The 144,179-nt window shown below is 38.0% G+C and overlaps 9 protein-coding genes, 1 long non-coding RNA gene and 1 pseudogene across 12 annotated transcripts in view; 4 read left to right on the plus strand and 7 right to left on the minus strand.

The window, feature by feature from the left end:
- Positions 1-2,227: 2,227 nt before the first annotated feature.
- On the plus strand, positions 2,228-20,691 carry LOC144658188 (uncharacterized). The gene is made up of 6 exons (XM_078518554.1): positions 2,228-2,350; positions 2,451-2,677; positions 3,917-4,010; positions 8,176-8,724; positions 19,989-20,302; positions 20,494-20,691. Exons 1-6 carry the CDS (start codon positions 2,233-2,235, stop codon positions 20,629-20,631), a joined length of 1,440 nt encoding a protein of 479 aa, XP_078374680.1. The 5' UTR covers positions 2,228-2,232; the 3' UTR covers positions 20,632-20,691.
- On the minus strand, positions 10,374-16,960 carry LOC144658416 (uncharacterized). The gene is made up of 3 exons (XR_013571708.1): positions 16,669-16,960; positions 15,432-15,647; positions 10,374-10,568 (listed from the first exon to the last, which is right to left on the minus strand). It is a non-coding gene; the product is annotated as an uncharacterized LOC144658416 (long non-coding RNA).
- A 6,404-nt stretch (positions 20,692-27,095) lies between the features above and the next one.
- On the plus strand, positions 27,096-31,043 carry LOC144658359 (uncharacterized). The gene is made up of 3 exons (XM_078518784.1): positions 27,096-27,309; positions 29,372-29,533; positions 30,500-31,043. The coding sequence occupies exons 1-3, from the start codon at positions 27,232-27,234 to the stop codon at positions 30,770-30,772; spliced, it is 513 nt and encodes a 170-aa protein (XP_078374910.1). The 5' UTR covers positions 27,096-27,231; the 3' UTR covers positions 30,773-31,043.
- A 2,136-nt stretch (positions 31,044-33,179) lies between these two features.
- On the minus strand, positions 33,180-34,404 carry LOC144658378 (uncharacterized). Its single transcript, XM_078518806.1, has 2 exons — positions 34,255-34,404; positions 33,180-33,842 (listed from the first exon to the last, which is right to left on the minus strand). Exons 1-2 carry the CDS (start codon positions 34,270-34,272, stop codon positions 33,531-33,533), a joined length of 330 nt encoding a protein of 109 aa, XP_078374932.1. The 5' UTR covers positions 34,273-34,404; the 3' UTR covers positions 33,180-33,530.
- A 3,481-nt stretch (positions 34,405-37,885) lies between these two features.
- LOC144657968 (uncharacterized) lies at positions 37,886-59,339 on the minus strand. The gene is made up of 12 exons (XM_078518299.1): positions 59,259-59,339; positions 56,894-57,023; positions 56,174-56,423; positions 53,861-55,748; positions 53,784-53,790; positions 46,669-46,770; positions 46,197-46,437; positions 41,984-44,541; positions 41,273-41,413; positions 40,712-40,845; positions 39,935-40,097; positions 37,886-39,048 (listed from the first exon to the last, which is right to left on the minus strand). The coding sequence occupies exons 2-12, from the start codon at positions 56,979-56,981 to the stop codon at positions 38,930-38,932; spliced, it is 5,691 nt and encodes a 1,896-aa protein (XP_078374425.1). The 5' UTR covers positions 56,982-57,023; positions 59,259-59,339; the 3' UTR covers positions 37,886-38,929.
- Positions 49,471-53,754, minus strand: LOC144658361 (G-protein coupled receptor Mth2-like). Of its 2 annotated transcripts, none has more exons than XM_078518787.1 (4): positions 53,282-53,754; positions 52,440-52,573; positions 51,814-51,976; positions 49,471-50,443 (listed from the first exon to the last, which is right to left on the minus strand). In XM_078518787.1, the coding sequence occupies exons 1-4, from the start codon at positions 53,286-53,288 to the stop codon at positions 50,325-50,327; spliced, it is 423 nt and encodes a 140-aa protein (XP_078374913.1). In that variant the 5' UTR covers positions 53,289-53,754; the 3' UTR covers positions 49,471-50,324. The 2 variants fall into 2 exon arrangements, with proteins under 2 accessions (XP_078374913.1, XP_078374912.1); XM_078518786.1 differs by having other exon boundaries at positions 53,286-53,752.
- A 4,617-nt stretch (positions 59,340-63,956) lies between the features above and the next one.
- On the plus strand, positions 63,957-66,633 carry LOC144658256 (RYamide receptor-like). Its single transcript, XM_078518657.1, has one exon. It carries the CDS (start codon positions 64,066-64,068, stop codon positions 65,080-65,082), a length of 1,017 nt encoding a protein of 338 aa, XP_078374783.1. The 5' UTR covers positions 63,957-64,065; the 3' UTR covers positions 65,083-66,633.
- A 3,065-nt stretch (positions 66,634-69,698) lies between these two features.
- Positions 69,699-83,120, minus strand: LOC144658152 (ephrin type-A receptor 3-like). Its single transcript, XM_078518507.1, has 8 exons — positions 83,069-83,120; positions 81,485-81,633; positions 80,081-80,157; positions 77,507-78,164; positions 76,580-76,732; positions 74,618-74,965; positions 72,990-73,328; positions 69,699-71,053 (listed from the first exon to the last, which is right to left on the minus strand). Exons 2-8 carry the CDS (start codon positions 81,585-81,587, stop codon positions 70,797-70,799), a joined length of 1,935 nt encoding a protein of 644 aa, XP_078374633.1. The 5' UTR covers positions 81,588-81,633; positions 83,069-83,120; the 3' UTR covers positions 69,699-70,796.
- Positions 83,121-86,113: 2,993 nt separating this feature from the next.
- On the plus strand, positions 86,114-96,326 carry LOC144658147 (ephrin type-B receptor 4a-like). The gene is made up of 6 exons (XM_078518495.1): positions 86,114-86,706; positions 86,837-86,916; positions 92,172-92,826; positions 93,677-93,829; positions 94,279-94,698; positions 95,063-96,326. Exons 1-6 carry the CDS (start codon positions 86,619-86,621, stop codon positions 95,665-95,667), a joined length of 2,001 nt encoding a protein of 666 aa, XP_078374621.1. The 5' UTR covers positions 86,114-86,618; the 3' UTR covers positions 95,668-96,326.
- A 3,181-nt stretch (positions 96,327-99,507) lies between these two features.
- LOC144658155 (uncharacterized) lies at positions 99,508-106,434 on the minus strand. Its single transcript, XM_078518510.1, has 5 exons — positions 106,255-106,434; positions 104,643-105,371; positions 103,806-104,345; positions 102,193-102,530; positions 99,508-100,565 (listed from the first exon to the last, which is right to left on the minus strand). Exons 1-5 carry the CDS (start codon positions 106,394-106,396, stop codon positions 100,425-100,427), a joined length of 1,890 nt encoding a protein of 629 aa, XP_078374636.1. The 5' UTR covers positions 106,397-106,434; the 3' UTR covers positions 99,508-100,424.
- A 35,326-nt stretch (positions 106,435-141,760) lies between these two features.
- LOC144658159 (uncharacterized) overlaps positions 141,761-144,179 on the minus strand; it is a 13,067-nt pseudogene continuing 10,648 nt past the window's right edge. The window contains exons 4-5 of the transcript XR_013571651.1: positions 142,478-142,791; positions 141,761-142,254 (exon numbers count right to left, since the gene is read on the minus strand). The product of XR_013571651.1 is annotated as an uncharacterized LOC144658159 (transcript). The remainder of the gene's footprint in view (positions 142,255-142,477; positions 142,792-144,179) is intronic.

Genomic DNA, 144,179 nt, shown 5'->3' on the forward strand with positions numbered 1-144,179 from the left:
TATGTAAATTTCTTCACTGTCGTCCGCAAAACAACAACGAACACATGCACACAGTAAGGCGGAATCTTGGAAGGCAAACAAGATCTTTGATTTAAAACCAATATAGCAGTATGCTCAAGAATGAGACTAACGGAAATCAAAACACCAGACGCTCTTTTGTTGACTCTCTTAACTGCAGAACGTTTTTGTTACTTTTGTTGCGTCGATAAACACCAGTTCTGTCGATACTGTGTTAGAAATAGTTCAACATTCTCGATTTACTTCCGTTCTGGGAAATTTACTTCCGCTTAGACCTGAGAGCATGCGCAATAAAAACCGGAAGACCAAGGTTCTCCTGAAATTGATCTGATCAATTCCAGTTTCCCAGAGTCCTTCCCGTACCGCTGACCGTCATAGACGGACTCTGGGCTCGAGATTGCCATGGGTCCGGCACCGAGTTCCGTCCGTTAACCGCGAGTGGTCTGGGCGTGGGTTTACAAATCGCTTGCGAAGTTTACTCGCAATCAACAGATTTCGATGACCTGAATTCTTGCGAGCAATCTATATTCTTAAAGCACAATTAAATATCGTTGTTTCAATCGAAGTTATTTCTATTTTATTTTTGCCTTATGCATAAGCCTCGTACGATCTGGAATAGGCTAACTGTTATGCACGTTCATCAGGTAAGAACGTAAGTTATGCGAGCTTGTTTGTCTTGGCCATGGTATGATAACAAAAAAATAAAAAGCATTTTTTTCTGTCTAGCATGTTTTTTTTTTAAAGATAGCTTCGACCCGTTCGTGCCATAAGAAGTTAAACGGATGTAAAAGTTACAAACAAAGACTGATTTCGCACGCGTGTCATATCGCTCGTTAAGCGTGCCAAATAGCACACTTCTCTTAGATAAAAGCTTTAGCGTGCGAATCTAGACTGCTAACTATAGTTAGGACGGCGTTAACTATAGTTAGCTATTTCGGTAATGTGGCCGCTTCTCTGTTCGCCCTTACTATAGTAAGAAAATTTACGCCTCGCTGATCCAAAACAATACACACTAACTATAGTTATACCCAAGCAAGGTTCATGGGTTAGTCTTAAGTTTACAAACCAAAAGTCAATCAGAATGCGACAATTCTTTTCGCACTTGCGAGATGAACATAAATATGCAAAACAAAGCGTCAAGGGAAGGAAAACAAGAAAAGCAACAGGCCAAGAAATTACATATCATCAATGTTAGCAAAAATAAAGCTTGAATTCTTCGCTTTCTAGCATTCCTACTTCATTTTATTTTCTTCAACGCCGAAATGCTGGGCAAAAATAGAAAAAATAGAGGAACACCTGGACACAAATAAACAACAAGGGTTGTCATGAACTAATTTAAATAACACATTATTCACAACCTAATCAGAACTAAGTATAGTGCATTGGTGTGACCGCAAAGACGACAGAAAACACTAACTATAGTTAGGTATGACGTCACGTAACTTGAGACTAACTATAGTTGAACTTTAGTTACGTCGTAGATGTGACCGCAGCCAATATCAACCGTGCCATTCTTTGTTTTACTTATTAAATATGCGCATATCCGTGCGATGTGTGACACGTTTAGTGTGCCGTGCCATGACACGCGTGCCCGTGCGTTCACCTTTTTCACTGTTTTCCCGTGGAGGGTCACATATAACAAAACATATTAATCTTAAAAAAATCTTAGGTGCTATGTTTTATTTTTAATTTACATTCTTTCATGAGAAAAAAAAAAAAAAAACGGAAAATTTTTCATCTGCCGGAGTGAATGTAGACCGCACGATTTTGGGCAAAATTGAACTTTACTTTTAAGTCCAAAAATGGCAAGAAGTAGATTTGTGTAACATAATAAGCTAACGGGTTGTCAGACTTGTTAAATGTTAATTACGGATGACGTTTGTCCTTTAAGTTTCGTCCCAAAATATACGTTTTCTGATTGTCATTTAGTTCCAAGTCTGCAATCTTATTTTTTATAACTTATTTCCATACCGTTATTGCAATATTTCTTCTATAACGTTTATGCTTTTTAAGGAAGTACCTGTAACTTTATTTCATCACCTGTCCATCTGACTTTTATTGACATGATACCCTGGGGAGTTTTGTTTGTCAGTCACTTAAGATAATTACGGGTAGCGCATTGGTTAACTATAAGACTTGACAAAGTTCCAAATACTGACAAAAACGACCCAAACAAGGGCTGTTCATTGCACACGAAAGATACAACAGATCTTAATGATGGCTGCTTTGTGGCTGGCTAAGTTTGCTCTAGTTACTCTCACCATTTACCTGGTAGTGGTATTTGTGGTGGCAAAAACAGACTTTTGTGGAAGCGTTTTTGAAGCGCAAATTGGTAGGGAAACGCATCGTGTTAGATCATACACGGGTTCTCATTTGAATCTTTTAAGTGGACTGTTTACAAAGATAGAATTTTCATTTTCTTTTCTTTTTAGACCATGCCTTAGTTGGCCACGCCATTGGCAAGGCAAGAGTTGTTGCTGACGAGTTTGAATGTCAGCTTAGTTGCCTCGGAAATATCAAATGCAAGTCGTTTAATGTTCATTTTAACAATGGGAAAAGTGCAAATCGACCCTTCTGTGAGCTCAACAATAAAACCCGACAGACGAAGCCAGGAGATTTTAAATGCAAGAAAGGATCCACATACTATGGCTCTGTTCAGGTCAGTTAGTTCTTAGTTCGGAAAACATTTCCTGGTTCAGGCAAAGCTGTTTAAAATCCCACTTATTTTGTCGATCAAAGAAGGGAAGAGTGCAAGAGAAGTGTTTTCACTCGTAGGGCAGGGAAGGACACACTGGTATAATTTAGGGAATTTAGGAAGAGGTAGTCGACACGCTAAATCTTTGCCAAAATTTTTGTCCGTAAAAAGGGGTTTTGTCTCCTTACATTTAAGATCAAAGTCTCTTCGAGATACCGACGTTTTTGCATGAAGTATGAGTCAAGAGTTTATCCTGTGCATTGTTCTTCGAACTTCTCATTACAGTTTCTTTGTAGTTTAGTTTAACAATTTCCTATCTTCGCGGAGGAAGTGCAGCCATATAATTTTGTCAAAAATGGCTCGTCCGCGCCGGGTATTTATACACATATTCCTTAACATTACACAAATAAACAGTGCAAATGTCACCGAGATCTGACAATTCTATACTTTAAAATTACAAGGACCTTTGAGGCAGTCGATTACGGCAGCGAAATTAGCAAATGAAACAGCAAACTATGTGTTCGACGCTTTGTTTTTGCGACGCCATATTTGAATTGTTATAGGTAGAGCGCTGTTCAATGTGTTCAAGGCCGTATCGTTTCAATTGCTCCACGAAAAAGCACGAAAAAAATACGGATATTTCCGACTACTGTCGGAGAAAACATTGCGCATATAATTGCGGCGTAAACAAATCGTTACACTCAAGCTGCGTTTTGTCGAGGCTCTGCGAGGGTCGGATATATACAGTGAATGCTTTCGAATTATAATTGAAGATGAAATACGAAATAATTTTGCTGTCTTTGATTGACATTCCACTCGAAATGCGTAGATACGATCGCATGTTGTAAAGCCGATTCATGCAACATTGCTCTCAACGCGAGGTCACGTCCCTAACGACCTAGGCTGATGACGAACCTTATAAAAGGAAATCAGCGCTCTCGTAAATTAAGGTCTGAAATTAACACGACTTAAATTAACGCGAACTGGAGGGAAAATTTATTTTGAATAAAGGAAATAAGCGTTTATCAAAATTTTGAGAATGGGCATTAATTTCAGGGTTTGCCAATTTTTCTATAACAAAGTAGCCAAGCAGGTGAGGGCTGGAGAGTAAAGAATTCTAGCCAATATTGCTTTGATACGAACACCAAACTAATTTATAAGACAGCTATATATAACCTTTTTGACATGTCTTAACCCATTCAGGTCTCATGCATCGATGTTTCCCGCAATCGAAATGGAAAAACAGTAAAGAGTGGCAAGTGTCACCCGGGATACAATGGAAAACAGTGTGAAAAGCGTGAGTATTAAGACGGATTCCGCTGAAACTTCGAGCAACGAGTGCGAAAATTAAGTACCAAAAATCTACTCATAGTACAGCAACATTTTGTATACTGTTTAAAAGATCTTATCGAAATTCATTTGTCTTAGTGACCCCGTAATAAAATTCTAAAGCATTCTCGAGAAAATTAAAGTCAAACCTCGTAAAAATGTTAATAACGCGCGCCATTTTGTTTTGAACTGGCGCGAAACGTCCGTTTTAACTGAAATATTGACAATTTCAAATGCATTTTTCTCTCGCGGGGTCAGCTTGAGTGCATAATTTTTGGCAGGTTTTTGTTAGCTGTACTTAAACTGTTACCATGCTAAGAGGTCTTTTTGGTAACTTTATTTTTGCCTGTATTGCTCGAATGTTGGGCGGAAACCATCTTAATAATTTAAATGTAGGGGCCTTGGGTGGTGGTTTATGCGAGAAAGCTAGGCTTCCGCAGAGTGGGGAAATAAAGGCTTAAATTTGCTCGCTGCAGCATTTAATACTACTTTTAAATGTATGCTATCTGTGGCGTTTCTAAAACGACAAAAACCCGTGTATTGATGATGACATCTGTTTACGTTTGTCATCATCATCATCGTCATCGTCATCGTCATCGTCATCGTCATCGTCATCGTCATCGTCATCGTCATCGTCATCGTCATTATGTAGCGTGGTTTTGTTGATTGTCGAATGGACAAACTGTTTTTGTCGGGACGTGAATAAAATTATTCATTCGCACGGATCGAATGAATCGATCGATTGTTGCAACATGCTAATGTCGTAACAAATGATGATATACAAGTTTTGGATCGAAAACTAATATAACCTTGTCTTTTCGGGTCGAATTGCACATGAATGCAGCTGCAGTTTAAAGGCATTTTCTGCTATGACGCTGGTTTATTAATGGCATTCGTATGTTTCATTGCTCACTAATAGCGCTTGGACACGAGAAAATGATTATTTATATTTAGAAAATTTAGTTTTGTAAATCTTTTTGTTTCTTCTGGTTAACTAAATTGCATAGTTTCATTTATTTATTTGCTTCGAATATAGTAGGTTTCATTTTTTATTCGGTTATTCTATTTGAATGTAACGAGTTTGTAAGGACATTTTCGAAGTTTTCGAGGACATAAGGACAATCTTTGCTGAAGTAGATCGCTGGACATGTTTAATGATTTTCGAATTAATCGAGTGTAACAAGTAATCGGACATCGTAGAACCGATAAAATGTTTCTGGTAAACATTTTATGGTAGCAGAGCGAGGTTCCAAATCATGCCAATGGACGGCAAGCATTGAACCGAGGAGAAGAACGAATTGAATACTTGAAGCAGCTACAAGCAAATGATATATCGGCATTTACCAGGATACCCGGGCTTTCTAGATAAAAAGGGATTACCCGAGCCGGCGGGAAGTAAAACAAGTTTGTCAAAAACTTGCCAAGTACAAGAACACGCCATGGAAACAATGAAGAATTATCGCAAGAGTATTTACGAACCAAAGAGATGGAGAAACGCAGAGAGCTGGAAGACAAAATGGACAAACTAGAAACGGAATATGTCAGTGTTCATGACAAGGTGCAAAATATTTGGACAATCGGAAGGACGAATTATCCAGTCTAGCAACTGAAGCGTCAGAAAATACTCGCCGCTGCCGAATCGAAGAAAGAGTAAAACAAAAAAGTGTGGAAAAACAGATTCAAGGGGATCAATGCAAGCAAGAACAAGACATCCCTCGTTCAAAATAAGATTTAGAAGAATTAAGTCGTCAATATCGTAGTCGCTGATTCGAAGAACAGCTTCAAGATTTGAAAGAGTCAGCATTAAAGTTGGAGCTCGGGGGACCAAAACAACAAACGTTTACGCGGAGACATTGTCATAGAGAGTTATTCAAGTACGCTATCGCTTGGTTAGGATTTAATGTACGATGGTTGGAAAACAGCTTTTATGGCATGCGTGGACATGGCGCCCGCTACGCCAGACTACAAGTTGCTTCAATTATGTCAATATTGATCAGGCGAACCACTGAAGGTCGTGGAGCCTTTAAGACATTCTGCGGCGGTCTGTGAGGTAGCAAAGGAAAGATTAGAACGAACGGTTGGCGGCAGTAGACGTCAGATATCTCTAAATTTAGAATAATTGGAGACTTTTAAGCCAGTACGCCCTGAAAATGCAAAAGATCTCGAGAGACTTGCAGATTTACTTGACGTAACTGTGGTATTTTTTTTATTTTTTTTTAAAGTTTTTTAACCAGAGATCGTTTTAAATTTTATAATATGTTGTATCCTAGCTGTGGTCCTTCGATATTTTCACAAATAAAGAAATTCATGGCATTGAAGGGAACGATAACGACAACAAACCAAAGAAATACGGAGTCAGACCACAAACCATTGGAAGCTATCTAGCTGAAAAACCTGACCTCAGCACCCCCAAGGCTGCAGAGAATGCTGCGTCGCTTACAAGCCTTATGACGTCACCATCAAGAATCGGCCGTGCAAGCAAATAAAGATAGCAGATGCTCTCTGGAGGCTCTCACCTAAAAAGTGGGCGCGCAGATTCATGATGTGTGCTCTCAATTCTCAAGTGAGTGTTTGCAGAAGATCCAACTGGAAACAGCTAAAGACCCAGAACTTGCTGCCTTTAAGGAAGTTGTGTGAAATGGCTGGCATACTACAGTAAGAGATTTACCCTTACTAGCCCGGTCTCACTGGACTTATAGAGAGGAGCTATCCATTGAAGACAGCTTAATCTTGAATGGCCACATGCACTGCTAGAATCGTTATTCCACAGTAGTTTCACTCAGATATCCTGTCCAAGGTGCATGCCAGTCACCAAGCTACAGGGAAGACTAAGCTAAGGTCACGCACTTCAGTGTTTTGGAGGAACTTAAACAAGGATATTAAAGAAAAGACCAAGTGGTGTTCCATATACCAGGAACTCCAGCCCAAACAAGCAGGGAACCTCTGATGCATTCTGAAGTTCCACCTAGGCCATGGAACACTGTAGGAACTGACTTATTTTACCTTGATGATGACGAATGCCTTCTAATTGCTGATTGCTGATCTAATTGCAGTGTGTATTAAAGCAAGTTGAAAATTTTGAAGATCGTTGGATCAGCAGAGAGAACCAGAAGAGTACGAATTCAACTGAGTTGCTTTTGTAGTCAACAACAAAAGATTATCAAAGTATTGAACTATACAAGCAGTTAGAAGAGTTGTTGAGCAAAGCGGGAATGCACGCTCGTAAATTGTTGTCCAATTCTCCCAAAGTTCTATAAAAATAGCAATCGAAAAGAAAGCATCAGAAGTCGACATCACCAAGGAGCCTTTTCCAAGAGTGAAGACACTTGGCTTCACATGGCTTTAAGAAGATGACGTGTTCACATTCAAGGCAAATCCACCCGACAAAAGCTTTCAGTTGACAAAACGTAGTTTCATAATGAAGATTGCCCCATTATTTGATGCAGCTGGTTTCTTGTCATCATTTACCATTCGAGCAACATTCATGATACAGCTAATGTGTCTCTCAGGAGTTGAATGGGACGAGCTATGCCAATGAGAATTTGTCCACAAGTTTTCGCGAATGTTTCTGCAAGTTGGAAGAATTGCCGATTAATATAAAGTTCCCAGATGTTTACAATTTGGCCCAGAAGAAGGTGTGCCATCTTCAGAGACTTTGCATACATTTGTAGAAGAGTCGCAAGATGCATGTTGCTGTCCATTCAAGATTTGTTAGCGAAACCCATTTTCAAGGACACTTGACGCACATTATTTTCCAAGTGAGACTATATGAAGTCGTGGTCCTCTTCGATAACGATGGACGAGCTATTATTATGAGAGTGGATCCGTGTAAATTCAATTAGTTGCAGCCAAGACAAAAGTTGCTCCACTTGCGACAACAATTAACCCTCGTCTAGACGTCCTCGTCTCACGTTGCCATGGCAACCGAAAGTCGACCTGGAATGTTATCTTAATTTCAATTTGTTATAATGATCTTGATATTCAAAAACGATTTGCCTTGTCATTATTAAAAGATGAACGTTTTATTGTGTAGAAAAAGCATCCACGTCCGAGGGTTAAATTTATTTTTCATTGATGAATTTCATTGATTTTTTGTAGGTAATTGTGCTGTTTTATTTATTATTTTATTGCAGGTCGGCCCAAGGTTTCTCTCTCGCGTGGTCCATCCTACGTGGGAACAAACAAGAATGTCACCTTACCAACTTGTCACGTGACTAGTTTCCCACCAGCGGTGATCACGTGGTCTAAAGTGCACGGCCAATTATTACAAGGAAGGGCTGCTTCAAAAGACGGAAAGCTGTCAATAATGAATGCTCAAAAGAATGACTCTGGTTTGTATAAATGTAAAGCGTCTAATTCCCTAGGAAAAGACTCTGCAGTTACACAACTCGTTGTCGTGGAACTGCCACAGTTTACAGTCAGTCCGCCTGTGCAGCTAAAAGAGTTTACAAACCAAAATATTACAGTCCCTTGTCAGGCTACCGGGGACCCCAAACCCACTATCACGTGGATGAAAGAAAACGGTCAGCTGCCTTCAGGAAGATCAAAAGTTAGTGAAGATGGAACACTTCAAATCTGGAATGCTAAAGAGGAGGACTCTGGAATTTATACCTGTACGGCGTCATCGGCGGTGATGTTTAAGGCGTCTTCTGCAAAAATGAAGCTGACTGTGTCAACAGGAGGTACGATTTTACAACCCATGTTTTACTTACCTTAGAGGATAGCTAGACTGTAAAGGTAGTACCTTTATAATTGCAAGAACTTAGCCTTTTTTCTTTGTTTCCTCCCACTAACAGTTAAGACCGTCATCTCTTCTTTAACCAATGTGTATTCCTAATATATAGATTTAGGCAAGCCTAAAAGCGGAGCTCCCTGGTTATTTGCCCTTTAAACCTTTTAGACTGATTCATGTTATTTTCTTTATATACATATATAGTTGTATCCTTTTTAACCATGAACAACAGCACCATATAAGAGCAAAAAAATTGATCAATAAAAAAGGATTGTCAATTAGCAGTCTGTGCATTAAACCTCCTAAAGATAAACTAGTATAAACTGTCGAAGATGAACTAGAACAAAGAAAGCTTGCGTTGTTCTAGAAAATATTCATACCCCCACCATGACTGGTGTGTTATGTATCAGTCAATTTTAAAACCGCCTATGCCCCACCCCCTGGGGGCATTTGACATTTTGAAAAGTTTGGTCATATTCCTCACTTTGTAGATGCCCCACCTGTTAAGGATTTCAAACAGGGTCAAATCCTCCCCCCCCCCCCCCCCACACACACACACACACACACACACACACTTTCCAGATTTTACAAAAGATGAAAGAAAGAAAACGCCGATGTTGCTTTTGTTTTTTGTAGCTAAGTGATAAACAAACATTAGGATAAAATCTCTTCTGACAAGGAATCCACACTTACATGTAACTTGTTCCTCCCCCGCTCCCTCTCTCCTCCCCCGCCCCCTCCCCCACCCCCTCACCCCAAATGGCAGCTTTTTTTTGATGGAAATGGTGGACCAATACGAAAAATAACAGCTTTCTGCTAGCAAACCGGAGTTAAACAAGCAAGCAAGCCCCAGGCAAAAATAGTGACATTTTGTCATAGTGCCAAATACAGTCTGTAGGGTCCCCCAAAAGGATTAAGCACCTTTTTCCCTTCATATCAGTTCTGTTAACTACATGTAAACTAAGCAAAAATTAATTTTGCACAAGCGGAAATACTGTTTGTTAGTCATAAACTCAGGTATAGATTGTTTGGCAAAAATTTAACCATTCATTTGCCTGCATATCAAACCATGCAAGTGTAATATATTTAGACTACTGTTACATAACCGGAAGTTGTGTTAAGCTATTGCACCATATGTACCCAGGATGCTTAGCGAATAAAGTGTTGTGTTGTTCAGCCATATTGAAGCTGTGTTGTTTCCTTGTTTAGAAGCTATCTTTATTGATATGCTACAGCAAGCATGAGCAACAAATATAACATAATAATTAACTGTACTGAAACAGAAGACTTTTCAACAAATAACTGATCTGTGAGACACAACTGAGACACACCCACAAACCAAAATAGCTGTGTTCAATGTTTATCATTTAATGACTGAGTTTGGTTTCGGTGAAGTAAAAATTTGGCTGGCTACAAACAACAGATTGCATTATATTGCAACATGTGATATTTGTTAATAGAGATTGATGAACTGCAGCCTATCCCATTATCATGATTACTGTTCTTTGCAGTGTGAGCACTGGGAATTAAATGTTTGGGTAGCAATAAATGAATAATATTTTTATATTGTGTTACCAGAGATCCTTTAAGAAATATGTACATGGTTGTATCACCTCTGGCTTTATTTTATTAACTTAAAAATTACACCAGTCCATATACAGTGCAAGTACATAAGTATTAGTTTGTACATGCAATGAAAAAAATAATCTGAATGAATAAATAATAATGTGTTCATTTATCTCTCTGTGTGTCTGCATTTCTCTGTGAAAATTCCACTACTCGTGTATGTTAACCCTGAAAAAGGCAAAAGACAGATAATTTTGTTGATGATCATTGGCATCAATATTTTTTAATTTTAAAGTAATTCAGAAGACTCTATAGATAAATAAAAAAGAGATATTTTTCAAAGTTTTGCCTGAGCCGCCCAGGAACTGTGTTCACTTGGGAGATATGTTCAGGACCAAAAAATCCTTAATTCACAGTGAGTGTGACAGCATAATTTTTTCAACCTACTGAAGACATTAATAGTGCTTAATCAATAAGCTTAGGACCTGGCACATGCCGGAGCTTTGGTGAGTTTTTTAAGTTTTGGGGTGAATCAGCCGCTAAAATTAATGAGTTTTCCCTACAAAATAACTTGCTTTAAGACTCTTATCTTAATTGCTTTCTAACAGGTGCTGTTGAAAGCACTGTGATTAATTCCATGAAAGCATGCATATTCTGCCCAAAACTTTAATCAGGGGTGTAGCTAAGCTTTAAAAAACTCTACCCCGGCTCATCAACAAACTCAGCTGGCTTTTCTGGCCTTAGCAGCTATCAAAGTTAACTCAGTAAGTCTTTCCTTCCATGTGGAATTTCAGTTGAATTTAAGTTCTATGTATACTTATACCTAGTACGACAACAAGATAAGATAGGGCTTGAGCTTAGTTATTAAAGTTAGGTATTAACAATCGGAATTCCAACAGGTCAATTTGCACTTCTCCCACAAAATCATTACAAGTAGTCCAGAAAATTTATCAGGTCAGGTTAAGCAGATCTTGTAGGCCCAGTTTTGTCCTCAATGGGGAGGGGTGGGGGTAAATGACGGGGATGATCGAATGGAGGCAAAACTCAGAACCCGCAAAAAAATCCCTAAGTCTTCTGACATTACCCAAAAAATCCCTGGACCAAATACAACCCCCCCCCCTAAAAAAAAACCCTTGTCAAATTACCCCTAATTTGCCAGGAGGGGCAATAACATAACACAAAGAACGCCCATTTTGTTTATTTGTCATACCATAAAATATGCTAAGGCCCATGGACAAAGGCACTTAAGTTCGTTTTTAATACCCCGAAAAATCCGGGATCCCCTATCTAAATACAGACACCCAAAAAAAAAAAATACTTGCCAAATTTTCCAACCCAAAAAAAACTCAGAATTGAAAATTTCAAACCCAAAAAATTCTTCGATCATCCCCGTCAGTAACCCTGGGCCTCAACCGTCCCCACCCCCTCTTTTCTTAAACAATGAAAACATTATATTTACTATGCTGTTACATGTTAATTGTGCATATTTAATTCCTCAAGAACCAGGATAATTTTTAGGGAAAAACAAATTTTCCAAGGGGTTAAAACAAATAAAATGACATATAATTAATTAGCGATAGATTGATATTTTTCTGTTCCTAAAATCAAAGGAACTATTTACATGTACCAAGATCTCAATGCAGTAATTCTGTGCAAACAAAAAGTCAAAGTCATGTTTTGGACTAGCAAATATCTTTTTTATTGTACTTGAATGGCAATAAAAGAAATTCAATTCACACAAAGTATTTACGTATAGTACAAGTACAAGTCTTATAAAAGAAAAGTATTTTAAAATTTATAAATTGACTGCCTTTTTGTTTACTGAGCTACTTGATAGATGAATTTGCTGTGTAATGACCTTTTTTGTTCACGGTGGAAGATAAGGAAAATTCTTATGCCCAAAAGATATTTAATTAGTTGCACTTGTAGAAATTAAGTAACTTTCAGCCCTGGAAGTTAGTGGGGAAAGGGGACTCCCCCAGTAAAAATATGGGTGTGATCACGGGCGTGATCACAAAGCGTGATCACGGGTAAAAACTTTTTACGCGTGATCACGCCGTGATCACACCGTGATCACGGAATAAATTGTGATGGAAGGTGATCACGCCTTGGCAGGCTGGAAACCGTGATCACACCAAAATCACGGTGGCGTGATCACGGTCAGAAGAATAAAAAATTGCGTCAAGCACGGTCTCAAGCAAAATATACTTGAATTTATTAGTGAGACAAATGCTATTCCTAAATAAAACATCTAAACACCTTGATGAGATTGAATAAGTCTTTATTTTTACAACACGCTTTGCAACTTAATTCACTGAATGTTGGCCGTTTTAACGTACGAGTGAAATCAATTCTAAAGCAAATAAAAACTTGTTGTGAGCAAACGCTTGCACTTCTTTTTTTGTCTAGCACTATTAACTGACTGTAACCAAATGAACTTTAAAACAAATTGACTAAATGAAGACGTTTTATCCGCAACAGTTGACCGTTGGTGAGCGCGCCATTTTGAATTGGAAAGCTTACATGTAAATCATTCTTCGATTACATTGACGCTTGTGTATTTCGAGATTTACCAGCCGTTTCAGCTGACATTTGCTCACCTCAATCTGTCTCGGTTCCTTCCCTGATCATTGCAGAATTCAATTATCCAAGAAGTAATGTGTCGTAGAGAGCGGTGAACCAATTCATCGTTATTTCAACTAGCCGAACGGACTAAATCACCATTCGTGCTTCCATGATGTCGATTTAACGTGGACCGCAGTTGCATTGTTACATTTCCACACTAAACCTTACAAATCTGTCTTTAAAGACAAAATAATTTCTCAAATTTTACACCATGGCAAGCTTAAAGGACAAAGACTAATAAACTAAGACTTTCCCGCTGTAATATCAACGGTTGACGTCAATTTTGTAACATGAGCAAGCGGTATTGAAAACAATAAACGTGTTGTCGAAGTTGACCAATCGCGTTTCGTCTCTGGTTCATGAAACTTGAGATTACATTTCGGTCAGCTATTTTTGCGCCTGATCCGTCACGTATTTACAATAGGGCGCTGAATAATAGAAATTTATGCCGAGAAACAGAAGAAACGAAACAAGCAGTGTTGTTGCAAATTGCCTTGTGACCACAAGCTATTACGAAGCCAAAACAGCCAGGAAAAAACGATCGTCAACTTTGTCGGCGAACTGTTATTGTTTTCGTTAATTGTACGCAGTGATCACGCCAAAAGCGCGATCTTTCATCGGTGAGTAAATTACGATTTTGAAGAAAAGGGACAAAAAATTGCAGCTAATTACCATTACTAACAATACTTTACATCAAACTTGAAATGCTAATTTCCGAAGCAAAAGATTATATTAGTTCACGATCCGCTTATCATTTAAATGTCGTAAGTCAGCCGCCGGACAAATTGCTACATTGAAATTAGAACACTGCTGATCTTACTGCAGATGCTCAAGAATTTAGTTTACTAGTAAGATTATATTAATTTCCCTAAGGTACGTCATTTTCAAGACTTCTATCTCGTTCTCTATGGGAAGTTGTAGTTTGTCTATCACGCCATAACTCAACGTGATCACGGTGAATTGGCAGTGATCACTCTCATCACGGCATGACAGGAGTGATCACGGGTGTGATCACTCCCGTCACACTGTGATCACGCTATCCCAAAGGCGTGATCAAGGTCAAAGGCGTGATCACACCCGTGATCACGGGCGTGATCCGTGATCACACTGTGATCACAAAATATTTTTACTGGGGTCCCATATCGAACAGGCAGAGATGCTCGTCAGAAAATTTGAATTAAACCGTCCCTTAAAGGGGACCAATCTGGGCATTGATTACACTTTTTGACCCCTAAAAGATACCATTTTGGTACGTTTTAAAATTGATATTTTTCTATATTTTTTCTTGTGCAACCCTAAACGAGACCTTGAAGGCAAAAAATACCCTCCTTTTTCCCAGAACACACAAAGAGAGACCAAAATCTGAAATAATTTAAATCATGTATACCTCTAAGCAAAACAATAAAAACATCCCTGTCTCTTCCATTGGATTCCCCCCCCCCCCCCCCCCCCAGGGCTTTCAGCCAATTTCTTCGTAAACAATTTTCATGATCAATTTTACTTATAAAGTCTATAGAAAGAGTAACAAAGTAAATCAGAATACATTAATAATATGTTCCAACGAAATATTGTACCCAGACGTGTGTTTTCAAAACCCCTAAAAACTGTTTAGAAAAAGACAGAGAACGACAAAGAGCAAAAAGAGTCGAAGAAAGAGAAACAAAGAGCAGCATGAAGCAGAGATGGAAAGGCGAAGGTAAAAAGCAAGGAACAAAAACGGAAGAGCAGCGTAAAGTCAAGCGAGTAAGACAACGGGAAAAATGAGGGAACAGTACCAAAGTGCATGACATGAAAAGGACACAAGTCAATCTAAAACAAAGTTGGGCACTCAAGCAAGAAGTAGCTCCTATGCATTTTAACGGCCTGTGTGATCAATCAACAAATAAGGCAGTGAAATTATAAACAAAATCGCACTTGTGAGAAAATGCTTTAAGGGGAAATCCGCCAGGACTTCGAGTAGTTATTGGACAAAATTATGTACCTTATTGCAAACTTTTTTGTTACTGCTTCAAATATCTTATCAAAAGAAATCTTTTCTAACAACACCAAACATCAAAAACAAATTTCGAAGTTCCGCTAAATTCCACTGAATCGCTTAAGACGAATTTACAAAACTGAATGGCTACACGTGAGATGTCGCCTATACCTAGCCTTGTGAACTTTGAAATTCATTTTCTCAGACTCTGATAAGAAATTATTGTTGGTGTTATCACGGATAATTACTTACATCTTTACCTTTTATTAAGGGTAGGAAATAACGCAATAATTAAGGAATAGGATATTTTAAATTATTCTGGTACTTGACTTTTGTCCAACTTTAATAAATATTAATTACTCGACTTCCTAGTGGATTCCATTATAAACACTAAAATCAAGTCTTTTTTTTTATAAATTATGGAATAATGAATGTTAGTAGTTTTTACTAACAAAATTACAATGTCACTTGAAACACTATCAATGACTTACCAAGTTGTAATTTTCCTTTAGGAATTGCACCAAATTCACTCTCAGTTCTTCATGTGAAATTTCTATTCCTTTCACATTATTTGAAGTTGCTCCACCAGTGCAAAGAACATACAATTGCCCAAACCATGATTTTCAGAAATTAAGAATCCTTTATGTGATGCAATCCTTTCCAAATCTTCAGGCCTCTGGACTCGTCTGCACCATAATAGTACATTCCTAGCAAAAACGTGCAAAAATATGTCAATTATCATTATTATCTGGATGATGACAATAACTGATCAGAAATATTTATCTCTCAGTGTTGATACTTAGTGATTCACTGAAAGAGAGGGGCACACAGGTAATGAATAGGCTCAGCTAAAATGTATGACATAAATCAACAACTCTATTGCATTCAGAAAGAATCAAACTGTCGTCATTCTAAAGTTGTTCTGATAAAAGGACTCAGTCTGATATTTCCTTGTAATGTGTTAGGACTGCTAAAATTCAATGTCATTTATTAGATCGATAATTGATAATTACTGTGTTGTCTGCTATTTAAGGATAAAATTTAAAATGGATGATATTGGATAACAACAAAGGCTTATGCATTCAATATCGTTTATCAATTATCAATATTGTTATTGAATGATTTGGATTGTCACCTCTTCAGTCATATCGATTGCAATGCAATATCATGCATTTTGACCATTTTATAGATCGTTCATTGCCTTCAGTTTTCATCAAATGAAAACGGAATGTAAAAAGAAGCCCTGGTATCTTAGTCGTTTAACCGTGAATAAATAGAAGACAGTAGTAAATCACACAATGAAATACAGTAGTCCAAGAACTGCGTTAAACATTCAGGCAAACGTTAGCGTATAAATGACATCAATTTGATTGCACAGTTTCGGAAAAGCGGTAATTCGAGATGATAAAAATATTTGCAAATCACAGCAGCATAAAACAGCACGAAATGTCTATAAATCAATCTACAGAATTTCTAAACTAATACTCAGTTCAACAGTGCTGTCAGATCAGCTGTCAGTAAGGGCCGGTAGTATTTTGATTATCAATATCAACCGACTGATTGAGTTTAATAAGCTTATTCATTTTCGATAATTTGCAATACTGATTGATCATGAGCTGTCATGGCTTTCATCGATTGCTCATAGCCTTCGGTTTCGATTTATTCACAACGTAACACGCATAACTAAGAAAAGAATTATAATACAAAATAAACGTCAGGTTACTGTACCGTCAATTCCGGGAAAGTGCTAGACAAATTCCGAGAAACGTCAAAACTACAGCGCCAGCATAAACCAGATCAAAAGGTCCGAAAATCCATGGTGGGCAATTTATGCAGAATTTCTTCTCTATTAGCGCAGCAGATTCTGTTTTTAGGCACACAGCTTTCTCTGGGATTTTTTAAGTCCGTTGCTACATTTAAGATGGGCTCTTGTCCTTCCAAAAAGCGGAAGATTTACATTATCTGGCATCAGCAGCCATTTTGTCCGCATTAGTATTGTGAAATGATGTCACAAAACTCACTCTCTACTGCTCCCTAAGTTTTGATAAGTTCACAACGCGCCGGGTATACCGGTATTACAGTAAATTCAAAATTTTTAATATAAAACAAACTGAGCTATCGGCTTTTATGCGAACCCGGAGAACGCATTAAACGAGAGAAAAAAATCAAAAATTCGTGACAGCTAGTATGAAAGAAAACATATCGAACATACTGGAAAATGAAATGTTGTTTTTTAGTGTTTTTACTCCTTCTGACACTGAACCGAAATGCTTTTAGCCCGGTTTTCATCGAGCATTTGCTTTCCAGTCTCGAAGACATTTTTATCACAGAATCAAACTCTCAGGCTCCTATTTATAAAACTGAATTTCAACGAATAGTAATATTTTTTTAGTGGCAAAACTAAGGAATAACATAAGCTTTAAGCAAGTAAAATACGGTATAAATGTAACACTGCAGTTTCGTACTCACCTTCACCAAAACACTGTTCGTTTTGTCTCCGTTGCCTTTCCTGTTGTTCTTCCCTACATCTTTGCCTTCTTTGCCGTCCTCTTTGTCGTTCTCCTTCTCGCTGTTCTTCGCTATTTCTTTGCCTGTTCTGTCGGCACCTTTCTTGCTCTTTTTGTCGCTGTTCTTCGCTACGTTTTCGTCTGTTCTCTCTTGATATTTCTCGCTCTCTTTCCCGTCGCAGTTCGCTTAAACCCTGTCTCCTCAAAGTTAAGTTTCCTCCACTGTCGTTTGTCGACATTGACATAACAAGAGACCGAAATAAATATGTTTTTCTCAAGTTCTAACCTTCAGACTCGCTGAATAGAATTTGATAGTCGTTTTGAAAAATTTCTTTGCCAAGAGAATTAAACGCTGAGATTTCGCGCCAAAAAAACGCGGGTTGCCACAGTAATTCATCCCCAGTCCTTTTCCGTGCGTACGGTCGGACGGTCACGTGACAACCAAAATTTTCCGGCTCGATGGTTTCCCAAAAATTCTAAGGTATGGGGCTACGCATGCGCGCGCCTTCGGCGCTTGCGAGCTCCGCTATAACATGGTATGTTAATAGAAAATTTTGCGTTGACCTTATTGTTAGTGGGCTGGGCTACGGATCGAGAGGTCTGTGTTCAAACAAGCTGGTCGGGTCGATTTCTTTTGAACAAGGCACAGTTTCTCTCTCCAACCAAGACTCTAAGACTCTACAGACGAATTTTGAAGTCAACCTGATAAAAAATGATGCGGGTTAACCTACAATGGGCCAATCACCCAATCCAAAGATAGTAGTACTCCTAGTTGCTTTATGCTATAAAATCAGAGTTAAGCGCCGGGCTAATAAGCCACCTGGGTTTGTAAAAAATATCAATGTAAAATTTTCTACAAGATAGGAAAAAAATATCACGAAAGTTTTGGTATTGCAGTAATGACAAGGTATTGACTGAAACGTTTTAGAAAAACAAAAACAAAAAGCACCGTAATCAATATTACGGCACTAATATAGTACATAGAGGATATTACATGGTTGCGCGGAGATATGAGATTTATCTTCGAGTGTTCAAATCTATATCGGTTTTGAACACGAGAAGATAAATTTCATATCTCCAAGCAACCATGTAATATTCTGTTTATTATATAGACCAACTAATTACGATGTTTTTGGCGATTTTCCGAAGATTTCCGAGGATTTATCGAAGATTTCCGAAGATTTTCAAAATATTGTCTGAAGGTTGTACGAATGTTTCCGAACATTTTTCGAAAATTTCCGAAGATTGCCGAGGAAGATCCGAAGATGTTTCGACTTAATATCGATAAACTTTGGCTCATTGAGCTATGCAACGTGGCAAACTGCGAGATGATTGGTCAAAAATGATATCCACACATGTGTGGATACCATTGATATCCACACATGTGTAGATACTGTACCATTTTTCTCGATTTGCTACCACTCGCTAAAGCACTGCATTCTATATAATAATGAACTGTATCTCTAGCTTGTTATCTTGTATGGGAATTATTCCAACTAAGGAGATTTGTGAGGGGGGGGGGGGGGGCTTCCAAAACTTTGGCGGGAATATGAGATTCCTTACCCTATTTCAGACCAAAATATGCGATTTTCCAACCTTTTTAATTTCAGACGTGACTCCAAAATAAATACCTTTTCCAGAGCAAACTCTACACAGGACCCGCTTCGGTTTGCGTGAACATTTGAGAAGGGCTTCAAATCAAATTTTCAACGTTATAAACTCACACTTCTCAATAGCTAAATTATAGCGATCACAAAAGTAGTTCATTCCAAAACTCATACCTAATTGCTGTCTTGAGTTCACAAACAATAGACTATTTCAGAACAAAATTTTCAAAATCTTTACTCTATTCCAGACCCAAACGGCTTGAAACCCATTCCCTGCCTACATAAGGGATCCCCACTTCCGCCTGGTGGAGATGTGTCGTTTCTAAGTATTTATTCCATTAAAAAGTCACACGAAAATTAACTTATTTTTAATATGGTGTTGCACAGCTGAACTGTCGCCCTTTAGAAGCTGTATAGAGACATTTTTAGGGCGATTTTCTTCAGAAAATATTCATTTTCTTCTTGGAATAAGACTCTCACAAATACATATATTCTTCACAGTGTAGCACAATATATTCCGATTTATATTATACAGCCCGAGTTTGTCTGCTTCTTCGTCTGTTCACGTGGAAGAGACTAAGAAGAGAGAGTGGATGAACTCCAAACGTCTGATAAACCAGGCTTAGCCCAACACTGCTAGCTGATGTTCAAAAGTCATTTCGGGTAAATACTTCAAATATAATCCACCGAGAGCTGGTATTGCAAATCTGTGTCGGTCTTTGAGTCACATATTAGCTCACATTTTATACCGCGAATGCAAATTTCAAGGTGCTTTTTGCACAAAAAATAATATATATTTTTTTTAGGAATTATATTTGAACAGCTACAATAGATAGTGGTATAATATATTTTTGCCTTCAATTGCTCTATAACTTTGAAACAAAGTTAACTCCGCAGTAACAACACGATTGTTCTGTTTTATTTTTGTCGTCAGTATGTGGACCTGTAGGTGTAGAGGACAGGAACATAATACCAGATGAAAGAATGACGGCAAGCACAGTCTATGATAGTCGTTATTATCCATACTACGGCCGGTTGAATGGAAGCAGAGGAGCTGGAGCATGGTGTCCAAATACTAAGTTTGACCGAACAGACTATCTTCAAGTTGATATGGGTGCAGTGAGCTCTGTTTGTGCAGTTGCAACACAAGGAGCAAATGGAGCCAACGAATGGACCACAAGCTACAAACTACGTCTGTCTAGAAATGAAGTTACTTGGCACACTTACAAGGAAAACAATGTTGAAAAGGTTCGGAGACCTAAACAGATTGATCTTACTCAAGAATAGTGCAATTGCATCTATATTGTTGTCTTAGTAATCTGTTGTATTATTTACAGCTGATTTTATAAACACATATGTTCTAAAGCTTTTTCTATATAACATCGATAGCTTTACAAGGTAAGCCGAATTTAACTTTTTTCTTATCCGTTTCCTTATAGGTGTTCTCAGGAAACTCAGACCGAAATAGTATTGTGAAGCATTCACTCAGTACTGACGTCAAAGCCAGATTTGTTCGGTTTTATCCCGTCACATACAACAGCTGGTCTACTTTGAGAGTTGAAATATTTGTGCTATAATAAGTTAACACATAGTTAGCGCCTGCCATCGACAAATTGCTATTTAACCACCCCGATACCACCCCCCATAAGGTTTTTTTTCTAAATTAAATAAAAGAAGGATTTACTCTAGAATACTGAAACTTTCAGTAGCTGTTCATTCATCCTTTGCGGAAATTTTAACATTTTTTTATTATTTTCCAGTTTTTTAAAATTAAAAGTTCAAGATTTGTTTATTTTTACATTCTTTAAGCATTCTGGCTTGATTTTGCATCAATTTCTGTTATTTTTTGACTTTATAAAAAAATGTTGAAATCAAAAATGGCGGATCCAAGATGGCGGCTCTAATGACGTCATTTGACATCGTATGACTTCCCAGCCAATTAAAAATATGTCATATTGTAGAGTATGCTAAGGGCTTTCTTCTAAGTGCAAAATTATTCCGCTACGCCTTTATATAACACAAACTCCAGGGAGGGGCTCCATCCAAAACACCCCACCCCCTCCCCCCTCACTTGTACGATGGTGGGGGTGTGAGTTTGCTTGTACGTCCGAAAAGTCTTTTTTTACAAGATGCTCTTGAATTTTAATGATAAGTCGTTGAACGTTTTAATTTAGAGAAGACAAAAGCACTGTTAATACTTTTTAAAAGTGGCAGGGGCAGCATTAAAAATTGAAATCAATGAATAAAAAAACATATACATTTTTTTCTTTTTTTGCTGCCAAAAAAGCCTTTTTTATTTTTTATTTTTTGATTGCAACACAAAGACATTCTTACAAAATAAACTTACATTACTTACAAACACTATCGGCACATGCTACATGCAACTGCTTCTGCTCTCTTAGTTCCTTGCCCCCTGGTGGGGGATAGGGCCGGACATCAATGCTCGCCATCTGTCCCTATTCTTGGCCACAGCTGCTGCTGCAGCCCACGATGTTAGTCCCAGCTCAGCGCGTTCCTTCTCCACCGTTCTCCGCCATGTACCTGCTTCTGCTAAACAACAATAAATATCATAGCTTCTCTATTTACTTTCCTGCTCTACTACTTACTTAATAACTATTTTAAAAAAATGTCCACTTTGAGGTGTACATTTACAAATAATTATCTTAAGTTACATAGCAAAAACGTAGCTTATATCAACTGAATTAAGCAAGTAATTAAAGAGGGAAAACAAAATGATAAAAAAATAAAACTTGCTAGAAAAAAAGTCATTTATTGTTAAAATCTTTAACTTTATTAGACGTGGCTGCTACAGTCAACTCTCGTTATAGCGGACACGCTCTGGACGTCGTTTATTGTCCGTTGTAGCAAGAGTCCGTAATAGCGGGAGTCATTCCAGTCAAATAGCGAGTGTCCGCAATAACGGGGTGTCCGCAAGGCGAGAGTGGACTGTATATATTTCTCTAGTTTCATTTTTTCCCGCAAAAGAGAGACGAAATCTTGAATCTGGAACTTGATAGTATCTAATGCTTTAACATATATAAAATACTTGCCTAACATGATGAGTGTGACTGCAAAAAATTCCTAACATGACGTCTAACGCCGAAAGACTCAATTTCGCGTTACTTCAAATCCAATACCACTCTTGGAATTTATTCCAAAAAGAGGTTGCCTGTGGGCAGTGACACTTAGAAGGACAAAAAGGGAAGAGAGGGGAGGCAACTTTTTTCATTTTGTGTAACAGGTTGTTCGTTGGTAAAATTTGATGAATAATTTTGTATTGGAACATAGCTAATTTTATTTCTTTTGTGGCTCTGAATGGTAATAGGTATAGTTTTTTTAGGTCCTTCTTCTCGACCTCGCATGCTAAAAGTTTTGTTTTTTCTCAGAAGTAGGTGGGGGTAGGTTTTCAAGGTCAAATAGCATGTCATATATTATATTGCAAGACAGTGAACACTGAAGCATTTGGGGCAGCTGGGGCCTCAGAATTCTCCCCGAGCAGCTTTTGCCAACTTTTGGGACATCTTCCGTCGTCTTAAATCAATATTTTTTGTATCCAGTGAAAGGTGGAAAATCTTAAACACAACACTGTTGCTGCACTGTTGCTGTGATACTCTTTCTCCGCGTTTTCGTCACTTATTTGGGAAGATAAAACTCGATTAGACATTTAAAAATTGCGTAAGGTATTAAAAACTTCGTTACGATCAGGTTTTACGCACAATGCATTTTAGTAACCAACTCTTATTCGGTTCATTGACGTTATTAAGAGTACAGTTAATTAACCCTATTCAGACCGGGCTTTTTTGGACCTTCTCAGACCGGGAGTGGGGGGGGGGGGGGGGCTTCGGAAGCCCCCCCTATGTAACTCCCAGAATATTTAAGCAATCACCATGAAACTTATAGGATGTATTGTACGTCTGAAACTCTTTCTTTTGGTATACGTCACGTGGGATGGTGACGTCACATCACGTGACAATTACATCATGATGTCAAAACAGCCGCCATCTTGGATCCGCCATCTTGGATTTCAAAATTTTTCCAAAATGCCAGAAAACCACCCAAAATCATTGCAAAGTACTCAAAATGAATAACAATGTGCTTTAAACCCGTAAAATGTAAAAATAATGCAATTTAAGTTGATTTTTATTAACAGAAACGCAAAAAATTACAAATTTGGGAAAACATGCCTGTCAAAATGCCGTTGCCATGGTGATGTCAAGTTCCTGACACATCATCCAACCCTACCAATTCGTTGCCAGATAAATTTTAGGAAAACTCAGAAAGTTTGGCAGCGTTTAGTTAAATCTTAACTCTCGGACGTACAAGCAAACTTATACCCCCATCATCGTACAAGGGGGGTGTGGATGGAACGCCTCCCCGGAGTTTTCGTTATATTAAGGCGTAGCGAAATTATTTTGCTCTGAGAAGAAAGCCCTTAGCTTACTCTACAAGATGACATAATTTTAATTGGCTGTGACGTCATATGACGTCACGTGACGTCATAAGAGCCGCCATCTTGGATCCGCCATCTTGGATTTCAACATTTTCTTAGAAAGTCACAAAATAATGGAAATTGATGCAAAATCAAGCTAGAATGCTTATGGAATGTAAAAATAAACAAATCTTACACTTCTGTTTTAAAAAACTGGAAAAAAAATCAAGAAAAATTTTAAATATGATGATTTTTGGCAAGACCTGCTTGTATTTATGACGTTGCCATGGCAACGTCATATACCATGGACACATGGTTGACATATTAAAATTTCCGCAAAAGGATGAATGAACAGCTACCAAAAGTTTCAGCGTTGTAGGGTAAATGCTTTTCTCAAAATTGGGAAAAAACCTTGCGGGGGGGGGGGGTAGCATCCACCCCTCCCTTGTACGTCCGAGGGTTAAAAAAGTTATAAAAGTTCAAAGTCAGCGCGGGCCTCAAAAGCCCCCCCCCCCCTCCCCGGTCTGAATAGGGTTGATGCACTTTGTTGAGGTGGAAAGTTCAATTTAGAATGAGTACGAAGCAATATACATGCGCGCAGCTTGCACGCTCACAAGCAACTTTAGTTTTTTTGCTTGAAGTTATGATTTCTTATAGGAAAATATATTACATAATTGACAAGTGGAAAAACAATAAAGATAAACTGTTAAAAACTGAGTCGCTTAACATGGTCGGATTACACTAAATTACATGAAAAATAAAAATTCGTGTAGTTACAAAACAAGAGCAATTATAGAACTAGAAAAGAAAATTATCACTTAAGCAGAATTTTAGTGTGCTTTTTTTTATTATTTTATTATTATAACGCTTTCGAGTGGTATACTGTGGAATATCCCACGACTCACTTGTATTTTCTCGGTATACACACAAATTTGATACCTTTATAGCTTACAGTGCTCCCGCTATGTTTTTAGTTATGTTCGTTCTAAGAACTTGGCGGTGTATCAGAGCAATATCCTCTAGCTAGAAATTTTAGTCAAAAGTAGTTGACACATTGGCTTCGTCTCGCAGTTTCTATGGCAAATTTACTACTAGTTTTAAATTTTCATCACGCCAAAATATACCCCCTCTTCCCCATCCAATGTTGTATGATTGTACAATTGGCTTCCAAAAACAAACATTGATAGCGTAAAGGTGGGTTGAAAAAGAGGGACGAAAGTGTTAAATTGAACCAAATTACAATAAAAGCCTTAAAATGGCAACGTTTCAAAAATTTTGTCACTTATTGTAATTTCTTTTCTGTCTGTCATTTTCTCACCACCTATTCTCTGAAAAGTTTATTAGCATTCTAAGGAGCTATTGCCTTTTAATAAGTTTACAAATAGACAATATAATTGTATTTTTGGTTAGGTTTTCTCATGATTTCACAAAGTAATGAAGAAAACTGAAATTTTAAAATGGTATGTTTCGTAGATTTTGTATAGTTTGTCTGCGATTTCAATTTCTTGGAGTTGTGCAAAACTGGTTTACTCTGCAGTTAATTTCTTATTTTATTTTTGGCAATGATTTGTAGTAAAGACCAAGGTTTTTGCGCATCATTAGTTCTTTTCAGTTATCTTACTAGCCATTTTAATTTAATTTATTTTGTAGAGGTTTTGTTTTACAATGTACAGTTGACAATTACTCAATAAAGATGTTTTCAACTTCGCCGTTTCGCGGTAATGGTAAAGTATATAAAGAGGCAATAATTTTTCTATATTTTTCTTTTTTTACGATGAGTATTATTAAACGGGCTGAATGGGGGTACCTCAATAGCTAAAAAAAATCCACTGTAACAGTAAACTTTATACAGACAGAAACAAAAACGGTTCCAAAAAGGCTAATATTATTTTAATAAAAAAAATTTAAGAACAATCTTTGGCTAAAAATGTTTTAACATATACGAGCTTTCGACTGTTAGATCTATAGTCTTCGACGGGGTAAAAAATATCAATGAAAACAATATTATTATGCTTCATCCTGGCTACGGTCCTTAAATATTTTTACAATATTATTTTGTTTAGTATTTGAAGAAGTGTTCGGCCATTTTACGACGTTTTCCAATCAGTTCGGAGGATTACGAAGACTACCGAATATTCCCAAAGACTGCCGAAGATTTCCGAAGACTACGCAAGATGTCCCAAGATTACCGAAGATGTCCGAGGAGAAATCTTAAAATTTTCTCAAAGTTCATAAGTGATTTTATCCGATGTTTGAAGAGCAAATAAGAATAAACAATGCTAAGAAAATTTCAGTAAAAACCCTACACACCCTCCCTCCTTTTTTCACTGTTAAAACAGTTATTGGGCGAGGTTGAGCAAAATATCGTGATTTGTCAGTGGCGAGCAGATCAATTCTGCAAGACACTGACAAATCACGGTATTTTGCGAGAACCCAGTTCATTAATTGTTTTATCGTTCGATCACTGAATTTGTTTCGCACAAAGTACCTTCGGGAACTGCGTGTAAATCGCACAATAATACGAGCTGGTCCTCATTCAATTCTCTTTATTTGCTAAAATACAATATGAGGAGATTCTATTGCCTTCTTTGGGCCTAGAAGAAAAATCCAACCGTTCTTCTTCATCTCTGGAAAACTAGCTGCAATTTTTCTCTCGGAAGTGGACACAACTACGCATGAGCAGAATTTTATTTGTAGTAAAATCACTGTCAGACCCTTATGCGCACGAGCAGACCATTATTTGTAGGTAGTTATTTGCAGATCACGTGGTGGGCTCTCGGCCAATGAAAAGAAAGAAAAGAATACATCGAATGATAAATAACATTATTTTCTCCAGAAACAGTTAACATTAAAAAAATGGCCAATTTAACAGCAAACACAAAAAAATTATGGGCAAGTAACATTACGCACTAAACCTCATTCAGACCCTCTTATTACCACCAAATCAAAGAAAACTAGGAAATTAAATATGAAAAACGGCGAAGATGAAGTTATAACCAAGAAATGACAAGAGCTGCTTTACTTTGCCTTGTCTTCTTCAGTAGCCACATTTGAGGAAAATGCACAAAAGTGACCGCCATAAAGGTCACACTGTGTATAATGACAGCATTTGTTTTTAACTCAGCGGTGTCTGTCGATTTCCGTCTTATCTGCTCCAAAGAATTTGACCTGTAATTATCATTCAGCAGCACGTTATCTGTCTATCGGTTTGTTTCACTTAAAGTGACATGTTGTGATGCCTTATTTAATTGTTTTCTTTTTCGATCGACCCTTAAATTTACCTCCTTCACAACTGACTGTCAAAGAAAGCAACACTGCTGCTTTCTTTTGCTCTGCTACTGGATCTCAACCCAACCGACTAACCAAAAAAAGAAATAACCGAGATAAGGGCGGACGAACGCACGAATGAGTGTTTTCGAAGACTAAGTTTTGTTGTTGTCTTCCTTTTTTTAATGTCCATCCAGCTATTTCGCGCAACCATTCCCTGTTACGCGTGTCATCTCGCGCGCCTATATTTGCAATTGCTCGCGCAATTTAATCGCGCGCGACTTACGTCATCAAAGGGATAATTAGAAACTGATAATTTAAATGCACTAATTTTCCTAATTTAGTGTCACGGTCTTTTATTCGACGTTGTTAGTGTTTTCTTCGTAAAATACCCAACAGTTGGTCACACATACAGCGTAATGCAGCTTTAGTTGGAGGTTTCATGGAGTATAAGGCAGCAAAGTTACCGTTCGATTGAGTTATGAGCGACTTTGCAAAGAAGCAATTGGGATACAAAGCACTGAAAAAACGCTTGAAGGCCAAAGACAAAGCTATCCAGGTAACATATTTCAACGCATGTCAGTTAAAAAGAGACTTATGCCACCAAAGAATTAAGTTTTATTACTCTAAGGCCAAGTACAAAAAGCAGATGTTCTCGTTCTCGCTCGGGCAGGCAGTTGTTTTGTTATTTTTATTCATAATTTTGTTGTATTCATTACCTGTGTTGTTTGAAGATCAATTGTTTTTTCTCCAACGGGTGTCCGTCCATATTTTTTTGACTGGCTCATCATCCCGTAGGCGGATCAAATTGGCTGAGCTTAGTCAATATCCAAAAAGTATTATTATTATTTATTATAACACAGATTGTCAAAGGTTTTTAATCATATTTTGAATAAGGTATTTTTGTATTGCCTCTGTAAGATGCCAGATAAATCTTCTTCAGTTTCCAAATATAGCAAAACTCCTTACATTTAACTACTTCCGATTGGTGCAAAACCGCACAGAATACTGATAGCTTAATACGTAGCTAAAATAGTTTTCTAATGCAGAAAAACATCATTCAAAGAAGTAATATTTATGTGCGAAACTACACAAGGATGGTTTCGACTAATGAAGTTTAAGACGAACTACCAACAACAAACTTCAAAAAACTTGCCAGTTTTTCAGGATGCGTTGTTTGTGGGAGTTGCATGAATTTGATATTTTGATGTAAAATTCATTTCTTGATATTTTTCTTTATCGTTTCCGCCGTGGAGGATATTTTAAATCTCCGGCCCTTGCACGGGAACTTTTTCTTAGAGCTCGATATTTGTTCCAAAAATCAAAAGGGCATCTGGATATTTATTTGCGTATTGTCCACTTTCCTTCTCTAGGGAAGAGCTTTATCGTTTTTGCGATGTAAACAAACAAAGCCGGCTGAAATCGACAGCCCGCTGTTGTTTAGAAACTGACAAAGGCTTATAAGAAAACATGCCTGTTATTCTGAAAAGGCAGAAAATGGATCTGAGATGTTAAGAAATAAATCTATTCAGTCATACAGTTTGTGTTGGACATTACGTGTAACCGTCGAAGGAGTATATTTCTGATGTAAATATTGACCAAGAAGCTCCTGACCACTTGTTCGCGTGCAAAGCAAAATTATACCTTCACCTTTGAGTTTGTTTTATGTCAGAATAAGGTAAAGGCCTCCAGTTGCCGAGTGTCTAAACTCAAGAAGGAAAACGTTTGAGAAAAAGTAAGTTTTAATCTTTGAGATAATTTTGACTTTGCTGAAATCGACAACCTGTTGGAAATGAGTAAAATTTGCATATTGTGCGAGCGGACGAACGATTCCTATTTATGGCATTTCAGCCGTTTTTATTTATACAAACTGAAACGGCAATAAAATCCAAAAGTACTCGTTTTTCGAGGATGTACAGCAAGACTCTGAGCTGCTGGATAAAATATTTTTATCTAATCACATGCGCTGGGCATAAACCGACAAACGAGCAATCTAATGTAAATATTGCCAAAATGAGCTCTTAAAAACGTTTGTTCGCGTCCAAAATAGAACGATACCCGGACCTTTTAATTTATTTTCTATTAGAATAGGGTTAGATATTTGCTGTGAAGTGCATTTTACCTGTGATTTTTGTACCGCTTTGGAGATTTTAGCTTTTACTTTTGAGGAATCTGTCATGCGAGAAAACATACCGCAAACCGCGTTGTCTTTGATTTAATTAAGCTAATTTAATTTTTCATCAAATAATTCGATATTCCTTGATAAGACAAGGTAAATGCGGCTTAATGTAATGTACTATTTAAAATTTAGCGATATTTATTCGTTTCGAAGAAACGCGGCTTTTAAAGTCGCCGAATTTCCGCCATCGAATAACCCTGAAAAACGCTCTCAGATAGTAAAATACGTTTTGTCCTGTAGCGAAGCACAGAAAAAGTTTCTGGAAAAAATTAGATCGATTTTAATCATTTCACATTAAGTCCTTTTCTGTCACAAAAAATAAAGGGAAGGTTTACTCGCGACCCGAAAGTCGCCAGACCGCTGTGAGATGGACAGCCACTTAATTTTGTATGGCTATTTCCGTATTCCCCACAGTCTGTTCTAAACTTCTCTTTAATTTTAGCGCTTGAGAAATAGGGCTGCATGGCTAGAACTACAGTTAACAATGCACTTTGCCGATGATCAAAGAGCTGAGGACGACATTTATACAGAAATAGTTGAAGACGACTGCATAAAATGTCAACAACTGAGGAAGATGTTGGGGGAGTCTTTGCATTTACCGCTGGTAACGGCTCAAATTGTATTTGATGTCTAGTTTGTGTTTGCCTTGTATATGTATATATATGTCTGAATTTATCAAAACCAGGTCAAGGAAATTTTTTACCGTTTTAAGCACAGAAACTCCAATCTCCAAACTCGATGATATAAAAATTAAAGGGAATGTCAGTCTTTTTTCTCTTCTCCTCTCTCTTCTCTACCTTTCAGCGCTGTATTTCTTTTCCCCCCTTTCTTGTGGTGTTTTAAGCCAATTCGCGCAGTAACGTACTTGTTCAAGAATACTGACGTCACTTTTCTTTGACCCGGTTTGATAAATTCAGACATATATATAATATTGCGGTTTTCAGTGATATGCGAATTCCAAAATTCAATCCTCAAACTACGGTTTACGCTTTTTGCTGGCGTCAATCATCTTGGCGTACCTCTCAGGAAACAGAAGTTTACTACAGCCAGATGAAGTGGTTACATCCGTCAGTTGTGATTGGTAGATCTCGATCCATTTTTTTTTTTTCTGTTTTTTTTTATGGTTCGTTGGCTGTCGCCATAATTACGATTGACGGCAACGAAAAACGCAATCGTTAGTTTGATTTTGAATTCAGGAGTTCGCATTTTACTGAAGACTGCAATAAAAAGATGTAAATTTGTAATTTACAAATAACATTGCAAGTAATTGTCCAAAAAAGCAAATACTTTACAATTCCAACTACCCTTTTGTATATATACTCATACTCTTGAAATTCCTGTCCTTTAATATATACCTACAGCCCGGACTAGGTACCCCTTTCTGGCGGAGCCACTCCGTAATATAACAAAAAAAAATCAAACAAACAAGCAAACAAACACACAAAAAAACAAACAATGATGTTCTATCCTCATTGTTCCGTTATTCAAACAGACGATAGCGTTCTTTTATCATGCGATTACGAATGGTTAGCCGATGAATTATTAATGTAGGGTATTTCTTTCTCGACAGATTTCAGAACTACGTAAATTGAATGCAAACACCTCAGATGTCGTAAACGAATCAATTGCTTTATCCACTGATCCCGAATCAGCAATCGGCGGTAATCGACAGGAAGTCATGCTCACTATCGATCCTTCACATCACTCCATGTCAGGCAATCAAGAAAACAACGCTCTAAATGCACCCCCAGAGGATCATGGGTTTTTTGGTGGATCTATATCAGACAATGTCTGTTGCGCATTTATAGTCGTAGTGGCGATATTCCTCGTCAGTTGCTTCTGATACCACGAAGCGTAATTGGAAAGAACAAAATAGACCACCATTTCTTATTTAGAACAGTTAACGAACAGAAACTCAAAGAAGACAGGCATAGCGGCAAGAGTTTGGGGCTTAAAGCCCGGATATCGACTGCACATTAAACCTAAACAGCTCGGAACCAATCATCTAATGGTAACCATACATATACATGCGAAAGAGAGATTGTAGTTAAACAATGTTCTGTTGTCTTCTTTCAACAGTGCTGTAAGTATTTGTCAATAAAACACACAAACACACACCAGTTCTTTCTGCTATGTTTTATTGTTAGGTCTACGTTTTCATAACTACATAAAAAATCTCGAGCAGCGATTGTTGCAGCCTTGGTTCCAGGCCCGGGAGAGAGAGAGAGAGACCCAAGGAAATAGGTTGCAATTGTTATTTAGGTATATATATACTATTCGCTGCTCTCCTATTCTAGACTGAACTGGTATATGTCATATTATTATCTATTATCTATGCGTCAAGAAAAAGCTCCTACCAAAGTGGAAAAAAGTTATTTTATATAATCAAGGTGATATACTACAACAATTATTTAATAATTGGCTCATGCTTTAGCGTGCACTATCGAGTTATGGTGCACGCGGGAAGTTTGAGGAGCACGAAAGAAGCGTAATGGTGGATTTCCACTGACGCGTATTTTTTTACGTGCGGAAAAAAAATTAGAGACAATGTATGATCATGAACGACTTGCGTGAACGCTTACGCAAGCCGTTCGTACATTGTCTCTAAATTTTTTTCACGCAAGTAAAAGATTACGCGACAGTGGAAATCCACCATAAGAGATGCTCGAGGCTATAGCCGGTGGAAATGTACATCACAACCGGTGCCAAAAAATTCTATTACATCTAATGGGCAGAGAGATGAAAAACTCGTACATGTTTTATTTTGTCTATCAGTTTCTATTGTTAGTTTATGATTTTCAAGGCGAAAATTCTTTATTTGCGTTTTTATGACAAGAATGTTTACAAAGTAACGCGAACGTTTTCCTCTACAAAGAGCCACTATCAAGCAGTTACTTACACATGACAAAAAAAGAAAAGACATTTAAGAGCGAAGGCACAGATTTTTGGCACAAAATGTCAAAATTGCGGTCACGGCCAAAAGGAAATCTTGCCTTTATTTTTCAATTTCTAGAAAGTTTTTAACGAGTTTTCAAAGGTTTTGGGGTTTAATTTTCAAAATACGGCCAACTATCGGAAATATTTGAGAAAATTGATTTCGCACTATCGAGGGCTAAAAATAGCCGAATAAATTAGCAAAACTTAGCATTCGCAAAAGCGTTCTCGCGTTATTAGTAGAAGTTATATCCTCGGAAATAAAAAACATATATTTAAAGTAGAAGTATTTAGCAATGTTTACATGCCTGTGTTTCGGTTCTAGATTATACTTTTCACAGCGAAAGTAACGCTCTTTGATAACAATTTTATAACTGATTAAGTAAATACAGTTTCACTTCATAATAACAACCTGAATTTTTGATATGTGGCCACTCTCCAATCGGCTTCATTTTATGGCTATAAAAAGCCCAAAGGCTCTTCTTTAACTACATATAAAAATTAATTTGGGTTTTGCAGCAAGCGCATTTTAAAACGCCAGCGAAATATGGGTAATTTAACTAAAATTTGAACTAATTTGCATATTACCGTTTTGATGCCATGTTAACCGCATTCACGCAAGAACCGAAAACTCTGGTTTTGGTTAAAATTTTTGCGTTAAACATGTCTTTACACTTGAAAACGATGACATACCTGTAAGCATAGAGTCCAGTTCTTGTCCATCTGATAAATTTGTTAGCAGAGCGTAACGTAGCAGCTACACTGAATTAGTTAAAAAAAAACATACGGGCAAAGGTCACGACAGTTTGCGTTATGCGTGATGCTTTTTATGTTATGGAAGATTGTAACGCATGCCAATGAAGTAATATCTTCAAAAGCACAAAATACTTCACGGAATTACGTTCGTCCTTTTTAGAATTTCTGCTAGGCAGCCGGGAAAGGGAATAACGTGAGACGTGAGCAGACTATATCTCTTTATTTTTGAGGGGGGGGGGGGGGGGGGGGGGTGGAAGATGGGGGTGGGATCGGGAGGGAGGCAAATTGGCCTCGATCATTATTCACTGCTCGTGTGAGGACATTAGGGGCCAACCATTTTACTTTTGAGGGGGGGGGGGGGATGGGTGATATTGAAAAAATATATATTCCGCAAGCGCATGCGTGCAAGAAAAAAATTCCTGCACAGGACAGTGGTCCAAAAAAAAATGCATGCTTGTACAGTGGGCTGGAAAATATTCCTGGCAGGATGTTCCCTGGGTTGTCATATTCAACTTTTAATATCAGCAAACTGTTAAAAGATTTTAGCATTTGCACTTAGGTAAGAGGGATTCATAGCACAATAATGTGTTCCCCTCAGATGGCTTTTTTGCCTGTGGTTACCGATCTTGGTACATTTTTTCTCAAATTCAAGATCACGCCTGGTGTTGTGACACGAGTAAGACCAGGGATCCACTTTTTCAGAGTTCGGAAAGTGACCTTGTCTGCCATTATCGATAGTATTTGTCGTCGGGTATCCCAGGTGCTTGCATTACTGTAGCACTCTGTCAGAGCATTCATGAGTACGTTATCCAAATCTTCATCCTCGCTTTCGCTGTCACTTGAGAATTGCTTGTTCAACGATGGAACAAGCGAGTGCCACAACTCGCCTGGTTGATTTGGTGCTACCTCATCTAAAACAGCACCAACTGCCTGTTGTGCCTTGCGAAGATGGCGACGACGCGTTCTTTCATAGCTTCCGCATTCCATGGAATAGTAACAGTATGCCTGACTGGACTGACATCCCTGCTTTCTAAGAATTCGTTCAGTTTGTTCAGCGGTGTAAACTCTTCGCGCGTAGGCCCCCTGCTGTGGGAATCAGGTGTGACGTCAACGCTAGTGTCTGAAGGGCAATACAAGCTCCCCCCTGGCGTCTGGACGTTGGAAGGATAACACAGAGACGCTGGCGTACTTCGAGACACTGGTGCAGCGCCAATAGAGGTGTTCTGTAACGAATAATTAAATTCAAACCTACTCAATACCACCTATTATTAAAAACTAGCAATGGTATATTGCAGCTCCTGAGTTTTGATTAGTTAACAGGCAATGGTATATGAGCTCAAATACCATGGACTTCAAAATATGCTAGCCGATACGTGTCAACGGAAACAGCTGGAGAGCTCTAATATTGCAGTTCTTTGGGCAATTTTAAAAAAACAATTATTCCACTCGCGCTTGTTGGATATGAGATCGTTAAAGCCAACTCAGCGCTACGCGCCTCGTTGGCTATCTACCATCTCATATCCAACGCCTGAGGCTAATCTTGATAGCTTTTAGTGACTCAAGCAATAAGTAGAAGCAATTTTTTTATAACCCGGCTATTGAAGTGGTACATTACAAGAGATGGTTTACACTTACCAACGACATGTTTTCCATTTGCAGAACTGCAGCCTTGTTTTCAGCATCCACAAGAAGCTTACGACAATTAGAACAAACGCCTGTGAAAATGTTTTGACTTAGAACATAACAGTCAAATCTGTTTAAACATGTGCCGTTCAACCGATTTCTAGTAACGGTATTGACATGACAAATAAGTATTGAAGTGTTATTTGCGCAAAAGATTGGTAAGAGGTAACAAATGCTGCAGCAAGAACAAATTCCGCATAGAGAATACTTTTGTTCTCCTGCAATACCAAGACACTTAAACTATGGCCACAAATTTGTCTAAAGAGGTGATGTAAATCGAGGGTACGCAAAGGATTCGTTTCTCTTGACAAGCGGTCGGGAAATATCGGACTTCTGCTTGCACTGAGCATGCCTAGCTTTTGAAAGCAACGTTCGACGAACTTCTGGGTTTTTTTTTACTTCCGGCCAGTTTTTATTGTTTTCACAACCATTAAAATTGATCTTGCAACGAATATTTCGACGCACTTGTCGCATTAAGCTTGCGCAGCAAGGAACTGAGACTCGATGTACGCAGTCTCGTACCCAGAGGCCGCGATTCAAGCCTCTCTCTGCTTTTGGCTTTTTACTGGTAGTGGTGTTGTGCCTCGACAAGCTCACTGGTATGGCACACTTAGTAGAACTGCGCTTCCAGCTGACGCCAAGGCATGCACGATGTTGTGGACATATAGTCCAGTTTTCTATGTTTCGAGTTGGCGCAAAAATTGTTGCTCTCGCCAACAATGATTCTACTTCATCTTCAATCCCGATAATAGAAAAGGCTGACTTGTGTCCTGATATATCTCGATGACAGGTCAGCAAAGGAACTATTTCTACTGACTTTGTCCTATCTTTTGAATCATAACCGCAGCGACCGCCAACAATAGCGAGAAACGAACAAGCGCTGCCCTCCGTTGTTTCCCACTGAAAAAAGTGAAACGCGTATAAAAATACCTTGATGTTCATTTCACTCGTACTGCCCCCCCCCCCCCCCACACACACACACACACAATTCCTTTTACCTTGGCATAAGCGTCACGCATTATACTGACATGTCGTGAGTCTTACTTGCAACTGACCAGTAGCACGAACTGAAAAGGAAAATCTCTGCCCATGAGAAAGAAGGAGGGTATTTTTTAAAATTCAAACAGTGATTCAAAAGTATTTTCAAACATCGTCTACTTTCAGAGTTTGCTTACAGGCCGAGCACGGATCCAGTATAATCCACCCACCACCCACTGCTCACCTCCCCATTCTTCAACTTTTTTTGTATTCATTTTCAAATGCCAGCAAAAAGGTTTTTATAAAAATATTGAAGATCCGATACCAGGATTCATTGTAAGAAGATAAAAAGCGTTCTCTGGTAAAATATTTAAAAATTATAAGCTTTCGACAGCCAGACTGCTGTCTTTGTCTTCTACTTCCTTTTTATCCGTCGAAGACAGCAGTCTGGCTGTCGAAAGCTTATAATTTTTAAATATTTTACCAGAGAACGCTTTTTTATCTTCTTACAAAGGTTTTTGTTGTATGGATGCAAAGGTGTTTTCTATAAATTCTGTATGCTTAAAATTTGACACTTAACCAAACATACTTCAATTCCGAAATTAAAATTTCGTGATATTTTCTGTAAGTTTATAATTAGATTTCATAATTTAATTTGGATGTTTACACAGGTGTTGTAGTGCGCAAATTTTGTCCGACAGAAGTGTTCGTAGGCAACGGATTTTTTGGCTTTTTGCTATGTGAAATTTTCAATGTTTATCGGGGAGATTTAGTTTATTTTACTAATTTATTATCAATATAGTGAGCTATCCGCACACGCGTCTGCACTGAATACGGCTTGTAGCTTGATCGAATCTAATTAAATAAAATTCTTAAATAAGATGAAAACTTATAAGAAATATAAATAATAGCAATTTAAAAATATAAATAGCTCTAACTATTTAAAGATATTTTCACTCCCAAAAAAAGAAATAAAAATAGTAAACTACCCGTCAACAACAAAACATTCTTGAAATTCCATTTACCGGTCATGCGTTACAACTTTATCTGAATCGTCACGTAATACTCAAACAAATCGTAACACTGGCCTTTTAGTCCCTTGCAGAAAGAAGAAATTCATGGCTGCGTAAAATATGATCTTGTTCAGATTCAAGAAAATGTAATTATAGATCGTAAATTTTTGTAGAGAATGAAATGTGGCATCTGTGAGTCTCTACTGTTTATAAGTCAAACGCTCCTTTCACCGCTTTTACTGTATCTACCGCAGCAATATAAATGGTAAGTGATCCTTTCAGTAGGGATAGAAAAGGATTTCAAGTTTAAATTAGTGTTAAGCACAAATTTAAGGAAAACCAGAGTTTGCAGCTTTTACGCGAATGCGGCCGTTACATGTAACATGTCATCAAAACGGTGATATGCAAATTAGTTCAAATTTTAGTTAAATTACTCATATTTTGATGGCGTTTTAAAACGCGCTCGCTTAAAAACCCGAACCAATTTTTATATGTAGATAAAGAAGAGTCTTTGGGCATTTTATAGCCATAAAATGAAGCCGATTAAAGAATGGCCACATATCGAAAAGTAATCTTGTTATTATGAGATGAAACTGTATTTACTAAGGCAGTTACAAAATTGTCATCAAAGAGCGTTACTTTCGCTGTGAAAAGTATAATCTAAAACCGAAACACAGGCATAAAAACATTGATTTATTCTTCAACTTTAAGTATATGTTTCTAATTCTCGATGATATAACTTCTATCAACAACGCGAAAACGTTTTTGCGAATGCTTAATTTTGCTATTTAATTCGGCTATTTTTAGCCTTCAATAGTGCGAAATCGATTTTCTCAAATATTTCCGAAAGTCTGCGGTATTTTGAAAAATAAACCCCGAAACCTTTAAAAACTCACTTAAACCTGTTTAAAAATTAAAAATAAAGGAGGGTTTTATTTTTGACCGTGGACAAGGTTTGCTTCAAAAATCTGTGCCTTCGCTCTTAATCTGGCAAAATGTTTGGCGGCATTCTTTGAAATAATCGAGTTCGCCATGTCGGTCACAAAGTGTTCAAACGATTCTTTTATCGATGTCAAGTGAAACTAAATGACTACCGACCATTTCTCTAGTTAAATGCTGTTGTATTACCCAACAATCGGAAAATGGGACTCTTAAGGTGGCTCCATACAGTTTTTTCTGGGCCATACCTACAATTTGCAATTGGCCTTTAAACGATCTTCCCTGACTCGGATCGATATGAAAATAACACCATAAATTGTTTTAAGATTGAAGTTTACTTTGATATATATTTTAAAGTAATCGATATTTCCATGGCAACGATAAACAGAAAACTGCCAAATCAGTAAAACCTGATTTTTGCGTGAATCAGATTTGCCGCTTAAAAACTAATACCAGCATCTTAAACCATAAAATATTCAAGAATTACAAAATTCTGTATGTTTGATTTCGAATAAATCGCAAAAATGTTTCAGATTGTACTTTTTGCGTAGCGATAATAAATGAGCTGAGACACAAACACTACGTAGACGAAGTAATCTCAAATAACGCCAAAATGTGTATTAAAGTAATATTTCGAAGTCGTGAAAGGACGTGGTTTTCAGAACATTTCGTTGCTTTTACTTGCTCCCTGTAATATATCGATATCTTCAGGAAACCCTAACACCGTGGCACTTCTACCGGTGGGCGCAAGCCAGGGTATATTGGAGTTATTTTGATAAAGAAGTACATGATATAAAAGGCCACAAACGAACTGACAGCCTTGCTTTATACAGTTGAACTCAAGACCGCGATCAGTGTTGGCTTATATGAGAATGCGGAATGCCCTTCAAACCAAAAACCTTGTTGGAAAAAATACTCGTCAGGTAGGAAGTTTCTTTAAACACATCAACTTAAGAAATCTGATCGATAAGATGATGCATAAAACTTTGCACTCAAATAATTTTGATTTTATTGTCAATCTCACGGGAGACTTTGAAATGTGAGATTTTTTTCCGCCACGGTGAATGTTTGGCCCTCAATTCTGCCACAAGCCACCAAAAATATTTCCAGTAGCCTAGAGTATTTATTATAGTCCATTGAAATACTTGGTTTCCTTTTACAGCAAGAAGCCCGGAAGTATGGCCACTTTTATTTGTTTCACATTCTTTCATCTAGGTTTATTCCAATCAGAATTAGAAGTCAGCTGGAAGCAGTCACGAACGAACGTAAATTATTTTTAAGTGATCACGCTTTCGGGCTCATTCCTGTAACTCGTGTGAGCCTTTCTTAAGATCTGGTCAAACGATAACGCAAGTGGACGCAAATAGTCGCAAGTTCAACTTGCGCACAGCCTTGCGTTGGGTGGCCAAACGGACACGCAAGTTTAGTTGCAAAACATGCAAGTTTGCAAAAAGTCACTTTAAAATGCTACTAGGTGCAATTCCGTATTTAAAGTAAACTGTAAAAAAATGTGTTGACTTGCGATGGGTGGCCAAACGGTGGAAAATTGCGTTGCCATTTGTCCAGGGCTTTAGACTGTGAAGAACTTTTTTTGGCCATTTTCTATACATAATATCAGTTAGAGAATTAAAGCTCAGTATCTATATTTTTGTTATCTGGTAGAAATTTTAGCATAGGAAAAACACGAGTGGTATATTTTACAACTTTGTTTCCAAGGTGTTGTTACTGTGACCTCCCTCGATATGTTTCTTTCTTGGACCTCTCAGCAAAGCTACAGTTCGCTTCTTTGCAATAAATGTCAGGCAAATGAAAAATCCTGCGAAAAAGAAAATATACGTTGGTTACACTACTTTGGCTTTTTTTATTGGTCATCTAAACAAACTAAGGCTATGGGAAAAGATTTGAGAACATCATTTTCAATTTTGCTCCTATTTATTTGAACGCTGTGAAGCGTTTTCAAAACCAATTTATCCACTAAATTGTGCCCTCTTCCCAATAGCTCAATTTCGATATATTAAAATTCAGCCTAAAACAATAGACCTCAGGACGAGGCTCCGGGGACCAAACTATAGAGTTTGTGGGGTTTATTCCCCGGAGCCTCGTAGTGATGTCTATTGTTTTAGGCTGAATTTTAAAATATCGAAATTGGGCTATTTCTCATGTTCATGCAGAGTTAAAATGATAATTACATTTTTACTTGAGACCTGGCTAATTTATAGTTGTAATTTAACCAAGTAAAGTAGCTGGAAAGGGGGAAGTGGGAGATGGTGGGGGTGATAGGGATGACGGTGGGGGCTTCCCTTCTGCCACGGAACAGTCGACTAATGACAAAGATGGGTGATATGTCGACCTCGGAAGCTCTTACTAGAGAATTATAATTAAGCGCCGAAATAGGAATTAGGAATGCACATATATATTTATTTCTTACCTCACAAAATTCACTATGATTTCAGTTTTGAACATTGGGCGCAGAACGATGCGATTCTTCGACATTGACTAACGGAATGAAGTGGATCGGGACTTGCTAAAAGGTTTCTAGCATATAACTCATATAAAAAAAAACTGTCATTTCCTCTTACGATTGTCGCCAAAGGGCCGCGAAAAGACTCTAAAAATGTGATTTTGTTACTTTTCCAAGTACTTTGCCTTTTCTGACCCCCGACTCTCGACGACAGAGGACTCGTTCATATATGTAGTCTTACCTTGTAAGCTGTTAACGACAACAAAGAGATATGCCGTTGCATCTGTTTTAACGATGGAACTAAGAAATCCAAACACCCAAGTAAGACCAAGCACGCATGTCAGCTTGATGTACAGGAGAGCGAGGCTTGATTGATTCCCCTGGTCTGTCAGCTTGTTAGTGACCTGTCATAATAAAATACCCCTTTAGTGTTCAATAGTGCAGCGATTTGCTTTATCAGAGCAAGTGAAACCGTTACAAGCTTTGAAACTTAAAAGCATTTAAGCAAAAGTACCCAAGATTGCTTTATCGCCAATTTTTGCTTGTTTCACTTTGCTTTTGCTCCATAAATTGGATTTCACCGGAAAAAAGCACAATTTGAAGGGAATTGTCCTTTCAATTAATCAGCAAATTTGCCAAAGATACGACACTTTGCACGAATCAGAGGAATCCTTTATTAAAATTTACTGAAATTTTAGATGTAACTTGAATCATTTCTGGTAAAATCTGGAAAAAGACAGATTCTTTATTTCGGTTCCTTCAAGAAGAGATTGCCCTATTCTGGATAGGGTGACTACATGAGAACCAAACAAGGTTTTTGCGTTAGATATTGGGTTTTATGTCTGTGTTATTGTTAGTGAAAATTGTAACCGCAGTAGAAGGCAAAAATTGCATGCTAAAAAGCGGCAATAACTGTTGCTTTGAAGGTGACGCCAAGCGATTTCCACATTTAGTGCTTTTACAGACAATGTGTAATGAGTACGTCCTTACATCGTAGCTTGTTACAAAAAAGCCTTACCTTGCGCACTTTGTAGATGGAAATGACTGTCCATGTCAGAGCTATGAAATTAAACAGGATAACCAGTGCAACAGGGACACCAACAACAGCTAACAAGGCGGTACCGTTTTTAATCCAACAGAACCCACCTCGGCCTGAGGGAAAAAATATTGATTTTTATTTGTTTTCTTTACTGGATTCTATTTGCATGTCTTTAGCTGAATCGCAATTACTTGATATCAAAATGCATTAAATAAGAGGTACTAGGTTAGCAAAATAAAGCACAAGAAAACTAATAAGAAATTTAGTTGTTTACGTTGAAAAACGAATCGTTTCAAGTCATTACAGTACTTTGTAGTTCATTGCTTTTATTTAATCCAGTTTGCATTTAAGCTAAGCTAAGCAATGTCTGTCCACAACCCATTTTTTTTAAATTATTTTCGAGTATGTGCTAACATTTGAAAGGAATTGACCTCCGGATAAACTTGTTTACCCGATGAAGCCATCATGGGCAGATGTAACCAGTGTGTAACCCATTCAATGAACTCCATGTGTAGTGAAGCATTACTTAACCTCGCTTACCGTAGCCAAGTGCAACAGTATCAGTGTAATCCAACGTAAAACACGTCAGAACAGCAATTGCTGGTAAACCCCAGGCGCATGCACAGTATTTATAGAGAGTCTTTCTGCGATTCCGAGTTTGTTGTTGTGAGCGTACATCATCTGAAATCGTACCAAGACACGTTAGCTTTTCTTCTTAGATTAAGATCGAGAAAACGTTTGATAATCAGATATAAGTTGTATATTGATAGAAAAAACCATGTAAGAAGCCTAAACCCGTAACCTTATTCTGGTCACCATCTAGCGTTGTAGATTCATATGAAAATAAATTAACCTTAATGTTTGAATAAGTCCTAACGACAATCTCAAACTAGTATTTTTAGAATTATGTGTACAATCTGACTTTGTTGATGTTTGCAAATTAGCTTGAAAACCTTAATCGAGACATTAAGCTATTAAGAGGTGTATCATAAAAAAAAAAACGAAACGCAATCAGTAGAAGAGAAGTGAAGCATCATTCTAACGCAAACGTCAGCTTGTTATTGATTTCATTGTCTTTGCCTGTAAATAATAAATAAATCAATCGAAAAAAAAGAAGACCAAAACACCATAAGGTAAAAAAACCCAAAACGAAACAAAAGAAACGACGAGCGGCAGATTTATTTTATCGTTTTGGGGAATCGTTGTGCTTGATGATGCTTCATCTTTCTAATGGCAACGTTTTATACGTACCGTTAAATACAAATGTTTTTGCCACATCAAACGCCATGATGCTCATCCATGCAAATGAACAAAGCAAAAAGTAATGAAGAAAAATAGCGATTACTGTGCATAGGGCCTGGATGTTTCTGAATCCTGCCACGAAAAGGAATACGTGATAAAAGATCATAGCAAACGACAAATTTATGAGGTTTTTGCCCGGCAGAGTTCTCAACTCTTGGAAGATGCAATAAATAACAAGTAAAATAAGCAGCGACAAAACTGAAACGGAACAACCGGCGTACGTAAGAATCTGTAATGGAGAAACCTCATAGGACCACTTTGTAATTGTTTCCCTCTTCGAGTAGTTACCTGCAAAGTTTGTGCATAAAAAGACGTAGGAACCATTCATGAAGAAATCGGTGCGGTTGTATTGTGATGCGTATAAAGGCACCCATAAAGTCCCATTTGGATACAAAACAACGTCTGAGACATTTAGCCGTATGCTAGAGCAATTCAGCATTGTTACGACATCATTGGTTGAATTGGTTGAATGAATTGTGCTGTTAGTAGTCACAATCACTTTACGAAATGCTTCTCTGCACGTTTTAACGAAAGGATCGTAGACAAAACCGTCCTGACATGTCTTCTGTTCCACAACTTTTGTTTCTGTTGTTTTGCCCTGGATGCTTATTTCATTGGAGGAAAAATCAAACAAGATGCTAAGTGGTGGTGGTGGAGGTTGCTCGGAGTGAGGTGGCCACCTGGTTGTACTCTTTATTGTTGTTAGCCCGAACCCTGGCGTCTTTGGTCCAGGTCTGGTGGTGTAATACGCCGGAGGTGTTGTCCAAAATTGCGTTAGATGTGTGGTACCCGGCGTTGTGGGAGGATGATAATGTGGTGTCCCTGGTGCCGCCGTATGCGGTGGATGCGTTGAACCATGGTTCGTGGTATGTGGCGGATGTGTTGTCGCAGTAATGGTGGTGAGCGGTGGCTGTGTTGTCCCAGGGTTGGTGGTATGCAGTTGATGTGTTGTCCCAGGGTTGGTGGTATGCAGTGGATGTTTTGTTCCAGGGTTGGTGGTATGCGGTAGATGTGTTGTTCCAGGGTTGGTGGTATGCGGTGGTTGTGTTGTTCCAGGGTTGGTGGTATGCGGTGGATGTGTTGTTCCAGGGTTGGTGGTATGCAGTTGATGTGTTGTTCCAGGGTTTGTGGTATGCAGTTGATGTGTTGTTCCAGGGTTGGTGGTATGCAGTGGATGTGTTGTTCCAGGGTTGGTGGTATGCGGTGGTTGTGTTGTTCCAGGGTTGGTGGTATGCGGTGGTTGTGTTGTTCCAGGGTTGGTGGTATGCGGTGGATGTGTTGTTCCAGGGTTGGTGGTATGCGGCGGATTTGTTGTTCCAGGGTTGGTGGTATGCGGTGGATGTGTTGTCCCAGGGTTGGTGGTATGCAGTGTATGTGTTGTTCCAGGGTTGGTGGTATGCGGTGGATGTGTTGACCCAGGGTTGGTGGTATGCAGTGTATGTGTTGTTCCAGGGTTGGTGGTATGCAGTTGATGTGTTGTTCCAGGGTCGGTAGTATGCGGTGGATGTGTTGACCCAGGGTTGGTGGTATGCAGTTGATGTGTTGTCCCAGGGTTGGTGGTATGCAGCTGATGTGTTGTCCCAGGGTTGGTGGTATGCAGTGGATGTGTTGTCACAGGGTTGGTGGTATGCGGTGGATGTGTTGTCCCAGAGTTGGTGGTATGCAGTGGATATGTTGTCCCAGGTTTGGGGGGATGTGGTGGATGCGTTGTCCCAGAGTTAGTGGTATGTAGTGGATGTGTCGTTCCAGGATTGGTAGTATGTAGTGGATGTGTCGTTCCAGGACTGGTGGTATGTGGAGGATGTGTTGTTTTAGGGTTGGTGGTATGCGGTGGATGTGTTGTCACAGGGTTGGTTGTATGCGGTGGATACTTTGTGCCAGGATTCGTGGTATGTGGTGGAGTTGGCGAACCAGTATTCGTGACCTGAGTAGAAGGTAGACATCCACAATTTAATTGAGTTATGTCATTTCCATTGCATAAGGCACAGTGAGGATTTTTGGGGGTTTTAGCTCCACAAATAGGAAATGCGTAATAAGAACAAAGCTCTTGTAAAACTGGTTCTTTGTCAACGATTTGTTTCGAGGAGCAACTGTTTTCTACTGCAAGGCATTTTTTGAGATACTTTTGCTGTGCATCCGTAGGCTTGTAATTCACCGTGCAGTTCTCTCTGATGAAAGCCAACAGTAACGCGTTGTCTTGAGGGAGAGCTGATGCTGGAATGCGTCCACAGTCTGCAGTCATTCGCCAGTAAGATACACTTTGTACTGAATTGCACCTGGCACAAAACACGTTCCTGTACACCACGCCTGCCTGTTCATCTACGACAGGCATTCCCCTCAGAAAGTCCGAGTTATCTACAGTCTCGCATAAGGTCTGAATTTCCGGTTCGACAGTGCCTTGTGGACATTTTGTTTTCATTACGTATCCATGGCTACCTGAGCTGGTCATATTTATACATTTCCATTGCGTATGCTGACTGTGATGGCTCTTTTGCACTTGACTGCAGCTAGTGTATGAAAATCAAAAGAAAACATTACAAAGTCATAAATATGTTTAACAAAAATATGCTTAGGTGCATTAACTGTCCACAGCCTCTGTATTTTTCAAAGCAAAAAAGCGAGAGACTCGGCCTCTCGTTTTGTGCTTCCGTCCAGTTCTTTCGCCGTTCTTTCTCTGCGCTCATCGATCAAAAAAATACGGTCTATTGCTTTTACTGATTACGACGAGCTCGAACAAACCGACACTTCCATTCGCGTGCCGAGTCCTTCCGTTACAGAGACGGCTAAAAGTCGATCAACATAGAAATTCTATTCTTCGATTTGTTTTTCACTCATGCATGAAATGAAAACCGAGCACAGCACTTTTTATTCCTTACATGAATGGAAACAAATATGATTAAATCGATCTGAAATCGTATGTTGGCATGCAATTGCGTCATGCCAAATGCACCTTTATGATGCATGTAATAGCCCTCGTGTATGTTTACGTCAGACAAGCTTGTGTCACCATCAAAATTGCAAGCCTCGCTTTGGCAGTGCATTTTTCTAAATTTTGTCATGAACAAGTTCCTAAAGCAGCGTGAAAACCGCATGAAAGTGATAGAGATTGGAGAATAAACAAATAAACGCCTAAACGAGGCTTGGTGGTAAATTTTGAGCATATGACGCTATCATATTGCATAAGGCCTATTCTGGACACTGAGCTCGCTCGAGCGCCGTATCTTACGTAATCGTTCCTGAATTTCTCCTGTCTGCATATACATGTAATTTATTTTCTATTGACGTTTCGTTATCGTCGTCGTCATCGTCTTTTTTGCCGCGTGTTTTGTTTGTTGTTGTTGAGCCGTTCTATTTTTTATTAAGCTATTTTCTCAGCCTTTTGAAAATTAACCCAAGGTAAAGCTGGTTAGTGCGTGTTTCATTTCTCCGTTGTCTCAATTTCTTTTAACTAGTAAGAGTTCTCACTAGTAAGGTGCCCTCGCCTTTTTATAAATTGTTTTACAGCAATAATCTAAGATTAGTGGAGTCTTTTTCCGCCTCTAGTTATCGATGTCGATGGACCACAAAATTAAGCTTCTGTTTTTATTGTGCCTTTTACGTCACAACATTGTTTGCTGCGGAACTTCTTGTTGTGCGACACCGTTGCGTCCTAAAACAATTCACAAGTTACTGTCGAATATATTACCCAGCAGAAATAACACAAAACACACTGTTCGTAGTGACAACACCCAAGATTATTCCCTGGCTTATAATAGTTTCTGACAATCCCGATCCACGAGTAACAAAATATGGCAAATTCAAAGATTCGAGTAAACAATTTTTGATCCTTATTCAACCATTCTTTGATCAAATAAACTGACATGCTTCTTGTGATCACAGTGAGACGGCTATTTGTTATCTTTTGCGGCACTGACTTCCGTTGCTCCTTTACGAGCGTGCCGGAAATCATTTGCGACCATTAGGGCGATCCTTTGCGAGCATTTGGGCAATCCTTTGCAAGCCGCTTTGGCCAAAATCGATATTTTTTCCGGTACCGTTCACTGAATGCACACATTATTTTTCCTACCTACACGGGGACTTCTAAGGTGCCTCTTCCGGTTCCGGCCCAGAGGCCGAAACCCTGCGAGGCCAAAAACTGACTGGGTTCATTATATGTACGTACCTGGAGAAGAAATCGTAACAACAATCTCCCATGTCTAGGCAAAGACTGTCACAATAACATGGTAAATTCTTTTGGCGCTCTGATGGATTGCTTACTGCACTATCTAGACACCTCTTCTTGCATGAGTGTTCATCTCGTGGACAAAATGAACCAAACCGAAAGTTACCCGTGATGCTTAATCGCTGTAGAATCGCAACAGTGCTCACGTTGTTCCCATTATATGCGATTATGAGATCATCACCTGCATAACATGAAAATTCAGAGTACGATTAATAAAGTTCACTTCTTGCTTTAAACAAAATTCTAAAGAACGCATATGTTAATGGCTTCAGTCTCAATGAAGGCTAGTGGCCAAACTCTTTTTTGTGACAAAAAGGTAAACAAACAAACAAACAAACAAAGTAACAAGCAAAAATAAATACAAAAAGAAGTAAGAAGTAAAATTATAGAAAAAAAATCACGTTTTACTTACCAATAGCAGCTGCTGATGATCTAACAACCGTGAAGACGTAAACAGCCAAAAAGGTAATGACAATTGCTTGCGAGGCGTGTCTGAGCATTACCGGTTGTATTCCTCAAGCATACTAAGGAAAAATACGGATACCGCTTTATTACAGAAAAATAACGTCACATGAAGTCAATCAATACACCACCTTTGATCACAGTAATTTCTCATGACGTCTGTACCTTTGAAAGTCGAAATTAGTCTAACAACTCTAAGACATGTGAAAATGGACTAATACTCGAAAATGACTAACCAAAACGTAACAAAAATATCATTGAAGGATCGATTTATTGGGAAATTCGAAATTTGGAAAAGTCTGCGTGAAATTCGCTGCTATCAGTTGTCGTATCGAAATGTTGCAGGAAGTTTTTTCGTCCGAGGAGCGTTATCAGGCAAGGTAATTCAACTTGTTAGTCGAGTTTTGGATCATTTTTAAAACGGATAAAATCGATAGGTATAATAAAACACAGCTGAACCATTTTAAAACAAAACGTATTATGCACGTTTTATGTTAAAAATAATCAAACTTTGAAAATCTTTGACCTTTTCCATCAGGCGCGTAGGAGGGGGGTTCGAGGGGTTCGAACGAACCCCCTTTGGAGGTCAATAATGGAGGACTGAAAACACAAATTCTTGATTTTCTGCTTTTAGCAAATAGTGGGGGAATGGAAAACAAACTTTGAGTGTTGCAGCTTTTAAATTACCCGCGGCAAGGAAACGGAGAATGGATACAAGTGATCCCATCGTTGAAAAATATTTCCTTAACAGGAGTTCGGGATTTGATAAATGGAGTCTCAATAGACGAAAGGCGGGGAATACAATTTCGGGGGACCCAGGTGATACGTGTATTTAGCGCATATTAACGCTTTGACGCTGCTTTTAGTACATTGACGGTGGAGCCGGGGGATAAGGGGCTTAAGCTTTTACCCTGAGACGCCTTTGCAGCACGCGTCAAGCTTTCGTAAAACGTTTAATGTACTAAGCCGGTATGTATGTGTGAATGTATCAAGTTAACAAAACGCCGGAAATATTGTTGTTACGTGTATGACTAAAAATACCTGTTATTTTACACTCCATCAAGTTTGAAATATTGACGTGCACAATGCTGAAAATAGCATTTCCGGGCCTCTAGATTTCAAAATATTCTGGGGGGACATGTCCGCAGACCCCCCTAGAGGCTCGCGCCTTCGGCGCTCGTATTTAATTCCCCCCCCCCCCACTTAATAAATATTCCTGTCAATACGAACACCCTTCCAAAAACCTTAGCTACGCGCCTGTCCATGGATGTTTGAAGTACTTATTACACAGCACAAATGTTGACAAAAGATGTTTAAAGTAATAATAGAAAGGCCACGAAGACAAAATAACATTAGACTCAGGTTGTCAACTGCAAAGAAAGCAAGTCCGGTTCCGAAAGGAAACCAGAAATGTCAAATGGAATGGTTGAAAAACTAACATTGTAACAGCAAGCATAGTGAATACTGAAGTCGATCTACACTGAATGAAACTTAATTAACAAAAAAATGAAACAGTTTTTGTCTGTTTAACGAGGCGCTGCATAATGCTACTCGAAATATAGCTTTATAAAAGAAACTCGGTTCCACCACTCTCGTTGAAGAATATTAAATTTTCATTTTCAAAACAAACCGCAAATAATAGATATGTCAAAATTAGTGAGTGTGCCCTGTCAGTGAGTTTAAAAGTAGTCTACTTACTTGAATGTCTAGCTCATGATGGCAAAATTATCAATGGAAATTATCCCAAATACTGACATTAGAAAGCCTTTTTTGACACCTTGAAAAACTCTGGCAATGTTCGAGTGTATAAAAAGAAAATTGCAATGTCTAAGAGGCCATATCTTTGTGTGTATGTCATCACCTTGTGTCGAGAACATTCTTGACAGAAAGAACGGAAATCAATTAAAATATCCAAGTACACAAAAGTAAAATGCAATATTATTTTTGAAATTTAATTTAGTTACTTTTTTGTCTAAATGACAACCACAGAACTAAGAAAGCGCTTTAAAGAGCTTAAGGGTTTTGTCCCCCCACTTTTTTTTGGCAAAGAGCACCGACTATATCACAGAGTTAATCGACAAAAAGGGATAAAGGGGGTATCATTTTACAAAGAAAAAAAAAACACCTGACAATAAAATTAGGCCGCCAAAAAAAACACACGTTCGGCTAAGATTGAGAAATAAACGTTTCCTATTTTAACTTATTATCTAAATATATGGTGCTGGAGATACATATCTCGGATCTATGCTAAAGATGGCCAAAGTAGAATACTGTAATTTACAGATACATTCTGAATGCTATCAATTTGAGCTAGACCAACGAATTTTAAGGAAAGAGCATAAATTAAAACTTGAATCATATTCGCGAACACTCGATGTAAATAAGAATGTTCAGTGGCTATTTGGAAAAACTATGAATGCAGTAGTTTAAATTATAACAAAATGCACCGCTTATATATAAGTGTAACTGACCTCATTGAAGCGAAGATATTTTGAGATTTAAAGACTTGAAATGTCTACTTGAAGAACACCAACAAGCTTAATGTAGTACGCCCAAAGGCTGCTGTAATTACAACTGTCGACCTGCGCGGATCTTATTTAATTTAAAACCCGCTTGTTATTTACGGAACTGCAAAAATCCATTACGCAAAGTTAAACATTCGATTTGGAAATCAGAGTGCATAGATACGATTACATCAAACTAAAAAATTGACAAAGCAAACTATCCAATTAGGATGAAAGATTTATTATTGACGCAACTCCTTTCAGAAAACTACAAAATATTATTTGTCGAATGCTATCTGTGCTAAGCTAATCAGTCATCTCTAGCAATCTAGACGGCTTGTTATTGAAAACTATTTGAAGAGGAAATTAATAAAATTAGGCAAACCAGCGTAAAGACCAATGATGATCAAGGACTTCGTAAACATCATTTTACAGTGCTCATTTCAACCTTAGAAACATCAAGCTTTCCGCAGAGTATTAATTTCACGAGATAATTGCTCTTCTTTTCATCAGATTGATTCTAGGAGAGTATAAAATATGATTATATTGTATTACGGCAATATGACAAATTGGGAAGAAAAACATACCAGATTATCACAGAAATCCTATCAAGAGAAAAAAATATTTCTTAAGAGATTGAATTGATTTTCCATGAAAAGGAACCTCGCTATAACGTTTTTTTTTTTTTTTACTTTTTATGGAGCAAAAATTTGATTATATTGCTTTTTATTTCATAACAGGTTTTATTTTAACTTACTTCTCCTCTACACTTGTAATTTATTATTATATATATATATTTTTAATACAGTGAATATATTTGACAGAACTGGAGCTAAAATGGTATACCAACGATCAGAATTATATGTTTAGTTAGATGACAGTATCTATATCTTCTTTGGTGTTATAGTTTTCTTGTTTTTTTTTTTTTAAATACAGCTGCTAAATAGATGCTGTACAAAAAAACTGCGCCTTCTGCAGTCTGCGAGGCAGATTGTCAGGGCAATTTTTGTCAGTCAACAATCTGGCCAATTATCAGTGTCTCTAGTGCCAGGCTGGTGGCCATAGTGCCAAAATGTCGCAGGGAGAACTGGAGCCGCATATTTTACAACTTTGTGTCTAAAGTGTTGTTGCTATGACCACTCTCATGATGTTTCTTTCTTGGTCCCCTCAACAAGGCCACTGTTCTCTTTTTTGCAACAAACGTCAGACAAATGAAAAATCCTGTGGAAATAATTTTTAAATTTTTATACTGTCACACCCAAATTACTGTTTGAATTTTTATCTAGTTTTTATCTATCTTATCTGTTTTCATTTTTTATTGATAATATATTTGTAGTAGTATTAACTTTTATTCTAGGGGAGGGCCACAGGTTTTTCAGTTTTTAACTGTAATGTGTAACCCTCATTAAATAAAGTTGTTATTATTATTATTATTATTATTAAAGGTCATGTTAGAGACACTACCTGACTTGCTTACGGGTAATATAAACAACCCTTACCGTGAAAAATAAAATCATCATGAGATTTGTGGATGGACAGCCTGTTAGTTCCTTGTAATGATAAATTGGAACTTGAGGAGGACTCTTTTTTGGGGCTTACCTTCTTTTTGTGAGGCCCGGGTTCGAAGCCTGGCTGGGGCGCCGCGTTGTGTTATTGGGCAAGACACGTTACTCTCACAGTGCTTCTCTCCACCCAGGTGTATAAATGGGTACCGGCGAATATACTGCTGGGGGGGACCCTGCGATGGACTAGCATCCCATTCAGGGGGTAGTAGCAATACTCCTAGTCGCTTAATGCTACGGAAACCGAGATATGCTCCGGCTGTATGGACCACTTGGCTCGGACATAGACTTTACCTTTACCTTACCTTCTTTAAAAAAAGTTTGCAGCCATTTTCCTTTAGGTAATCGAAATTATAGAGTACGCATTTTTTAGTCTCTTCATTATTTTTGTTGTTTTCTGCTATGAAGTAAGCCATTTATTTGAATTACTTAGATCGTGATTTAGATTAGACTGTATAGAGCTCAGATCAGCTCCCGCATATGTGATGTGGGTGTCATCAGCATACATCCTAGGCTGACATGATGATAAGCAGTTGGGCAAGTCGTTAATGTAAATAAGAAACAATAAGAGACCTAGGATTGTTCCTTGAGGTACCCCACATTTTAGAGAACAGGTTTGAGAAAGAGAACCATTAACAAGACATCGTTGTGGACGGCTAGTTAAATATGAGTTGAACCAGTCAAGAGCTACTCCGTGAACTCCGTAAATGTTCATTTTAGTTAAAAAAAAGTTTCATGATCAACAGTGTCGAACGCTTTTTTTTAATCTAGAAAAACTACAGCATTAACATTTCCGCGATCGATACTAAAATCCCAACTATCGGTAGCTTCTAATAGAGCAGTAACAGTTGAATGCAATGAACGAAAGCCCGACTGTTGTTTAATTATTAAATTAATTAAATTATATCGACAGGTGAAACGAGAGGACAGTGACCTACTAACAACGTTTATACCTCAATAGACATCAATATTTGCAAGTGCTTTCCCAACTCTTTACTGTGGATAGCTCGTTCATACACGGCATCTTACCTTGTAAGCTGTTAATGGCAACAAATAGGTATGCAGTGGCATCTGTTTTAACGATGGAACTAAGAAATCCAAACACCCAAGTAAGACCAAGCACGCATGTCAGCTTGATATACAAGAGAGCGAGGCTTGATTGATTTCCCTGATCTGTCAGCTTGTTTGTGACCTGTCATAACAAAATACCCCTTAAGTGTTTAGCAGTGCAGCGATCTGCTTTAAAGGATCAAGTGAAAGAGAAACAGGCTTTGTCAGCTTTTTTGTGACCTGCCGTAATCACTGACTGAATAACAAGAAGGCCTGTTCAGTGATTTGATAGATTAAAAAAATGGTGTAGTAACCTAAACATCATAAAAGTCATGTCTAAGAACTCAGCTCGCATTGACAATACGCCATGTTCAAGTAAAACTTCAACTAAAAAACATTTCACCAGCCGAAATAGTGCAATATACTAGCTGAACCATTATGTTAGTGTAAGTTGCAGCTGCTTAAAAACTAATCTATGTCGTTGAAAAGGGCATAAGCAAATGTAAGGAAAGCTTTTGTAAAGCGAATTACACGTTCAGTATTTTGCAAACAATGTAAAATGTACACTTCCTTACTAACATTTTTGGTAATAAACATCATCTTACCTTGCGCACTTTGTGGATGGAAATGACTGTCCAAGTCAGAGCTATGAAATTAAACAGGATAACCAGTGCAACAGGGACACCAACAATAGCTAGCAAAGCGGTACCATTTTTGATCCAACAGAATCCACCCAGACCTGCAAAGAAATATATGGTATTTTTTTGGTTCTAATGGTACTATTTCATATCCATTGGCTGACCACCGGTACTCAATTAAGTTAAAATAATTACATAACAAAAGTTAGAGGCGTTAGGTAGACAAGGAAAGGTCATGTGGATTCTAATACAATAATCACTTCTTGCTAATTGTTTTACTTTTTTTAAGACAACCTGATTGAATATCAGGGCCGTAACTAGCAAGAGGCAAGACGAGGCACTTGCCTCGTCTAGATTTTAGCCCAAAATAAAAAACAAAACAAAATATGTTTTGTTGAGAAAATAAACTCCAGTTGAACAAAGATTGTTTTTTCTCAAGAAATACTCCCGAGCAAGATCTTGCCTCGTCTATGGCAAAGGCCTGGTTACGGCCCTGAATATGTTTTTAGGGATTCGCTTGAAGTTCGAATTAATATTTGCGTTTTTTCTTATTGTTGATGCAAGTCCGAGTTGACCTAGCCAAAGCATATATACTACGTATATTATTTTCAGACAGAGGGAAATCACCCACATATAAACTCCTAAGCATGATTGCTTGATGAAGCCATCATATGAATACATGACACCAAGCAGCTATTTCTCGCACATGCAACCTAACATTACTTATCATAAGACTACGAGGACCCCCTTACAGTTCTCATGGGCCCACCTCACTAACACTAGAAAATAAGAGAGTACTTATCACATACTTACCATAACCTATTTTAACAGTATCATTGAGATCCAACGTAACACACATGAGGACGATTATTGCTGGTAAACCCCAGGCACACACACTGTATTTAAGGAGAGTCTTCCTGCGATTCCGAGATTGTTGCGAGCGTGCATTACTGTCTGAAATTACAAACAAACATACCTTATCGACGAGAAGGTTTTAAAACAGTATCAGACAATTATTGGCAAACGTAGCTTTTATTCTACTGTTTTGTATACTATACTCTTAGAGTATTGAGATAAAGCTTGATACTCAATGGTCTGGTTTGGTGTGGTGTGTCGTTCGTGGTGTGTGGTGTGGTGTGGTATGTGGCCTGTAGACTGTGATCTCTAGGGGAGGGGGAGGGGGTCTGGTTTAATTTGGTGTGGTGTGGTGTGTGGTTTGTCGTAAGGTATGGAGTGGCGCGGAGTAATGTGTGGTCTGATTTGTTGTGATGTAGTATGTGACGTGTGCTGTGTGGTGTGATGTGGTGTCACGATCTTTCTTAAAACAAAGAAACAAAAAACGTTAAAATTTCTTACCGTTAAATACAAATGTTTTTACCACATCAAACGCCATGATGCTCATCCATGCAAATGAACATAGCAAAAAGTAATGAAGGAGAATAGCGATTCCCGTGCAGAGCGCTTGGATGTTTCTGAATCCTGCCACGAAAAGGAATATGTGATAAAATATCATAGCAAGCGACAAGTTTATGAGGTTTTTGCCCGGCAGAGTTCGCAACTCCTTGAAGATGCAATAGATGATCAGCAATATGAGCAGGGACAAAATCGAAAGCGAACTTCCGGCGTACGTAAGAATCTGTAATGGAGAAACCACATAGGACCACTTTGCTGTCGTTTCCTTCTTTGAGTAGTTGCCTGAAAAGTTTGTGCATAAAAATACATAGGAACCATTCATGAAGTAATCGGTGCGGTTGTATTCTGTTTCGTATAAAGGCACCCATAATGTCCCATTTGGATAAAACAGTGTCTGAGGAGTTGAGCCGTACGCTAGAGCAGTTCAGCATTATCGCAACATCACGGGTTGAATTGGTTGAATTTATCGAGCTGTTGGTATTTAGAACCACTTTATGGAATGCCTCCCTGCACCTTTTAACAAAAGGATCATAAACAAACCCATCTTGGCAAGTCTTCTTTTCCAAAACTTTCGTTTGTATTGTTTTGCTTTGGATGCTAATTTTATTTGAAGAAAAATCAAACAAGATGTTGAGTGGGGGAGGAGGTGGGGGTTGCTGGGTAACAGGTGTAGTCATCGTGAATGATCCTGTATCTACCGTCGTGGTATCCGGAGTGGTGTCAGGTGTCGTGCTGTACGTTGGAGTTGTCCACTCAGGGGTAGTGGACTGCGGTGGAGATGGCGAGCCTGGTGTCGTGGAAAACGGTGGGTCTGTGTTTCCAGGTGTCGTCTTTTTCGGGGGACTTGTTGTCCCATTTGTCGTGGTGTGTTGTGGAGGTGCAGTTCCAGGTGTAGTGGCACGCGGTGGAGTTGTCGATTTTGGTGTCGTAGTGGGTGGCGGGTTTGTTGAGTAAAGTGTCGTGTTGTCCGGTGGATTTGTCCACCCAGGTGAAGTGGAATGCGGAGGAGGTGATACCCCAGGTGTAGTCTGAAACGGTGGATGAGCTGTTTCAGGCCTTGTGGTATACGTAGGGCTCTTTGTTTTAGGTGCCGTGGTTTGCTGCGGAGGTGCTGTTTTAGGGTTGGTTGTATGTGGTGGAGGTTTCGAGCCAGGGGTAATGGTATACGGTGGAGGTGGCCACTCAGGTGTCGTGGTATCCGGTGGAGTTGTTGATTTGGGTGTAGTGGTAGGCGGTAGAGTGGTTGGCTCAGGAGTCGTGACATGCGTTGGAGGATCACTTGTAGCAACCGCCGAGCATCCACAATTCATTTGAGTTATGTCATCTCCATTACATAATGCACAGTGAAGATTTTTGCGGTTTGCCTTTCCATAAACTGGAAAAGCGTAATTTGAACATAACTCTTGTAAAACTGGTTCCTTGGCAACTATTTGTTTAGAAAGACAACTGTCATCGGCCGCAAGACAATTTTTTATGTATTTTTGCTGTGCATCCGTGGGCTTGTAATTCACTGTGCAGTTCTCTCTAATGAAAGCCAACAGTAACGCGTTGTCTTGAGGAAGAGCTGATGCTGGAATGCGTCCGCAGTCTGCGGTCATTCGCCAGTAAGATACACTTTGTACTGAATTGCACCTGGCACAGAACACGTTCCTGTACACCACACCTTCATGTTCATCTACAACAGGCATATCCCTTAGAAAGTCTGAGTTATCTACAGTCTCACATAAGTTCTGAATTTCAGGTTCGACAGTGCCTTGTGGACATTTTGTTTTCATAACGTATCCATTGCTACCCGAGCTGTTCATATTTACACATTTCCAAAGTCCACGTCGGCTGTCATGGCTCTGTTGCACTTCACCACAGCTGTTGTGTAAAAAAATACAAATAGGTTTAGCCTATAAAACAGCTTAATAAAGCAAAAATAATCACACCCAACTCCATCATTCCTAGCCTAAGAAATCCGTTTTTCCCGCATTCATGTACTTTGTCTTTTCAAGAGGCGCCTGAGTTTCGACCTCTTAATGTTCCTTTTTGTTGTTGTTGTTGTTGTTGTTGTTGTTGTTGTTGTTGTTGTTATCCTTATGGTCATCCTTTTTTAAACTGCTGTTATATGTCGAAGTCACGTCTTCTTTGTTGATGCTATCGGTGTTTTTGCTGAGCTATCATACTTCCCCTTTAGCTATGTACCTTGGACTTCTAATAACTAAGTCATATTATCCCCATTTGCAAATCCTATAAACCGTACGTATATAAGTCTTGGTCACTGGCTATGGATTGCATGTACATACCTGGAGAGAAAATCGTAGCAACAATCTCCTAAGTCTTGGCAAAGACTGTCACAATAACATGGTAAATTCTTTTGGCGCTCTAGATCTGTTAGGTTGCCTACGGCACCCTGAAGACACCTCGTCTTGCACGAGTGTTCATCTCTTGGACAAAAAGCACCGTGAAACCGAAAGATACCAGTGATGTTTAATCGCTGTAGAATCGCTACAGTGCTCACGTTGATCCCGTTATATGCGATTATGAGATCATCTCCTGCATAAGAAGTTTAAGAATTAAGGAAAATATAGTTAACAACGCATGTTTGCTAATAGCTGATAATTATAGTTTGATTTACACTCCGCATGGTCTCGAACCTTAATCTGTTATCTGAAAAATATCACTTAATTTTATATTTGACGTTAGGCCATTGTCAAACGTTGAATTTTAGACGGAATCGAGCACGCCTTATGCAAATAAGTAAAATAATACAAAATGAGGTTCTGCATGAAATGCTGCATCTTAAATGAAAATAATGAAGAATAACAATTTATAGTACACAAAGAGAAGCCGATAAACTCGCCACGTTTTTCTTACAGTGAGGGCAATTGTACGTCTTACATGCACATTTGGTCGCAAAACAAACTAACCAACCGACCAACCAACCAACCAACCAACCAACCAACCAACCAACCAACAGAATAAAATAGAAACTTGCAAGCTGAAAAATTCGATATTTTCCTCACCGAAAGCCTCAGATGTTGTTCCAAACTTGAAGAATGCACAGAACACCAGAAAAGAAAAGGCAGCAACTTGCAACGGGTATTTAAACATCACCACGAGTTGCAATTCTCTTGCTCGGTGAAATTAATACACCTGTTTGAAAAAACAAAACAAAAACACGTCAGCGAAAAGCGCAAATCGATACAAAATAACTCCAAAACAATAACGAGTTGGAGAAATAAGCAAATTTTGTAAGGAAACTAAAGAAAACTTCAAAAAAAACATGAAATAAAATACTAAAAAGAGTTAGTTTTGAAAGACCATATTCGTATTCTCAGCGGGGTGGACTGAAAGTAGCTTGCAGTGGAGTCTTATGCGGATAATCCTTTCAAATGCGAATGACATGAAATCCTTTTTTATGATATTCCCCCCGCATCAACCTCCATTGCAAGCTAGTTCCAGTCCAATACCGAGAATAGGAATATGGCCTATTAGGTAACATTTGGTATAGCCTGCTTGTAGTTTAATGAAAGGTTACCATGGCAGCGACGAGAAACGTGGGCAAGTAAATGTTCTCTGGAAATAAATAAACTACTGATAAACATTTTACCATCCCAGATCTAAATCCCTTTACAAATATACGAACATACCTAACGGTGTACATTTAAAATTGTGACGGACATGTCTGAAAGGATTTTTTTTTTTCGTTAAGCAAAAATACCAGCCTACATAATTTTGGAATCTTCACACATATTGTCAACAACCTTTGTTAATAGAACTACTGGTTAAAGCATTGGTCTTAGATTCATCGTATCCCCATGGCCATAAAAATAATTATTGAGGGCACTAATGCCGACTTAAATACCAAAATCAATAATAAAGGGGAAAAGACAACATAATGGATAGCTTGTCAGATGTACAGAAAAGCATGAAAAGTTTACTGAATTTATACTTAAAGGAAAAGGGAATCGTCATTTCGAAGAGTTGGATTACAAAACTAAAATAAACCTGGTGTTTACAGTGGACGTGCGCAAAATATAAAGCTCATTAAATTGAAACACTTTTATGTATTAGTTTAACCAGCCACAGTATTGCTCGAAAAAAAAGTCTTTTAGAACGCTCCTACTAAAAAGAAAAGCCTTAAATCGATTTTTTTGTAACTTTACCAACGCTTTTTTTAATCACAACAGGGTTCTGTGCTTAATTTGTTTAAAACTTGTCTTCTTCCTGTTTGATTGGTTTGGTACTGACAGAGATGCATCAAATATCATCATGAGCCCTCTGTCTGTTAACTTAAAACTAATCTGTTTTACCCAACATACGACGCTAAATTAAAAAATCGTAATTATTGTAAATGTTTGTATTTGAAGCCTTACTAATCGACATAACAAAAAAATCACTGGCAAGTCATAATTATAAATGTATACGGGACAAATGCAATATCACAAAGGCGATGTCTAGAATATCACGATTTATTAAAAACTAGCAATGGTATATTGCAATTCCTGCGTGTTGATTGGTTAACAGGCAACGCGTCAACGAAAACAGATTGGGAGCTAAAATATTGCAATTCTTTGGGGCGTTTTTTTTTAATAAAACAATTATTCCACTCGCGCTTGTTGGATATGAGATCGTTAAAGCCAACTCGGCGCTACGCGCCGCGTTGACTATCCTCCATCTCATATCCAACGCGCGCTCGTGGAATAAATGTTAAATATGCCATCGCTTCATGTGGGGAAACGAAAATAATTGTTAATTACTGGAGTTGTAATCGATACTATTTTAAGACGAATTCTGGAGAGGAAAGAAATAAAATCAATTAAAATGTCTTAGTATAGAAACAAATGCAATATGCTACACACCTCGACATTCAATTTAGTTTTTTTTTTCTTTTTCACGTTAACGACAACAACCGTTTGAAGAAAACGAGAGGTGATAATTTCTTGATCTCGCACGGTTTCTGAAGTGGTAGCAGTTCTAATAGAATACTGCAGATTGTTTGAATGTATGAGCAGTTGCTAGGGAATATGATTTTGCACATTTCATAAAACAAAAATAAATACACCTGGCAATAAAGTCATGCCGACAAAATTAATTCGCATTCGTAAACGATATAGAAATGTTTCTTATTTTGATAATTGCTTAATAATATACGGTAAAAAGTGATATATTTCTCAAATCTATACTAAAAGGGGTTACAATAAAATGCTGAAAGTTACGGATCGATTTTGAGTGTTATCAGTTTGACATAACAAGCTTTAAAACATCATTAATAAAAAGTTGAATTCGATTCGCGCAAAATAATTTAAAGGTTTAGTAACTGTCAAAAAAAAATATTGCACAAGCTTAAATTGCCAGTTTAAAATGCTGTATAAGTGTATTACTGACCTCAATGAAATCGTGATACTTTAAGATTTGGAGACTTGAAATGTCTTAGTAACTAGAAGGACACCACCAAGGTTATCATAGTGCACACCCAGAGGCTACAGCAATTACAACTGTCGATTTGTGCGCATTTTATTTATTTTATAACCGCCTGTTATTGACCAAACTAGAAATCAATTACATAGAGTTAGCCATTCAATGTTGCTGTCAGGTTGCTGGTGATGTTTACAGTGAAATTGCGCAATGTATAAAGCTAATTAAATTTTGACTAGTTTATGGTTTAGTTTAACCAGTCACAATATTGCTCGAAAACAGAAGTCGTTTATACCGCTCCTGGTTAAAGAAAAAAGCCTGAAATCGGTTTTCTGTGATCGTTTCGCCGCTTTTTGGCTTACCATTGGCAGAGATTTTAAAGTTTTGCCAAAAATGTCCATTAATTTTATTTTTATCGCAACAGGGTTCTTCTATGCTTAATCTTGTTCAAAGCTTGTCTTCTTGCTGTTTGATTGGTTTGGTACTAACAGAGATGCATCAAATATCAACATGAGTCCCTGTCTGTTAACTTAAAACTAATCTGTTTTACCCAACATACGACGCTAAATTAAAAATCGTAATTATCGCAAATGTTGGTATTTGAAGCCTTACTAATCGACGTAATAAAAACTCACTGGCAAATCATAATTACAAATGTATACAAGACAAATGCAATATCACAAAAGCGATGCCTATCACGGTATATGCCATCGCTTTTAGCGGGGAAAACGCGACAAAAATAATTGTTCATTACCGGAGTTGTAATCAATACTATTTTAATACGAACTCTGAAGAGGAAAGAAATAAAATCAATTAAAATATAAAGTATACAAACAACTGCAATATGTTACACACCTCGACATTCAATTTAGTTTCTCCACGTTAACGACAACAACCGTTGGAGGAAAACGAGATGTAATAACTTCTTCATTCTCGCACGGTTTCTGAAGCGGTAGCAGTTCTAATAAAATACTGCAGATTGTTTCAATACATGGGCAGTTGCTAGGGAATACGATTTTTCACATTTTATAAAAAAAATAAATAAATACACCTGGCAATAAAGTCATGCCGACAAATTAAATCGCATTCGTAAACGGTGTAGAAATGTTTCTTATTTTGATAATTGTTAATAATATACGGTATAAAATGATATATTTCTCATATCTATACTAAAAGAGGTAACAACAGAATGCTAAAAGTTACGATTCTATTCGAAATGTTATCAGTTTGACATAGCAAGCTTTAAAAACATCATTAATAAAAAAGTTGAATGAGATTCGCGGGAAATAATTAAAATCGAACATTTTCAATAACTGGCCAAAAAAAATATTGCAGTAGCTTAAATTCCCAGTTTTAAATGCACTGCTAAACTATGCAATGGTTGATTTCCACTGACGCGTATTTTTTTACGTGCGTGAAAAAAGAATAGAGACAATGTATGAACGACTTGCGTACACGTTTACTCAAGTCGTTCATAAATCGTCTCTAATTTTTTTCACGCATGCACGTAAAAATTTAAGCGTCAGTGCAAATCCACCAAAAGTATATTACTGATCTCAATGAAATCACGATGTTTTAAGATTTGAAGGTTTGAAATGTTTTTGTAACTTGCAGAACACCACCAAGGTTATCATAGTGCACACCCAGAGGCTGCAGCAATTTACAACTGTCGATCTGTGCGCATCTTATTTATTTTATAACCGCCTGTTATTGAGCAAACTAGAAATCAATTACATGGAGTTAGTCATTCAATGTTGCTGTCAGAAGGCACATGTAATATATCGACTAGCTACCAGTAACAAAGCAAACTTTCCAAAAGAACAGAAGATGCCATTGTCTGACGGAGCCAGTAACGAAAAAGTTCGACATATTATAAGATGTTATACTCTCTGGAAATTAATCCAGGTGTTAGATAATTAAAATAAAATGTAAATCCGTGTAATAAAGGAGGACCGTCGTAAACATCATATAAAGTAATTAGATTTTGTGAATTCGATTTCGCAATACAGTTGTTGTATCTCAATTTCGCGTGACAATTGTTAAATGTTCTGTACTCGGTTACAGGCAAGCAAAGTGCACGACAATTCACTATCACTGCAGTAAAACAAAATTGGAGGTGATAAATATCAGAATAACGTTAACGAATAAATGTTGATATGGAAACTGCTCGGTAATAGCGTTTTTGAGTAAAGGATATTGCCTGAATTTTCTATGTGTATAAATAAAAAAAATGATATAACAAATCTCATCCATGCAGTGAGCACATTATTTGGTTCCAATTGCGTAGGAGGTATAGCGAACAAATTGGTCTTTGTTTTTTCTCCAGACATCCGGCAAGGCAATTGCACAATTCTGTTTTTATTTGCAGCTGTCTGGCGATAATCCACGCTGGCCCCTTTAAAGTGCTTTAATTTCTACGCAAAACGTCGCACCGTGCTTAATCAAAAATCGTCATGTTGAGCACGCCATGCGGGGACCTCATTCGGTTCTCCTGGACGTGGAGTGAACATTAGGCTGAATCCACGTGTTGTTCTGGACCTGGAGAGAACAACACTGTACTCATTTCACGTGACGGCGTTTTCTCAGAGAGGCCCCCAAAGTACATTTGAAGTTTCAAACGGCCAGTTTCCTGCGGATCTGAAGTGGAATTAAGGGTTAATCTATGTACGTAGTGGCATTTCATCACAAGGGCCAAAGATCGTCATTTTCATTTAGCCATGTGGAGGACCCCATTCCGATCCGCTCTCCTAGAACTGGAGTGATCATTAAACTTAATTGGCATGTCGGAGTTCCCCCCCCCCCCCCCAAAAAAAAAAAGACCCCCGGAGTGCATTTTAAGTTTCTTAACTGCCAATGTTTTGCGGATCTGGAGTGGAAATAAGTCTTAATCAACGTACTTGATAGGGTCTTGATACACGTAGAATTTTATCACAAGAGTCAGAAAGTCATTTAGAGTTCGCCATGTGGGGAACTCATCCGTTAATTATTATTATTATTTACTGCAATTGGAGTGAACATTCGGCCAAAACTACATTGTGGCGTTTTCCCAAAAGGGCCCCAAAAGGACATTTTAGTTTTCAAACGGCCAGTTTGGGGTTTATCTGGAGTGGAAATAGGGGTTAACCTACGAACGAGAAAAGAGGCTTTGTTCCACGGTCGTGACATGATGAACTGAATTCATTATTTCACCGAGCCTTAAATTTACCATCTTTATTATTTTCTCCACACTTGATTATTTCGACATTGCTGATCCTAGCAGGACGTGTGCCACAGACCAACTAGTAAATGGCCCACAACAGTAGTTAGAGCGCCCAATCGGTATCTGGGAGGTCAGGTGTTCGGTTCCCATCTTTGAACAGCGAAATTTTCGAGACCTCATAGACTTCGAAATTTCCGTCTTGACAAGTTTTCCTTGTTTAGTCTCAATTTAGCCGTGTAAACGAGCAGGGATTGCTATTTGATATGTTTTGCTTGGCAGGTTCTTTGTTAAGGAAAAAGAAGGAAATAACGCACGCTTGATTTTTTAAAAGGAGGACTTGCAAGGAAAACTTGCCGGTCTGTTTTTGTTGTGCACCTGAACAAAAATGTTTATGTTAGAGCTTGTCAAGAACTTGCTTCATCCCAGAACATGTTTTACATGAAATACTTTCATACCTCTGCTTCAAAACGAGACCATATAATAAATATATTACTTGCAAATTAGTTTTGTTTGTAGGAAAGCAATCTCGAAGATCAATATTCGCTGTAATATGATAGGCTTTGTGTCAATTCAAAATTCGTAACACGAGTAAGCAGCGAATGGCGACGAAAAAGCCTTTTAGTAAATTTAAACAAAAAATAATATCTTTTTCATTTAAAAAGCTTTATTTACCAAATTTTCCGATTTCCTCGTCCCGTCAAGCTATGTCCTTACAGCTGTTGATTCCTAATTCTCAACAAAAGGAAAACTCACAGAAATAAAAGTGCTTTTACAGGTTTATAGATTACATGTCAGTTCTAAGTGCAATTTCCAATTAATTCTGAAAACATCCGAAAAGTATATGAAAAAGGAACAAAATGTATCAAAAGTAATTACCAACGCAAACCTCACGCAACAGTGAACAAAGCCAATATGTTATGAAAAACGTAAATGTCCGTGTGTACAGAGTTAATATATTTTTTTTCTATTTTGTAATTTTCGGCACAACAAGGGCTTTTATTAGAAAAGTATATCAGCAACTTTTGCACAACAAAATGACAATTGTGATCATTTAGAAATTGAGAGATTTTTTACCCGTATAATATTCGGCCTTGTTCGTCGGGGGCGTAAGGCGTGAAAAGGACTACTGATAATAATCGTTGCATAAATAAAGCAAAAATGATACATTTTTAGCAACATTATTCTATTGCGAAACACGCCATTGTTTAAACTCCCGTGGGATTTTGTTTTAATGAGAAAAAATATTAGCATTAGTTTAATTTCTTTCCACTCGATTGTAAACAAGATAGCGACAGCAGGAAGTTACTTGAAGTAACAAATTAATCTTAGCAAAATGCACTTGCAAACAAATCAAGTCATTACCGTCCACGCGCCAGGGGCTTCTATTGTTAAAAGCTCGCCTTTATTATAAATGTAATAGAATATTGCGACATTCGTTTGTACATTTGAAGCCAAATTGAAGTAAAGCGCAATCAAGCGTCAGCGAAGGACAAGAAATTGAAATTTCTGCTGTTTCTCGCCGGGTGGCTCAGCTTTCCAACCTAGCTACATTTTGTGAAGTGAAGTTATTGACTCATCATGGCTTACTTCCAATTTAACAACACTTTTAATGTCTCAAGTACAGGAAAGTTTGAAAATGGAACAGCAGAGAACTTAGATTCGCAAGGCACTTGCTTCGATCACAACACTACGGCCACGCGAGTGGCCAGAGTCTTTGTCTACTGTGTGATAATTTTGGTATCAGCCCTTGGAAACTCCATGACAATTATGGTAGTGTGGCGCAATAAGACCATGCGAAGACCCTTCTACTGTTTCATAGTCAACCTGACTGCTACAGATTTGATTATCACACTGGTTTATATGCCACGAGTTATTGTCATCTGGTTACGGGGGAGTGAGTGGCTCGTGGAAGGAACATTTGGCTTAGTGCTGTGCAAAATTGTTCCATATCTACACGGTATCAGTATCTTGGTTTCAATTCTCACATTGCTGGCACTGGCGGTGGATAGATTCTTTGCCATCGTCTTCCCATTAAAACTAGAACTGTTCACGGTGAAATCGTCCAAATTTGTCATTGCGTTCATCTGGTTTTTAGCGTTAGCCGTTCGATTCCCTTACTTTCTATCGCTAAAAGTTACATTCCACGAAACGAGAGGTGAATTTTCTTGCGATGCTAACATGAAAAGAACATTTAAACACACCCACGCAAGGGAAATCTACTACACGTCCCTGTTAATTGCGTTTTACGCTCTCCCCTTCGTTCTGATCATAGCTTCGTATACCGTGATAGTAATAACTCTGCGACGGTATAAAACGCCTTCTGACAAAGAAATAGCGAAACTGGTGCAACGAAGTCGCGGTAAAGCAAGTAGAAAGGTGATTTATCTGTTACTGACGATCACTGCAGCTTTCGTCTTCTGCTGGTTAACATATTTTATCGCGCAGATCGTGTTTAACCCGTTACCGTGCATCTTGAGATTTTGGCGCCTTTTTCTGGCACATAGCAACAGCGCTCTCAACCCTTGTCTGTACGCAGTTTTCAACGAGAAGTTTCGAAAGGGTTACAAGCGTTTGTTGAGCTCGTGTTGCTGTTGAGGACGCAAATGGTTATTGCCTTTAAACTGGGAATTTTGAAAAACAGCAAAGCACAGTTGCAGAATTTAATAAGAACTATAATATAATTTAAAAACTGAAGAAAGGCAAGTGACAAGGAAATTATAACAAAATAGTGTATATTGATAACTTGGCGAATACTGAAATGGGCTTACAAACTTTTGTAGCAATTATGGCGGTCTCTTTTTTATTGAAGATTACTCAAAGTTGAGCCTTAACACGGAATGTAGCCTTTATAATTTCACCCAATAGCTTAAGGGAAAAAATTCTGTATTTCAATTAAATGCATTGCAGATTTTAGTTCACGCCAGGCCTCACCGAAATCACAGAAGATGCTATTTTAGAACAGTCATATTTTTCTAAGAATTTAAACCTGCATGAAGTTTCTGGACAAATGGATTCATCAATTTGTGAATGTGTTTGAAATATTTCTGCTTTTTTCGTGTGAATTTCCATTCTGTAGGGCAAGTAGACAAAACAGTTGCGCCCAGCAAGGACCCTTTGTTTTAAAGATAGAAAGTGTGATAAAAGACCGCCCGCCAACTAAAGATTATGCGTGAATTTAATAATATTTAAAACCAGGAAGCTTTTTTCACAGCATGGCTTTCAGACTATCATAAAAATAACAAGAAAAAGATACACTGACAAGATTACAAGAAAAGATTATATATACAAACATTCAGATTATAATTATACAGAAGAAAATTAAAAGATATATTAATATTAAAATGTGGGAACTTCGACATGTGCCAAAACATGCGTTTAACTTTAGGACATTTAGCTTCATTTTTAAACCTCTGACTTATAGTATGTTAAATATTAATTAAGAGATTTTTCGTACGAAGTGTTTGATTGTTTTTATGATCAAACAACAAGCCTATATCAGTAAAAAAGTATCTAAAGGTGTGTAACAAAACAATTCAGAGCCTTTTCATTTAACTTGGAGAAGTAAATTGGTATTGAAAAAGACCATGTTATTATTATTATTTCGGAGTGGATCATATCGATTAAAGTGACAAATTATTATTTTCTATGCTTGTAGTGCAAATGAAGGACTGTTATCTATAAAAGTACCACCGGATGAAGATGGCATTACAAAATGTTAAACTAAGGCAAGGCAAATAAATAGTCCACAGCTGTTGTGTAATTTTTTTGTATATGCAATATTTCAATTTTTATGCTTTCAAAGCTGAGAAAATTAAAGTAAAAAAATACTGGCTGACTCAAAATTTGAAATTTATTTTTAGCAGTGATATTCAATACTGAAAAACACTCAAGCTCCACGCAAAACCGTTGTTCTCCTCAGTTTACATTAATGAGATAACATATACAAATATTTCATTTTGTTCTATGTGTCGCCGTTATTTTCTAATTACCTGCCATATTGCGGATATTGACTAAAACCTTCTTTAAACATAATCGAGAAAATTACTTTTTCTATTACGCGTTTTAGCTAAATATGTAGAGTTTGTTACATATATAGAACAAACAATCAGCAACAGCTAAAAGGTCATGTGCAATACTTGCAAACTAGTGTAGACAATGTAGCGTGAATAAAAGAGATGACGTTAAAACATTTTGTTTTTCTATATGTTGTTCTAAAATGTATTCTGGTGTGTATTTATGGTATTATGTATTTATGACATTTAAAGTATTTTTTATGGAGGAGACAAAATAAAATGAAGACTGGGCTATTCTTCCAAGTAGAATATTATCTTTTTTTCCCAGTTAGCTAAAACAGCTATATTTTTTCCCATAAACTCTAGTTTTTTCCGCAAATTCTTTAAAGTGCAAACTTTTGTACATTTTTGTTCACTGTTGTACTTTTTGTACATTGATCGAGAAAAGCCGGAATATACATCTTGCGATAGATATATCCTATACGAAATTTAGTTTCTATAGCCACGTTTTTGTGGAAATGTGTTATTAAACAGAAGTGAAAATTGACTCACCTTCCTAAATTATATTTATGTGGAAACCCCTCCAACCCCTTCAACCCGATCCCTTTTGTGTAAGTTCCATCGATATTCGATGTCAGTCACTGGGTTATGCTCAAGCAATAAGACTACTCGCTTCCGATTTGACACGACTTTGATAGTTGACTCAGGGGTTCGTTCATCGTCAATTATCACCCGATAGAAACTCCAAGCTCGGAAACTAATGATTAAACAGCAGAATAGGCGCATTTCGTTGTTTTCACCGTTCCTATAATATACCTTGTCCCCCCCCCCCCCCCCCCCTCCAAAAAAAAATTGCATAAGAATTGTTTTCAATTTCTCTTGGAATTTACAGTGACGTACAATCGTCCCCAGAGAAATTGAAAGCAATGCTTATGCATTATGGGATCGTGAAAAAAGTGAATGATGTAACAAATAGATGGTATCACATGGTCTCATTACAGTGCCCGTTTAAGAGAATGTCTCCTTTAGATCCACAAACTTAATTTGGCTCAATAAATAGAATTCGCTCAAAATCCCACCAGTAATTTCTTATTATAAGTAAGTAACAAATATGAAATTAAACTGGAGCAAATTGTTTCCTTTATGAAATTTTGATGAAAACTTTTTTTACGGGTGATAATTGACGATGAACGAACCCCTTTAAGAACATTAAGGTTTTGAGGATAGATGGTAACGACGCTTCTTGACTATTTTATGGAAACGATCCATAAATTTATATGCCTCGTTGCTGAAAATGTATTTTCTTATTATTGAAGCTGCCTTAGCTTGACCAAAACCTTGTGCGACCTCTGTGTAATCTCGTTTCTTCAAGGCTTCTTTAAGCATGTTCCGCTTCCCTGGGCGGCCACAAACTACAAGCGCATAATTACCATAATAAACATTTTAGATTACTGCATCTAAAAATTGAAATTTTAGCGAAAACTTCAACAATGTCTTCAATAGAACTGCAAATTACTTACGGAGTAGAGGAATATTTGCTTCTGTCCCACTGTCATTGCATCAATTCAAAATTAAATGGCGTTGTAGCGGTGCTTGAGAGTTTGTTCGTGGTCAAAACTTTAAGCAAATTTTGCAAATTGTAAGAAAAAATTCACGCCGGGAGCCACGAATAAAATTATTGAACAGTCTTTAAAGAATCATTCTGCAAAGTTTGGTGCTTTTATCAACCATGTAACTATTTTTCCAAAAATTTGCGCTAAGCAACCTGACTATACGTTTTCGACAGCAAAAGGTAGCTTTTCACGTTGGTGATTTCCCTCAAGGTTTCTTCTCTTTTATTTTTATTTTTTTTTAGTTATCTCACGTATTGACGCTATAGATATCCGAAGTAGTTATTTGTCTAGACGCAGAGAAAAAATTCAAGTTGAAAGAGTGCAGATTGAGCATTTTGTCTTCTTTTGACAAAAAAGCACTTGTATATGTCGCAAATCCAATATGGCGGCGGAAAGCTCGCAAGCAATTTCTCGGAATCTCAGCGTATATTTCTCAGAAAACATCCAGTGGGACAGACGAATGTTTTGAAGGCGGACCAGTCAAATTTCAAGAACGATGTGAGCGTTAATTAAGGTAAGCCTCTTCTTTCACAGATACCGATCACAGATACCAGCTTGTGTGCTTTTCTTCGTGCCGCCTTCAACAACCGTTGATAAAAAAAGTCGTTGTTTCTAGCCGTGGTTTGCATTTAAAGCATTTTATATGCCCGTATTCTATACCCAGTCCGCAGTTTGAGTCCGCATTTGTGTTTATACCCAGTCCGTAGTCCCAGCCGTAGTCCGCAGTCCGCAGTCCGTGATGTTTGATACTGACCGACTAAACTGGTCAGCGGATGTTTAAAAAACCAAGATGGCGACCAGTAGAAGATCGGTATGTTGCTGTAAAAGTTGCTTTAAAATGGACTATTTCGACGTGATAATTTCCGTTCACATGAAAGCGGATTGCAAGGTGATTTCTTCCTTCGCTGCGAGATAAATGTACTAGTGATCTAACAAAATTTAATATCCTCTTTTTGGTACTGAAGTTGGTTCGAATTGTTATGATGACAACATGGCGAAATCCGCCGAGTAGTACTTGTTTCGCCCCTTGTCAACAACCGAAGGAGTAAAGAACGGCCAAATATTTTTACATATTCTCAGAGCGGAAGGATGGAGCTTGCCGCTGATATGCAGTTTAACTTGTGAGTACGAGCCACTTTTGATATTTTACTACATAATGTTAAGGAAAATTTGAGCTGGCCTTAAACGTCCAAAATAGCCGAACTTTAGATCCTCGTCTCTTTCTTGATAATCAAAGTTGTTCAATGCGGTTCATCCAGTTTAAGAGGCCAAAGCTTGTTGTTCACAAGTATCGGTGTTTAAGCGATGTAGCTGCAATATTTGTATTAGAGCGAATGGTTGGACTTTACCAAATTTCACGATCCGGCCAATGGCCATCGAGGCCACCAGGACGTGTAAAAAGTTTTCATCCAAATTTCATAAAGAAAACAATTTTTCTCCAGTCTAATTTCATATTTGTTACTTACTTATAATAAGAAATTACTGGAGGGATTTTGAGCGAATTCTATTTACTGAGCCAAATTAAGTTTGTGGATCTAAAGGAGACATTCTCTTAAAGTATGTAAATGTAAGAAACAAAACAACGTAAGGAGTAACAACGAATTTTATTGCGGAAACATATAATTTTATAACAATGTCTGAAGCATATAATTACAATTTCGTATAAATATTTATAGGTTAGTGGTGTACGATTAAAAGGTGTACAAGAAAATGTTTATTCATGAGTTAAACCCAAAGGTGAGAAAAAATGCTTAAACTGAAACAACTGAGAAAGAAAAAAAAAACGAAATGGGGCAAAAGGATTTATTTTCAATGCCCGACATTTTTGCAGTGAAGAAATTTTATAACTGTAGGACGGCTACTTCTCACAATAGCATAGGGCAACTATTAGTCTACAGTCACGAGTGAATTCACAGCACAACTCAGAAATTTATCTCCAAAATTAAAAATAAAAATAGCTTTATTCCGAAATTGTACAAATTTGTAATTAAAAAAACACGAAGGTATCCAATGTACGATATTAATATGCGCAAAAATAAGTAACATCTGAAATGCGGGAAAAAAATATACTCTTAATTGTAACGAAAGAATTCCTGCGATAGGAGCACTAACCCTTGAAGTCTTAAAATCAGCATCACCAGGTGAACGTTTCTTGCTATTTGTTATACTTTTTCTGCTATCGGTCACACCCTCTTAAATTATCTGCTCTAGAAGTTCATGACATCCTCTCATCCGCAGTACATCGTCATTAGTAGCTATATTTATATTCAACATGATCCGGTGGTGGCCACTTTCTAAACTTCAAATGAGGTAAATAATAATAATTCTCGTCACAAGGGTGTCTGGAATTTAAAACACTCAACATTTTCGACGGTATCTTATAGTCGTCTTTGCTGGAAAAGACTGACACTTCTATACGAGAATCATTATTATTTCATCAACCAAAAGTCAAGAATGCACATACATAGTTTTCAAATGGGGTATTTCGGGTGTGAAAACCTGAGTGTATCGACCTTTTTTATCTGTAAAAAGACCTTCTGAACCTTCATATGTTGGACTTGTTAGGTTGAATGCGACTAATTTGATGCACTCCAGGCATGGTGCATATGTAGAGAACTAGACACCGCTGAGAATAAAAGGGCTATCGTAAACATTCACAACATTCTAGAGAGGGAAACATTATTCATTGAGCGGGATTCCCGTTTGAGGAAATTGTGTGGCCAAACTCTTGCAGGATTTCTTCCATAATGATGGTATTGTCGGTATTTTCTGCAGAGTAAGCGCTGTCCTTTGCACCGCTATCCGTGTTCTCTTTCTTGGCAGTACTGTACCATCTTCTCTTGAGGTGAAATGAAACCAGCAATATGATCACTGCGCATATAAACAATATCCCCGCTAGCACCAAGGCGATAATTGTCGGAACGTTGAAGAGTGGTTGTTCTGTCAAAGGAAGCAGCGTGATACGATTTGTTATATTTTAGATTGAAATCTTTATTTGGTAGAAGAAAATTATTATTATTTTCATTGTCTAAACAGTGTACATTGTCTCCTTTAATAATAAAAATAATAATAATAATAAAAATAATAATTTGCTAATTTATATAGCGCATATTTTCATATTCTGACCAATAGCGCTTTATCAAGCAAGAAAACAGCATTTATTTTAGTGCCAACCATTTTACCAGAGCACACGCAAATTTTTGGGCTATTTCCCCAGCCCCTAATGTGGACCGGCGATAGCCTGTATTACCACTTGACATTTTCTTGATTAAAACAAAAAACAAAAAAACAAAAACAAAATGTACATGTGGTGATAGAAGTATGTATTGTTGCCGGTTATGCCCAAAGAAGCAATGTACAAAATTAATGCTGGAAGTCGGCAAAATAAAACATGTGAAATTTGAAATTATCGTCTTAATGCCGATAAATACTGTAAATAAATTTTAAAACTGTTGGTAGGATAAAGTGTTCCATTTTACTGCATTTATTTTTTTACAGGAGAATGACTATAGTCGGTCTTTCTTCAAGTATTTTTACCCAAGTATTATAATATTATATAATTTTTATTAGAAAGAGGGTCATTAAATTAACTGTCCATCTGAAAATAACGCCTTTACTTTACTAACTTTACTTTACTAAATCAACGGAGTGGCTTGCGTTTTAACTGGTTAGTATCAGATAAATGTCTTTCTCATATGTTACCAATTTTGTTAAATTAAGGTTAAAATTAAAATATATCTAAGAACTCATGGCATTTTCCATTTCAGTTAAAAACAGTCAGACTCAAAATCAAGATTCATCTAAGTTTTTAAATACTCATATTATCGAATTGAAACAACGGCATCCACTGAAGTTTCGTTCCAACGCCGCCTCTTGTAAATGGAAACCATTAAAGCAACAAGGGCACTTATAAACGTCAATCCACTTATTGCCATGACAACGATCATTGGTGCGTTCAAAAAGTGTTTATCCAAGCCGGTCTTTTCTTCATCTGCTTGAGAAGAGACCACAGAAAACCTTATCAGCCTTCTGTGAAAAGCAATTCTCTAGGCCTTGTTTTGATAAATACGAGGGCAGGTCATTTTATTGACAGGCGTTGCCTGTTGCATGGGAGTCAGTTCAGCTCGAAATTTTGAAACATTTCTTTGGATGATTGCCTAGTACACCAAGAAAATTTCTCCAAGTTGCTGTTTTTTTTCCTCGTAAGATGATTGCGGTTTTCAGTGATACACAAACTCTGAAATTCAAAATCTAACTAATGATTGCGTTTTTCGCTGCCGTCAATCATAATTATGGCGAAAACAGAACGGAACCAGCAAAATGGATCGAAATCTACCAATCACAACTGACAGACTTGACCTTTTGACCCGGTTGAAGTGACCCTTTGTTTCCTGAGAGGTCCGCTAAGATGATTTACGGCAGCAAAAAGCATAACAGTTGGTTGAGGATTGAATTTCAGAGCTCGCATATCATTGGAAACCGAAATAACTAACTTCGTGAGAACAATCATACGTCCGACAGTTCAATCAATTTTGCTCTTTTTTGAAGCTGTTAAAAAAGACTAAAGAAAATTAAAGTCTGTAGATAACTTCTTTACTTTAGTTTAAAATATACGTTATTTGGGCCATAAATTTTCTTCGGTTTTATATTTGATTATACTTGAAATAGGCGATTTGCAGTATGCACTCATGCTATTTACAGAAATCCAGTACTATTTTGGGGGGATTCTTGATGATTCACAATATTATGTGCACTTATTATGTCTTTAATTTTATATCAGTTACAATTCTAAGACTAGGAGACTTGCTCACCGAAGTGGTTTAATATAAAGGTCTTGGAGTTAGTTTATGACAACTGGAAATCTCTGTGATCTTACCTGGAGACTTAACAGGAGAGGAACTAGTTTTGACTAGCACTGACGCCAACTCAGTCTGATACTTCCACACGTACAGCACAAATCTGTAGCGCGTCGATGGCTCCAGCTCCGAAACGGTCACGTGGTTGTCCTTGAGACCTTCTCGTCCAGGCCAGAACCGAATTTGATCACCGCATGTTTCTGCACATTGGTGTTGAACACTATCCCCGCCGTCTTCGCATTTGAAGCACGAGATTTCGTAGCGATCGTAACTTGAAAGTTCGTGGGGATTATCCACTGTACGCCATGTAAGAACAGCTGTGGTGTCGTCTACGTAAGTTTTATCCAATAACATTTTAGCTGCAAACAACCAGAGAAAAAGTAAAATAAAAACATTAGACATTAAGTCATTAAGTAATAGTAATTGGACTGAGTGGAGTACAATTCAGGGAGTAATCGGGCGAGTCATTTCGAAATCGGCCTCGCGCTGCGCGCTCGGCCGATTTGAAATTACGAGCACGATTACTCTCTTAATCAAAACTATAACAAAATTCTCGAACGTGATTGGTTATCAGCAGCCCGATTTGAGCACTAATAGGACAGTGTACGCGTCATGCTTGTAATTGGACAGTGTAATAGGACAGTTTACGCGTCATGCCTGTGTAATTGGACAGTACGCGTCATTTTGCGCGCGCTGTTGTTGTGCATTTGTTGAGTAGACTGTTATGTTTTTCAATATTCATAAAGACTATTCAACCGAAGGTTAGTTTCTTTCTCAAATTTTGTTACAGTTTTGATTAATTGGTAACAGAACTTCGTGTCGTCCAATTCTGTCTGTAATCATACTCGTGATTAAACAAATCGGACTCCCGCTTCGCGGTCGTCCGATTTTGTTAATCACTCGTATGATTACAGACCGAATTGGACTCCACTCAGTCCTATTACCATTATGAATTGAACGACACGAGGTCCAATTACTAATTAATCGTGTCAATAACAAAATTCGAGGTTAGGAAGTCTTTAGGAACCTATTCTGTGAGGAAAAGTCAAAGGTAAATTCAGTTGGTTGCACAAAAAGTTAGAAAACAGGAAGAAAAAACCCATTCAAATGCGCATGATTGACGCGCGGATGGCGTAGGTGTCCAATTACAGGCATCCAATTTGAGGTTGCTCAAATTGGATACCTGTAATTGGACGCTCAAATTGGATACCTGTAATTGGACACCCACGTGATCGCGCGCCGATTACGCGACAAATAGGCGCGCGCAGAACCAATCAAAAACGAGAATTTTGTTATAGATACATGTACGATTAACGGTAAAATCTGCATAAGACTAAGATGTCCCATACCACTATTAAGCTGAATATGCTATAGTGAGAAAACGACTACGAATATATCTCCCCCCCTCTACAACTTGTATCTCCGCTTCATCGCAGGGTTGCTCTGTAGCGCTAAAATTTGCTGGTACCCATTTTTAACACCCGGGTTGAGGCAGGCACCGTTACCACAAACCAATGAACCAGGTCAGAGTTCGAGCTCGGACTACTTGATCAACAATCTAGCACAATAACATTTAAGCCAGTATGCCCCCAGAAAATTTCCATTGTTGAAATTGTTACTTTAGTTAAAATAAATACTCTATTGTCACCTGAAATTCTTGTTCCGAACTGGATCTCTGCATTTCTACTGGAATTGGGCCCATACAAATAACTCACACCGTTTTCAGCAGTGACTCTCAAGAGGTATGACGTGTTTGGCTGTAATCCTGTCACGGTCACGTGTGTGTAGGGGTTGTTAAATTTCATTGGCCAAAACTGCAATTTTCCACTGCACGGGTGTTTGTTGTAGCAGTCTGGGCTTGAGTCACACTCAAAACAGTTCGCGTCATAGACAACGTCTTCTCTTCCTCCACTGTCTGATGGTGGCAGCCAAGCAACGACTATTACCGATTGGTCTTGAAATATTACTGATAAATTTCTTGCAGCAGATGGTGGCGCTGAAGGAAAAAAAGCATATTTAGGAAACAGAATTTAATATAACATAGTCATTAAATTTCAAACGACGATACGACCACGTTAATGTTATCTGTTGTAGACATGGCCATTCATGTGCGAGTATAAAGCCTTTTAAAATTACCCAACCATGTTCCGCTTGTTTGTTCACTGCTATGGAAACATTACGTAGTGTCAACATTGTTATCTGAAATTTTGTTAGCACAATAAATTGTTATTTATTTAGTAACTTATCCACAGATGTCAAAATGAGAACATCGGTACCATCTGTAAAATGTGCATGCCTGAGCGAGCTACAGTTGAACCTCTCCATACGGACTTATACGGCCACCTCTCTCTTACGGACAATCTCCAACAAAATTCTCATACATTTTCTTTAATAAAAAAACGGACCCTCTCTGACGGACACTAAATCTCGGCCCCAGGGAGCAAATTCATATAAACTTAACCTCTTTATTACGGACACTCCGTTGATCAGGCGATGATATTTTGTGCTCGCAATGCAATGTCCTGTTTGTGGTTACAAAAGCAATAACGTAACGCTTTTTTCATCTTAAACGGGATTAGTGTTAATTTTTACCTGCAGCATTGCGTTGCAAAACATTTCGTGTTAATAATTACTTAAGCTGTCAATGAAGTCAAAAGTGACGTCATAGTGGTTACCTCTCATCGCTAGAAATCGCGGACATTGAATTTGGCGAATTTTGATGCATCTTACATTAGCCGCTCACGAAACTTGGTAATAGCCGCTTATTTGAAAGCCTGACTTTGGACTCATATACATCTACGATGATACACAAAAATGCGGCCTACACAGAGAAATATTTTGTGAAGTAGGAAAACCACTGGTCAAAAATATTGCCTGATAATAACAACGGAAGCAAAAGATCTTTCAAACGATGGCTTTTGCGGCAAAATTGGAGCAAAAACGGCTGAAATATCGTAGCTCAAAGACAGCGGATTTTGGGATTTCAACGTGGACTGCCGCCGTGTGTTTACAGTATGCGATTTTTTGTGGTTTTCTAACGGCAAAGATACAAATGAAATCTAATCGGAAGGAGATGTAAATCGTTTGGTGAGTTAGATTCATGTATAGTTTTATCAAATCTGCTTGCACATTTTTTCGATCACATTCAGTTTGCCGATAATCCGTGTTTATAAACTTTAAGTTTTCGGTTTTCGCCATACATTCCTCCTCTATGCTTTATAATTTTGGTCTTAAAAACTGTTCGCATAAAACGTTCATGAATACAAATGAAATTCGAAGTCTGCACTTCAATTCTTGTACAATGTGGTTCTTAATACACCAGTCTATTGTGTTCCGCTTGCACATTTTTACATTTGTTAATTTGTCAAGAAATATGTAATAAAACATTTCATTCTCCATACATTTTCTTTGTAATCCTTGCGTTCGCTTCTACGGTCAATGTACCGCAGGACATACTATTCGCGGACTCGGAGGTCCGCGCGCGATTTCTGGAGATGATAATACGGATACCTTTCTAATACGGACACTTTGCTCTGTCCCTTTGGTGTCTTCCGTATTAGAGAGGTTCAACTGTAATACCCTTGCATTGCTAGTTAGAATATTGTATTACCTGTACACTTTCCCTCTTTGTTGTCGGATGGCCTTCGATAATATCCCGAGTTACATTCGCATTGGTGTCTTGAATTGTTGGAATTGGAGTTCGCGGGGCAGGCACTGCACGCTGAATTGCTAAGGCTGCCTTTATAGGTTCCACTAGGACATTCTTTAAAATAACAATAGAAGAAAATAAATGAATTTGAACAAGAAATTATAGATCTTTACGTCGATAAATGTACATTTTTTTATAAAACAATAATACAATAATTCATTATTTTTTCTAGCGCTATTGGCCCAATTCTGTCTGTCTGTCCCACCGTCCTTCATTCCTTCCGTCCTTCCATCTGTCGGTCTGTCTGTCTGTCTGTTTGTCTTTCGGTCGGTCGGTCGGTCGGTCGCTTGCTTGATCGATCCCTGGCTCGATCGGTCGGTCGGTCTGTGTGTTTGTTTGAGAGTACGTGCCTGTTTGCGCGCCTGTCAAGCTATCTTCCTGTCTACTAGCCTGTTCTAGGCGTTCGGTTAGTTGGCGAGCAGGGTGGGGAACGGCAAGTCCCAAAATTTTCAGGGTTTAAATTTAGTCGGTTTCCTGGAACAGGCTACCTGTTTAGGTGTATAGATGCCTATCTGTTTACTCATATGCCCATATGCCTGCCTGCCTTCCTGCCTGCCTGCCTGCCTGCCTGCCTGCCTGCCTGCCTGCCTGCCTGCCTGCCTGCCTGCCTGCCTGCCTGCCTGCCTGCCTGCCTGCCTGCCTGCCTGCCTGCCTGCCTGCCTGCCTGCCTGCCTGCCTGCCTGCCTGCCTGCCTGCCTGCCTGCCTGCCTGCCTGCCTGCCTGCCTGCCTGCCTGCCTGCCTGCCTGCCTGCCTGCCTGCCTGCCTGCCTGCCTGCCTGCCTGCCTGCCTGCCTTAGAAAGAAACTCGATCAGATTAATTGCATTTACCTTGGCATCCCTGGGAAGTGACTTGATACCCAGGTTTACATAAGCAAGTCACAGCACTTGCTGGCTTACTCCAAGTTCCGTTGCTAAGGCACTCCATGTACAGCGAGTTCACATGATGTAAACTCTCCGAGTTTATTGAACACTTGCCGTATACTTTAATCGAATTCCCAGTTGGTGGCGAAGGTGTACGATTGTAACTGACTCCTTCAGATATTCGACCAGGACAAAAGTAAGAGAAAAGTTGAACATTTCCAATTGCAATGCACCCGCCAACGTCTTGAAATCCCAAATACAGTCCCTTGTTTTGGACACTAAACTCCACGCTTGCTTTGTTAGTTATTCTTTGCTGACCTGAATTCCACACATTATTCGCGTTGATTTTTCCAGCTAACGTAAAATGTCCCGCTTGAATCGTCGCTTTTTGCACCCCAGAAATAAGCATGTTGTCTGTTTGGTAGAAATAGAGATTGAAGAATTGCCTGCAGAACGGCAATGACTGTTGGTCGCATTGCCTTGCAGTGAATTCCACTTTAACAGTCACTGATACGGCGCCTTGTAAGTCAATAAAATCTGATATTAACCAACTGTTAGTGCTTTTCGTCGCGGTTTCTGGTAGGTCGCAGACAAGGTATTCGCCGGTCTGAGAACTTCGACTCCACTGACAAAAAAAAATGAGTATTACGTTTCTATTACATAATGAAAATAGCATAGCGTCAACGACGTTTTTGAAGGGTGTGCACATACCAGAATTAAGTGCTGATTTAAGACTGTGTTTGTAAAAAAAAATCTGAATATCACCCTGTAATAGTAAGAACTAAATGGCATCTAGAAAAAAGGCCAGGGAGTGGGTGGTCACCTCACTTCCCTGTCAAAATTTCCCTCTGTGGAATATAAAAGAAGCCTTTTCCAGATTATTGCAATTTCTATTTTCCTGCACTTTAGAAGAAACTCAGCTGTGTTCTGTTGAAATCAGTGAATCTGATTGGTTCTTGCATTGTTTAATATAGTTTGTAAAAGAACCATGATTTTTGTTGTTACGAGAGAATTTCCGCATTTCAGTCAATTCTGTGTTTATCTTTATCTAACATTAAAAAAAAAAAACACTTAAAAGCCAACAGCACAGGGGCGGATCCAGGATTTTTCAAAGGGGGGTGGCTGTTTACCAATATTTTTGTTTACTATATTGTTCAAGCCCCAGCTTTTTTATGGGGGGATTCAAGCTTTAAAGCAGTTTTTTGAAAGTGGGAGTGCAAATGATATTGGGTCTGAGGCACATATTTCATGGAGCCGTAGGTTCCATCCCCCTAGGGGGGTCTGGGGGAATGCCCCCTCAGAAAATTTTGAAAAGTTGAAGTCTCTTAAACGTGATTTCCGCGATTCTGAGCAGCTTTTTGTTTAAGTTATTAAATCACTGTTTTTTCTTGATAATTTGGCAAGATATTCTTTCCTCACAACTTACCTTAAGTTATATTTCGGAGAAAAAGTCTAGTTCTCAGTTATGAAATGAACAGTGATTGAAATTTAAAGTTGACAGGCCATGAAATTACAGGAAATAACAGATATACGATTTTTTGCTCACCCACGTGCGTGGAAACTTTTAGCCATTGGCAAAGTGGCCCGGGGACAAATTTGGCGACTTTGCTTGCTTGTGAAATCGCTTCGATGCGAAAAAACGTCAAAAAAACTCGCTATAAAGATGTAAATAGAGAAGAAAATCATTCCAGCAAGGCTAAAACAACTCTTGAAAGTTAAAAGGAATCTAACTTTTTAAAATTATACACACATGTTTTGTTACATTACGCCAGAAGTTCGTATAACAGGCTGAGAAAAATCTCCTATTTTGGAGAAATGGCCTTTTTTAACTTTGAACGGCCGCCTGACTATGAAAGGTGGATGGACATTGTCCTTATTTTCTACTTTATATGTTTATTTTCATTTTTCTGGTGGATCAAGGGGGGTGGCTAGCCACCCAATCCACCCCCCCCCCCTGGATCCGCCCCTGCAGCATCTAATTAGGCAAAAATAACCTGCTGACTTATTGTTTTGTTCAGATAATAACTGAAATTACAAAAAGGCGTGAATTAAAATAATTAATTGCTTCTTTTTACTTCCGACGTTTTTGTGTTACAAAGTTTTGGTCATAACGGTTGTTTGTTGAATACCGTACTAATTACTTAATCCGCGCTTGTCGCATTATTCAATACTGTTAGTCAACTCGGCTGCGCCTTGTTGAATATTCGCCCGTAGAAAAAAAAAAAGACTTTTGAAGGGTAACACAACTACTGGTGTCCCAGTAAAAGTTCCCTTGTTCCTAACAAAATTTTCCTTGTGTTCCCGTGCTCCCTAAATATATCGTTTTCGATTTTGGCTCTCGTGTTCCAGTTTTATTTTCCCTTTGATCCCATGCTCTCAAATGAGTATGTTCCTTTTCTCCCGAAAACCTATGGGGGAGCCTCACAGTTCATGTCGTAGACTTACTGCATGCAACAAAGTTGCACCCTACAGACTCAGTAAACCCGATAAATATATGCCGCCGTTGCTAGTAACAAATTAACTTTGAATTAAGTGACCTACCCCGCTACCGGTCGCTAGCTCATAGGTAGTAAGCCAGTCCCATGACTGATCATACCGGGAATGATGGTCCAGAATAACTGAAAGTAAAAACATATGTGTTGTTTATTACATTTTCCACTTAAATTTAAGGTCTTTATGACAAAAGACGGAAGTGTAAGTGGGACTGGAAAATGTGTTTGCTATAAGAGGATCGCTAAGGGTTTTTCGTTTACGTGATTGGTGAAAAGCCTTTGTTTATGTCCCGTGAATTGTGAAATGTCATTTTTTTTCTTGCTTACATAACCGTGGATAGCCTTTTTTCATGAGAATTGTGAAATCGCCGTTGTTGTTGTTGCTTCCTCGTAAAATGTGACTGTAAGCGTTTGAAAACAAGTACGTGTGGTAAATTGCGTGACCGTGACTAATCGTCGTTTTGGGCTCCAGGTCTCTCTACTTCGATAGGTTGGTTTCGTGAAATGGCTATTTTGCTTTGCGTGAAACGTGAATTACCCGTTTTATCGTGAAACGTGATCTAGACTCCCCCATTTCCAACGTCTTATAACAAGGTTCTGCTTCTTCACATTTCACTTTATACCGGGGACTTCGTTATAGAGGGATTCATTACAGTCTTTGTTTTTTATAGGAACACGTAAAATTTCGCTGAGCCTGAGAATGCTCTTATTTAATCCCATGCTTTTTCTTTAATTTTGGGGCAAATCACAGAAATCAATTCTCACAAGAGTGTATACCCGGTCAAACCCGGGATCCACTATGTTTTTTATATCCAAAATTCAAACCATTCAGTGTACATATACCAAAGTGAAGGCGGGTATCAGTTATCCTCATTCCCAAATCCCCGCAGTATAAACAGGTACATATACTTAGAATATTCCCTCGTTCACAAAAGCAGAAAATTAGTAAGACTATAGGTTCCTATAAAAGTAACTGTTGTGCTGCGTCGCCGGGCAAGTGAAAGACTTAGTTGATTATTAACTGGAAGTCGATAAAGGCAAACAAACCGAGCTAAACCGCCGTGGCGAATTTTGTAAAGCTGGATAAAAGCTGAATTTTGAAAAGACTAATACACTGCTGTCGTTGTCTACATTTTGTGAGAGGTTCGGTCTATCTTGACAATGCAAAAGGTAAAGGTGAAATTTTCCAAGTTGCGCAACCACAATTTCAATGTTTAATTGCAGATTTTCGAACATGTTCCAACAACTTTGCCTAAACCGACCAAATTGAATACGCCTGAGTTTAGTACCAGTGTAATACATGTTGCTGGAGTTAACAGCCACGATGAAAGGTAATTTTATTAACTACGTACTGATTGAAATGTTTCGTTTTTGAGCAGGCTTGCATGTTAGGACAGATTCCTTTTGAATAATAGTAATGCTTTACATTGCGTCCATTTAGACATCTACTTACCGGTCTCTGAAGAGGCTAGATGAACAACAAATCCCACTAGAAGCAGCAAAATCGATTCTTTGCGACGAAACAAGGCGCGCTTCTTTTCTCCAAAGAATGCCATTGTAGTGAAGATAAAGGGGAACCAAGCAGCGACCTTGATCGGGTTCCTAAAGACGATACTAAAGAATTATCCTGCTATCACAGATGATATAAATATCCCGGGGGGGGTACTCGAAAAAGTTTTGTACGGGGAGGCTCCGCCCGGAGATCCAACCCCTTACCCTTTTATATACTATTTTGATAGAAAAGGTACCCCTTTTGTATACCTTTTATTGCAAAAAGGCACCCCTTTCATATACCTACACTACATCACATTTACCAAAGACGGAAAGTTTTCTTGTCATTTTTATGTAGCGCTTAATAAATTAAGACGATACAGCCAAAAGTTGCGTCTGCTCGAAATATTTAATGTAACGGCCTTTTAAAATATCATTATCGCAGATTTCCATACCCTTTCAAATACCTAAATTTGTGAAATCCCTACCCTTTTATATACCTGGAGCCTTAAAAAGGTACCCCTTTCGGGCGGAGCCTCCCCGTATAGGCCATTATAGGGAGTGCCCCCCCCGGGATAAATATAGCGTAAGTCAATATCAAATTCGAGATGAAGTGATCTGCAATAACAATACCGATCATGTTTCCGCAATTATCACTATCATGATCATTTCCGTAGATAAACAGAAATTAAATGGCAGTGGGTTAAAGGTTACGTTTAAATTTGCAAAAGCTTTCTATGTATCTTAAGGCCCGCAAAATTAAGCTTACTCAGACAAGATTTTAGTTAGGGTCCATATTCATAAGCCGCACGTGCTTGGCGCTAAGACCTTATCTCTTGAAGCACTAACACTTACACCGGGGCAACGAAAGCTATTTTCTACACGATCTTTCGTCCAGGGTAGTTGGTCATATTCAACTCTTCGGCGTGTCTTTCGAACGTTCAAGCTAAAGTTCATATTTCCGAATTCACAAAACGGGGACAAAAGGATGATTGCCCGTAAGAAATACAGAGCTTTTATTGACTTTTTTGCACAAAATTCTCAATAACTAACCAAACTTGTCTATTTTCTTTAAACAGAGCTGTGATGGAAGCGATTTTTTAGTCAGCATGTAAACAGTCTACTTTGAAAGCAAATATATTCTGCTACGCCACAAAATGTTTATCATTGCCCGGGTCGTCACTTTATCCTTTCTTCACTGGTTTGGTTCATATATTTTGCAAAATGGCCAATGAAACTGCTAATGCAGAGGCAGAGCTGATAACTTCAATTAGTAAATCTGGCAAGCAAATCATTCTTGCTTTAAAGATATGTAATTAAAATTAGATACCTGTTTGAACGGTTAAGGCAAACTTATGTTGAATTCATCATACGTCTACTCAAAACACTGGCACAAACTTAGTGCATTATATTAACCCAAACGAACTTGAAAACAGTCCAATTACAGGAAGTCATCGACTCTTGTCGATCCAAATACCGAACCTATACAACAAAATCAACAGATACGTACGTAGATAAGCTCAACTCATCGCAATTCGTATATTACCTTGGCCGGCAGCGATTTCCTTGCAGAACGCTTTTCAGGTGGCAAGATTCTCCATTTTGTTTCGTTTGTTTGCCACAAAGATACGGCTAGACAAGGTCGTCCTTCGAACATACAACGTACTTGTCGGTGTCAACTAAAAAGTCGACATTCCTGTTCGCGAATAATTGAATCGATGTATTTTCTATGAAGTGTACACAAATGACGGCAGAGGTTTGTTTGCAGATGGATTAATCGCATTTAAATTCTTTGCCATCCAAGCAACCGAAGACCCCACAAAAGCATGACTTACAGGTGGATGAGTTGAGACCTACCGTACTGAGCCAATTTTTACGCCCACGTCAATATGGCTAGTTAGCTAAGTTAAGATGCCCCCCCCCCCCCCCCCCATGTACTTCTTGCGTGAAGCGTGATTGGGCTTATGTATTTTCTCGTGTAACGCGATTTAAGCTTTTATTTCACGTGATTCGCGATTTCCGAATTTAAAGTCTTTTCACGTGCACATGAACACGATTCTTGACTTACTCTTGACCCGTGATCGAAATGTTGAAATTAAACGCCATCAACTCGTGAACCATCTTTTTTTTTTGAGCAAATTAATTTCTTTTCTTTATTGCTCTGGTAAATTTACGTCGTTGTTTTCATCGCTGTGGTTGTGTTTTGAACAGCTAGATTTTGTCTACCTCCTTCTTAACTTCGATTTCTAGCTATTTTTCTGTGAACGTGCAAGAATTTTGCACGTGTCACAAAAAAGTATTAACCTCAGCTAAGACCACTTGAATAACGTAATTGCTACAACCACACAATCGAGCATCCTCGAAGACCCAGGGGCAGTTAGTGGGGCGAAACGAAGGAAAACCGGGCAGAAATCGTAGCGACGAAAGTTTTCAAGCACGGCACGAAGTGCCCCTGGGCACATCCTCGGAGACCCAGGGGCAGTTAGTGGGGCGGTTTTCCTTCGTTTCGCCCCACTAATTTAACTGCCCGGCCCTGGGTCTCCGAGGATGACAATCGAGCTGCTACCTGCCCGAATCATTAAACTAATATCGTTTTAGGCAATACACTTTTTTGTTCAGTCTTGCAGGAACGTATAGTTTTGAGGCTGAAGCTTTTTGTTTATAACGCCGACGAGCAGCCTCGTCATAAATTGGATATAAAAGTGTTTTAACTGGTATATTCCAGCAGTCATTACCTGTGTCGGGTAAAACAAACTGACAATCACATCTTACATATTTCACTACCGAGATCAAAATTTACCATTTTCTTTATTTATTACCCTAAAATAAGCTATCGACATTGTTGATCCTAGACCTCTTCGTACTGAGCAGTATGCAGGACGCGTTTCACACATTTACCCAGTAAAATGGCCTTGTTCAGCATGGTTCTCAGTAAATAAAGCGCTCACCCGGTGTTTGGGAGGTAATGGGTTCAATTCTCGTCGGGGACTCGGATTTCATCTTTGTCACATGCTCGGGACATTATGAACATTCCATCCTCTCTTTCAATCTAGTCTCTCTGAGTGATAAGCCGTGATTTTAATCACGATGCTTTAAAATTGCTTTTACGACATTCATTTGAACAGCAAATACCACCCACACACTATATGTTTGACTACTAAACGTACAACGTCAGTGAAATCTGTGGTGCCACGTGAACATTTTTTTTCTATATCTTAGAGTACGTCATTGCGTAGATTATCCTTCCATTGTCTCTTTTAGTAGTTAACAACGTTCAAACTTTTAGAACATGAGACACGAAGATCGTTTACAGTTTCTTACAATTTTAGTTAGCGCTATACTGCATCACATGTAACTTTCTCATCGGATCATCAGGTGGTGCATATAGACGGATAATTTAGTTAGAGAATTAAGTTACTTTAATGTTGGAGAAAAAATGTCGCCATGATATGATCCGTTAAACTCGCTGGTTGTTCTGTGTATTTTTTTATTATTGAAATCGGTTAGGATATGACTTAATTTGGAAGTTCATAAAACAGTAACAGGTTATGACACATTACATTAAAAATATTTATTTCTCTACGATAAACATGATATCAACAAGCAATTGAACCGAAACTGAACGGACTCTTGCAAACGCGCTGAAAACCAAAGTTTTGTGCTAATCAACGATTTACGTTGCATGGAGTACGCCATATACAATATCACGATAAATGATAAAAAAAAAAAATATTCGGCGGCTAGTTTAATTGTTAAATTTGTGGTGGCAGTCGAATACGGCGTCAAACACAAAGCAAGATGGTTGAATATTGCTTACAAATGGAACGGATTAAGAAAAACAAACACACACACACAAAAATTAGTTTTCTTCTGAAAATGTCTCAAATCCAGTCTTGAACCACGTACAGTGTACCGCTATGCTATCCTTTGTCAAAAAGTTATAAACGCATACATCATACAGATATTACAGAAACATATTTTCATTAGCAGCTGGAGACTCATAGTATTCGAATACGAAGTAATGAAGCTGTATTTAGTTTGAACACAGAAAATTGAAAATCTTAGTCTCTCACTGATCGTGCTCCCGTTACACGCGAAAAACTGAATTCATTTTCATTATATTTCAACGAGCTTGAAATTTTAATTTGATCATTTCTATCGTACAGGAACGGTATTTTGATATCGCCAGGTAAACATGGCTTCTTAACGCTGACAATCCATGCAATTGTTTAGTTATCCATCAATTAAACAATTCAACAGTCATCTTTTTTTACTATAGTTGTAGTAAATACATGTAGATATCTTCGTAGTTTTTAGTACCGACATGAAAGCAACCATTGCTCCTTCAAGCTTTTTACTCCTAATTTATATAATGACTAACAGATCTAGAAGACGTACTCTACTTGTCGTCGTTAAACAAGCAACCTGGCACACTTAAAAACCTTTTGTTTTTGTCGTTAGATATATTTTAATGATCTTTAAAAAAAAATTTGTCAAGTAGCTTTAAGTTCCGTAAAGGCCAATACTGCTGAAGGGATTAAGCTAATTATGCTTCGATTATGGAGCACTTTTCAAAAGAGCGATTTCCCAAGAGGTTTACTGGTTAATAAACATCAATAAACTTACCAAATATAATTTTGAAAATCTCTGCTCTCTGCTCCTCTATTCAACTCTAAGTGGATATCGTTGGGTACTACGGAAACCAACTGCCATTTCTGGTCTATTTCGGCCTCAACGTGCAATACGTTTTTTTATCACCTGTTTTACGGACCACTTGCCGTACCAATCAATTACATCACTTTAAACAATTCATCTTCTGACGTGCTTTAATTAGTTATTGGCGTTTTAATTTGCATAATCCGCAAATACAAAAGTCGGGCTTGTAAATCAGGACGGGTCAGTACAAATGGTATATCATTGCAGTGCCGACTCTTCTTCGTTCAGTCGGTATCGAAAAAAAAAACGGTTGTTTTTTTTCTGTAAAGCGGTTGCGATCGTTTTAAAGCAGATCAATCCTCCTAAAGCGATTTATTTTCAATCTTCTATCGCTTAAAGACGCGAAAAGCTTTTGGCTCGTAGGTGTCGAAACTGCCAATATGAAGGCAAAAGCGTATCAGAGAGGCATTGGTGCGGTCCTTATTGTTTTTCTTTGCCATGTACAATTTCAGGCCCACGGAGAGAAAGGTTTGTACAAGTACAGTTCAACTTATCCATTAAATCTCTACTCGTTATCTCTAAACACAAATCTCTGTTACACCAAACACACTTTTGAACATTGTTTCTTAAATGAGTTTTTGCTTAATTCACGTTATAGCCATTCTACTGCACAAAGATCAGAGTTCACCCGCTTCCTGGCAGTGGTTGTCACGTTTCGAGTTTGGTGCGTGGAGTGGGGTGAGTTTATACGATAAGCATGAATAGAAGGGTTTTAGCGCTCTACTTTTATTTTTAATCTTGTATATTTCACACGTTTTCAACACACTCGTTGCTTAGAGAGGAACTGACCCATGCGACAATTTGTGAAAACTTTATTAATTTATTTCGTATATTATGTTTTGGCACAAGGAATGGAAACTAATATCAATTTTAGGTCGTCTTTCCGTGGCGCATCACTAATTGCAACGAAAAACGCTAAATTTAGTAAAGCAGGGATTTTTTAGGTAAACACCCGACACTGCGGATGGTGACTATTTTGTTTACATTGGAGGAAAGAAAGTCAAACTAATACAGTCTTGTGTCAAATTTGTGACAAGCTCCAACATATCCTAAGCAACCACAAAGCTATTTTCTATCATGAGTTTGACTCGACGTCACGTCTGCGACATCAACAGCAAATGTTGATGGCAACAGGTACTGTAAAGAGTGAGCCTAGTTTACTTGTGCGAAGTCAATATATATGGCTTCTTAAGCGACATGAAACACCACATGCACGTAGCGAAATATCTTCGCTAGCTTACAGTTCACGTAACATAACTCAATTACACATCTAGATTCATCCAACCCCGCATTTCAGTCAGTGTTTAGTTACTAGCATTGCGGACCCATAAGAAATAGCAGCAATATTCGGTGCGTGATTAAGATCATCATGTTGACAGATATATTGGCCTTTCATGTTCCAAAAGTAAATATTCGCGAAAAGTATGTCGTTTGCTTGTTGCTGCAGATGTGACGTGCGACACAACCCTTGAGGTGGGATAAAACAAATCTCGCAAACAACAACAGCCCAGAAATAAAGAAGGAATCCAGTTTCATGATGTACAGCTGATCTTAATGCACGTGAATATACACGTGTCGCTTCAACAAAGTTTTATGATTTCAATTTTTTTGTTGTCTTAAGAAAAAGTTATCAAATAGTTCACAGTTAGCAGGACGCATGTTGCAAAATGTAAATGGGCATGTAAAAGGCTGTTCAAGAAAGGAGTTCGAAGGCGAAATTAATTCGAAATTGGCATCTTTTACATTCTGTTTACCAACAGAACTGACAGCGCAAACAAGTTAAGTTTGCTTGTTATTTTTCCGATACGTAATGCTCTTAATTGTAATCTCCTGCTCATCGCAAAACAATCATCGGCCTAAAAAGATTTGCGATCAAATTTGTTTAAGTTTTAAAATACACTGTACCAGTCAAAATACAAGAACAAAAACTAGACGTATTTACTTAAAAACAAGAAGGCCCCCCTCAGAGTTTTAACTTCAATTATCACCTACTCCTTACAGTCCGTATGGCCATTGTATTATGACACACATTGTACTGTACGCTGGGTTCTAATAAAACTCTTTTGTGTTGGCTAAATTGCACACAGGCCAAATTCATATATTTAAAACATTTTTTCTTTAAAGCAGCTAATAAACGCTTTTTTCGCCTGTCGGGTTTTCGCGAACATTTCTCGAAATAGCTCATCCATGCTAAAATTCAATTCTTGTGTATTCAATAGTTGTACATGTACATTGACGCAATGGCGTCTTCCGGCCTATTGACTTACGTGCTAAAAAGCAAATAACTTAATGACAATAGACATGAGAGCATATTTCCTTGATTTCTTTTATTTTTAGGTTAAGTTCACTTTAAAACAAACATTGTATAGGAGGCAACGACCATTAAACATCCTGGCTTACGATTATGCACGCAATGTGAACTTGGCTGTTCTGTTGTCTGTTCTTTATTAAATAGTTCTTAAAAAACTGTAAAGATGGCCTGCAACTATATAAAATTGTACTAAGCACAATGTGTCCATCGCTAGGTATCTTTCAACAATAATTTCACATTTATATAACTGGCCTTTTTCCAGCTTTCATAACACTGCGTACTTTAAACCGACTACAGTGCGATCAGAAAAATAAAACGACTCATTTTCAAACTTTTCGTTCTAGTTTTGCTTCTTGTACTGGAATTAAGCTAGCAAGATGGACTCAGGAAATTATGTCTCTAAAACTGACGTGTACTTTTGCCTCTTCATTCTCTTGCAATGACGAAATGATTTCGTGTGTGACACCAGATTCCAAATCCTATAATTGGTTTCTTTTTGTCATTAGTCGGGCTAATGGAACGCAATATAGCCATAACTTTAAAGCGATATCAGTTTCTATTGAGCTCAAGGCACGTTCAGCAGCAATTACTGCCGGTTGTAAGTTACACGATGACGCAGGTAAATACCGCGCCAACGTTTTCTAAGGATTACGATGGCCGGCCCAAACAAATTTTCATTCAGCCCATTGTAAAAATCTTCAAAAATCGAAGCTACATTTAAGTTGCATGCACAAAAACCACAACCTTCAGTGAACTGCTCAGCTTTTGACCAAATATACCTCCCCCAGAGTCACAATTGCAAAGTCTCGGGCTATGTTTTATGTACAACGAATCATTATAATATCTTCCTACAGACCGTAGGAATTCATTAACCCTGCAATTTAATTAAACTTTTACAATTCTTTCTTGCGGCAGTTTTTGTCTTGCAGGCCTAACTCACCCCCTACCTAAATGCATGGCTAAGAAAGTGATTCATTCCAAAGCTTTACGCGCGAGCATTTTCACAATGGTATTAGCACCTTCTTTATGTCGGTAAGCGTTTCGTCTCCATTTCGGTAGCACCATGTCATCAAGATCAAAAATTCGACGCAGTGTCACCTCGCCATTTTTTTTTCTTTTAGATGAAGTTGTTTACAAAAACTAATTAGCGGCTTGCTACCATTTCATGCACCCTGATTCTCGTGCTGGTCTCTCTGCATGTATATGCTCACGACCTGGAACTAAAAAGACTGCCGACACTTTTCTTTCTCTAAGGACAACTAAATTAAGATATTTGCGGCAAGGCGTTTGCCGCTGTTTTGCAAGTTCTGAACAGTTGTGATAAAGAACCTGGTAAATGTCGATGTTAACCCGGCCTTTTTTTTTCTGTAGATTTTTTTGTAAGGAATGAACCAATTGAGCCCTAATACGTTCACAGCGCCCCTGGTATCATTTCGTTGTTGACGGAAAATGGCAATCTTTGACTAAACTTTATCAAACTATTGTTCAAAAACAGATAATTATTCAGGTTATTAAGGAGTCTCGTTTAGTACGACAAGCAACTGCATTTTAATGAGCAAACGTTTTGCCCAACTAACGGGCTGCAAAAGGTTTTATTTGCCCACTTAAAAACCTCATAAGGCGAGCGTCCGAATGGATTGCTGGAGTGACAGTTATCAGTTACATTTTCAGCGATTTCTCAGCGATTAGTTAAAAGTTCAGCCCATTTCTCAGCTATCACAAAACTTTGCCGATCTTCTGAATGCCTCTGCAATGTTAGCTTATTAAATGAATTTCATGAAAGAAGGAGTACGTTTGCTTCCTTACCCTCTGAAACATTTTTTTGATCGTGATAATGGTCATATTTAAATCAGTACAACGAGCACTGGAACTATTTTTTCATTATTATTTATATTTTTTTTGAAAGCTTTCAGTGCCGCAGAATTTAATCCAAGTTGATAAATCATATTCCATGGTTTTAATACTTTAGTTTGTGAATGAAAACCTGAAGTGTATCCGGTACATGGTAGTTTTGTCTTTACTGTACACGATAGTTCTTTCACATGGTACTCTTCTTAACCCTTTACAACCTTAATTGGGTCAATCATTAAAAGAGTGTGACGAATAAAACAAAAGCTATATATCAAGCGGTGCTTTTCATGATCTGGTTATATATACTTTAATATGATGTACGAGGTAGTCTACTTTCTAAGATTGCGAATGAAATCTACTGTAATAATTTACATAAAAGCCATATTCATTCTTACTTTAATGTACTGTAACTATTTATCATCATGTTTGATACATAGGAAATTTGGATTGTCGTATTCACTTTTGTTGATAGAGCAACTATGCCCAATCAATACACTTGAAAACGTTTTCATTTTTAGTGATCATGAAGATCAATTACCAAAAAAGACAAGCTTTTTTAGTCATTTGAACATGTTTACCTTTAAAAGCAATTGTCTAACAAATTGGATCTTAGTGCCAGAGAGGTCGCTGCAATCGTTTTTTGCTAAGAACACTAACGTTAAAACTGTTTTCAAAGCCTCAATAGCTCTTTGCTTCTAATATCTTTGTTTTAGACGATATCTGATGAATGTCGTTGTGTTAGCACCGGAGCATTTTTGAAAAGGAATACCTGTTGTTTAAAGCCTTCCGAGCGTAATACGGCCCCGTGTAGTCTGAACAGTTTTGTTTTCGCATAAACTGCCTGGCGCCAGTGTCGAGAATAGAGTCGTTATCACAGAGAAACAACATAATCTGTTTTGTAGTTATTATTAATGAAACAAGTATTAAAAATCCATTAGCGCGTGTTTAGTATTTTTTGAAAATAATAGTTTCCCAATAACTGGCGACAGTATGGAGGAGGCGTCGGTGTCACAGGAAAATGACATAATCCGTCTTGTACTTATCGTTAATGATCCTGCTAAATTAACACCAATTAGTGTATGTATAGCAGTTTAAAAAACGTGAGGGCTACGCACGTACACTAAAGACATTATGAAAGTACACTAAATATATTATGAACGTATATTTAAATTTACGTTGTCAAGTTTGTCTCGCCCCTTATGTGAAAGCTATATGTTACAAAGTTTCTACAAAGGTGCGGCTATAATTTAAAAGTTGGAAAAAGTCACTAAGTCACTAGACAAGATAAAGTCACTAGACTTCCATTTTGGCAATTTCGTTTATTTTTGTTCATTTTGACAATATTTTTCATCCTATCCTTTTTAAAGTTTTACACATAAATGGTCCACTCGACTTGCGACATTACTCTGACTAACTGCAGCGAAAAGTAATGACCAAGAGACTGTGACTTTGATCGAGGTTTTTGCTCAGTGGAGGCAAAATAAGCCTTAATTTTGCTTTATTTATTAAACCTCCTTTATCTCTTAGACCTCCATGAGAACAGCTCGATATATAAAAGAATGTAGCAATGCATCATTATTTTTTAATACCACCCTTCTCTGTATCAAACGAAATAGAAAACATTTTCTCCGTGTTTTGACTATCGAGTAACAGAAACACTTTTGAAAGTTTGGGAGGTCTCAAAAGAAACTGTGGAAACATTCTCCTTCGGCTCGTGTTTCCACAACGTCCACTCATGTTTCTAAGTGGTATTTTTTTTATTCATTTTCAGTGGTCTCAGGATGGTAACAGCGGAAGCTACACGGTTTGCGATCTTTCAGAAACAGCAACGAACGATACGAACAGCTGGCTTGTCTCAGATTACGTTGATTTGCAAGGCGCAAACGAAGTCAATCTAGGTCTGACATTCATGGTCAGGCAATGCCCTGCTGGGCTAACATACTGTAAACAGAGCTTTAAAGTTTATAGCCTGCTCACTCAAGGGCCGGTAGCGGGTGGTATCACAAAGAAGGAGATTGAATCAGGGAATTTCACTCTTATCGAAAGTGTTAATGCCAGTCATCTTTGGACGCCTGGGAACGCACCTACAGTGAATCAGGTTAACTTGACGCTTGTTGCCAATGGTAGAGGCGCTTACTTTGCGTTTCAGGACACAGGCGCATGTCTATCACTTACGTCCGTGGTGATATCGTATACCTACTGTCCTAGTGTTGTCAACCATGGTGTCGTGTTTAAAATGGTGGCTGCGCCCTCTTCCAACCAGCACAACTTAACTGTAAACGGAAACTGCTCTGCCAAGGCTTCTCCGTATCCTAGCAACAGTACACTTGCTTTGACGTGCCGTAGTTCCGGGCAATGGGTGACAGATGATAAAGTCACGTGTCAATGCACTGCTGGATACGAGTTACTTGGGGATACCTGTACCGGTAAGATTAACATTTTGACTTTTATTTGTGCCCCTCTGTAACGATCACAAAAATGTATGGTGGTTTGTTTTACGACGACTACAAAAAACCTTTAACTTTAAGACTTAAATATTTACAGTTGTTATATGCAATATGACCAGTACCAAAATTCGTATCTTGTTCCTTTTGCTGGTTATGACAACCAACATAAACAGTGAAGACAACACTCAGACAAACAAACCGGAACTGCGGACGACTGATTTTTCTAAAACACTTTCTAAAACAGTCGACGTTCCTTAAAACACTTTTTGAAAAACGAACACTTCGCCTAGATTCCCACTATTTCTCCCAAAACATGCTGATGTTTCCTTAGCATCATGGGGGTATGTAATCATTTGCATTTGATTTTTAGACCTCCGGCGCGCTTCCCTATTCTAAAAGTTTTAGTTTAATGACCTCATAGTGTGCATGGACCACTTCATGAGCCATATAGTGTAAAATGATCATTACAAGACAAATCCATTGAATAAATAAATTTTACTGAAGCTTCTTGCTCATGTTACAGCAAGGCGCCCAAAAGTGTGACCACTGTTAATTTATTCACGTTCTTTCGTGCAGATTTAATCCAATCAGTAGTCAACTGCAAGGTATCCACGGCTTTTGATTGGATTAAATCTGCACGAAAGAATGTGAATAAATTAAAAGTGGTCACACTTTTGGGCGCCCTGCTGTAACACACTCTGCAAATCATTTGGACATTCCCGCTATCTTTAGTCAGAGGTTTCTCTATGCTCAGTTCTTTTGTTGGATGTGAATGAAGAGGCTCATTTTGACCAAGTAAATTCACAACCAATTTTTTTTTCCTTTTCAGGATGCAAGGCAGGTCATTACAAAACGTCAGTTGGCAATGGACAATGTATCGCGTGCCCTTCTAACAGTGTGCCTAGTCACACTCACGATTCCTGCCCCTGCCAAAATGGATTTTACAGGGCGCCCCACGATACGGTCAGCGATAGCTGTACAGGTAAAGCATCACTTGTTTTTTGTAATAGTCCGAGTTAAGATTGTCTATCAGAGAGAAAAATTACTTTCACTTCTACGAAAAGAAATCGTTGCATAAGCCTCTACCAGCGTTACACAAGAAATGCAAATAAGATACAGACAGTGGCAGCAAAGTAATTCTTGTGTACAGTGTTTTTAGAACAGAAGTAACTGAAAATATTTTCATCTTTAAACTAAATTGGTGTAACTTTCTACTCAACATTGCGTTCCATTCTAAATTGGAACTAGTAATTAAGAGTCTAATGCTTGAGTTCCATAGCTGAATAAGCCTCATTATATATTTTAATATGTTGGACAGTTCTTTGGCACCAAACTGAATCAGTCCTAATCCTATGAGTCAAATAACCAAACGGATTTCACTTCTTTTAAAATTGAGAAGACTTTTGACTACTTCTTTATTATCATTTCCAGCTCCTCCCTCAGAGCCAAGAGACATTAACGTAACGGTGGTAACAGACAGTGTTGTCATGGTAACTTGGTCTCCCCCTGCATTTGATGGAGGGCGTACTGACGTGAAATACGACCTGCGATGTAGCACATGCTCGAACAATGTTTGCTCAAGCAATTGCTCTGGGGTCCAGGTTTGGCCTTCAAGGCTTGATCTTAGCACACCTCAAGTGACGATTACCAATCTAAACTCTGCCGTGCTGTACAATATAACTGTTATCTCCAAAAATGGAGTCAGTAACCAGGCAGGAATATCATCGCTGAGGAATTTACATAAAACGTTCTCCTTGACAAATCCAACGACAAGTATTCTACAAAGAATAACTGCGGGGCCGACATCTGCCGGAGAAATTCCCAGTAACGAAAATGCAACAACAGTGGAAGGTATGTGGAAGGACAGCAAACATATGAAGTAACTCACAAATCTGTCCACATTATGATACATTTCTGTCCTAGCCATCTTTAGTGGCAAGGATGCCCCCAAATGGATTTCTAAAAAAAATTTCAATTACAACAGATTATATGTGGACATTTTGTGTATTCTTAGAGTAAGGAATCACGACCTTATCTATCTAATGCGAATGGTACCGCAGCATGTTTCATCAGTGCTATGGGGTTATGACATTTTTCATACTATACTATGCAAACCTGTCAACTATTGACTCGTTCTGTTTGTTTGTTTGTTTGTTTTTTCGTTTGTTTTTACATGTTAGATGGCGTAACCATTCTTCTCTTTCTCTTTCTACAGATCAAATAGATCCAGTTCAAGGCACTGCAGGCTCCCAGGTAGCTTCTGCTATTGGCATCTCTGTGGCCGTTACTTTTATCGTCTGCTTCCTTGTCGCAGCGGTCGTCATCTTTTTACTCATAAAATTCTGGAGGAGAAAACACTTCGAACAGCAAAGTGCTCATAGCTCCTCAACTCAACTCACGGAGCTTTCAAGGGGAGATACTCCTTTAAAAAAATTGCGCACGGAAACAGCTACTACATTGCTCTCGGAAGATGGAAGCATCCCAGATTTACAAAACAATCACAAAAGAACTAGTTCTATTCCAGACATTAAAGTTGAAGAAGTGAACTCAAGGCCAGGATCTGCAGGAAGCAATTACTCTCTACCTTTCAGTAAGCGTAAGATTTCGCCCACTGTCGATTGGATACCTCCACGATCTTTAGCGCCTGTGTTACTTCCCGAGAGATTAAAGACTGGCTTAAGTACGAAACGCACGTTACCGTCTTTAATAGACAGTCCGAGAAAGCCACCAGAAGGGTCTGACCTTGAGCGTACAGGAACCGAACGGAGCCCATCTGCGAACAGTTGGTTTCCAGCCGAGGAAGTGCAGTATGATGTCTGAGATGAATCCAGTCCTCTCGTACCATTCATAAACTTACCCATTCTTAATATCTCACCTAAGATCTCTGATTCTCAGTAGCTAGCAAAGCTTCAGTGACATTTATTCCTACTCGGAGCCTGTGGAAATTCGGAATAGGTTCCGGGTGAGTGGGCCAGCGGCTATATGCGACATAAGTTTAAACAGGATCCGTCTACTAAGAGAAACGAGTGAAAAGCCGATTTTATGATTAAAAGATGAAGGACGCGGACGTTTAACCCACAAATCTGTATGGCCCGGGGCAAATGAGGATGAGAGTCGCTGAGAGTTGACTCTCATGAGAGTTTTCGTCAACTCTCATCGACTATCACCAACTCGGGCCAAATGAGCACGAGAGTCCGTCAAACTCTCCTCGACTCTCGTGAAAACTTTGAGCACGTTCAAAGTCAATGAGAGCGCATGTCAGTCGATGAGAGTGTATGAGAGTTTCATGTCAAACGAGAGTCAGAGTTTGAATTCTCATCTTCGTTTGGCCCCGGGTTTAATAAGTGTAAAATATTTCACTTAACCGCATTTATGGTACCTGTACATTGAATGCACGTATATAATTATAAAAAGGCACAAAATTTGACGTTTACAGCAACCCGCCCATAACACCCGCAGAAATTTCATGTGAAGCAGTTGATAGATTTTTGTTTTCGTTTGTATAATATTTAGAATGGCATAAACGGCAGTCCTTTATACTTCGTGTACATTTTTTTTTTTATTTTTTTATATTTTCCGTATATATTGCCTGTTTAGTAAACTCAAAAAGGTGACGGCCTTTTTTTTGTACAGTTTATTCCCTAAAAGGGCTTGTGTTATTCGTACAAGGGTACAACATAGGCAAGTGGCGCTTGCAGCCGAAAAATATATTCAAATTGTAAATATGACATATATTTAACAGCCGTATGGATGTGTTTATAGTTTAAGCACGCTCTTACACAGAAGCATCTTCACAAGATTGATACCATGTCACCCTTTTCGCCTTCTTTTCATATCATTAACGAGTTTTGCATGGTTAAAAAAGGATCAGCTATATGATGTCGATGTGGATTTTTTGTAAATGATAAATGAAAATTTGCCTGAATATAATCGACGTAATTTCACAAGTTAAAAGTGATGCAGATTAATTTATTTATTTTGCAATAAAGATCAAGGTAAATGACTGATGGACCATGCTGTGAGCTGCTGTGATCTCATGACGCCAGCTAACTTGTTTGCATCGGTGGCGGGGACCGAGACCGAAAAAATAGAGACCACTTTGCCTTATCACGGCTTTGGCATGTATCTCTGCATGGGATTGCTCCTTCCTTTAATATCAATTCATTTTGACGCCGTGATCTACCTTGCTGACCCATGTTCATTGTGGTAAAGGGGAAGGGGTCCAATCATGGGTCACGTATATTTTTGTGACTTTTTCACGAATCACGTATTTGGGTAAACGAGCTTTAACTGATCAGTAAATTCGAGTCGAATTTTTTAAAAAAAATAATAAAATAATAAAAATAAATGGGAATTCGCAGTGGCACTTCCAAAGCGTGGCGCTTCGTCCACTGTTCCCGATCGAAATGGAATTTAGCAGTGTTGGTTTTTGTGGAGGGAGGAAATCCGGAGAACACGCAAAACTCGTGGACAGTCCGCCCTAATTGAGGCCCACCATTTTTTATGAACATTTACTCTTAGTGTTTTCTAATAACCTGTTGTACCTTTATATTTTATTTCAAGAATACTCAGTCGTTGGTAAGGTAGTTACAGTTTTAGGGGTCAGAAAGGCTTTATGGAAGCTACTCCTCCTAAAAAACGCTTCTCCACGTTCCCGTTCCCTAACAATTCGTGGTACCCACTTCTACAGCTGGAGAGATAGGCACTGTGAGAGCATTTATTTTTACAAGGACACAAAATAAATAACCGCTAGGGATCTCACTTTGACGGTTTGATCTAGAATTAAACACTCTAAGTTACTGCGACTCCTGTCTATCGAAAATGCCAGTTTGTTTTTGTTAGCTCTTGTTAGTTTCATTAATGGCCTAAGTTGTCATCACTCATCTTCAAAACTGACATCTACAGATTTCTCTTTAAAACGTTATAATTACAAAATCGTAAAAATCTTCAAAATTCAAAATACGGCAAACAATAAGCTTTTCAGTGACAAGAAAGTAAGATAGTTTGTAGGTTTACATATTTATCAACGGCAATCCACTTTCGACAGTAGATCCAGTCCTATAATTACAACATCAAAAATAATTACAAAATCAAGTTAATTCTTCAAAGCTATTCTTTTCACATATTTTACACGTCAAAATAGTAAAAGAAAAAACCGTTAATATCTATGATGATTTTGGAATGGAGTCAGGACTTGATTACTTTAACTAAACCTGTGTCTAAATTAAATGCCCCAAAGTGGATAGTCTTTTATTATATATATAGCGAGAATTTTAAGCAATAAACTTTGCAAATAGAATTCTATATTTGCTATATATCACATGTGAAAAAAGCGATACGTCCAATCAGCTTCGCGTATAGCTTTCTTCACATGTGAAAAATATAACCAATCAGCATCTAGAGTAGTACGACTCAACCAATCACAGCGCGAGAATTCAAATGGTTTTCTACGAGGTTGAGAAAGCGAGCGGCGACTTTGCTCTCGACGGCAGTTTATGTTTTGAAAACATGGCTACACGTTTTCTTCCTTTACAAAAGTTTGCCTTTTCAGAACTTAATGGAAGTGAAAGCCAACAGAAACACGCTAAGCCTTGAAACCCAAAGAATACAGCAGTGATAAAAATCATTCTTCAAAGGCGAAGTGAAGACACGCGAAGGCTGAAGACTTTCTTCGGAACTTTTAACACATCCTTGGACTTTCTAAGCATATATATTCAGGCACTTTTGGGATCGTCTTGGTTAAGTATATTGAATTTGTAATCTGGATCTACGTCGTAATTATTGTTTAATTAACCGACTCCTTGTGTTGTCACAATTATTTTGTTCACAATTCGCCAGTAGTTTATTCGCGAAGTTTCCTCGATGCGATACGAAGTTTTTAACGTAAATGTAACGCAGTGTGTTTATTTAAATAAAGTTTTTGTCAAGGAGAGTTTGTCGCCAGTAATTTTTCTTTTTTACAAGTATATTATTGAAATAGCGAATTCGCTTGTAAAGCTTTGTACATTTACAGCTTTGTTTTCTCGCGCCGTTAACTGCAGCTGTTACATGTCAAAGTTTATAAACTGGAAAAATCGGCCTAAAGTGTTCAATGGTCAAATTCTCGTTATATATATAATAAACAAATTACAGCATAGAAAGTGCTTTGTACGGATTATTATTCACTCGTTGCAAAACTTTGGGAAATTCACTCACATTTACGCTCACTCTTTCGTTTTCCAAAGTTTTGCAACTCGTGAATATAAATCCGTACGGCGTACTTTCTATGAAGTAATCTATATATATTACTATTTTCGAACCTGATAAGGCCGTCCCCTTTTTTCTCCAAATTTGGGGGGTTTTCAAAAAAAAAGTTGTGTTATTAGAAATATCAAAGACTTGCTATTCCAGCGATTGTTGGAGAATCTTGGATTCTCGCTGATCGCAAAAGAGTCGTGTTTGTGGCTCATCTGTTTTCGCTTTTCTCGACTTAGTTTAACCACTACATCGATCTTTTCTTTCTCCATTGCCGCCATGGCCATGTTGATTTTGGGACCACGTTTCGTTGTTTCCAGGCTATTAGTATTTTAGTTCGACGGTAAACGGAGAAATAAAGGGGGACGGCCTGGTAAATTTGAAGTGTTAGCGTATTGAGCTAAAAAGTGAAAACGAATTGATATTGATGGTAGAATATAGTTTATTCCGTGGCTCTCATATTTTTGCTCCAAAAAAGGACACCAATATGTTAGCTTCATACCAATTACTGCATGACTGTATTTCCTAAAACTACTTCCGCAATAACTCTGTTAAAAATAAAAAAGAGCTATAAATTTGAACAGAACGATTTTGCTGCCTCATCTATAACATATTCTGCTGCTTTACAACTAAGCAAACAGTTTTAGTTTTTTGTGTAACTTTGATGCAAATCATCACTTAGATTATATAGCAATCTTATACAGAAAGACGGTTATTTAATTTTTAAGCTGTTACAACTCATACAACAGTAACGCAAAGTATAACACTCAATTCAGAAAAGTAATTTTTTTTCCGCCACTCAGTTTTAAAGAATCTCTATGACTGTTTCTGCTGGTGTCAGACCTGGCTATCCCGTGTACGCGTTCTATTCAACTTAAAATACAAGTAGAAACGTTAACAATTTGCCGGGTTTCGCGTTCCCCAAAATACGCAGAATTTAGTTGTCTTGCGTTCTTTTTAGGCAATAGCTATAGAATGGACAAAGATTTAATGATATTGGCCTGCTGATAAATTATGAAAAAGATCAGGAAGGAAATGGTTAGGAAGCCCGGCAAAGTTCGTTTTTTGTATGTTTTTGCTCGCTACTTTGGGAATTGACCCTGCTTAAAATCTGACAAAATACAATAGGTGGTTACGTGTGCTCATGCAACAAACTAACCAATAGTAACATTGCGATCACGTAATCCATGCGTAGTGTATGTGAGCAAAACAAAAGATGTGCAGGGCCGTTGACCTACCAACATAAATCGTGACCTTTTTATTTTTTTCTCCTTTGATGTTTGCCGGGCTTCCTAATCATTTCCCTCTATTAACAATGTTTTAAGGCAATAAAATTGGTGTAACTAATTCAACACAAATATTTCAACCCTCAAGCAAGGACGACTGTAATAAGTGACGGGATAAAAGCGAACAAATCTGGCTTTGACGTCGGCACTGAGGGAATGCTTGACAACGGTATGTTGATCTGTGTTTCCAGGGAACACCTGTGGATGAAAACGGAAAACTAAATAATTTCCCATTACACGCTTATTTACGAAAGAAAAAGTTAAAGATACTGAACAATTATTATTGGGTGAGGTTTTTCGTGATATCCAGAATAGTCAAGGGAGAGGTAAGTGTAATCGGCCGGAGCAGAGGGCTGAGGCTGATAGCACTTGCCGATATATCGATACCTTGATAATTCTACATGTCACGAAAACCCGAATGCGATTACTGTTTTATTATATATAATATATTGAAGTCTTAAAGAAAATAACAATATCAAGACGTAATACCTCAGTTACTCGTGCTAACTTAGTCTTTAGTCTTAGTCTTTTCGGGTTTTGTAATTTTCTTTTCATTGAGGTACTCTAGGGGCACTTGCCTGGCTAGTTTCGTTGACCTTTTTGTGTTCTCAGCATCCTTAACTTCTATAGTTTAGTTTTCGAATTTTACCGCTTCCATAAAGAGGTATTGTTTCAGTCAGTTGATCGCTCACTGCTACATTTTGGCGCAAGGAAGTTACGTACAAAAACAGATAATAATACAAAGCTGACTTTGCTAAAAATTCAAATAAGTAGAGCCGAAAGGACTTGACGAGAAAAAAAAAAAAAAACAGTTGGAGACAACAATGCGAAGTTTTTGCAAGGCAAGAAGCCAAAAGAACCCAACACGACTAAAAACGACTTTGAAGCTTGAAAAAATATTTGTCGTAAAATGGAAGAGGCTAAAGAAATTTTAATCATACCTGCCAGTGAGTTTTACCTTCCCTTGTCCATTTTCTTTCGTATTTTACGAGCAATATGTTGGTGCAAGTACGAACGGGCTACATTAACATTGTTTGGCTATATAATAAACGTCTTATAACCGAGCTAAGGACTACATACTAAACATTTTAACGTGTGATATTGCTGTAAAAGACACTTAAAAATACACAGCCACACTATACACTAAAATGTCTAATAAAATATCTCTACCAAAAAAAAAAAAAAAAAAAAAAAAAAAAAAAAAAAAAACGGGTCAAGTTTTCTCATCAAACCTCACATCATGTTTCATATGGCAGAAATGCTTATTTGTAAGTATTTATTTAAACATTAAGTTTTCCGCGGTATATTTGAAGACCGGCCCTTTTTTAGCCCGACATTTTGGACCTTCACCGATTTTTAGGCTGTTAGCGAAGTCTTCAAACATACTCATCTGCATGACAACCGAAGGAAGTTGGCTTAACGCACTATATGGCCTACACTCGATCGCTAAGTACGAAATTCTCATCGTTTCGTTTTATAGTTTGTTAACTAGACGTGAAGTCACCACTTTTTTTTTGTGAAAATTTGTTAAAATGTGTAAATATTGTAGATACCCTATAACATGAATTATACCTCTCTATACACTTCTCTATATCTCTGCCCACCTGGGCAGAGGCGATCAATGTTGCGAAAGACAGGGTAGAGTGGAGGAAACTGATCAATGGCCCTATTCTCCCAGCGGAGACTAAGGATTCAGATGATACACTTTCTGTTATTTGAACCGGGAAACTTTTTTAACCTAGAACTAGATAATTGAACTTTGACAGAGCTATACTTTACGGATTTTAGAACAAATATTAATTAATTGATTAATCGATTAATTAACCTTTTCAACATTGTTTTCCTTGTACGCCTTCCATGTACTTTTATCTGTAGAAAAATGCACTTTGTAGCTGGTGGTCCAATACCTGCTTCCCACTGCCCCCTGTGTTGCCAATGCACACACAGAGCCCACTGCACCCATATCAACTTGAAGAAAGTCCCTTCTGTTTGATGTAGTTCTTGGACACCATGCTCCCCCTCCCAGGTTTGCATTCAGCCGACCGTAGGATGGATAATGATATATATATTTCCTAAATCCATAGAGTCTAGAATAGGATGAGCTTGCTGTCATTCTGGCATCTGGTATTGTGTTTCTATCCGCCGCACCCACAGGTCCACACACTGAACAAAAAAAAAAAAATTAAAACGAAAGAACCGTGCTACTGTTTAACCTTCGTGCATGCAACGTTGGTAGTTTTTGAAGGACAGCAACATACGAAATATAATATATACCAGAAAAAAGATTAAAATAGCTCCTGTAAATCTATTTCCTAAATAGATAGATATATTTAAAAAAAGTGAGAAATACATACATAATAATATATACACCAGATGGTGAGGCCATGCAAAAACAGAAGTATTATTGTCTCAGTGTGCGTTACAGAGTACATACGTACATATATACATACGTACATATGTTACAAGGATTAAAACACACACAAAAAAAACTGATTTACATGTTTGCCGTGTGGAAACATGACAGAGAGAACTGACTAGCGGCTTATTGAATAAACAAAACATGATTTATATTTGAGGTCGGCGAAGACCTTCTTCTCATTCTAAAGTTATGAGCTGAAGTATTCCTTCGATCTCTTGAGGAGGTGCTAATAAAAGGATGGTAGCCACATTTTCAGGTTGTCCTGACGGTTTACCAGCAGTTATTCATACTTCTGGGTGAGGAGCTAAGAAGCACATTGTAAGTACATCGTAATGAGTTAGGTCAGTGCGTCTCCCACTCAGATAGTGAATTTAATTTCTTTAACATAAAATAAGTAAAGCTTGTGGAAATATTTTCAATAAATTATAAAAAAAAATATGTGAAAGTAATATACGACGTTTCGACATCATTGGATGTCATTGTCAAGTGAAATGTTTGGCGTAAGTTCTTGGATATTAATACGTATTCAATTCAGTATTCAGACAATTGACAAGTAGTTAAAGTGTTGGCTGAAGTTCATGTACACTTCATGTATCAGGCAGTCATGGTGAAATGGTCTTCGAGGTTCTTTGTCTCCAAATTGTGTTCATTTTTGATTGATTTCCGATTCCTGTAGAGCTATGATGTTCAGCAATACGCTGATATGTTTCGGCGAGTATAGCCGACATAGCAGGCATCTATCGCACGAGCCACATTTGAATGAATACACAACGCTCTGCATAATTGTATACATATTCATATGCAAGAACTAACGTCAAACATTTCACTTGACAATGACATCCGACGATGTCGAAACGTCGTATATTACTTTTGCTATTTTTTATATTAATTTTAATACCGTGTTAAATACGGAGTTAAACAAAAACTGAAAAAAGTAAGGCACTGCTATATAATAAGTGATTCTCAATAAAGTCTAAATGATAATCAACCTACTTTTTAAATCACTAGTAACATCTTACCCCTTACAGTCAGCATCATTGCTGAAGACGTCTTAAACACCTCCGCCGATGACGCTGTACAAGTATATCTGCCCGAGTCCTCTTCTTTAGTATTCCAGATTTTAAGTGTCCCATCCTCACTAACTTTTGATCTTTTAGAAGGAAGCTCGCCGTTTTCTTTTACCCACGTAACTATTGGTCTAGGATCCCCGGTGACGTGGCAAGGGACTGTAATATTTCGGTTTTCGCCCAATTCAAACTTCGCAGGGGGACTGACCTTAATCTTTGGCAGCTCCACAACGTTTAGTTGTGACACAGCTAAGTCATGGCCTAAGTAGTTTGACGCTTTGCATTTGTACAAACCAGAATCTTTCTTTTGAGCATTTACTAGTGACAGCTGTCCGTCTTTCAAAAGAGCTCTGGATTGCGCCAGTTCACCGAACACTTTAGACCACGTGATAACGGCTGGAGGAAAGCTAGCCACGTGACAAGTTGGTAAGGTGATGTTCTTGCCCTTTTCAACGTACGATGGACCAAAGGAGATAGTAATCCTGGGTCGACCTGCAGGAAAGTAAAACAAAATGTTTACCGTCAAACAAAAAGGATGCATTAAATAAAAAGGCCAATTTCACGACTTCACTAACGCAGGTCAACGGTATGTCGTTAAACATCAAGACCCCAATAAACACAGTCTTACATACAGACTGTGACTTCAGAATTGTAGCGATGGCAAAATTATACAGACATTGCTTATAGTCAGGATAGTTGGAAACCTCAATATCAATCTATTGAAAATTACTTTACAGACAAACACGACCGAAAGTCAAGAAAGATAAACGTTATTTAATTTCTACCTACTTTTAACAACAAGTCTCGCAGACTTTTCATCCTTTCCAAGTATATTTCTCGCCAAACATTTGTAATTCCCAGCATCCTCTAGCTGAACATCAAGAATCTGCATCAGGCCATCTGATGTCAAATTCGTCTTGTTGCTAGGTAACGTTCCATTGACTCTGGACCAAGATACTTGGGGAGTGGGATTTCCAGTAGCAAAGCAAAAGAGAGCAGCAGTGTTGCTTTCATTGACAGTCAGCTGCGAAGGAGAAATTGTCACTTTTGGAGCAGAAATGGATTCTCCTGGTTCACCTTTAATCCCTGGGATACCCGGTGGCCCGATATCTCCTTTATCTCCTGGTATCCCTGGTGCTCTGATATCTCCGTTAATCCCTGGAATACCTGGTGGTCCGATATCTCCTTTAATTCCTTTATTACCTCGTATTCCTGGTGGTCCCATAAATCCCTGTTCACCACTTTGGCCTGGCGGCCCCGTTTTCCCTTGGGAACCTTTTCTTCCTCTCCTTCCCGGAGGTCCCGGCCTTCCTCGTGGGCAAACGTTGAAGCTTCTTATGTGACAGATCTTTTTAAAACTTGAGATAACAACATGTTCCAAAACTTCTCTCATATTGGCTGTGTTATTAAACAGCGGGCTACTTGAAATACTCCGCGCGATTCTATGGGGCTTTGTTTCTCTGCTTGCACTCATTTTTCCAGAATTACCAGAATTACGGGAATGTCTCGGCGAAATTTCTAAATAAAAATTTAAAACAAAGATATGTTTAACCAAAAATTAGGATAAAGAATTTCGAGCAAGATTTGCAGACTAAAACTACCGAGGAAAAAAAACCTTTAAAATGATTTTTATTAAAAAATTTCGCCAAATTCGTAGAAGTCAGTAACAAGAACAACAACAATTAAGTTCATTAACTCTATAACTAATAAGGTGGGCGGGTGAAGAAGAAAATACAAAAAAAAAATAATATTTCCATAATAACAGTAAATGATCTACAATAAAAGTTATAAAAGTTGTAAATGATCTACAATAAAAGTTAGTTATATTTCGCTGGGATGGCCTTGAGCTCATGTTGCGCGTGTTCTAGATCATACTATTTGTTCCTTTTTACAACACAGCCCGATGAATCGTAAGCGATATGCATAATTGTTTTATTGATAAAATTAAAGAAATTGCCTGAGATTGTTGTCTGCTCTGAACACACAAGAAGACCGCAGTTGACTATCTTAAAATCGTGTGTAACGAATGACCCTGAATAAGGTCAAACATTGTGACGATCGCGCAGGATGGTACGAAATAAACACAAAAAAAATTGACCTTGTCGTTAAATATGATTTGGATGTCCAACGCTAAGTTTTATTTCTTTATCTGCAAGTAGTAGAGAGTGGTTTTTGCTCCTTATTTTTGAGAGTGACATGCAGTTATTGAAAGAGAATGAAGAAAGTCTCTTCGATATTGTGAACTATTTGATATCTGGTTTCAGATGCTTCAGATAGAGGCTTGAAGCCTTAAATTGAATTTTATATCATTCCGTTTAACGTGGATTCATTAATGTAATACTTAACGTCAACACCATTGGTATAAAGAAGAGATAGAAGTTTTACACCCGAGATACTATACCTTTTGTCGACTTCTCTGGCATTCCATGTTTTAGCTGAGAAATGACTTCCTCGACAGCTACCAACCTTTGATCGTGATCATTAAACTTCAGCTCGATTCTAATGAATCCAGCGGAGTAAAGAAGCAAACAAAACACAGACATCACTGTGCCCGGGCTCACAAATAAACCGTTGTTTTTCGAATTCGAAGACATTCTTGGGCACTGCACAGCTCTTTAAAATGGCTTCTCCGTGCAGATACGTTTGTGACAAACGTTAACAGGAAATTATTTGGATCCTCAACTGGGCAGATCAAGATTAGACAGGGAGGGGAAGGAGGGGAGGGGGAGGTGAGGTTCCTCTGCTTTATTTGCAGTGTAGTCCGGAACCAGAGCATAGGAATATTGATTAGAAGATGGCCAGGTTACAACTTCCCGTTTACCCAAAACAAGCGACTTAGCTACTCAGAAGCCTTGTATGCCCTCTGATTTACTGCGATATCAAGATACTGACCTGATACCGCCATAATCTAAACAGGCTCGTGTGATGCGAACCTTGGAGTAAGCAAACTCGCTCAAGCGTACCACAAGGCAATTAGCTACAAATACTAATTTCAATGTAACAAAACGACTAAACCGCTATATAGATTGTATGCCGCGAAATTATATAGAATACGAATAGGCGGTTTTACGAGTCAATTTCGAAGTCAATTGCGTATTTTTGTTTTTTTTTCTAGGCTCAAGGGTACCGGAAAGCATACACTGATAAAAAAACAACATCCCGTATAACATAATCATGATAATGTTGGGTTGCTGAGGAATTAGCTGTGCGGGAGGCACGAAGAGTCTGCACCACTGTTTGATTGTTAATATTACTTTTATTTATTGGCAGGGCTTTAATTTACTACACTCGCTCAAAAGTTAATCAACTTTTAAGCTAAATTGTAGAGATGTTTGGGTACAAAATCTTGGTGACCTTGGATAACTTGAGATAATTATGAGACTCACTTGAGAAGGGGAATACAAACAGACCTACTTGAATAACCATACAAAGTGTAAACGTCCAATCACAAGAAATAAAACAAGTAAAACACGACTGAAACTATAACGGGGAATTTTATGGAGGTCCAAGCGAAGGTCAGTAGACAAACATAACAACCGATAGAAACTATTGTTCAGAGGTAAGAGCACTGATTAAACTAAGAACATTAACTTGAACGTTTCATGTGGGCTGTCCTTGAATCATAAGACTCGCACGGTAGCTACAAGATGGCAAACAATCGATGATCTTTAACTAAAATTACTCAATTCTGAAAATAATACTATTTCAGTCTGCACCACTGTTTGAATGTTGGCATTACTACCCTTTATTGGCAGGACTTAATTTTACTAAAACCTCAAAGGTTCATCTCAACTATGTAGCTAAAATGTAGAGATGTTTGAGAACAAATCGTGGTGATCTTGGATAACTCGACATAAGGCGAATACAAACAGACCTACGTGTATAACCACTTTCCAATCGAAAGAACTAAAAAAATAGATCACGAAACTATAACAGGAAGTTTTATAGGGGTTCAAGCCAAGGTCAGTAGACAAACCCAAACATGACCACCGACGAAAGCTATTGTTCAGAGCAAATAGAGCACTGATTAAACTCAAACAAACAACTTGAAATCTTCGTGTGAGCCGTTGAGCCCCTAAATCACAAGACTCACACGATAGCTACAAGATGACAAACTATTATAGCCTCACGTATAACAAAATAATATCATAACGTATAACAAATAACATACCAATCAGTGAAAGCTTCCGGCAATTCCGTTTTTTTAAATTGGATTTTGTTCTCTGATCTGATAGGAACTACAAGGAGTAGGCAAAGTGAGCCAGACCTTGTTTAAATTTCTGGTTTATCACCAAAGTACATATTCGCTGTTTTTTTTTTTTTTGTTTTGTTTTTTTTCGCGTTAACTTTCAAGGTTCCCTCATCACAAAGAAAATAAAATGTCTTGGTTCCTTTAAACATTTCATCGTGCGATCATTAGACTCATTAGTTCAGCGGCGAAGTTACTGAAACATCTTAAAAGTGAATTTCATATTATGACATGTATGTTGAATAAAAAAATCTCTACAAAAATGTTACGAAAAATCCACTTTGTAAGAACGCTTTTTCAAACTGACAGCATGCGATGATGTTTAAGAATTATGTATCTACAGCACATCTGCAGCAGTACTCGGCATTTACAGTGAATTGTTTTCGACATTTTGTTGCAGTCCTCTGTTATAGAAAACAAATCAGGATCAATCCTAAAGGCGCTTAACAGCAAAAACAAATTGCAAATTTAAGCAGTGTTTGTGCAAGATATTTGATTCGAATTCACACTACACTTAATGACTAAACATATCTACACTGATTTGACACAAGGTGGACTCCGGAATCCATGCTTGGAAGCCGACGGTTAGCAGTCACGCGCGCGAAAATTGTATTGAGGAGGGGCTCTGTCATGGAAGGTTGTGTCGTGGAGCTAAGTCATATATCTAGACCTAACAGTCCTAGGGAGCTCGGGGTCAGGCATTGAGTTGCTGGCTTGCTAAGGGAGTGGGCATAGTCAAGTTTGGGTCATTGTCACCAGACTTTGCCAGTCAGAGTAATGTCATGGTATTTTAATCATGATTGTAAGGGATGCAGAATCGCTAGACATTTTTTTAAAAGACAGCTGAAAACAGTTCTTTTTTAAGCGTGCTTTTATTGATAATGTTATTGTTGTTATTTATTTTAATTTATCTTTTAGCTTTTTACTTCTTTCTCTTTAAGGATTTTTAAGCTTCTTTCATGTTTAATTGTATTTTTTTTATTTTATTTTAACTCTGTAAATAGCGTCTTTGGACCCTTAGTTCAATCTTCCTATCTTACGGGAAAATGACTCTGACTGTCTGATCACGCACTTCTTTATGGTGATTAGATTTCTATATGGTCTTATTATGCTGTACAACAGTGAATTTTTTAATGAGTACTTTATGGACATAATCCTTTCTTGAAACCAATTTATAGTTTTCAGCAGGTGGCGATAACTTAAAAGTAGTAAGTCCGTAATAGGGAGTGGTGGGCACGGTATTTTACTTTTCCGTACCCAAATTCGCAAATAGACAAACGGAAGCGCGATCTAGTGTCCTGATATCATACGATATCAAGTCACTGACCTGATATGGCACCATATCACGGCCACTTTCAAGTAAAGCAGTGTTACTGTACGATGAATTGAAAAGAGATTTTCCAATGAAACAGAACCTCGTTATTTAAATTTAGCTGGTTTTTACCATTCATAAAAGGAAAAAAAACTTTCCCGCCAAAACTATACTTGAGCGCGTTCGCCAATTGCACTATGTTTGTAGACGAGTACTGAAAACAATGGAGTCTGAGTTTCAAAATGTTTAGCTATATATTGATATTTAAAATTTAGATAATGAAACTCTAAACAAACTTAAAGAAAAATGTCAGAAAAAGAACTCGGTAAAAATGTTGAAGACCAAAAAAAAAAAAAAAAAGAATAAAAGAAGCTCAGCACAATTTGCACTACGTACCTGGCAAGCATGACTTCAACAGAGCGATTAATATAACCGGATTTTGGCTAAATTTGGGTACGGTAAATACCTTATCGTACCTTTTTGGTACGCTTCGGCTGCATATCAGGCTCGTTTGGTCTCGCCATGGGTATTTTGGCTCAACTACGTCTCACCAAATACGAACCATCGCTCCACCAAACTCGCCTGATATGTATGCCGCCTAAGCGTACCATCAGTGAAGAAAAGCAGAAAGATCGAGTGATTGAGGGTAGAGAACGGGAAGGGTGTTTCGTTTTCAACCAGACTTTTTTAAGACTACTACAGTACAAATATTTCAACTAGTCTCAAACAAGGCCAATTATGAACGTGACGGGATAAGACCGAACAAATCTGGCTTTGACGTCAGTACTGAGTGAATGCTTCACAACAGTATTTTTATCTGTGTTTCCTGAGAACACCTGCGAATGAAAAAGAGAAAATTGAAATCGAGTTATGATGCACGCGGAAAGTTTGGAGAGCACGAAAGAAGCGTAATAGTTGCCCGAGGCGATAGCCGAGAGCAACTCTAGCTTTTTTCTTGCTCTCCAAACTTCCCAAGTGCACTATAACTCTATAGTGCACAGCTTAAAGCATGAACCAATTGTTTTATAACATTGCCGTTGGAATTGTGCATCAAAACCGGCCGCGAGAAAAAAAACTAAGTGTGTTTATTGCGTACAGTGTGAGAAAGATTATAAACATAGCGGCCGAGCAATAAATGACACATGTACAAGTTTACACGAGTGGTGCAGTTTATGTCAAATTGCTAATAAATTAACTAAGTTTATTCGGTGAAAAAGCAAAGGAAAAAAGCCTGACGAAAACAAAAAATGCAGCAAATGCTGCTTTTCATTCTGAGGTAAGTATTCGCTGAATTAATTTTTTTCCAGAGCGGAAGAAAATGAAAACAAACCAGCCTCGAAGAGCCGAGCAGATTCGGCGAGGGTTAAAAGAGTCAAAGAATTCTGTTCCATGCTTAGTTTTTTTTCTGGACTGATTTCATTCGTGGTTGCACAATTAGGGTCTTGATGAAAATAAACGTTTTTCTTTTGAAAACGGTAGTTGAATGAATCGCCCGCTGAATAAATTTTCCCCGAGCGGCAAAAACACAACAGAGCCTTTGACGCTTTGGAGTAACGCTTAAAACGCGAAAACTTTTATTCGGTATTTATTCATGGTTGGCCCATTCTTCCATGTTAGGGCCGTGAAAATGTTCCTCCTTCGAGACTCACGCTTTAGTTGTTGTTGTTTGAATGAAGAAAGGCAAAATCGAATTTTTTTCTCTCTTTCGCTTTCCGTCTCGTAATAAGAAACAGCTTATCTTTTAGCTTGTATCCTTGGAAAAATATTGAAAGGATTCACTTTTCATATTCCGAAGAAAAGATGTCATCGCTTTCGCAAAACACAGCGTGTGAGTTTTACTCAGCGTGCACCATTGGGATTTTGAGCACGCTTACGTATACTGAATTTGATTGCGCGGCTATGTGTATTAACTTAATAAAATATACCAGTAATAATCCTATCAGAATTATGTGAAAAAAACGTCCCCAAAATATGTTAAGCTGTTAAACTCGCTTATTAATACGAAGTTAATAAAACAAAAGGTAACCCTTATTGCGTTCGACGAAGGAGAGCGCAAGCCTAATTGTGTTTTTGCGTCCTGTGTCTTTTGGGTTGGTATGCCTTGAAAAAAGGGCTACGTGTGGCCAAAAATTGGAGTTTTGCCAAAAATGCCATGGAGGACATTAGAGGGTTATCATCCAAGGTAGCAGAGTTGTCTTCAGCCACCGAACGTCATAAAAAGAGTGGAAATCGAGTTAGTCGATGCATAGTTTCGTACGGAGTTCGTTCGTAGTTAAACCAGCGTGTTTCCTACAATTATATGTTGCACAGCACTACAAATTGTTAGAATTGCATGCAACGAGAGTGGGTGTAATACGGATCAAAAGTGTTTTATCACTTCTTTGAATTAGTGATATATCGTTATTCCTAGAAACACTAGACGTTTTGACGAGGAAATCGTTGTACATTGAATGTTACATGCGAGTAGTGGATTACTGTATAAATTATGTCTGCATTTTTAAGTGCTTTGTGGAATTTTAAATCGAAGTGAAAGTATTTCCATAAATTTGTGGAAGTTTAGTGCCAAACGATAACAAGTCAAGTGAAATAAATAATTATTTATGTATCTTGCTCCTTCTTAATTAATGAAAACATACTTATTTGTAAGGTATTTGTGCTGCTTTGGCAGAGCTCTGTTTGCTGGGACAAAAACAGACATTCCCATTTGGGATATTTTGGCCACAGGTGTTGCCGTTTTATTTCAAAACAATCAGTTAAAGATGACATTAGAAAGACAAACAAGGAAATATCCCAGCAAAGGTGGGGGAAAACCCGCCTCACGTTCGGTAAGATATAAGACAGGGAGCGGAGGGAGGGAAAAATGGACTAAGTTCGCCATGTTGTAGCAATGCTTCAACAAAGGTCGAACTAGTACCCAGGTTACCTCACTTTCATGTTAGGAGCAATGATGTAATCCCTCAACGAAAGCTGGGAACTAATGCGACGCAAGCTACATAAAAACATTTATTTTTCCTGCGTGAAATAAATATCCTTTATGTATCTTGCTCCTTCTTAATTAATGAAAACATACTTATTTGTAAGGTATTTGTGCTGCTTTGGCAGAGCTCTGTTTGCTGGGACAAAATCAGACATTCCCATTTGGGATATTTTGGCCACAGGTGTGGCCGTTTAATTTCAAAACAATCACTTAAAGATGACATTAGAAAGACAAACAAGGAAATATCCCAGCAAAGGTGGGGGAAAACCCGCCACTGCCCGCACGAGGAACGAGTGAGAGGGCAACCCCACCTGAGGACAAACCAACACAACACAATTACTGTAAGACAGAAGACAAATACTGGTGCCACTATGGCTGGTAAGCTAACCAGAGAAGCACAACATGGTAGCACTTCAGGTGCCTTGCCAGAATAGAACTGTGAAGGCAACTAACTGCTGCACCGCCCTTGCTAGTGCAGCTGACAAAAAACACTAAAGTCTTACGTCTAATTGTATCTAAACAGGATAGCAAAATAGTAATAGTCTATAGTAAACATGCGTGCCTGCTACCCGTGAGGAAAAAAACCTCCTTTTATATTAAGGAGGAAAACCTGAACCCTCCCGAATGCAGAGCCAGGCACTTTACAACCTTGAGGGAGAAAGGTGAACATAACTGCCTTTTGAAGTTAAACTCTAAAGTTAATTATGAATTATGTGAATAAAATAAACCTGGTTGTCTATTAAGTAATTTCACCATAAAGTTTACAAAGTTGATTGGGCACTCTACCCAGTTGCTCAAATTGGGTGAGTAAGAACATTTACACATGAGTCGTTTTTGCACATTGCTATAAAAGACACAAACTGAAACAGTCTTGAATGGATTTCTGTACTTAAGGGCACCTAACATTTAACCTTCGATTTTGGTGCATGATTTAATTGTAGTTTGATAAAATATATAAGCGTGTAAATATGTGCTTATAGGCCATATGTGCTCCTGCCATAGTACTTAAACATTTTGACCATGGTCCTAACAAGACAGCCACAAAAGTTAAAATTAAAACAGCAACAATTTGCAACTATAATAAAAGGAGATCAGTAAAGACTGTTGCCCTTGCAAAACAGCCTCGTGTCTCAAAAAACAGGTGCACATATCATACGATCATTAGTTTACAGAGATGAAGGGGAACTGCCGCCCTTGCAAGTCAGACCTGTTCATCCCGATAAAACTTTAACAAAAGCATATACTTAACCCTCGGACGTACAAGCGGAGGGGGGACACCCCCCCCCCCCCGTAAGGTTTTTTCCAAATTTTGAAAAAAAGCATTTAACCTACAATGCTGAAACTTTCCGTAGCTGTTCATTCATCCTTTGCGGAAATTTTGATATGTCAACCATGTGTCCATGGTATATGACGTTGCCATGGTCACAGCCAATTAAAATTATGTCATCTTGTAGAGTAAGCTAAGGACTTTCTTCTCAGAGCAAAATAATTTCGCTACGCCTTAATATAACGAAAACTCTGGGGAGGGGTTCCATCCACCCCCCCTGGTACGATGATGGGGGTATGAGTTTGCTTGTACGTCCGAGGGTTAATATAATTCCCCCTGTTCCAGGGTCACGTTTGCAAGTTAAATATAGTAATTGTAATGGTCCCACCACTTTTGGCCCTTGCTCAAAAATGATGGTCCATCATTCTAAAGGAGTCATTTTTCTAACTAACAACCATACATCAAATCAGTATTACAGACAATACGGTGCCGATTAAGTAATGGTAAGATGTCAAAGTTATGAGTTAAATATAGTTATAATAATGATCCAAACACTTTTGGCCCTTGCTCAAAAATGATGGTCCATTTTCCTAAAAAGGTCATGTTACTTACTAAAAACTATGCATCAAATCAGTACGAGAAACAATACAGTGTCAATGATACACGGAAGTAAGACTTGCACACATACTACGATCAACTTGTTATATACTTCTCTGATTATCCAAGAGAATGTCTAAACGAATTGAGCTTTCAATGAAATGATATTTATTGATGTGTTCACAAATTCCTGACTGCTGTACCCTTTGTGACCATGATATGAATGGCAAACACTTTCTTGACCTGGATATTGGACACTTGAGCTACTGTGGGTTAAAGGAAACAACTTCCCTGTACCGCAAAACACTGGAGGCATCTTTTGAACTCATGTTTCGACTGGGATGGAAGCCGTAACAGTTGATTGCACGGAAAAATTCCAAGTTCTGACAAATACCTCGGAGCGCTGCAAAATAACAGGTAAAAATTTCATGTAGCAACATAGTTTAAAACAAGTGTCCATGTGTTCTTGGTCAAATCAAATTATAAAAAGCTTAAACAATAAAACAAAAAGCCCTGGATTGAAAATACTGCAAACTAACAGATAAAATTGTATTCTCATGGTATAGTAATCGAAGAGCAACAAGACAACTGACAATGAATTAATTCCAAGACAAAAGATGCAAAACTTTCCAATCTTTCCATTTAGTTAACTTCACTTAGTGTGATTGTCAGCCAGCTGCTAATCGAGAGCAGACTGAAAGGACAAGAGATAGAGTTCCCATCCGTTGCAAATATTAGTTTAAATCTTTTCTTTTTCCTTTTGTTTTAGGGGTTAGGCAAAATAATGATATCATTGGAATAAAATAAAGTTCTCGTCTATAGTTAACTAGAAATGTAGGTAATCAAAGTACAGGCTTTATTCTCTAGAGGCCTTCAAACACTTGCATGCAATGAGTGCTTATGTTTAACAGGAATCAAGTTAAATTCGGACAGAATAGTTGAATCAATTATTGTAAATTCCAGTTGAAGAGAACAGCCATCTGTTTCCCGGCTTTTAGACTTTGGTGGCATTATGGTGTTGTGACTGATACACTCGTATCAGTTGAGATCAGTATTGTTTATATTACCAGGCTGGCAATATGTAAAAGAGGGATTTCAATGCTTAATTAATTTGGAATACTCCCAAGGTGTACCCATATGCTTCTGAATGCTTCTGTGGCAAACAACAGTATGCTTCGGCGGCAAACAGCCAGCCATGAAGCCCAAGGGGCATGAAATTGATTAGCTCAACATAATGAAAGAGCCACAGATTATATATAATTACTAGCCAAAAAATATTGCTTGGATGCAGCAAAATACAGCAATGGATACCCACATTCCTGTAAGCCTAACAAGTACTAAGGCAAAGGCGGGTAAAAGATAATGTGCAATAAAACATACTGAAACCACAATGACATTGATAATAGACTTAGGGTAATGACCTAGTGGTATAAAAAGGGGGGGGGGGGTGGGGGTATGGGTATACCCCAAGACTAAAAAGTAAAATTATAACCAAACTTTAAATGAACTTTAATTATAAGCACTACTTTATTAAAAAAATAAAGGAGAGAAGTAGTGATTTAATAATCAAATAATGAAATGAATAAATTAATAGTAATAATTAAAATGATAATAATAATAATAATAATAATAATAATAATAATAATAATAATAATAAATGAGAAACGAAGCCTCAAACATAAGCTGGAGGACTCAAAACTCCAGTAATAATAGAGGAACGAAGCCTCATAAACATAAGCTGGAGGACTCAAAACTCCAGTAATAACAGAGGAACGTAGCCTCTCATATAACCTGGAGGACTCAAAACTCCAGTAATAATAGAGGAACGTAGCCTCACATATAACCTGGAGGACTCAAAACTCCAGTAATAATAGAGGAACGTAGCCTCACACATAATCTGGAGGACTCAAAACTCCAGTAATAATAGAGGAACGAAGCCTCAACATAAAATTGTTATTTGGCCAATACAGGCCGGGCTGACAAAATGTCGCCGGAATTAAATTATATACATAAAAAACAATAAGAATAGGAATAATAATGATAACGATTAAAATAGTAATAATAATAATATTAATAATAGAGGAACTAAGCCTCAAAAATAAGCTGGAGAACTAAACACTCCAGAAACAATAGAGAAACAAAGCATCAAACATAAAATTGTTTTTTGGCCAATACAGGCCGGGCTGACAAAATGTCGCCGGAATTAAATTATCTAAATAAAAAACAATAAGAATAATAATGATAATGATTATAATAGTAAAAATAATAATAATAATAATTATAGTAGAGGAACTAAGCCTCAAACATAACTTGAAGGAAAAAACTCCAGTGATAACAGAGGACGAAGCCTCTAAATTAATATAAGTTGGCTAGTACAGGACGGGCCGACAAAAATTGTTGCCAGAATTAAATTATCGAAATAAAACCCCTCACACTTCGAACTTGAACAAATAAAAATGGACTAAGTTCGCCATGTTGTAGCAATGCTTCAACAAAGGTCGAACTAGTACCCAGGTTACCTCACTTTCATGTTAGGAGCAATGATGTAATCCCTCACCGAAAGCTGGGAACTAATGTGACGCAAGCTACATAAAAACATTTATTTTTCCTGCGTGAAATAAATATCCTTTTTGTGTAAATAATATTTCATTTATTTCTTTTTATGTAGTGGATGAAATGATCATTAATCTCTAAATTGCTCCTGTGGCTTTTTTTGTGCTTTGTGAGTTTCCTGTGTGTTTCACATGAAAGTGCCAGGAGCGACTTCAATTTTCTTTGCATTTATTCTGATATCAATGACCTTTTGCCATTCCGGTCATTATTTCAGGTTCTTTTCTTCTTTGGCAAATACTCATGACGAATTGTGTGATGAATCATTTGAATGGCTTTGATAAGAATTAAAAACTGAAAGAGCAGTTGGCGAAGGATCCCCCTGAAAGTTTGGATTAAAAGCTTACTGAATGTGTGCAGAACTGTGGTGAAAACTGGATGTCTTCTTGCACAAAGACGTTTTCCTGAATATTTGTGGAGGATCTTGGTTGAATAACACTTGATGTTGCTGCCGATAAATCTGCGGTATTCATTTCTGCCGATGCCGGGCGAAGAACGACTTGACGGTAAGCAATTGTTTATCGTTTTAGTACGCGAGTTGTGTGGACATTGTGCTGCAAATTGCGAAATATGTAGTCTTCTCTTACTTTGAAAACCATCAGGCCAAATTTCTTAGCCCTTTTTTGTCTTTTCTGGTTCAGCATCTTCTTGTATTCTTAGTATTTGCGATTCAGAAACGCCGGCGAAACGCGGGTTTACGCCGGCAATTTTGTTTCAGTTTGGATCAAGCATTTTTCACTCCCTACGGAGTGAATAATGCTCATTAGCCCGAGATATATAGCGAACCAATCAGATTGCTTGAAACACCAAAATCACTGAGTGTGTATATACTAATTGTGGTTGTCATCATTAAAGCATGCGGGTGGTTGCATTAGAGGATAAAGCTGTTTTCGAATTTCTCTTTGCGTTACAAAGAAAACTATTTTTGCGCATGTTAGGGTAGCGGATTGGCGCGACGTCAGAGCAGTTTTCAGATATGTCAAATAATGTGTCAAAAGCAGAATATTTGATTCTCGCTTTCGGCGAAGTTATCACGCAAATATAAATATTGAAGTGATATCTCATATCTCGCTTTGGTAGTTCGTTTAACCTTTATGCAGGCTAGAATAGCAAGGCACTAAATATATATATAAAAAAAAATATTGAATACCGTAGGAACAGAATAAAAAGATTAAAAGAAGTGCGATGATCGTTATGTCAGAAATAGGAAACTAATTTGCTTTGTTAATCACGCTTTTACCGTGCGGTAAAACGCAGTTAATGGAACATGATGACAGTTCGGTCGTAGCCTATTTTCAGTTCGTCACGCAATCTAGCATTATTTGCCTAGACAACAAATGATATATAGTTCACAATATACAAGGCCTTGTTCCTAAATAAATGTTTCCTTATTCACGAAGTTTGAACAAACGGCTTTCATGTCTAATATTTGAGCTGTTTCGTGGTTATGTTGTCTAGCCATATACCTTAGCTTAACTTGGATTAGTCTTTGCGTCTGTATGCTTTTGGGATTCATGGCGAGTAGCTCGCCACGTTGTGTCTATTTAGTTTATAGTACAACCTTACCTATTGGTCGAACTTTGAGACACTGTCTTGCTATAAAAGCAGCGGAACAATATCCCAGGCCATTGTCCTGGCAGCTTTTGCACGAAACAGTTCATTTTGTAACAATTAACTGTTTGTAACAGTTTATTTGCGTGCTTCATTATTGTCACGGTTGCCATTGCATTACATTATATGGATATTTTTATCCTACGGAATAGTTACATTAATTGTACTTATGTCTTACAAATCACAAATACATCCGTTCTCCATTTTCTAGAATACGGTAAAATTCCGGTTATAAGCCCCCCCCCCCCGCTTATAAGCCCCCCCCCCCGGTTATAGGCCCATCTACCGGGAAACAAAAGAAGACATCCGATTATAAGCCCCCCCCCCGGATATAAACCCCCCTATGCCGTATGACAGTACTAAACAGTGCTAAATGCTGCTTTATTATGCGTTCTTAAGTCAAAAACGTATTTCGACAGGCTCGATTCGGAACGTTTTTTTTTTATTCCGCTTTTAAGCGCTCCCGGATAATTATAAGCCCCTCCGCTTATAAGCCCACCCAAAACCCCTTACGAAGTTGTATAAGCCCAGGGCTTATAACCGGAATTTTACGGTATTCAACTAGTTGTACCTATCGGTAAGTGCCAACGAGCGAAATACTCATGTTTGTTCATAAGAACAGATATTGAATGGTTTTTAATAGAACTATATTTGAAATGACCAAAATACGGTAAATTGTATTTTAGGTAATATGCGAAAAAAGTGCTATTTCTCTGGTGTTCATAAATGACACAGGCTTGATAGCTTGCGTAGTAGGCGCCGTATTTTCCAACGCGCGTATTCTCGCGATCGCGCACTCTTTTAAACACACCAAAAAACGTACACAGATGTCTGCCACGCAGGCTATGGGTTTGACAGATTGATAACTCTTGGCAAATCTTTAAATTATTTTCAACGTTAAAATGTCACAAAATGTAGGCAATAAATGAGGTTTAATCACTGTTTTTTAAATATAACACGCGATGGTTAAAATGTTTCCGTCCACAAAAGGGATAGTTGCATTTCAAGAAATTCTTATAAATCAAATCCCAAAATCAAAACTGCTAAGATGCTTTTTTAAAAATAATTCTCAGTAGTCAGAGACAGCAATGCACGGGTCAGACTTCAGTGTCGCATGCGAAGTTGTTTGTTCAGTTACGCAAAACTTGAAAAAATTGAACAGAAAACAAAACTTGAACGGTCAAGGATTATTTGGAGACAAAATTTTTATTCAAGTTAACATTACATTTGCCGTTAGAAGCAAAAACTTTTGATTTTCTTGTGTGTATGACATGCAGTAATTTTAGTGAGCGTCGCTTTGTATTGATATTATTCCTACGCGGAGCGAAAATGCGTGCCAAATAAAATATAAACGGTATTTGATTTGGAATAAATCATCGGTCAAACAATTACTATAAACACAATCAACACTAAAAGGAAGCATTTACCCGACTTCAGCATTCTCATGAGTCAAGAAAACTCTATTTGAAGCCAACAGTCCGCTTTTGATTTTCATGTCTCCCTTCGATCGTAAATCAAAGGACTCCAAAGTCGAAAGATTATTTCATCGCTTTGAAGACCTTGAAGTTCATTTTTTCGGCGGTCGAATATTCTGTAGGGTATTCTTTTTCGATTTATAATTCCCTAAAGGGAGGAATGACCACATTGAAAATTTTAACAGCGAGCCGCGTGGACGCCATTTTGGTCATTTGCTCTTCAGCAAGGAGTGAAAGGTCTTTACTGGGACATGCTAAAAATGGAAGTGAGAGGTTTTTGTGTTCAGTATTCGAAAAGAAAAAATAAACTCCGAAGAAACGCAGAAAAAGAACTACAAAATCAAATCGATCATTTGACGAACGTACTCAAAACAAACAGATCAAAAGAAAACATCACAGAACTATACCGACTCCGAGCTGAATTAAATAAGATAACTGAATATAGAACAAAAGGCGCTATTGTAAGAAGCATAATTCGTTGGCATGAAGAAGGTGAAAGAAACACCAAGTACTTCTTAAACTTAGAAAAGAGGCAACATTCTAAAACTCACATCACAAAATTAAAATATGGCGGAAGGGAAATTACTGATCCAGATGACATCTTGAGATCACAAAGGCTCTTCTACAAAAATCTCTACACTGCTAGTTCGTGTGATGCAACACAAAACGATGTATTTTTTCTGGACGCGAATCTGCCCAAACTAGACAAACCTGAGCAAGACAAACTTGAAGACCCCCTATACAATGAAGAGTGTTATAATGTGCTAAAAGAGTGCGCTAAAGGGAAGTGTCCTGGAAGCGACGGCCTCTCTGTGGAATTTTATTTGCATATTTGGTCTTTGTTAGGAGAAGAAATGACACAGAGTTTTAATTATGCATTTCATCGGGGGCAAATGAACATAACCCAAAAGCAAGGGATCATCAAGGTAATACCGAAAAAGAAAAAAGACAAATCTTAACTTGAAAATTGGAGACCTCTTACTCTACTTAATGTAGATTATAAGATTGCAACTAAAACCATGGCTCATAGAATTGCTACAGTTCTCCCTAAACTAATTAATGAAGATCAAACTGGTTACGTCAAAGGTCGCTATATCGGTCAAAACATCAGGCTCATCCAAGATATAATGAAAGTAACAGAGGCAGAAAATATACCTGGCATAGCATTATTTATCGACTTTAAAAAAGCATTCGATTCACTTGATTGGAACTTCCTATTTAAGACACTAGAAGCATTTAATTTCGGTCCTCAAATTCACAATGGATTAAAACCTTTTACAATAACTGTTCCAGTTGTGTCATGAACAACGGATACGCCTCCGAGTTCTTTAAAATTCAACGTGGCGTACGGCAAGGATGCCCGCTTTCCGGCGCTCTTTTTGTACTTTGCGCAGAAATATTAGCTGATGCAATTCGACGAGACAAAACCATTAATGGAATTAAAGTTTTTGACAAAGAATTTAAAGTTTCACAATACGCAGACGACACAACCGCCTTTGTTGCTGACCTCGAGTCAGCTGAAAATCTTTTCAAATTGCTTCACGCCTTCCAGAAGTGTTCCGGTCTTGAAATAAACACAACCAAAACTGAAGGAATGTGGTTAGGTGCGAATCGGAACAAAAAGACTAAGCATTTTGACATTGCATGGCCCTCTGAACCAGTTTTCGCACTTGGAATCCATTTTACGTACAGCGACGAGGTCTCCCATCAAAAAAATTTCGAACAAAAGCTCACTTCCATGAAAAATCTACTAAACATATGGTATCCAAGGAACCTCTCATTATATGGTCGTATAACCATTCTAAAAACTCTTGCGCTGTCTAAACTTGTTTACAGCACTTCTATGCTATCGTTTCCGTATTCCTTTGTCAAGACGGTCAATCAGACTATCAAATCTTTTATCTGGGGAAAAACTGCAAAAATTAAGCATACTGCTATGATAGGGCCAAAGGAGAAAGGAGGACTTAATATGCCTGACTTTGATATTGTTAACAATTCTCTCAAAGTCACATGGATTAATTAGTCCACACGACGCTAGTTGGAGTCACATTCCTCTAGCATACTTGAATAATGTGGGCGGTCGATTTCTTTTTGAATGCAATTATGAACTGAAGTCTCTGAAAGTAAACATACCTCTGGATTTTTACAAAGAAGCCTTAGAAGCATGGCAAAAACTAACTGTTTCTACTCCCGAATCCAAAGAGCAAATACTAGAGGAAATTATATTGAATAAAAGGTTCATCAAAATCGACGGATCCTCAGTCTACTATAAGCAGTGGCATGAAGCTGGTGTTACTAAAATCGGTGACATCTTCAAAGGGGACTCTTTCTTAACTTTTAACGATTTTGCATCTACGTTCCAGATAAAGACTAACTTTCTGAAGTATCCCTAAAAAATGGATCAATCAATTAAATGGAAAAAGCGAACTTACAACGAACTTTTTTAACAACAGAATTAAGTTACCACTAAATAAAATTTCTTGCAAAGCTGCGAGCCAGATGTTCGTTAAAATGAAATTTGAAAAACCTAGGGCTGAAAAGAGGATGAAACAGGCTAATTTCGATGAAGAAACAATACGACTTACAGTATCCCCTTTAAAGTTACTAAAGACATTAGACTCACTATTTTACAGTTTAAGGTGGCTCGATACAGTTTTTTCTGGGCCATACCTTCAATTTGCAATTGGCCTTTAAACGATCTTCCTTGACTCGGATCGATATGAAAATTACACCATATATTGATTTTAGATTGAAGTTTACTTTGATATATATTTTAAAGTAATCGATATTTCCATAGCAACGATAAACAGAAAACCGCTAATACAGTAAAACCTGATTTTTGCGTGAATCAGATTTGCCGCTTAAAAAGTAATACCAGCATCTTAAACCATGATGTACTGCAAATGAAATATTCAAGAATTAAAAAATTCTGTATGTTTTATTTCGAATAAATCACAAAAATGATTCAGATTGTACTTTTGGTGTAGCGATAATAAATGAGCCGAGACACAAACACTACGTAGAGGAAGTAATCTCAAATAACGCCAAAGTGTGTATTAAAGTAATCTTTCGAAGTCGTGAAAGTTTTGTCGAGTTTCCACACAGGCGGCCCAAGCGCACTATGTGAATTATTCATAAAGTTTTAGCGAACGTGACCCTTGCCTTTGAGCGGTGTTGTGTTACAAAGATGCGATTTATAAGGGTTTGTATGGGAACTCAACGATTTTCTTTCAAAAAGAATAATATGTAATGTTTCGCTAATAAAATCGACTAACCTTATTGCCTTGTTGTATTTTTTGTTGTTTGTCCGCTTCTCAGGCCATTTTGAAGCGTTTTCGGTGAGTTAGCGCTGGCTGGTGGTGTTCCACTATAAACGAAGTGAAGGCTGGAGACCTCTGAGCGAACCCTCGCCACGCGAAAGCTTATAAATTCTAAACAAGTCAACGCAAAATCCCCGAATTGCCACCATTTAGACCGCAGGTTAATGTTCTAACGGTACGATTCGCGCTAGCTTCCAAATTCCCTTGCACGGGCTCTCGAAGAGCTCCGTTTTGCATCGATTCTGCCCATCTTCACTTCGCCATTCTCCGAAATCCGAACGGCTGCGCTACGAGATTCAAACACTAAAGCTTAGCGACCGCGTCATAGCGACAAAATGACATTCGCCCGACGGGAGGGTCGCTACTTTTGCCGCTCACAAAATGACACCGTCGGGGGAGCCGGTGCGTGTAATTACAAATACAGGTCTACAGTAGACGAAATGTAGCTCTTAAAAGAACTGTTATGAATCTATCTATAAAAAAAATCTTACTGAAATCCAACGGCTAACGGACTTGATTGTTTGCGAAAAAAAAATTCTGATAAGTGTTTGAACCGTTGGAAACGAGCTGTCTGGTTTTGAAATCAGTGAAACCCTTTGCGGTTTCAAGTGCAGTTTCAAATGACAGGTCACGCGCGTGGTTTCAGTTCGAATTACACGCACCGGCTCCCCCGATGGTGTCATTTTGCGAGCGGTAAAAGTAGCGACCCTCCCGTTGGGCGAATGTCATTTTGTCGCTATGACGCGGTCGCTAAGCTTTAGTGTTTGAATCTCGTAGCGCAGCCGTTCGGATTTCGGAGAATGGCGAAGTGAAGATGGGCAGAATCGATGCAAAACGGAGCTCTTCGAGAGCCCGTGCAAGGGAATTTGGAAGCTAGCGCGAATCGTACCGTTAGAACATTAACCTGCGGTCTAAATGGTGGCAATTCGGGGATTTTGCGTTGACTTGTTTAGAATTTATAAGCTTTCGCGTGGCGAGGGTTCGCTCAGAGGTCTCCAGCCTTCACTTCGTTTATAGTGGAACACCACCAGCCAGCGCTAACTCACCGAAAACGCTTCAAAATGGCCTGAGAAGCGGACAAACAACAAAGAATACAACAAGGCAATAAGGTTAGTCGATTTTATTAGCGAAACATTACATATTATTCTTTTTGAAAGAAAATCGTTGAGTTCCCATACAAACCCTTATAAATCGCATCTTTGTAACACAACACCGCTCAAAGGCAAGTGTCACGTTCGCTAAAACTTTATGAATAATTCACATAGTGCGCTTGGGCCGCCTGTGGTTTCCACAACGCGATTCTGAGAATTTGTTTTTTTCTTACGACCACTCGTATTGTAATTTTCAGATAATTTTCGGTTTTAAGCGCTTGTTGAAAAATCTATAAAACGGTTCGATAGATTTACTTGAAACTTTCGGCACGGAAGCTCGATTATGTTAAGATTTCAATCGCAAAGTTGTATTATCGTTGATTCACTGGAACCTTTTTACATTTAACGATAAAGTAGGCCTTCGAATGGACGAAAATCTTGCGTTACAAATCACGCTTTGCAAATTATGCTAAAAAGGTCTTGGCTTTCATGGGTCATGAATTTTCAATGAAATACTACTTAATGAAAACACACCAAAAGTTCAATGATTAAGCCATGAAAAAAATTAATGGGTCATGAAATATCATAAAAATAATCATCATGAAATTTCATGACTCATTAATTTTCGAAGAAAATGTTGATGAGAAAATGCCTTGAAAAAAATCTTTAATTATTTAGCAGCAAAAGAAATGCATTCCACAATATGAAGACATGTACACTGTATACAATAAATGAATAAAACGGATTGAGCTGTTCCACTAGACCAGTGATTTGGCCTGCATTATTTATACAGTTAACTTACATTACTAGAGGACAGATCCACTTTGGGACCAGCTAGAACTGAAATAGCACGACATCAAAGTTTCTGTCTATTGATCTACAGTTAATGAATAAGGTAGGGAAAGGCTTCTATCCATTAAAATGGCGCGGATGTTACTGTATGTGCTAATCAACATAAGGCACATGAAATGTAAAAAAATACCAGTAAATTCAATCCATGCATGTACAGTTGAATCCCGATAACTCAAACCTTCAAGGGAAATTGATCGGGAGTTCGAGTTCGAGGGTAAAATTATTAAAAAAATGACCTGAAGGGGAAGCGAAAAAGGTTTGAGTTACCGGTAGCTATCTATAGCGCTGGAGTTCGAGTTACTGAGGGTTCGAGTTATCCAGTCAGGATTCAACTGTTTATACACTATCCAATGTATGGTACAATTTTAAAATGTTCCTACAAAAAAGCGAATAACCTTTACTTCTATTGGAAAAATGTATTTTGATTCGAGTCTATTGAAGTATCCTGGATCAGGCAGAGTGTGGTCATGTATAAAAAAGGGAATATATCATAATCTTAAATCAAGATTAGTTCATGGGGTCAGATTATAATCTTATTTCTTTTTTACACTGAATCATGAATAAAGGAACTTAATTTTTTCTGGTTAATCTCTAATATTCTGCTAACTATGCAATGTCAACTTACTTGATTTAAAATACAGCGTTCAGCTTTTATTAGTTCATTAACTTATCCTGTGCATATAAGTAAAAAAACAATCTTGACCCATTGCACTTGATATAAGAAAGTGTAGTCTATCCTTTCAAATTGACTACGAGCAGTCCCTAATTTTTCGCAGAGTTGAGCTTGAAGCGAAAATAATTTTTCAGAGAGGACTCTGCGAAAAAATAGGGACTGCTCATAGTGTTCTTTCAAATGACCTTGCTATCTTAGAATTACAAGCTTACCTTACTCAATTTTAAAATTAAACAGTAGTTAACAATATGATGGTGTTTCACTCTTTTATGTTTGCAGGTTATAGAAACAAATACTGGGTGACAACTTAATTTGAAACTACTACTATCCAATGTTAATACAATGCTATAAAAACCACCATATGCTGATGTCAGACTTAGCTCGACTTGTACAATTCCTCTAATTGTTAGGATGATCTCATTAATATGTATAAGATCTGACGTCAATAAAGTCCCGGATGTTGCTGTTCCTCGAAGTGAAAACATGGCGTGGCGTGTTTGATCTATTGATCCGAAAATCCGAACAATCCTCCCCCCGTCATGAACGAAACAGGTTATGGGCCCAGGTCAAGGTACGGGAGACTACTCTTCGATGGGGATGAACGGAAATATGAGCAATGGGAAGTCAAGTTTCTCGGATACATGCGATTGCAAAAGTTGAAGGATACGATCACTACGGCTGAATTTGAGGACGTTAATGCAGCCAAGAATGAAGAAGCTTTCGCGGAGTTAATACAATTTCTAGACGACAAAAGCCTTTCCCTTGTAATGAGAGATGCACAGGATGACGGGAGGAAAGCATTAAAGATTTTAAGAGCACACTACGCTGGTACAGGCAAGCCGAGAGTGATCTCGTTGTACACGGAACTGACCTCGCTTGTGAAGTCAGCACACGAGACAGTGACAGACTATGTCATACGAGCAGAGACCGCGGCAACAGCTCTTAAAAATGCCGGTGAAACCGTGACGGATAGCCTTCTCATAGCGATGGTACTGAAAGGCCTACAAGAAGAATACAAGCCGTTTGTTGTCGTTATTACTCAGAGCGAGAAAGAACAAACATTTGGCGAATTTAAAGTGGCCTTACGAAGCTTCGAAGACACAGAGCGAGCGAGTATAGCGACGGGAAATCACTCAGTTATGAAAACTGAACACAAGCAAGAATCCCAGCCGAATATCACCTGTTTTCAATGTGGCCAGCCAGGGCACATTGCTCGCTTCTGTGGTAATAAAGACAAAGGCAGGAACGGACGGGGGCACTGGTGCAACACGTGCCATAATTCATCACACAGTGACAGAACATGTCGACGCAAAAGAAAGAACAAGACCGACAAAGTCAGTCAGGCTTCTGAGACTTTGGAGGATTCTGATGAGGAAGTGGAGCATTCATTTGCATTTGAGACCAATGCCTATGTAAATGGGAACACTACTGGGAAGCCAAATGCCCTACTGGTGGATTGCGGTGCGACCACTCACATCATCAATGACGAGTCCAAATTCAGCAAATTTGATGACAAGTTCACACCAGAAAAGCACTACATCGAGCTAGCAGATGGGACACGATCCAACAACGTGGCACTCAAGAGAGGGGATGTTGAGATAACCATCATGGATACCACTGGAAAGTATGTCAGTGCAACACTGAAGAATGCGTTATACATTCCTGCATACCCGCAGAACATATTTTCAGTGCAAGCTGCGACTGAAAGAGGTGCTTCAGTGACTTTCAATCCTGACTCTGCTGAATTAGTTTACAAGGATGGTACCAAGTTTAACATCGAGAAGCATTGTAGACTGTACTATCTTAGTACCTTCGACAAGAATGACACTGACTCTGTTAATTATACTTGTGACCTGAAGGGTTGGCATGAAATACTAGGACACTGTAATTATGAGGACATCTTGAAACTAAAAGGTGTAGTGGAAGGTATGAAAATAAGTAATAGTAGTTCTAGTAAACCCCAAGATTGTAATGTTTGTATTGAAGGAAAGATGACCCAAAGTAGGAATAGGAATCCTGATGCTCGTGCTACTGCACCATTAGAATTAGTTCATACAGATTTGGCTGGACCTATCGATCCAGCTTTTAGAGAGGGTTTCAGATATTCCATAGCTTTTACAGATGACTATTCAGGAGCAATTTTTGTATATTTTCTGAAACGTAAGAGTGACACTGTAGCTGCAACAAAGAAGTTTTTAGCAGACACAGCACCATACGGAGAGGTCAAATGTATTAGATCGGATAATGGTGGTGAATTTATTTCTCAGGAATTTAAATCTCTGCTGGAGAAAAATAAGATAAAGCATGAAATGTCTGCACCCCATTCTCCCCACCAAAATGGGACGGCAGAGCGACACTGGAGAACCTTGTTTGAGATGGGAAGGTGTTTACTCCTGCAAGCCAATCTGGGCAAAGGGTTTTGGCCCTATGCGGTAATGGCAGCTGCGTACATTCGCAATCGGTGCTTTACCAACCGCCTTAAGCAAACTGCATACTTTGCTATCACTGGCAAGAAGCCAAATTTGTCAAACATGAGAGTTTTTGGATCTGAATGCTATGCATATAAGCAGAATAAGAAGAAATTGGATCCCAGGTGCACCAAAGGGATTTTCCTTGGGTATGATAAAGAGAGTCCTGCCTATCTGGTGTTAATCCCAGAGACGGGCAAGATTATGAAGTACAGGGTGGTGAAGTTCCCTAGGAGAGGGGTACATGTTGAACGACAGACCCAAACTGAAATTCCACTGGGTGATGATGATTTCATGCCATCACGACACAATACTAACCCTGATACTTGTAGTGAATCTGATGTTGACAGATCCGGAGAGGGTCTGGATGAACTTGCTGAAGGACCTAAGGCTGAGAATGAACCTAGTCCTACTTCACAGCCTCGTGATGAAAGTGTGAGACGCTCCACGAGGGAGAGAAGACCCCCAGCTTACCTGAGAGATTATGTCACAAACATGAAGGATAGTGATCAGGTACTGACGAGTGTAGATTACTGTTACAAATTTTCTGCTTTCCCTCAAACTTACCAAGAGGCTATGGAATCACCTGAGTCTAGTAACTGGGAGGCAGCAATGAAGGAAGAGATGAATTCTCTAACTGAGAATAACACATTTACTTTGTCTCCTTTGCCAGAGGGCAAAAATTCAGTGGGGGGCCGTTGGGTGTACACTATCAAAGAAAGTTCAAATGGTGCTAAAACTTACAAAGCAAGGTATGTTGCTAAGGGTTACAGTCAAGTGAGAGGTGTTGATTATCAGGAGACGTTTGCACCAACAGCTAATCTCACATCAGTGCGTGTGCTAATGCAAATGGCAGTACAACACGATTTGATTTTGCATCAGATGGATGTGAAGACGGCATATCTCAATGCCCCTATTGATTGTGAGATCTATATGGATCAAGCTGAGGGCTTTGAAGTTCCCCCGGGGAGTGAAGGGAAACTTGTGTATAAGTTGAACAAATCTCTGTATGGATTGAAGCAGTCGGGTAGGAATTGGAACCATGCACTACACTGTTTCTTGCAAGAGAATGATTTTGTACAAAGCCCTGTTGACAATTGTGTGTACACCAAACAGGTTGGAAGTGGACTTGTTGCTATGCTTGTCTGGGTGGATGACATAATTATAGCAGCAAGCGACATGGTGTTATTGTCTAAAACTAAAGAGATGTTGAACAAGAGGTTTCATATGAAAGATCTGGGTAGACTTTCTTTTTTCATGGGTATTCACTTTGAGCAAGGTGATGGCTTTGTAAAAATGGACCAGAAGAGGTATATCAGTAAGGTGCTTGAGAGATTTGAGATGTCTGATTGTAAACCAAAACCTACACCTTCTGAGCAGAAGTTTGAGTTTGGCAGTGAAAACCCTGTTGATCCAAAGCGATACCGTGAAGCAGTGGGTAGCTTGGTATATGCTATGACATGCACCAGACCAGACATATGCTGGGTTGTTACTAAACTGTCTCAGTTTCTAACTAATCCCACAAAGGAACACTGGGTAGCAGTGAAACATGTACTGCGGTACTTAAAGGGGACCCTTGACTTTGAACTGTGCTATAGGAAATGTGACAATGGTCTTACACTGATAGGCTATAGTGATGCTGATTGGGCATCATCTACAGATGACAGACGCAGCATCAGTGGGTACTGCTTCAGTTTGAATAAAGCTGGTCCACTTATCTCTTGGAAGTCGAGAAAGCAGCCAACAGTAGCTCTTTCATCTTGTGAAGCTGAGTACATTGCCCTGGCAGCTGCAGTTCAGGAGGGCATGTATCTCATTCAGATAGTGAATGATGTTGGTGAGGTAAATGATCCTGTTTTGATCTTTGAGGATAATCAGGGGACAATTGCCTTGTCCATGAATCCAGTCAATCGACAGAGATCCAAACATATTGATGTGCGATACCATTTTATTCGCAATGTGCAGAATGCAGGCAAAGTAATCATTAAGTATTGTCCCACCGCCGATATGGTTGCTGATGTCATGACCAAACCAGTTACGAAGATTAAGTTGCAAAAATTCAAGAGTTATATTTTTGGTTCTTAAGACATTTGAGTTTTAATGTAGAAGTAATGTACAAGAGTTCTATATTTTGTTATAGTTTTACTCATTTGTCAACTGATAGTAAGCTGTATGTTTATATTTTAGCAATATGACCGTGTTCATGTGATTTTAGAACATACATAGGAAGAGATCAAGTGGGGGTGTTAGGATGATCTCATTAATATGTATAAGATCTGACGTCAATAAAGTCCCGGATGTTGTTGTTCCTCGAAGTGATCCGAAAATCCGAACAATCCTCCCCCCGTCATGAAGGAAACACTAATTACGAAAATCTCCTCCAGGAAACACATCCAAAAACCAAAAACTTCAAAGTTCAGCTTCCTGGCAAGGATCTGAGAAAAAAATAGACCGACTTATAAAAGTTTTGAAACCGCTGAAGTATTAGGATTAAATATAACTTTTAGGTAAATCGGAAAACAAGCTAATATTGCCGATCCGGGGACGGATCGATCTAAAACAAAACATACAGGCGAACGCCTGTATGTTATGTTTTGTTAACCTGTTCATTAAACTCATACCTTTATACAAAAGAGGAGCCTTTTCTTTGGAATCCAATATTTTTTTATAAAAGGTAGCTTCTGCTTGCAATCCTGAAGCGGTGACCGAGTTTTAAATCCATTTATCCCTCGTTTCGACCAGAGAACGCTTCGTTGATATCAAACAACCTCTTCGTGCCGCCATTTTGAAAACTAGTCGCCAAGAAGGCCCTGGGGACGAGGTTGTCCAAATTAGGCCCGGAAATGTCACGTGCGCGTTTAATCATTAATTTCGTAGACCACGTGAGTCGTTCAAATTGAACCGCGGGCGCCGGCCGGGCCGCCATGTTATGCAAGATTTCGCTTGGCTGAAATACGAATTGAAATTCAAATATATAGTTTCTTATCAGCGAATCACCTTCGAAAAGATGCACTTTCCAGCATATGGATGGATCGATGACTTCGTAAAAGGTAAGGTTGAATTGATTTTTAGCACTTAAAAGATCTATCAGTCGTGCGCCAAGGGGCTAGCAGCCGTTGACCCAGGTTGATCACCTGGGGAAATGAAAACTGGTCTGCTTTGAGAAATCGGGGATAAAATATAGGAGAATTACTTCACGAAGGAAACGAAAATTGTTGGAGGAATCGAAAATTTAGAGTAATCGAGGTTTCGAGGAATCGTGATTCCTCTGCTTCAACGTTCAGTTCAGAACTCCGATTACATGTACGTTCGTAAGCGAAAACAATTACAGTAAGCGAAGCGAAAGAGCTAGTCTGGTTCACCACAGTATTTCGTAGATTGGATTTTATATATATTGCTTGCTTGAATTCACTCAATTGCTATGAAGATACAGAAGCAAAATTTGAATGGCCTTTTTCTGATGTGCATGTTCATGTATACTTGTTATGCAATGCTTTCGAGTACCTACCATACATCACAAGTACACCCACGGGTGACTTGATTTTTCAGGATACATGCAAGTTAAATCTGTTTTCGGAGCAACTACAGAATGCAGGGGCACTTCGGTCCACTGTGCCGGAACGCTTCATTAAAGCCAATCGATTTTTCTTTAGCCTGTGGTAGCTCAGTTTTAGTAGTAACATATTTATGTAAAGAGAAAACTTGGTTTTCAGACTTGTGAAAGCCCGGGTTCCACTGTTTCGCATTCAATATGGCGACCATGCTTTAATACGATTGAAGATTGAAGATTAATGCATTTCATTATGTCGAAAAGGAGTATAAGCAACTAAAGCAGAGTATAAGAGAAAGAAGAGTTACAAGTTTTATCTTTCAAAGACAGAATAAGGTAGTAAAACCTAAGAATCGCAGATTACAATTTCAGTATGCTAGCGTTCACTCAACTGAATCTATAGAAATCGTCTAGAAATTATGGTTTATGTTAACAGTGTGATTTGGTATAAACTTCAACCCCAGTTATTACATGGGTGCAATGCGTACTACGTTTTTATTGGGTGCAAACTCGGTCATACAAGGGAGTGAACTCGGTCTCACTGGGAGCGAACGCGGTATAAGGTGGGAGCAAACTCTTACGGTGCGAAACCGACTGGGAGTGAAACCGGCAGCTTCCCTGTAGTTTTATTTCTGTTTAAATTTAAAGTAGAACCCCGGTTACTCGAACTCGGATAACTCGAACAACCCCGCTAACTTGAGCTAACTTTGATAACTTCCATTTCCCTTGGACCTACAGTACTTTTCAGTCATTTTTACTTGGTTAACTCGAAAACCCCGCTAACTCGAACTGTTTTTCGTTTCCATTCAGAGTTAGAGTTACCGGGGTTACACTGTATTTAAAAGAAAAAAAAACGAAAAAAGAAAAAAAAAAGGATTTTTCAGCTGTTTGAGATTGCAGAACTTTATTTGTTGCTGTTAACATTTTAAACCTCGATTGCTCTAAATTTTCGATGGAAGTTGATTCTGTGCAGTTGTTCATTCATGTGAAAGTTTTTTTTTTCCAAAAATCTAAACTGATTGCAAATTCGTCATAACCAATTTATTATTGCTTTAAGAATATTTTGTTTTTCATGGACATGGGAACGGTTGCGATGTAAAGCTGTTTACACATCCATTCCTGAGTTTTGCGTGCTGCTTGATGTCTGCACAAAGTTTTTAATCTCTACAGTGTACTATCATGTTTTTCGAAAGATTTAATATTTCGAATGTCATGATTTGAGAAATTGATTCCCTTGCAGTTCTTCATTCATGTGGAAGGTTTTTTCCCCAAAATCTAAGCTGATTGCGAGTTCGTCATTGCAAATTACACATGTATTATTTTAACAATATTTTGTTTTTCTTGGATGTGAGAATGGTTGCAGTGTAAAGCTGTTTACTAATCGGTTTTGTCCACTGCTTGACAAATTCCTTGATGTTTACATAAAGGTTTTACTCTCTATTATCAGGTTTTTCGAAAGATTGAATATTTCGAATGTCCGATTCTAGGAATTGATTCTGACTGTGCAGCTGTTCATTCATGTGGAAAACTATTTTCCCAAAAATCTAATTTGAACTGAGATGAATTAATCGAGCTTCCACTGTAATACTATATACTATGCATACTACATAAGCATTGTATTTTGTGTATTTTCTGGTGGATACTGCAGAATGATATAATGCAATGACTTTCTTTGTGTAGGTTTCTGATTGGCTGTATTCGTTAAAGCATGTACAGTAAATGTATGCACATGAAGCCAAACTGTCACACAGTAATAAGCTTTCTGTATAAAAATAGTAGCCTTCTCAGCTTGGGTACACAAGGGACCAGTTCTAAAAGATTTGGGTCCATCTTATTCTACATGTAATTTGAAACCAGTCTGGAATGGAACCAAATTAAACTGGACCTGGCATTTTGCAGGTCCAGTTTTGGATCCCTACCAGACTGGTTCCAAAACAATCAGATGTAAATACACTAGAAGCTGATCCTGTCTGGTTCATTTCTGTTAAGATTGAAATGTGGTCTGAAGTGAAGCCAGAATTTGTTAAATTCGTACACAGAAGGCCCTCAGTTATTTCGACTATATACATGTATAGCACTGCAGTCACTGCATCAAGGTTACATGTACATTCATAATGGGTGTAATTTTATTACACACTCAGTAATTATTTTTGAGTTTTGCAATGTGAAATCTTTATATTTGGCACTTTTGCTCTTGACGCCATTTTCGTCAGACCTTAAAGCTTATGTATCCGTAGGGTGAATTAAACATGACCTTTATCTAGTCTTTTAAGCCATTTGGCTAACTGGTGTAGAAAATACACATGTATCTTTCATAAACTAGTGTGGACTTCCTTACACGTACCTACATGTAGGGGTTGACAGATTTAATCTGGACTACCGGTACATTATGTTTTAGGTTTTTATCAATATTAATATACTGTTGTTTTTACTTTTTTGCAGATGTATCATGAGGGATTTTTCAAATTTTTCATTTATCATAATAATAATAATAAAAATAACATAATAATTATTTCATTAAGTGTCGAAAAAATATTGCAGTTGTAACCATTAATTGTTGTCCTAAAATCATCCTTCCTATTGTATTTGGAGAGGCAAACATTAATCAATGTAATTTTAGTTTCTAAAATTAATCAAAACTAAATCACCCAGTTGATGCTGGGATTTAATTTGTATTAATGATAAAAAAAAAATGAAAATTGCTTTGTTGAGTGGAATTAGTCTAATAAATTTAAGATCAAAGAGGTACAAAGCATCTTGTCTTACTTTGCCGGCCATTTACATGTATTTAGTTTTTAAGTACATAGCATCAGAAACTAAAAGAGATTAAGGCGGCTTTAACATGTTAACTTGCTTGTTGCAATGAACAGTCAATTGCAAAGTAGCCTATGGAACTTCAGCTGATGTTGGCTTGTTTGGAAAACCTTTGCTTGCTCAAGTGAGTGGAAGCTACAGTATGTGATAATGAAATGAAGACCATGCATCTAATATACATTCAGTATGAAGTCTCCTATTTGGTAAGTTTGTTATATGTTTTCTTTGATTTATTATTGTTTTTATTTAAACAACCACCAGAAATGTAATTGATTCAACTGTGAAAAACAGTTAAAACTAAATTTTCATGGTGGTCATGTCTTTGTGTGCCTCATGAAAAGCAAGTGAGGGGCTGAATTCATGGGTAGTGAAAATGTCATGAAAAGTCATTACATTTTTCATGACTCATTAATATTCTACCGTTCATGGGAAAACAATGGGTTTTTCATGGGGCATGAATTTAATGACACCATGAAAACACCATTAATTCCAACACCATGAAAAATGAGCTTTTAAATTCATGGATTTTTCATCACCATGAAAAAGCCATTAAAAAACCATGGTGGCTTCATTTTGATTCATGGCATTTTCATGGGTATTTTGGTCAATTAGAATTTTTTCATGGGCCATGAAGCGTTGAATATTAAGGGGATTTTCATGTTATTTTCATGGAATTTTTATGCAGTATTCATGGTATATTTTCATGAAAAACCCATGAAAATTTGACCATTAAAATCTACTGAAAAATCCATGAAAAAGCTATGAATTTTCCATGAAAAATTTCAGTGGATTTTCATGGGTTTTAAGTTCATAGTGTAAGTCTTCTCAGGTTCTATTGTTTCCTTGGCATTATGATTTATCTTTTGCATGTGTTTATAATCCTTGAATTGTAACGCAAGATTTTCATTTTCTCGAAGGCCTACTTTATCGTTTAGTTTGAAAACGTTCCAGTGAATCAATGCTAATAAAACTTTGCGATAAAATTCTTTACATTATCGAGCTTTCGTGCTGGAAGTTTAAAGAAAATCTATCGAGCCGTTTTATAGATTTTTCAACAAGCGCTTAAAACCGAAAATTATCTGAAAATTACAATATGAGTGGTCGTAAGAAAAAAACAAATTCTCATAATCGCGTTGTGGAAACTCGACAAAACTTTCACGACTTCGAAAGATTACTTTAATACACATTTTGGCGTTATTTGAGATTACTTCGTCTACGTAGTGTTTGTGTCTCAGCTCATTTTTTATCGCTACGCAAAAAGTACAATCTGAAACATTTTTGCGATTTATTCGAAATCAAACATACAGAATTTTTTAATTCTTGAATATTTTATTTGCAGCACATCATGGTTTAAGATGCTGGTATTAGTTTTTAAGCGGCAAATCTGATTCACGCAAAAATCAGGTTTTACTGATTTGGCAGTTTTCTGTTTATCGTTGCCATGGAAATATCGATTACTTTAAAATATATATCAAAGTAAACTTTAATCTTAAAACAATATATGGTGTAATTTTCATATCGATCCGAGTCAGGGAAGATCGTTTAAAGGCCAATTGCAAATTGTAGGTATGGCCCAGAAAAAACTGTATCGAGCCACCTTAAGATTATCCATCACATTTTGCCCAATAATGCCACTCTTTTTAGAGATTCACTTGTTCAACAGGAGCAATGCCATCTTTGTAACGAGAAACAAACCTTGAAACACCTTTTTGTAACATGCTCTTTTGTACAAGCCCTTTGGTCCCAGTTTGCTCTCTGGTGGAATAGAAAGCACTCAGACTTTATCACCTTATCAGAACAGGATATAATCTACGGGTTCACTCAAGATCTTCCTCGTCGCCTTGGTTTAAACCTCTGTTTAATCATTGCTAAATTTTATATCTATAATGCGTCACGAAGAGAAGAAGAGTATATCTGGGAAGCTTTTTTTGCTATACTTAAAAGTCACCTTGAAATTGAAAAGCATAAATCCAAATCACAAATAAGTATTTGAGCATCTTATTGTTTGTCTTGTTTATTTTTTCGCTTTTATTTTTATTTTTTATTTATTTTTTATTTTTTATTTACATATTTTTTTATTTTTTTTTTTGTTATTCGCTTACTTCTGGCCTTCCTTGTATCATGTAGCATTGTACAAATAACGTAGCCTTATTGTAGATCTAGTGTGTAGCATTAAAGTGTAATCGTAGCTTTAGTTTGTTAAAACATAAGTCTCGTAAATATTGTAAGCATAGTTAATATGAGTTCCGCGTCTTAATTTTTTTGTAATAGTATATACATATATATATGTAAGTATTAGTATGTTTGTGTTGTAAATAATAAAAGTAAAAAATAAAAAATAAAAAAAAATAAAAAAAAGGAGTGAGAGACTGGGAACCAGTTGGGAAGAACAATACAACCCAAATATGGGGTTTACTTACACCCAAATAAGGTAAAAAAAAGTCCCTTACGCAGAATTTAAGATTTTCTCTGCCTATAAACTCATACGCACACGGCTCTATGATTCTGCCACCTCGACAGCCTCGCCTCTTGGCTCAGCTGTCTCGTTGGCAATAAGAATAAAAAGCTGTCACAAAAAATATGGCATTTTAACTAAATGTCGCTGCAATTTTGAAAACAGGAGTATAAAAAAATATATATATACTGCGAATGGCTTATAACTTCTTAAACTACTATGCGGTGAGCGTGCTTCGGTTTGCGTTCTAAATAACAAAGGAAACTAGAACTCCTTTCACGTTTTAGAGTATGTTTTCATTTTTCTTGATACTTAGATAACATTACTCATGTTACATATACTCGTGTTTCGTAAAACTTATTAATAGCAAGGCTCATAGTCACGAAACGTACGGTTCACGAAAGCAAAACTCAAAGTCACGAAACGTCTGTTTCAAATTTTTGACGAGGAAAGGAAGGTCTATCGTTCTTGGTCATGTTGATGAATATCATTATGTGTCTTCTATTGCTTTACATTTTTGTGTCTAGTATAGACACTTTCAGTTGCAGAGCTGTTCAAGGTCGGATAAGCGCTTCATGTAAGACAAAAAAATGACGCAATTCTGCTAAAGTTTCAGTGGAGTTTCACTCACGTGACTGTCAAAATGAAGTAAAAACCCCGCGCGTAATGTAACCACGTCGATATTTTGTCGGCGTGGACCAATTGTATTTGAAAAGCAAATGTTCCGAACTTTATATATTTTGTCGTGGAGCAATTGTATTTGAAAAGCAAATGTCCCGAACTTTATATCGTCGATCGTCGAGGAGATTTGTAGATGATTTCAGTGAGGAAAGCAGTTGTTTTCTAATTTTATTATGAATTTCTTAAAAGGTACTTTTTTATATGCCACAGCTTTCGAAGAATGTGTCAGTCTGGTAGAATGAAAGGCTTTCAAAGGTGCTTTCAAGCAGCAGTTAGTCGTACTTGCTGCGAGCCAAAAAAACTTCGAAGCGCTGTTGAGAATCACCGATCCACCGCTTCGGAAAATATAAATTGAGCAGCATAAGCCCCATCTTGGGAATACAAAGCCCTTAAAGGGAATGATTCAGATGATTGAGCCTCGCATGGGAACTATTAAGCCCCATTTGGAGATTCCAAAGCCTGTTAAGGCATTGGAAAATCTCCATTTAACACAAGCTTATTGGTGATCTATTTGCTTAGAAACTTTGCCGCCCCTGTAGTGTGAACACCTTTCATTGACCAGACGTCTGCGAAAGCTGTGGCGTTTTTATACGGGCAAAACTGTACTAGAACTTGTTAACTGAGTGAAAACTGTGTTTACGGTATTCTGTACAATAAAACACCAATGTTTCAATCGTTTGTTTATATTTGAAATTTATCATGAATGCAAAATATAACAACAAAAGTCCCCCAGGCTTAACATTGTTGGTGCCCAAGGCAAATGCACATAATAAAAGCAATATTTCTGTCAAATAATATGATGAGTTTGTTCATTTGTGAACGCCAATTTATCTGCAACATTTGTTGGCCACATCTCCTTTTATAATGTGAACTAACCCCGTACGTTGACAACAAATGTTGCATTGCAAATTTTGTTTATTAAAATTAGGCAATCTTTCTACCTTGCGCTCATTATAAGCTGCAAATCAGGCCTAATTCTGGCCAATAAATTGGTATGTGTGACAGAATGGTAATTCAGTTTTAATTTTGCATATTTATTATGGGCAATCTATGACAAAAACCTGACAATATCAGCCAACTTTTCTTATTGTAAGTTGTATTCAAGCACTTTTATCATGCACACAGGCTGAGGGGAACCCGCAACCACTCCTGCACGTGTGTATTGACAATTTTATTACTATAACTGACTCTTCATAATTTTGTCAGTCCGAAATCTATTGATCTATTACAAATTTCTCAAATTTCTCAATAATAGCTTTAAGGACACTCCCTTAACTTAAATAAGCTATTCTGAAATAGGGTATTAACAGTTTATTTAACTCTTTGTGAACTTTGGTCGTAAGAATCGGGAATAGTTTTTGTTTCTAGTGTGAAGTACAGACACAATGCTATAACGCTAATAATTTGGGTGAGTGCTTCATACACGGCAAACTATGACGTCATACTCAACAAGTTCCACTAAAGGTTTCTCATACGTGACAGTGTACACGAAGTATTTGGGAGTATTCATTTCTGGGTAATAGTAATCAATAATCACTCATTATTTCCTCATAACCCAAAGTAAGCAACATATGACAAGCAGAACCAATCAAATGTTTAAAAATTAGGGCTTTAACTACGTCAACAATCGTCGACACCATGTGCTTTCGCTACAGTTGCACACAGCTGAACAAAAGTATAATGTGCTGAAAAACCAATAAATTATTGGACGTTTCGAGATTTCTGTCTCTTTATCGACGTAAAAATGTCATTAGCAAAAAGCATGTGTATGTACATTTTAATAAATTTAAATGCGTCCTCGCCATAAGCGTGTGCTTGCACTGGCGTTCAGTTAACAATCTTCCAGTCTTTGATGTGTATCAATGATATTGTTTTTTTTTTAATTCATGTGTAGAAAAATTGAAAAAAAGTTAAAAAAAAATTCTTTAGTAGGTACACTTTCTTTTTTCTGCATTGATCACTTGCACCATGTCACATAACACCACTGCACGCGCTCAAGTTGTAGGTATCTATCAGTGTCCACACATGGGCAAATAGCAGACGCTAAATTAACCAATGAGAGCATGCGCCTCACTTAGGTTGTGCTACAAAAATAATATTTAACAACTTCTTAAGATAACTTTTCCAGATGACCTTGCAAATGCTTGTTGCTTCTACCTGTATTTCTTTGCTACACTGTTGAAGCCTGTTATTTTAACCCTTTCTCCACACCTCTACTTTATGTCAACTAAATCGTACCTAATGCGCTGCCCTGATCCTGCCAAAATACAATAATACATTAGGCTCAATTACCCACTAGACACATGTACGCATTGCGGACCTATTTTTGTGGTAGTAATCGAAGTGACAATAAATGTGAAAGAGTCAGTTTCTTAATGAAAAAAAGGTTATATGATGGTTAGAAACGGGTACTAAGTATATTTACTAGTCTGAAACACGAGACAGTCCAACGGGCACTTTGATTTATTATTAACATGTATACATTGAAAAAGATTTAAGGAAGTCGCTACAGTATCAGTGAGATATTTGGTTTCAATTCCTTGTCTAACAAGTATATAACGGAGTGTTATATCTGTTGAACAAAAACGAATTTAATTTAATATATTGAGACACTAGGCAAGGGAAAATAATTCCCAAGACACCATCCTTTATTTGAAGTCTCCGCCATTCCGTGTTTCAGCTGAGCAATGAGCTCCTCGACAGCTATGATCGAACGTGCTCAACAATGACCCGTAAAGACACGTTTGTAACTTTGCACTGCTTATAAACGTGATACTTCCTTTGAGTATCAGAATAAACAGGAAATTCTCTGAAATTCTCTAGCAATAGGAGAGAGGAAGGAAGAGGACGGGAAAGGTCAAATAAGAAGGGGATTTTTTTGGTTTATTTGCAGTGTAGTCCGTCGAAGCATCGAAATGTACAGAAAATAACCATTTCCATTTTTTTTTTCCAAAATGGGAATACGCGTGTTTATTGGAGGGGGTGAGGTCGGCTGAGAGCAATTGTTTAATATATCACTAGTTGTCATGGCCAAAATATCAAAGAGAGGAGCTACGTCACGGACAATACGGTTTGAAACAATTGGCAAGTTTTTTAAAGTTGTCGTTCGAAATTTGTCTTAATCTTTATCAGTTGAAACCATTCTTGGTAATTTTAGTACGTCTTTGTTTTTTCCTATGTTAGAAAACTATTATTTTGAAGTTTCCTTCATTTTCAATTAAATAAGAAAAATGAATTAATATACGGCAGTGACACTGCTCCTTTAACTAATAATCAGAATATTTGTGTCATTTTCTGAGATACCAAATCACTGACCTCATATCGCCATATTTTTGGTCGAATTTGGGAATGGCAACTATCTAATCGTACCTTTTTGGTACTCCTCGGTAGCTGTTCAGGCACCTTTGGTCTCGCCATGCGTATTTTGCTTGGACTGCGTCTTGCAAAAATACGAACCACAGCTTGAAAGATTCCGAATCGTACCGACAAAAACAGATTCACTACAAATGTATTTTTGAATGTAACAAACCGACCAAACCACTTCAGATGGTATGCAGCAGAATGATAGTTAAAACGAATGGCAATTTACGAGTCAAGTTTATCGTTTTTCTAGGCTAAAAGGTGCCCAAAGCATACACCAACGGTAAGAAGTTCCATGTGACCTTATGGCAGTTACTTTATCCACGAATAATTAATCTTTCAAAGACTACGCAAAGTAAATCCGTCACTTGTTCCTTTCTGGTTTATCACTACATTTTCGCTATTTTGCGCATTTGGTTTTGAAGTTTTCTTCATTTTGAAGCAAATTTCCCTCATCATGTCTTCACTTCATTAATTTCTTTACCATTACCTCCAGACGGTGAAGTTAAAAACATTATTTATTGTAAATTTATATATATTGTGACTACTACAAAACTTTTACAAAATCAAACAAAAATCAACTTTGCTAGAACAGGGTGACAAACTGAAAAAAAAATACGCACAAAAATCGGTATATTCAGCAAATCATGGTCGAGAACTCCGTTAATGCTAGAAAGTGAAATCAATATAAACTAACAGACATTAAACAGCGAAAACAAAATGCAACGCAAGAACACTCTTAACTCTTCTAGAAGCCAAAGAAGCTTAGATCGATAGAGCAACATAAAATCAAATCGTCTGCAACAACTGCAATTTGTACAACGCTGAATGTGTGACTGCTATAAATTCAATTTTTATACTTCAACAAAGTGCTTAATTTCATAAGTGTTTTATTTAGTTATTTTCGCACAAATATTTCCACTCTCAAACCAGGAAAGCCGAAGTATGTGACAGGATAAAACCGAACAAATCTGGCTTTGACGTCAGTACTGAGTGAATGCTTCACAATAGTATTTTTATCTGTGTTTCCTGGGAACTCCTGCGAATGAAAAAAAAAGGAAAGCATTTCAGACTTTACAATCAACTATTGAGATGGAGCTCTAATCGTGTGTTGTTGTTGTTTTTTGTGTTGTTTTTTTTTTTCATTCAGAGCCATAACGAATCCTCACTGTGATACAACTTGTTAATTCATGTAAAGATGATACTAAACAGAAATTACTTGTTTATTTTAAATACAAGAAATCCAGTTCTTCATAATTCACCTTTTCAACATTATTTTGTTTGTAGGCGTTCCACGTTATCCCGTCGGTAGACAAATATAATTTGTAGCTGGTGGCCCGTTCACCGTAACTCTCGCCTCCTTGTGTCGCCACCGCACAAATAGAGTGCACTGCACCCATATCAACTTGAAGATAGTCTGTTCTGTCAGATTTGGTCTTTGGACACCATGCTCCATATCCCTTGTTTCCATTCAACCGGCCGTAGTGTGGATAATAATATTTGCTGTTAAATGTGCTTGCCGTCATTCTAGCATCTGGTATTGTGTTCCTGTCCTCTACACCTACAGCTCCACATACTGGACGACAAATATAAAACAGAACAATCGTGTTACTGCGTTACATTTGTGTAAGAGTTATGGAACAACTGGTGAGCAAATGAATCATAGTCATACTGCTATACACTGAGCACTTCAAATATACAGTGGAACCCCGATACAACAATCCTCGATATAACGATATTCCCATCCTCGGAGACCCAGGGGCAGTTAGTGGGGGCGGGGAAAAGTCTATACGGGCGGAAAAAAAATCGGCGAAGAAAAGTCAAGAACAAAAAAAAATAGCCCCTGGGGACAACCTCTTACCGGACCAGTTCCAAAAGGACGCCGTCGTTCTGGCTTCTGATTGGTGCCAGAAAACCTTTGTTATTTTCTGCCCAATCAGAGAGCAGCAAGACCAGGAGTCGTTTCGTGTGTTCTTACACGGATAGATACACGAAGCCCAGTTGGTCGCCATGTTTTCTGTTCGATGAAGCTACAGTTGTAGGAGAAAAGTTGCAGTCACAGATGTAGGGGAAATCGTTCGGCATATCTGCAAGAAACTTACGCGAAATACGCTGGATCTTCGTAGGTATCGTACACACACCGATTAACTGATGTCGATATATAAACTTGAACGTGTTTTGAAATTCGCTTTCTTTGGCTGGACAAACGTACAGTTTCTTTCTCCTGCTTCCTCGCATCACTTGCTGTGACTGAAACTGTGTCAATGCAGAGTATTTTTTTTTTATTATTATTGCACGGGCCAGGCAGGTATGTCAAGCAACGGGCAGCTTCGTGTACGAGAGGAGCACAACTTTCTTCAGCTTTCTTTGAGAACAGTGAATTTCATGATGTAATTCGGTTTTTTTCCCTGGCATAAACGTGCAAATGAAGCTAAATGTAAATGCACTTATTTATAAGCTTAACTTGTTTATTAAATCTTAGTTTTTAATTCTAATCGGATGTTTTCACTGATTTTTATTCGTGAAATGTCATTTTAATTTTGTAAAGTGCAAATGATTTATGAAAATTGCACAATTAAAATCAATATTATTATAATTAATGTTGAGTCACAGAATTCTTCCAAACCACTTCCTCATCAATGGACCTGACTGTTTTTTGAGATGTAGTGTTTTTAACTGTATAACTAAAAACAATTTATAGCCTGTGTGCCTCTGCCCAGTCTAGCTCAGTCTCTGTGTGATGATAAATGGGATGAAGTAAATTGATTGATTGACAAGTGGTTTTCAAAATGCCTTTGAAAAACAATGACGTCTTCATTTTGATAATACAGATTGAGATACTGTATACTTATTGTGCTTTTCAGTAACATGAACTCAGCTCAATCAACCGCTAAACCGGTTTACAGTTTTTGCTACTGTCAATCATCTAAGCGGACCAGTCACGGGAGACATTTAAACCAGGTC

Source organism: Oculina patagonica, chromosome 6, assembly GCF_052425735.1.
Source record: "Oculina patagonica isolate OP01 chromosome 6, crgOcupat, whole genome shotgun sequence".
Lineage (NCBI taxonomy): Eukaryota > Metazoa > Cnidaria > Anthozoa > Scleractinia > Oculinidae > Oculina > Oculina patagonica.

What these genes read in the sequence shown, in the direction of transcription:
- LOC144658361 (XM_078518786.1), bottom strand. Translation starts at nt 53,331, where the DNA reads ATGTGTGTTACGTTGGATCTCAATGATACTGTTAAAATAGGTTATG. An exon ending in CCATCCACAAAGTGCGCAAG is followed by an intron (nt 51,977 to 52,439) that starts GTAAGATGATGT and finishes TTGTTATGACAG; the next exon opens with GTCACAAACAAGCTGACAGA. An exon ending in TGCCATTAACAGCTTACAAG is followed by an intron (nt 50,444 to 51,813) that starts GTAAGATGCCGT and finishes TTATTTCCACAG; the next exon opens with GATTTTTCATTTGTCTGACG.
- LOC144658152 (XM_078518507.1), bottom strand. Translation starts at nt 81,587, where the DNA reads ATGGCATTCTTTGGAGAAAAGAAGCGCGCCTTGTTTCGTCGCAAAGAA. An exon ending in CACTTCCCAGGGATGCCAAG is followed by an intron (nt 76,733 to 77,506) that starts GTAAATGCAATT and finishes GTTATTTTAAAG; the next exon opens with AATGTCCTAGTGGAACCTAT. An exon ending in CTCTCCTGTTAAGTCTCCAG is followed by an intron (nt 71,054 to 72,989) that starts GTAAGATCACAG and finishes TTCCTTTGACAG; the next exon opens with AACAACCACTCTTCAACGTT.
- LOC144658155 (XM_078518510.1), bottom strand. Translation starts at nt 106,396, where the DNA reads ATGTCTGTGTTTTGTTTGCTTCTTTACTCCGCTGGATTCATTAGAATC. An exon ending in TGCGAGACTTGTTGTTAAAA is followed by an intron (nt 104,346 to 104,642) that starts GTAGGTAGAAAT and finishes ACTTTCCTGCAG; the next exon opens with GTCGACCCAGGATTACTATC. An exon ending in AATGATGCTGACTGTAAGGG is followed by an intron (nt 102,531 to 103,805) that starts GTAAGATGTTAC and finishes TTTTTTGTTCAG; the next exon opens with TGTGTGGACCTGTGGGTGCG.
- LOC144657968 (XM_078518299.1), bottom strand. Translation starts at nt 56,981, where the DNA reads ATGTTTAAATACCCGTTGCAAGTTGCTGCCTTTTCTTTTCTGGTGTTC. An exon ending in TGCTACGATTTTCTCTCCAG is followed by an intron (nt 55,749 to 56,173) that starts GTATGTACATGC and finishes TTTACACAACAG; the next exon opens with CTGTGGTGAAGTGCAACAGA. An exon ending in CCATCTACAAAGTGCGCAAG is followed by an intron (nt 40,098 to 40,711) that starts GTAAGGCTTTTT and finishes TTATTATGACAG; the next exon opens with GTCACTAACAAGCTGACAGA.
- LOC144658147 (XM_078518495.1), top strand. Translation starts at nt 86,619, where the DNA reads ATGAAGGCAAAAGCGTATCAGAGAGGCATTGGTGCGGTCCTTATTGTT. An exon ending in GGTCAGCGATAGCTGTACAG is followed by an intron (nt 93,830 to 94,278) that starts GTAAAGCATCAC and finishes TATCATTTCCAG; the next exon opens with CTCCTCCCTCAGAGCCAAGA. An exon ending in AAATGCAACAACAGTGGAAG is followed by an intron (nt 94,699 to 95,062) that starts GTATGTGGAAGG and finishes CTCTTTCTACAG; the next exon opens with ATCAAATAGATCCAGTTCAA.
- LOC144658256 (XM_078518657.1), top strand. Translation starts at nt 64,066, where the DNA reads ATGGCTTACTTCCAATTTAACAACACTTTTAATGTCTCAAGTACAGGA.
- LOC144658188 (XM_078518554.1), top strand. Translation starts at nt 2,233, where the DNA reads ATGATGGCTGCTTTGTGGCTGGCTAAGTTTGCTCTAGTTACTCTCACC. An exon ending in CATACTATGGCTCTGTTCAG is followed by an intron (nt 2,678 to 3,916) that starts GTCAGTTAGTTC and finishes TAACCCATTCAG; the next exon opens with GTCTCATGCATCGATGTTTC. An exon ending in TGGAAAACAGTGTGAAAAGC is followed by an intron (nt 4,011 to 8,175) that starts GTGAGTATTAAG and finishes ATTTTATTGCAG; the next exon opens with GTCGGCCCAAGGTTTCTCTC.
- LOC144658359 (XM_078518784.1), top strand. Translation starts at nt 27,232, where the DNA reads ATGAGCGACTTTGCAAAGAAGCAATTGGGATACAAAGCACTGAAAAAA. An exon ending in CCAAAGACAAAGCTATCCAG is followed by an intron (nt 27,310 to 29,371) that starts GTAACATATTTC and finishes CTTTAATTTTAG; the next exon opens with CGCTTGAGAAATAGGGCTGC. An exon ending in AGTCTTTGCATTTACCGCTG is followed by an intron (nt 29,534 to 30,499) that starts GTAACGGCTCAA and finishes CTTTCTCGACAG; the next exon opens with ATTTCAGAACTACGTAAATT.